General features: G+C 34.4%; 12 protein-coding genes, 1 long non-coding RNA gene and 4 pseudogenes across 19 annotated transcripts; 12 read left to right on the forward strand and 5 right to left on the reverse strand.

Annotated features, from left to right (window-relative positions):
- Window positions 1–3,920: 3,920 nt before the first annotated feature.
- LOC145577616 (aldehyde oxidase GLOX1 pseudogene) lies at window positions 3,921–6,361 on the forward strand (annotated as a pseudogene).
- A 2,228-nt stretch (window positions 6,362–8,589) lies between these two features.
- Window positions 8,590–10,456, forward strand: LOC145578608 (putative xyloglucan endotransglucosylase/hydrolase protein 26). The gene is made up of 4 exons (XM_081635905.1): window positions 8,590–8,795; window positions 9,190–9,290; window positions 9,364–9,557; window positions 9,978–10,456. Exons 1-4 carry the CDS (start codon window positions 8,627–8,629, stop codon window positions 10,396–10,398), a joined length of 885 nt encoding a protein of 294 aa, XP_081492031.1. The 5' UTR covers window positions 8,590–8,626; the 3' UTR covers window positions 10,399–10,456.
- A 1,831-nt stretch (window positions 10,457–12,287) lies between these two features.
- On the forward strand, window positions 12,288–14,104 carry LOC145578609 (AAA-ATPase At3g50940-like; annotated as a pseudogene). The gene is made up of 2 exons (XR_014098892.1): window positions 12,288–13,117; window positions 13,566–14,104. The product of XR_014098892.1 is annotated as an AAA-ATPase At3g50940-like (transcript).
- Window positions 14,105–19,477: 5,373 nt separating this feature from the next.
- On the forward strand, window positions 19,478–24,914 carry LOC145579890 (casein kinase 1-like protein 3). Its single transcript, XM_081637183.1, has 15 exons — window positions 19,478–19,878; window positions 20,009–20,049; window positions 20,282–20,351; window positions 21,423–21,571; window positions 21,675–21,770; window positions 21,854–21,924; window positions 22,042–22,103; window positions 22,184–22,247; window positions 22,341–22,425; window positions 22,521–22,647; window positions 22,773–22,855; window positions 22,946–23,000; window positions 23,950–24,086; window positions 24,205–24,372; window positions 24,459–24,914. The coding sequence occupies exons 1-14, from the start codon at window positions 19,803–19,805 to the stop codon at window positions 24,364–24,366; spliced, it is 1,278 nt and encodes a 425-aa protein (XP_081493309.1). The 5' UTR covers window positions 19,478–19,802; the 3' UTR covers window positions 24,367–24,372; window positions 24,459–24,914.
- Window positions 24,915–26,561: 1,647 nt separating this feature from the next.
- LOC145579891 (uncharacterized) lies at window positions 26,562–27,738 on the forward strand. The gene is made up of 2 exons (XR_014099242.1): window positions 26,562–27,074; window positions 27,185–27,738. It is a non-coding gene; the product is annotated as an uncharacterized LOC145579891 (long non-coding RNA).
- Window positions 27,739–28,606: 868 nt separating this feature from the next.
- On the reverse strand, window positions 28,607–37,008 carry LOC145579892 (putative lactoylglutathione lyase, chloroplastic). The gene is made up of 9 exons (XM_081637184.1): window positions 36,639–37,008; window positions 35,628–35,829; window positions 35,422–35,546; window positions 35,228–35,292; window positions 32,373–32,585; window positions 32,245–32,292; window positions 30,953–31,060; window positions 29,817–29,957; window positions 28,607–28,961 (listed from the first exon to the last, which is right to left on the reverse strand). Exons 1-9 carry the CDS (start codon window positions 36,766–36,768, stop codon window positions 28,920–28,922), a joined length of 1,074 nt encoding a protein of 357 aa, XP_081493310.1. The 5' UTR covers window positions 36,769–37,008; the 3' UTR covers window positions 28,607–28,919.
- Window positions 37,009–43,182: 6,174 nt separating this feature from the next.
- On the forward strand, window positions 43,183–52,513 carry LOC145579894 (protein phosphatase 2C and cyclic nucleotide-binding/kinase domain-containing protein-like). Its single transcript, XM_081637185.1, has 15 exons — window positions 43,183–43,600; window positions 43,891–45,198; window positions 46,775–46,906; window positions 46,999–47,226; window positions 47,335–47,460; window positions 47,997–48,142; window positions 48,807–49,038; window positions 49,122–49,438; window positions 49,546–49,633; window positions 49,749–49,815; window positions 50,219–50,496; window positions 50,669–50,734; window positions 50,854–50,975; window positions 51,475–51,631; window positions 51,724–52,513. Exons 2-15 carry the CDS (start codon window positions 44,170–44,172, stop codon window positions 51,967–51,969), a joined length of 3,234 nt encoding a protein of 1,077 aa, XP_081493311.1. The 5' UTR covers window positions 43,183–43,600; window positions 43,891–44,169; the 3' UTR covers window positions 51,970–52,513.
- A 5,067-nt stretch (window positions 52,514–57,580) lies between these two features.
- LOC145577618 (putative RING-H2 finger protein ATL12) lies at window positions 57,581–58,939 on the reverse strand (the record flags this gene model as incomplete). Its single annotated transcript, XM_081635108.1, has 2 exons — window positions 57,581–57,953; window positions 58,014–58,939. Coding segments are annotated over 2 exons (1,299 nt in total), but the record flags the coding sequence as incomplete, so codon positions are not given.
- Window positions 58,940–61,421: 2,482 nt separating this feature from the next.
- Window positions 61,422–66,025, reverse strand: LOC145578610 (ninja-family protein mc410-like). Of its 2 annotated transcripts, none has more exons than XM_081635907.1 (3): window positions 65,876–66,025; window positions 63,180–64,045; window positions 61,422–62,315 (listed from the first exon to the last, which is right to left on the reverse strand). In XM_081635907.1, exons 2-3 carry the CDS (start codon window positions 64,033–64,035, stop codon window positions 61,864–61,866), a joined length of 1,308 nt encoding a protein of 435 aa, XP_081492033.1. In that variant the 5' UTR covers window positions 64,036–64,045; window positions 65,876–66,025; the 3' UTR covers window positions 61,422–61,863. The 2 variants fall into 2 exon arrangements, with proteins under 2 accessions (XP_081492033.1, XP_081492032.1); XM_081635906.1 differs by lacking the exon at window positions 65,876–66,025 and adding an exon at window positions 65,315–65,338.
- Window positions 66,026–74,442: 8,417 nt separating this feature from the next.
- LOC145579897 (sugar transport protein 14-like) lies at window positions 74,443–78,078 on the forward strand. The gene is made up of 4 exons (XM_081637191.1): window positions 74,443–74,906; window positions 76,133–76,455; window positions 76,579–77,208; window positions 77,493–78,078. The coding sequence occupies exons 1-4, from the start codon at window positions 74,765–74,767 to the stop codon at window positions 77,940–77,942; spliced, it is 1,545 nt and encodes a 514-aa protein (XP_081493317.1). The 5' UTR covers window positions 74,443–74,764; the 3' UTR covers window positions 77,943–78,078.
- Window positions 78,079–79,257: 1,179 nt separating this feature from the next.
- Window positions 79,258–83,503, reverse strand: LOC145579895 (protein FAR1-RELATED SEQUENCE 6-like). The gene is made up of 2 exons (XM_081637186.1): window positions 81,965–83,503; window positions 79,258–80,770 (listed from the first exon to the last, which is right to left on the reverse strand). The coding sequence occupies exons 1-2, from the start codon at window positions 83,212–83,214 to the stop codon at window positions 79,714–79,716; spliced, it is 2,307 nt and encodes a 768-aa protein (XP_081493312.1). The 5' UTR covers window positions 83,215–83,503; the 3' UTR covers window positions 79,258–79,713.
- Window positions 83,501–91,798, forward strand: LOC145579896 (putative glycosyltransferase At3g07620). 4 transcript variants are annotated; one of them, XM_081637187.1, is made up of 6 exons: window positions 83,501–83,674; window positions 83,985–84,741; window positions 84,957–85,093; window positions 85,415–85,763; window positions 86,371–87,095; window positions 88,491–88,621. In XM_081637187.1, exons 2-5 carry the CDS (start codon window positions 84,043–84,045, stop codon window positions 87,037–87,039), a joined length of 1,854 nt encoding a protein of 617 aa, XP_081493313.1. In that variant the 5' UTR covers window positions 83,501–83,674; window positions 83,985–84,042; the 3' UTR covers window positions 87,040–87,095; window positions 88,491–88,621. The 4 variants fall into 4 exon arrangements, with proteins under 4 accessions (XP_081493313.1, XP_081493314.1, XP_081493315.1 ...); XM_081637188.1 differs by lacking the exon at window positions 88,491–88,621 and adding an exon at window positions 87,726–87,910; XM_081637189.1 differs by lacking the exons at window positions 83,501–83,674; window positions 83,985–84,741; window positions 84,957–85,093; window positions 85,415–85,763 and adding exons at window positions 89,325–89,455; window positions 89,960–90,308; window positions 90,510–91,274; window positions 91,388–91,798 and having other exon boundaries at window positions 86,957–87,095; window positions 88,491–89,236.
- A 3,934-nt stretch (window positions 91,799–95,732) lies between these two features.
- Window positions 95,733–98,292, reverse strand: LOC145578611 (putative flavin-containing monooxygenase 1; annotated as a pseudogene).
- Window positions 98,293–101,494: 3,202 nt separating this feature from the next.
- On the forward strand, window positions 101,495–105,443 carry LOC145578613 (uncharacterized). The gene is made up of 5 exons (XM_081635908.1): window positions 101,495–101,630; window positions 102,000–103,026; window positions 103,162–103,298; window positions 103,706–104,054; window positions 104,493–105,443. Exons 2-4 carry the CDS (start codon window positions 102,277–102,279, stop codon window positions 103,971–103,973), a joined length of 1,155 nt encoding a protein of 384 aa, XP_081492034.1. The 5' UTR covers window positions 101,495–101,630; window positions 102,000–102,276; the 3' UTR covers window positions 103,974–104,054; window positions 104,493–105,443.
- Window positions 104,517–105,161, forward strand: LOC145577619 (putative glycosyltransferase At5g03795 pseudogene; annotated as a pseudogene).
- Window positions 105,444–107,550: 2,107 nt separating the features above from the next.
- Window positions 107,551–109,262, forward strand: LOC145578614 (uncharacterized). Its single transcript, XM_081635909.1, has 2 exons — window positions 107,551–108,784; window positions 109,017–109,262. Exon 1 carries the CDS (start codon window positions 107,581–107,583, stop codon window positions 108,781–108,783), a length of 1,203 nt encoding a protein of 400 aa, XP_081492035.1. The 5' UTR covers window positions 107,551–107,580; the 3' UTR covers window position 108,784; window positions 109,017–109,262.
- A 2,960-nt stretch (window positions 109,263–112,222) lies between these two features.
- On the forward strand, window positions 112,223–117,768 carry LOC145579898 (uncharacterized). 2 transcript variants are annotated; one of them, XM_081637192.1, is made up of 10 exons: window positions 112,223–112,352; window positions 112,875–112,969; window positions 113,872–113,959; window positions 114,140–114,401; window positions 114,535–114,639; window positions 114,759–114,887; window positions 115,415–115,464; window positions 115,570–115,667; window positions 115,866–116,150; window positions 117,004–117,768. In XM_081637192.1, exons 3-10 carry the CDS (start codon window positions 113,890–113,892, stop codon window positions 117,511–117,513), a joined length of 1,509 nt encoding a protein of 502 aa, XP_081493318.1. In that variant the 5' UTR covers window positions 112,223–112,352; window positions 112,875–112,969; window positions 113,872–113,889; the 3' UTR covers window positions 117,514–117,768. The 2 variants fall into 2 exon arrangements, with proteins under 2 accessions (XP_081493318.1, XP_081493319.1); XM_081637193.1 differs by having other exon boundaries at window positions 112,238–112,352; window positions 112,880–112,969.
- Window positions 117,769–121,896: the final 4,128 nt, after the last annotated feature.

Here is a 121,896-nt window from a genome sequence, read left to right on the forward strand (position 1 = left end):
ACTGATGCAATTTAAAATTTTTCCTTTGAAAAGTGGAGCTAATTGGGAACTATTCCATACGTGGGATTGTGGGAGCTAGAAGGCTCTATGGGGAGTACCATACAACACGAGAGTAAGATGGTCGACCCAACCTAATAACTTAGGCATAGTGGTGTGAGGGTGCATTCGCTTTACCTAAAATTTTCATATGTGAACAATTTAACTTATGCAAGCATATTATAATATATGGCGGTTGTGAATTGAATCTAGCTAGCCTTACTTTGCAATCTTATTGATAATAACTCAAAAGGCTATGGCTTAAGTTCAATTATTCTCAACTTCTCAATTAGCACAGTAGATTATCATATGACTCATATCAGTCAATAATTAATTTTATCTCTTTTAACAATTATAAATATGTTTGACATCAAATGAATATACCCTGAAAGTTGAAATTACACGAGTATTATTAAAAAAAAAAATTACATGGCTTACTAATTAATTGTCGTCAAAGAAACTAAACAATTCACATTATGTGTATTGGGATCCTTTCCTAATCTGATTTTTAATTTTGTTCTATTATGATATAATAAAAAAATAGGTAGAGGATAACAAAACAAAACCTGTTTTCTCAAAAAAAAAAAACAGAACTTGTTAAACAGTAAAATCGTTTTATTTGGATAGAAAGAAATAGAAGGAAAAGAAGAGAAGATAAAGAAAAGGAGACAAATTCTCTTGTTTGGGTAAAAGATTGGGAGAAAGAAGGTTCGAGTTCAAACAAGATAACCCAACTCCCAATGTAGATCCTAAGCAACTCAAATGCCACTTTATTCCCCTCTCTACGAAGGAAACTTCATACCACGCTCAAAACCAAGTTAAAAACTACTCTCAACTCCTCTTATATGACCGAATTGCATTCACCAAGTCTAAGCCATCACTCTCAACAATAATTATTCGAGCTCCAAAGTTAGCAGCAAGTTGAACCACAGCAAAGTAGCCTTAGCCTCAACAAAAAAAGAAAAAACTCTTTTTTATATATCCTCAATCATCCAAACATTTTTGTAATTCAATATATTTATATATTCACTTTTCTAAAATATGATGTTAAATATAATGTAATAATAATTTTAAAATAAGTGCTATCATACAAATGTTAAATAATGTGATTTTCATTACCATTTTGTGATTTTATTTTTTATTTTAATACATAGGTTTGGTATTTTGATTTTGCATTTAGATGAACGATATTGATTGATTTTGCGTTTGGATGAACTATATTAACTATGTATTGAACTCTTATCAAATCCATTATTTTTTATATTTTACGAAGTAATTAAGATACTATTAGGGTAATGAATGTTGGGAAGAATAGTGGTAAAGTGATAAACAAGAAAGTAACAAAGATGAATACATAATAGGGAAGGATGGTCAAGGAGTGGGTAGCAGCCTAGCAGGATCATCGTGGTGGATCACTCCCAAATGACGCCCAACATCTCTTATTTATAGAATTAATTATAAGTTGACAAAGATAGTTTCATGAAATTGATGGAATTGTGAGGAAAATTCCATAGTTATCCAACATCATATTTTTCAGAAGAATCATGAATTTTTAATAGGCACATTGAAATTTCTAGAAAATAATGCTCGTAAATAATCCCTCATCATTAAAATTGTGGGTTTATGGAATTTGGAGCACACTAAACTCATCAAAAACCATAATGTAGAAGTAGAATGAAATAGTATTATTATGTGTCTATACAGAGAATAGAGAGGAGAGCATCGGCCCAATGTGCTTCAAAAGATATTTAAAAAGGAGTACAATGATTTTTTTTTTTTGGTTACTAAATATGTATGTATATAATACAATTAGAGTATAGGTTATCTTATTAGTACTATTGTCATTATTGTGTCTCACAATAGTTAATAATATAATAATACTTCTCCAATAGAGAGTGCTTTGCCAATTTGACTTTTGACAATATCCAAGACAGTTTTTTAAAAGATAGATATTTTGTAAATTTGTACATTTTAAAAATTACAAAAAAAAAAAAAGATTTTCTGAAAGAAGATACTCCCTCCGTCCCCGAAAGAACGACCTATTTGGGTTGATTACGCGGGTATTAAGAAAGTTAAATAAAAAGAAGTAAAAATATATTGAAAAGATAAATTTACATCGGGTTTGTAAAAAAATAGAGAGAGAAAGTAATAAAATTACATGGAAAATCAAATTTTTATATGGGGAAGCTAATTTTGCACAAATATTATTGCAAATTGGTGGGTGTTTTAATGCAAATGGATCATTCTTTTTGGGACTAAAATTAGGCCAAATGAGTCATTCTTTCGGAGACGGAGGGAATATTAAACTATCTTTAAAAAAGATCTCAAATGGTTATATTATATATAATTTTAGTGAAAAAAATTGTGAAAATATGTGATGTATGAATCTATGAAAAAAGTGATGATAATAATATAATATACTAGTGATCCATCAATCTATGTCGTGATGAAAATAGATTTGTATGATGATTGAAATACATAGATTGACCCACAACATATATGTTGTGATAATAATATAATATTTCCCTCACTATTTTCTCTCCTCCTCCTCACCACTTCAAAGATCAAAAAAATGCAACATGACGATGGAAAAACATACAAAGCTAGCAAAACAAAATGAAACACACATGCATGGTTTTGCATTTCTGCGGCTATCCTAACCCGTTGAAATCTGACCTTTGTAGATTCAAATGTAGGCTATATAGGGGATGATCACAAATGGGGAATCCATGTTGTAATTACCCTCCTGTTTTCACTTGGAAAAATAAGGCGATTTACTCTAAATCCGTCAACTATGACATGGTCTAGTCTGATTTGTCTATGAAATTCGACCACATCTAAGAATATCAAGGTGGCTATTATTAGATAGTTTCAATGTTTGTTTCAAAAAAATATAGTTTCAATGTTTATTGTTAAATACTCTGTTTTAACTTAATTTCCATTTATACAAATTAATGATAGTATTGATTTGGAATTATTAATATCCTATTTTTGTATATAAAACATAGCCCGAATGGTTTAAAACATGAATGCTAAATGAAAGCTCATTTTAAAAAAATTGTATAAGGAGATGGAACGTGGAAATATAATTAGATTTGGAAATATTTTTCTTAACCTAATCCATTTCTAATGTTTTTTTAATTTTTTTTTGAATAGCAATCCATTTCTAATGTTTGTTAGGTGGAAATGGGAGTCTAAAATAACATCGAGTTGGAGTGTTGGACCTTAATGGTTAATTCAAAATCGTGGGGGTAGGGGAACATCCCCCACATCGAGCTTTTTCAAATAGTGTATATAACTGTATTCTAAAGCAATTATATATCCACATTAACATAATAATCAAGCCTTTTCTTTTAATTAAAGCACTAACTAAACTAATGTGACTCATATCCCAAATTGGCCTATATTTTTGGTCACACTAAGATTTACCATACTACATTTGGGTATATAGAATCAAAAATTACAAGAAAATCTTTTACATCCTAATTCCTCTAATTACTTGGCTAAAAATAGCTAAAAACAACCATTAACCATCCATTATTTTTGGCCACCCTCCACCACCTTAGCTTCATCCAGGTGAGAATTGCAACAAACGAAGGCAGCCCATAATTGAACACATTGCCCAAAGAAAGTAAAAAATTCCTCAAAAACTAAGGGTATAAAGAAGTCAGATTAAGACAATTGAAAGGAAAAACCAAAAAAAAAAATATATATATACATATATATCAACTAGGGTAAATAATTTCTTCAAAGAGGGAAAATCAAACAAAAGAAACAATTTTCTTTTGTTTTTCCCTTAATCTTAGTTTATATGTATCATCATCAAATGAATAAAAAATTTTAAAAAATTGTTATCATTTTATAGCTCCTAATAATAAATAAACATGTCTACCTCTTGTACCTTGATCATCAAGTTCTTATGCACATTTTCTCTCCTATTTGTGTGTACCTCATCCCAATTATTTCCTGGATTTTCTCGTTTCGATGATCAAAACCAAGGACAAACACACAATGGTAAACATAACGACGACGACAATGAGGAGAGACAACCACGACTTGGTGTTCCAGAACTTCACGATATATTTGGGCGCCTTATTCCAAGGTTTAAATTTGATATAGGAGGGGAAGCAGGAATTGGTGATGTACCTGACTTGCCCCTTCCTATAAGGGGTAGACAAGAACCAATTCATTTAAAAGATTTTCCTAAAGGGAAAAAACAAAAACATAAGAAGAAAAAAAATAAGGGAAAGGATTTACCAGTAAAACCACAACAGGTACAACCAGCAGTAAATGAAGAGACAAATTACCAAGGAAAATGGGAAATTGTTTCTCAAAGTTCTGGAGTTTCAGCCATGCATATGCAGCTAATGCCTACCAATAAACTTGCCATGTTTGATGCCACTTCTTTGGGTAAATCAACAGTTGAATTGCCTCCTAATCGTTGTCGCCTTGTTCCTAGCACAACAGATCAGTTTGATTGTTTCGCACACGCAGTTGAATATGATCCTGAAACCAACAAAATCAGAACACTCAAGGTATTGTACGAGTAGTTTTATTACCTTCTTATATGCATGTCAGATCATGTGTCTCTATGACTACCCCATGTATTGGCCCTGTTAGAAGACATAGCATAACACGTACACAGCTAACAGCACACGTAAATTGATAAAAACAGTAACTAGCTTAATTGGTAAAGTCTTATATAAAACGGAATGAGAAACCAACATGCGTACTGCTCTGTAATTGTCAACCTTTATTTTCCAGGTTTTAACTGATCCATGGTGCTCAAGTGGAGGGCTAGCACCTGATGGTACCCTAATTAGTACTGGTGGATGGAAAGATGGGGAAAGATCACTTCGATACTATGACTCCTGCGACACATGTGATTGGAAGGAATCCAACATTTTGTTGGCTGATATCAGGTGGTATGGAACTCAGACAATGCTAGCTGATGGACGGTATATAGTGCTTGGAGGACGTCGTGCCTTTAACTACGAGTTCCTTGCTCCAGAAGGCCAACCTAGCCCTGGAAGGATTGATCTTCCCTTCCTTAAAGAGACAACTGACCTACATGAGAACAACCTATACCCCTTTGTTCACCTCGCCCCAGATGGGAATCTCTTCATCTTAGCCAACTTTAAAGCCATCCTTCTTGATGTAAGAACCAACAAGATTGTCAGACAGTACCCTGACTTGCCTGGTGGAGCTCGAAACTACCCAGGCTCTGCTACCACTGCCATCCTCCCAATAAACCTACAGAATGGCGACAAAGACATAGAGGTACTTGTTTGCGGTGGTGGACAACCATTAGCCTTTGGTAAGGCAGAGAAGGAGGGAATCTTCCTTCCGGCATTGGACACCTGTGGAAGGATTAAGGTCATAGACCCTGCTGCCCAATGGGAAACCGAAACAATGCCTGCAGCTCGTGTTATGAGTGACATGTTGAACCTACCAAACGGCCAAATTCTCATCCTTAATGGAGCACAGAAGGGAGCTTCAGGTTGGCAGTTTGCTGAGGAACCTATTTTAACCCCATTTCTCTACAGCCCAGACAAGCCAAATGGTCAGCGTTTCAAGGTATTGGCACCCAGCCAGATCCCTCGGATGTACCACTCATCATCCGCGGTCCTCCCAGATGGAAAAATTCTTGTTGCAGGAAGTAACACCAACCCAGGATACCTATTCAAGGATGTTAAATTCCCAACTGAGCTTCGTGTTGAGAAGTTCGATCCTCCTTACCTTGACCAAGCCCTTGATGTTTTCAGGCCTAAAATGGTCCAGTTGCAAAACAAAGCCATCGGTTATGGACAAACTATTCAGATGACATGTAACATCTTTGCTCCGGCACCAATCCTACAGAATGATGTAATGGTTACAATGTACAAGCCGCCTTTCACCACCCATGGCTACTCCATGAACCAAAGGCTTCTAAGTTTGAAAATTTCTAGCTTTGCCCCTCAACCACTGGGCAACTTTCAGTTACAGTTGGAAGCTCCTCCTAGTGGTGAGTTCGCACCTCCTGGTCATTACATTCTATTCATTAACTATCGCAGTGTTCCCAGTGTTGGTTCCTGGATTCAGCTGCAATAGTTTGCAGGGTTTATCAAACATTCAAAAATGTAAAAAAGTTACTTGTATTGATCAACTGTAGTTTCAAATTTTGGTATGTCTCAACTTCTTTTTTTTTTAATCATTTTTTTTTTTTTTTATATAAATGTATTGTTTTATGTAATGTAGTTCCAAATTACAATGAGTTGTTCTCAAACACGGCCATGGACTTTTTTATTACTTTTATTTTTGGTAGAGCAGATGTTTTTACATTGAAAAATCCTTGAATTCTTAAACACTAAAGGAATATCTAACAAAACAAATAATTTTCTAATAGCAGCCACCTCTTGAGAAGTCTACTAAATTTAAATAGAGGAAAGAGCGTAAAATATTGATGATATCAGCAGCATTAGGTTTTGTTATATACTACAAAATCATAAAGAGGTGAGTTTTATGTAACTATTTGTGCTGTCTAAGATTGTTGTGTATAATACATTTTTCCTATCAATGAAAAAAAATAAAATTGTATACATTTAAATCACCCGGCTAACCTCTTGTACTCAAGGAGTCATGGCCACTTAGCTGAAAGAGCTTGTCTGATAAAAACAGCCTGCTCACCTAGGCGGATATCTTCCTCTCTGCTTTGGAAGAATGTGGCAGTAAACAACATAACCAAAAAATTGATCTGAAGAAGGCGAATGTAAAGACCATGACAAAAACTAGCTGAAGAAGGCAAATGTAAAAACCACGGCAAAAACTACCTGAAGACGGAGAATGTAAAAACCATGACGAAAACACCTAATGTGAACGAATCTCTCAAAGACCTAGCAAAAACAATCAGTCGCATGCAGGGAAAGAAGTTAACATCGCACTTTCATAAATAGAAGCGTGATACAGAAGGGAAAATGACTTCCAACAGATCAGATAAATACCCCCTCACTTGCACTAATCATATAAAAATATAGGCATCACTTTTATAAGTTCATTGCATTACATAATACTATATTAGTCTCTTTCATTTGGCCAACTGCATTAAAGAATAATAGAAGTTCAGATTTATAGAAGCATAGCATGAATAATTTTATAAAGTATTGACCAACTAACAGCTAAGAGAGAATCTAATGCTCTACAACGCCTGATGCACGTTTTTACCCCAAAGACCACAACTCCATGTCTTCAATTCATCCTAGCACATAAAACTTTAGTCCTCTGCACGTCTATTACCGCGTTCCAGCTTTGCAACAATGTTGTAACCTTGTACTTGTTCAGTTTTATATGAAATGTACGGAGATGATTTTCTGCAATTGAATAAATTCAATGTACAGGGGAATTTTTATTATTTGAAAGTTGAAACAACTATAATTAATAATTTGAATCATATTTTTGTAATTTCAGAAAACAGGATTTTTGTCAAAGGCTTATTAGATTGAAAAGAAAAAAAAAAAAAAAAAAAAAAAAAAAAATCATTGGTGTAATATCCTGTCCATCAGAGATTTACTGTCACAAGTTTTTTTTTTTTTTTTTTTTTTTCCCCTTTTTACTTGCTACTTATATTGTCATCCAAATTCGATTTATAATAGTATTGATTGGCTTTTCATCAAGTAAAAATTGTAGCATGAGAAAATCAACATAAAAGCTGAGACTAGGCATTTAAAAAAATAAAAGAACAATGCAAATGGCAGGTTGAATACTTGGCAAACACATTATAATTCTGATGTGGTACAACTGTTGTAGAAAATTATAGGGATGGATAGAATTATTACGAGTGTATCAGATTTTCGTACCACAACCGTACCTTGACAAATCAATATTTCTCTCAAGTTGTATAGGGAGGTAATGTAATGCAAGCAACCTAAAATACTTCACAAGAACAACACAAGGCCAACAATGTGCAATAATAAGTAGATATAACCGATACAAATTCATTCACATTACCATGACCCTTTAAGTGACATTAGATCTAACACTTTGGTGTGACCATACCCCTGCCTCTGAAATTTTGAGTCGCAAGTTTAAGTCCTCTATAAATTTACCTTAACAAACCTCCTCCTCCCCCAACAACCAGTCAACCACCCAAAAAACACAAAGGTTAAGGAGCAACGAGATCCGTGATAAGAAGAGCAATTGCATAACCACCTAAAACGAACACGAGTGCAGGAGTTCAGGTGTTTTATCCCAGTTATTTTTTTCGAAGCAATAGTCTTTACATGCATAGAGTTAAATTACTGAAACACAAGTGGCTTGACCTTTGAAGTTAATTTAAAAGTAAAGACTAGTCGTTACATTAATTGTCAAGAACAGTCAAATGAAATAGAGAGGCCAACAGAACTACAAAATATTAGAGACAACGAGACGCGGATCAGGACCATTTCAAAGAAAATTATAAACTATATTTTTGTTATTTTGTATACATGGTATTCATTCAATAAGACGGCATTGCAAGAAGCTATATAAACAATGTCATACCAATGGAAGAAGCATCCCACAATAACAACTCTCAAGGCATAAAAAAATCAAAAAATAAAAAAAAGAAAAAAGAGAAATGGGAAACCTGAAAGCAATTCTCATAGCTTTCTTTGCCTCTGCAATTGCTCTTCAAGCATGCTCGGTTCGTGCCACGTTATCAGACAGTACCAATTTCTACTGGGGTGAAACCCGTGGCAAATATACAGGTCCAGACAGTGTTGATCTAGTGTTGACAGAAGAAGGAGGTATGTACCTGCAGCAAATTCTGCTTTCATTAATGGATATTGTTCTATGATTTCTCATGCAACATACGTATGATTAGAAAGCAAACCAGTTCAGTAAAATAAATTGTGTCGTTTAGGATGCATTCCATTCAATCACAAGATATCAGATAGATAGTTTTTTGAAATCTATACATCAGAAATTTTATGGTGAACAAAAGATAATATTAGTAGACAACTTGACAAGCTAATACTATTGTCCTAGTTTTAGAAACTGATTGTAGCAAAGTTGTCAGCCCCCATTAAGGGCAGCACGAATATCTCTTCGTCACAGTCTTAATACTGCATGAAAATTACTTGCTAAAGGCCTTAAAGTTGAAACCGTCTAATACAACAAAAATGTCTGCTTCTTTATCAGGAACTGGAATAAGGTCAAATGTCAGTTACATGTATGGATCTATTACCTTGGGACTCAAGCTGCCCTCTGGCAATTCAGCTGGAACTGTCACCACCTTCTATGTAAGTATCCTCCTATTCAAATTTGTCGTAGCGTTGTATCCAAGACATACCGCTTACATTTGTGTTCCTGCAGCTGTCTTCTGCTAATAAGGCACATGATGAGATAGACTTCGAGTTCCTTGGGAACACTACAGGGGAGCCTTACACAATCCACACAAATATTTTCACCCAAGGAAACGGTAGTCGTGAAGAACAATTCAAGCCTTGGTTCAACCCTTCTGATGGTTATCACTTCTACACCATTTTCTGGAACACCTACGCAGTTGTGTAAGTTACAAATCTTGAAATTACTAATGAAAAACACTTACTCTTCTCCCTCCCCACCCTCTTCTCTAATTCATGTTAGGTTGTTTGTATTAGTTATTTACAAAGATGTTATTATGGTAGCTTCCATGTGCAGGTTCACCAATATTTTTGCGAAACAACCAAAAGCCAATGTCTTTCCATATTAGTTTAAAGCTTGGCTATTACTTTTAAACCAGATAACAGCTTTTCTGTATTTACCAAACATATTATTTGGATGATCACATAAAAAAAATAAAAAAAAATTAAAAAAATAAAAATATTAAAAGTCAATCACCAAATTAAGGTCTTAGTCAAACAGAAACACAAAGAAGAAAATCCCCAAAAAAATCTAGATTTAGATTATATCCTAGGAGCTAAAATTTTCTCCTTTGCATTTATCAGGTGGATGGTAGATGGTGTACCAATTCGAGTCTTCAAAAACTTTCATGACTCCAAAATCAACTTCCCAGATGCACAACCCATGAATACATATTCCAGCTTTTGGAATGCTGATGATTGGGCAACCCAAAAGGGGGCTGTCAAAACTGACTGGAGCCTCGCACCATTTACAGCAAGCCTAGAAAACTACAACGTAGATGGTTGCTACTGCTGGAATACCGAAACCTGTGTGGAAACATGTAGCAACGCAGGAGATTCTGCTAACTGGTGGACCCAAGAAAGTTACACTAAGCTCAGTGACAGTCAGAAACAACAGATGACCGATATCAGAAACAACTACATGATCTATAACTACTGCACTGATTACAGTAGATACAATGCAGAATACCCTAGACCAAAGGAATGTGATCTTGCACAGTATTAATATCATGATCATGAATGAACCTCTGAACAAAGCAAGGCGTCTGCAGCAGAATTGATGCTATGAGCTTTACAAGATTCTTTTTTCCATTTTGTTCCATGTTTTCATCCTTAATATTTCATTTCAGTAATACTATTCAATTATGAATTCTTGATTCTATACAACATACATACATACATACATTACCTACAAATAATGGTTTCTTGGTTTGCTATTAACGCTATTGTTTTGTATCAAATACATTATGGTTTTTATTTACCTTTCTCCTCCGAAAATTAACTACATATGTCAATCATATGACTACAAAATCGTCAAATCAACCCAATTGTATCTACCTCTAGCACATGGCACACCACCCCCCCCCCCCCCCCCCCCAAACACACCAAATAAACAACAACAATGCTTGTTTTGAAAGATTATAATCATTTCAAACCCGTTAGATCATTTGCAAATGAAAAAGAGCAGTTAAGACCAAACAATTGCTGGCCTAGAAATGAAGAAAAATAGAAACTAGTAATACTCATTTGGGGAAAAAACATATGCTAAGCCAAATGAGCATTAAGGGTTTGTTTGTTTCAACTAATATAATCTTATATTAAGTTCTGATAGTTGATAAATTCAGGAAAAATTAATACGTGCGGCCTATGTTGTGCTTAGTGCTCACACGGTCACGCTTGGGTGTAACTTTAGCTTCCTTATAGTTAAAAATTACGAGAATGGAAAAACTTAATTATTTTGAAGGGTAACTCCTTAGTCCTTAGAGCAACTCCAATGGTTGTAGCTAGAGACTTGCTTGCAATTTTCAAAAGTCTCTAACTATTAGCTTGACCATTTGAGTTAAAAAATACAATTAGCTTGGCCAAGCAAATTAGCTCGCCCAAGCTAATTTGCTTGAGAAAAAAGTTTCCAAAATTTTTGGAGATTAATATATTAAAATAATTAAATTTATAAAAGTAAGCTAATGGCTAACTATTAGGGCACAAAATAGCTACAAAGAGAATTAGCTTGAAATTATATGTAATATGACAAGCTAATTTAACAATTAGCTTACCATTGGAGTTACTCTTAGCTCTTTACTACTAGGATTAGAGTGAGTTATAATTTCACCTTTACTTTTGAAGAAAAGTTATAATTTTACCTCACAATAAATTTCAATCATCTATTAGACTAGTACTCCTTGTTAATCCAAACGAGTTTCTAGTTACCCCAAAACTATCATAGTAAATTATCTATAGTATTAGTAGTGTATTACTCCTTGTGGCCATAAAAAAAATACTCACTCGGGCTTGTTCTGATTTACTGAAAACAATTGAATGGAACTAATTGGGGCTGAAGTGAACTGAAATGAATTGTTTATGAGAGAAGAAAATTAGGAACTGAAGTGAATTGAAATTAAGCTGAATAGAATAGGCCCTCAGTCACTTGTATTCAACAAATTTATTCAATTATAAAATTAGAAAACGCATTGTCACCAACTAAATTTACCGACTGCCATAAATCAGTCAATATAAAATCAAACTAACAACTTGCAATTTACAGATTAAATTTAACTTGTTATCAGGGTGTCTTCTCTTCGGCTTATTTTCAATTCAGTTCAGTTCCTAATTTCCTTCTCTCATAAAATATTCACCTCAGTCAATGAGGATTTAACAATTAAATCAGTCAATATAAAAAATAAGCTTCAACACTTATCTTTCCTATTCTGTAAAGAAAAAAAAATACCCGTTGACATTCGCTTCAAACGACGCCGTATCCTCCAAAATCCCCTATCTTTTTCTTCAAGAAACACCTGGATTCATCATCTTCACCGCCACCATAGCACCGCCATTATAAATTCCTACCAGAAAAACACAAAACACAATTATTATTTTTTCTCTAATCAAAATTATTGTTATAAACAAAATGGTAACTTTTAGCTGCGACACCATGAATTTACCACAAGCAAACACCATAATCTCAACCGCGGCATCCCTCGCCGCCACGGCCGTGCTCATTGGTACACTCGCTACCGATTTCATCCCCGAACAAGTCCAATCCTTTTTCTCAACCCGCGCCAAACGCATATCAAAGTCTCTCTCCTCTCAACTCACCGTTGTAATCGACGAGTTTAATGGGTTAACGCCTAATCACATGTTTGAGGCATCTAATGTTTACTTGGGGACTAAGGTATCCCCTTCGACCCGTCGCATTAAGGCTAACAAGAATGTCAAGGAGAGTCATATTAGTTTCTGTATTGATGTTGCTGAGGAGATTGTTGATTGTTTTGATGGTGTTAAGCTTACTTGGGTTCTTAAGAGTTGTGCTAATGTAACTAATGAAGGGAGTTCTAAGAAAAAGAGAGGGAATGGGAGTGGGTTGGAGAAGTTGGTGATGAGGAGTTATGAACTCAGGTTTAAAGAGGAATTTGATTGAGGACCTTGAGAGGTTTATAAGCAGAAGAGAGTATTATAGGAGAGTCGGGAAAGCATGGAAACGCGGCTACTTGCTGTATGGACCTCCCGGAACAGGGAAGTCGAGTTTGGTTGCTGCCATGGCTAATTACTTGAAGTTTGATGTGTATGATTTGGATTTGAAGGAGGTTATGTGTAATTCTGACTTGAGGAGACTGTTGATTGGAGCTGCAAGCAAGTCGATTCTTGTGATCGAGGATATTGATTGCTCTGTAGAGTTGCAGAACAGAGATGCCTCAGCGGAGGGTGCTAAAGCTGTGGATGATGATAAGGTTTGATTTCTTTTTGTAAGTTTTTAACAGGCTTCTGTTTTACTAACAGTGCACATCCTAGTTCACAAGGCTTTGTGTCCAAGGATGATTTTGTGTTACTAACCGTGGTCTATTTGAAGTGTTCATGATTAGTGTCCGTCTAAGTATCCCTATACCCTACATGGATACTTAAGGTCTTTTGTGTAACAGAAGTCTTTCATGTATTCTGTATATTGCCACTGATATCGTAAATTACTCTGATGAGGTGATGATAATTTGTCAGTAACCATTGCTAAGCCCATTGCTAAGCTTCATCTGTGAGCGTCATATACATGAGATGTTGCCCTTATTCAGTCAGATCTTAGAATCATATACAATCTGAAAATTCTTATAGTGTTACACAAGTATATGAAATTTGTCTGAGACTCAGTTGACACTGTTATATTAAGCCTCTCTTCTCTTACAATAGGTGACTTTATCAGCATTGCTCAACTTCATTGACGGGTTATGGTCTACTTGTGGGGATGAACGAATCATAGTATTCACAACAAATCACAAGGACCGTCTTGATCCTGCCCTGCTACGCCCTGGCCGCATGGATGTGCAAATCCACATGTCATACTGTACTTTCAGTGGGTTCAAGCTAGTTGCAGCTAACTATCTGGAAATTTATGGTCACCTACTTTTTAAAGAGATAGGGGAACTCTTTGACAAAGCTCAGGCTACGCCTGCTGAAGTTGCTGGCGAGCTTATGAAGAGCAATGATCCTGCAGCCGCACTTCAAGGCCTTGCTAGTTTTCTAAAAGATCGAATCAGAGATAATATGAACAAGCGTGGTGGTTATGTTCATGAGGTGATCCAGTAGTTTTTCAATTTTGATAGGGAGTTTATTTCTGCGCTACTCATTAAGTCTTTATAATCATTACTTAGAGAATTGTGGCATTAATTCTGTTCATCAATGATTATAATTGATGAAAAGTGAATAAAAGGTTTACGAAAAAGTTCATAATTTCTTTTGTTCATCATTGCATTCTGTACTAACCCTAAACTAATAGATTATCAAGGCTATCAAATTTCAATGATTTTTAAGATCAACGGCATAGCATAATTCAAGAACTTAAATAAGTAAGCAAATTAAACAATATGCAGGTCAATGGCTCTGTCAGTACTCAGTATGCCTGCTCTAATGGTTCCCTCCGTTCCAAATTCTAACTGGTAAAGCTCCTTACGTGATAGGGTGCATCTATTGAAATTTGAATGATCAAGGGCTAAGCAGGGTTAGAGAACTTCAGAGTTGGAAAACTACAATAAGATAATGAAGGAATTCGTATAAAAACAACTAGAACAAACCAAAGTGCTCAAAATAACTAAGCACGTGGTAATCCAACATGCACGGTATAACTTAACACAGCAAATTTTGTTCTGATCTAAGATTTAGAAACCTCTTTTGCTCCTCCTTAATCTTTTCCTCCAGTTGCATTTCCATTTTCGCATGACAACTGACTATTTCATGAACGCAAGTATGTTTCTGTCATAAGATGTCGTAACTATAAACTATTAAAAGGATTATGGAAATTGACAGCTAAAACAAGGGAACAGAACAGAGTGAAGTGGTGTTGAAGAATGTTCTACTTCATGATTCTCAAACAGCTCTAATTTTAAGCCAAGAACACTCATCTCAAAAACAAAAAGTTTCCGACTATTGCTCTGAAGTTATCCAGGCAACTTGATACAATGATACATATCAACCTTGATTATGTCAGGACACTGTTCAGGTATAAGCGAAATAGTATACAGGCTTGCAGAATCTGAGCTCTGTTAGTATTCATGCTAAAGGTTATGTTCACTCTAAATTCTTACCAGAGAACTAATAAATTCTCAACTATTTATGCATTTCAGACAACTGCCCTTGAAAATTCTGCACACTAAGACTATTACTAGCAGACCCACAAAGGGTCAGAGCACCACCCACCACTATTTCATATTGTAGATACGTAGAATAGAAACTTCGTCAATGAGTATGAATTGCTCATCACTACCAGATCCAAAGTTATCAATGCTCCACAGCTTCAGATGTCATAGGGCTAATATGACAACCGGCCATATTGATTCCCAGGTAATCATAAACGGGCCTGGGCCACACCCGTCACAACTGTTCACTTTATACGACCAAGGAGGTTCCACCTCAAAACCATATGGCAATGAGGGGAGTAGCCCCTAAGCCTTATAAAGTGGACACAACTTTCTTGTTTCTTCAATGTGGGATACACATCCCAATACAAACTCTCACTAATAAACTCAACCACCGTGGGACAACACACCGCTCACAATGTGGGTTTTTCTCATGGTCTCAACAAGGTTTGTTTACATGTTTATGGTCTAATAATATGAACTATGAAGTGTCAATTATCAGTGTCGAAGATTCAACACGGGTATTTGGATTGAAACAAAAGGCAAAAAATCAACACACCAGTACACCACAACATTCTCATCACCTCAAACATTTGACCAACTATGAGATCTCCATTTTTAAACAAAATTTATACAATATCAAGTAATAAGATCATCAACAATATTATAACAAAAACGCTACAAAATCGATCAAATTTACAGAATCAAATCAAATGGGGAAATCCCAAGTCCAAACTTGAAAACCCCAGAAAAAATCTAATCACATAACACAAAGCCAAACACCAAAAACAATGAAAAGAGTACCAAACAAAGCATACCCAATTCGAGTTTTCTCGCCTAAAAGCATCCCCATAAGAGCAGTAGCAGCAAAAGTCGTGGCATTGGTAACAGGAACAGCAAGAGAAATGGGGGTGTGACCAAGAATAGCGAAGAAAGAAGCGGAAGCAGAGAGATTAAGGAAGAGGGGAACTGAGTACTGCCATGTTAGAATGAGAATGAGGTAGTTTTGAAGAGAGAGAATGATGCGATTGTGAAGTGGGGTTTGATTTGATTGTGAAGATTTGAGTGATTTTTGGTCCCAGATTATTGCGCCTTTTCGCATTAAGGCGTTTGTTGCTCCCCAAATTAGGCCTACTGCTATCATCTTCTCTATGTCGCCGATCGCCATTGTTGGTTGGTTAGGTTGGTTGCTGATTTGGTGTGAGCTCCAGAAGAAGGCACTAGTATTCGTTACCTTATTACAGACTACAGAGTACTGAAAATAGCGAGGTCTAAGTATAATCAAATCAAGCTATATAAGTTCAGATCAAGTTAGGGCCTATACTTTTCGGCTTATTTTCAGTTTAGCTCAGCTCCAATAAATTTAGTTTAATTCATTTCATTTCTTAATTTCCTTCTCTCATAAAATATTCAATTCAGTCAATCAGAACATGTACAATCTTTAGTATGGCTAGTGATTTTTTGGTGTTTAGAAAGCCACTAGGGTAGGATATTAAGATCTTCTAAAACCGAAAAGGAAGCTTTAGCCACTTAGGGCTTGTTTTCATTAAATGAAATGAGCTGAATTGAACTGAACTTATTAGAGCTGAACTGAACTGAACTAACCTGAATATTTTATAAGAGAAGGAAATTAGAAACTGAATTGAACTTAACTTATTAGACCTGAACTGAAATGAACTGAAAATAATCTGATGAGAACAGGGCGTTAAACTATCCCTCACTTTCAGCATGCTTTATTTAACATAAATAAGTTCCTATAAAATTCGATTGACTAATAACCTTGCATTTGTTCAAAAAAAAAAAAAAAAAAAAAAAAAAAAAAAAAAATACTAATAACCTTGCATAAGAAATAACCTTGCATATTCTTATTTTTGCACGTTGTGACCCTAAAAACATAAGCATTCAATATATGTATGGCCATAATTAAAACTACCCCATTTTTGACCTATACATTTGCTAGGCAAAAAGAAAAATTGAATTTTGATGAAAACAATTTTGAAGCTAAGAGTGGCATCTACTCGTAATTAATAATTTCCTATATCAAGTACGAGTATATGCATTTTTTTTTATTGATCTCGGCAATACTTTGTCTCAATCTATATTAGGGCATGTTCTCATTGAGTGAAATTAAATGAGCTGAACTGAACTTATTGATTAGTGATTTATAACTACGGATCTTTGATTATTTATTATTATATATATGTGTACATACAAATATACATATTAAAATATTTATGAATATAATTAAAATATTTATGAAAAATATATTAAAAACATGAAACCCCAGAACATTTTAAAAACATATAATAATAATAATAATGATTATTATTATTATTATTATTATTATTGTCGTTGTTATAATATAAGCTTAAAAGTAAGAAATTTGGCTTTAAATCATTAGCAATATCATTAGATATAAACTTATAAGAGCTGAGCTAAACTGAACTGAACTGAAAATAATCTAATGAGAACAGGCCCTTACTCCGTATATTCACCTTATTTTTACTTATTTCAGATCAGATCAGTAAATATGAAATTACATATTAATATTAAGGAAAAATTGCAATAAACCACCTTTTATAACACCTTTTTTGTGAAAAAGCACCTTATAAAAATTTTCTTGTGAAAACACACCTAAAATCACCTTTTTTTTTTTTTTTTTTTGTGAAGTGACACCTTAACCCGATTTTCGGTGTTTGACTTAGTTTTCCGACGTTGACTTTGCACGTGTGGGTCACGTGATCTTCTTCCTTTATTTTTTTTCTCTTTTCCCTCACCACCACCACCACATCACTGCCACCCCCACCAACACCACCTCACCGCCACCACTAATTCACTACCACTCTCACCAACACCATCTCACCCAATAAATATGCTCCCATGAAAATTCCACCCCCCGTTCATTTAGCCCCATCCACCCAAAACCCCACCCCCACCTCCTCACCCCCTTCCTTCATTGAAGCCTAATAGAGCAAGCACATGCAAAAACAAAAACAAAAACAAAAAAAAAAAAAAAAAAAAAAAAAAAAAAAACAGGAATTGAAGACCACATTGTTGTACATTGGCTTCTCGAATCACTCCTAATTCCATCATTTGTGGACAAAAACGAAGAACCCAAATTTTTAATTACAAACCCTAATTTATGAAAATTCGAAAACCCAACATAATTTATAAGATATTTCAATAATTACAACAACTTACCTTACTCGAAATTAGGTTAATTGCAACAATTCACCCTTAAAAATGGAGTTTCCTTCGTTAATGGTGAGTAATTGGGACTTTGTTGGAGAAGAAGGGAGGAGAGAGAAAGTTGAATTGAAGAAATGGAGGGTATATTGGGGAAAAAAAGGGGGGGGGGGAATTCACCGGAACATGTGCTTCTCACATGTAAGTCAATGCCTGAAAATCAAGTTAAAGGACGGAAACCATGGTAAGGTGTTAATTCGCAAAAAAAAAAAAAAAAAAAAAAAAAGTAGTATTAGGTGTGCTTTTACAAAAAAAAAAAAAAAATTATAAGGTGTTTTTTTACAAAAAAATTGTAATAAAAGGTGGGTTTTTTTTTTTTTTTTTTTTTTTGCAATTTTTCCTAATATTAAATACACATTATTATGAATCTAACAAGACCTAACTTGATATATATTTTCTATATAGATTATCATATTTTGCCAAACCAGATAAGTTCAGATTAGATCATGTAAGCAAAAATAATGTTAACTTAAGAAACCCTAATTTAACAAATTAAAATTTAACTGAAGTGTTCATCTATTTAATCAAGATTTAATTTGCAAAATATAACAATCAGGTTAAACTTATAGACCGTGATAACTTTACACAATATACGACTATTCCGCTTTAATCCATGTTATTAAGAAAACTCAACTATAACCCACAAGGCCACAAATATAACAATCACATACCTAACACACATCCCACACTTCTAGATGAAAAGTCAAGCAACTATTTCCAATCAATAAATCTCTTTTAAAAATTAACAAACTGACAAATATACACAAAAAATCCTTCAAAAGCCAAAAAAAAAAAAAAAAAAAAAAAAATAATACTCTCTCTGTCCTTTATTTTTGCTCGATTGTCATTTTTGGGGTCAAAATCTGTAAATTTTAACCGTAAATTACCCATTAATCTATAAGAGATTATATAGTTACGAGTGATCTTGTTAAATTTGGCTCGTTACATAGTTTATTAATATCATTTTTTTTTATTTATAATTTTTACGTGCATAAAAATGAACATATGTGTTCTAATACGCATTTTAGAAACAATAAAATTTAAATGGGACAACAAAAAAAATAGGAGCAAAAGGGAGTATTATTTTTTATAAAAATATTATTTTACACAAAAAGACGCCAAGAGAGTCAACAAGTCAAACACAATTTGCAAAATAAAAAATCAATAATAATAACAACACATTTCTCTCTCATTTGCTTATCCACTTCCAACTCAAACTATAATTTGATAATTTCCATTATTTCTCTCTCCAAAATAAAATAAAAAAATTAAAAAAAAAATCGCCGAAAAAACCAACCTCACACACTCTCTCTCTACTTTCTCTCTCCTCTTCCCCCAAACAACCCCCGCGTGTGGCTTCAATTTTCTCTCTCCTCACCTCACTTTATCGGCTCCTTTCATCGGAATCCTTTCTCTCTCCTCCTTTACCCCCAATTTTTGGATTAAACCCTACCTTAATTCTTCAAGTTCATGCTATTAAATCCTCAATTTTGGTAAATTTTTCAATCAATTTAGTTGTTGATTGAAGTTTGATTCATCGATTATTCTTATGGATCGGATCGTCGGCGGCAAGTACAAGCTTGGTCGTAAGATCGGAAGTGGTTCTTTCGGCGAAATTTTCGTTGGTTAGCTTCAATTATTGTTTGATTTGATCTTTCAATTCTAATTTTTTTGCTTAGGTTTGTTAAGTTTTGCTTTAATTTGTTTTCTGGTGTTGATTGCTGATTTTTTTTGTTTTTTTCTTTTCAATTGCAGCTACTCATATTGATACCTTCGAAATTGTCGCTGTGAAGCTCGTAAGTTTGATTTCAATTTGTTTACCTAATTTGATATAATTTGTTGAATTGATTAAATTTGAGGTTAATTTTGATTGAGAGTAGTGGTGGAAGTAGCTTGGTAGCTGTTGATTTGATTAGCTTGCATAAAATTTTGCTTTTCAAGTAGTTAAAACCTTGATGATTAGCTCAATTTCAAACTTAGATGAATGGATATATTCATGTATTTGTTGAATTTGATAATGTTTTACAGGAGAATACTAAGACGAAGCATCCACAATTACGGTATGAGGCGAAGGTATACGACATTCTTCAAGGAGGAAGTACGTAACGATTTATAATCATGTATAGTGTTATTGCTAAGCCCTTTTCTTTTTGCAACGGTTCTAGACGAATTAACTAGACCAATTCAAGATGAGGTTCCATGGTGTATGCTGTTCGCAGATGATATCGTTTTGGTGGATGAGACTAAGGATGGGGTTAATGTCAAGTTGGAGCAATGGAGGCAAAGGTTGGAATCTAGAGGGTTTAAGCTAAGTCGGAGTAAGACTGAATATTTGGTATGTCGTTTTGGCACTCAGAGGGGGACAAGCAATGAAGTGGTGAGTTTGGATGGAAAGGATTTGACCATGAGTGAATGTTTTAAGTACCTAGGGTCGATCATCCAGAAGAATGGTGACATTGATCAAGACGTGACCCACAGGATTAAGTCAGGGTGGCTTAAATGGAGAGCGGCCACGGGAGTGCTATGCGACCGCAGCATTCCCTTAAAGTTGAAGGGAAAATTCTACAGGACTGCCATAAGACCAGTGTTGCTCTATGGTATAGAATGTTGGGCTTCTAAGAAAGAGCATATTAAAAAGATGGAGGTTACGGAAATGCGCATGTTAAGGTGGATGTGTGGAAACACTTTAAGAGATAGAATCAGAAATGAGGTTATTCGCAAGAAAGTAGGTGTGGCGGGCATTGTAGATAAATTAAGGGAAAATCGTCTGCGTTGGTTTGGACATGTAAGACGGAGACCCGAGGGTGCACCGGTGCGAAGAGTGGAAGAGTGGGACCATGGAGGGATTAAACGAGGAAGAGGGAGACCAAAGATGACTTGGTTGGAAGGAGTGAGGAAGGATATGAAGTGCATGGATTTACGTGAGGATGAAGTTTTGGATCGTAAGGGATGGAGGAGAAAGATTTATGTTGATGACTACACGGAATAATCAAATTTGGTTCATGTTAGCCGACCCCACTTTTGGGATTAAGGCTTTGATTGATTGATTGATTGATTGATATATAGTGTTATTGCTACCATTATATCCAACTCAAATTTGTGTCTTTGGTGTTATTACTCAGCTATATGTTTATGTATTTATTTTCCCATTGATATTGTGTCATCTTAGGTGGAATTCCAAGTGTGAAGTGGTCCGGGGTGGATGGAAACGATAATATCCTCATTATTGATTTGTTGGGGCCTAGTTTGGAGGATCTCTTTGTATACTGCGGGAGAAAGTTTTCATTGAAGACTACCCTAATGTTGGCTGATCAAATGGTACAAACATCTTTGATTTTCCAGCTTTACATGATTACACGAGCTCGTGGGATATAAGAATCATATGTGTGTGTTTACTGGTGTTGTTATATTGTTTTCCCAGATTACAAGAATAGAATATGTTCATTCGAAAGGCTTTTTACATCGAGATATCAAACCTGATAACTTTCTCATGGGTCTAGGTCGAAAAGCTAATCAGGTAGGTCATATGTAATGCCTTCTTTGTTTATCCTGGTATTATTGTTCCATACATTATCACCCCAGACTAACTGTACTTAACAGGTCTACATTATTGATTTCGGACTTGCAAAAAGATATCGTGAACCAACAACGAATCGCCATATTCCATACAGGTAGTCCCTCTCAGGCTGATATGTTTTCTTTCTGGGGTTCTGGAACTATGGTTTATGATCCTCTTTAAAAATTTCTACCTGCATGTAACTCCTGAGCTATCTGCTTCATTTGTTCAGGGAGAACAAGAATCTGACTGGGACTGCACGTTATGCTAGTTGCAATACTCATCTTGGCATTGGTAAGTCTGAAGTCTATGGTTCTGGTTTTTTATTGTTTGGCCTTCGGTTACTGTCTCTTAATTTAGTCTCTTCATTGTAGAGCAAAGTCGGCGTGATGATTTAGAGTCGCTTGGATATGTTCTCCTTTATTTTTTGAGAGGAAGGTGAGCTATTTTCCTACATCTTTTAATATTTGTTAATCTCAAGGATTACACAATGTACTGGTCATAATTTGTTATTTATTTATCTCTATATAGCCTACCCTGGCAAGGTCTTAAAGCTGCAACCAAGAAGCAAAAATATGACAAAATATGTGAGAAGAAGTTGGCTACTCCAATAGAGGTTTGTCAGCTCTGTCCACTGTCCCTAACTTCATTTTATGGTTTGTATGATGACTTGTGAATATATGTAATCCTGTTGTCCTTTTTCCTTCAAAGGTCTTATGCAAGTCACATCCTGTTGAATTTGCCTCGTACTTGCATTACTGCCACTCATTGACATTTGATCAGCGACCTGATTATGGGTTCTTGAAGCGCTTGTTTCGTGAATTATTTACTCGTGAAGGTACTTTATGGTAGTTGTCTTCGGTCTTAATTATTTGCAGTGCCATGGATCTAATTTTGTTGTGTCCCATTTTATGCTTAAGTTTGAACTGATTTGAGCTTTGATCATGTTCTCTGTATTTTCAGGATATTCTTTTGATTACATCTTTGATTGGACCATTATGAAATATCAGCAGGTTCAAAAGAGTAGAAATCAGCCTCAGTTATCAGTGAGTTCATACACTAATTTTTGCTCAATTTAGATGTAATTTTCATTTATTTGTACCTCTGTGGTGATGTACATTGACATATATTTGCAGCCAGCTGCAGGAGGTAGTAGCAGTCGCGCAATGCCCATGGATGTGGACAATCAAGGTTTGTTTTCATTACTTATGTGTTCTTATTTCGTCGTTCTTTTAGGAGTGTTTTAGAAGCAATCTCTAAGTTTGGCTCATAAGCATCTCTTTCTTTCTTGCTGTTTTGCTTCATTTGTTGGTTATTTGACTGGTACACTAGTTACTGCTGCCCTTTTTTTTATTATTATTTTTTCTAATAAAAAAATAATGTCAAAAGCTGTCGTCTGTATACCTATTGTAAAGATTTGGTTATCTATCTTTTAAAAGGATTAAAGATTCTGAAATATTTATGTTGTGAAAATTTGTGAAACTTAGGCCCTTTAGAGTCTTCATGAGGCAAACCATCATAGCTTTTGTTTTCTTCTAGAGTGACGTTTGTGAAAGATCATTTTCTTAACCTCTGCCACTCCACCCTGCTCCCAACCCTTAAATCCAAAATCATACAGAAGAGTAACAAATTATGTTCCTTAAGTTGTTGCTGTTGGAAAGGGGGGGAAGGCGAGGAAAAGCATTTTTTTTTATTTCTATAGTCAGTAGTCTAGGAACTTTTCAAGTTCTGTTTGTATTATCTACGTACTTGATTATATCTCAATGTTATGCTATGGGATTTTGTTCCCTCTGCTTTAGAGGCAATTTTATAGTTCACTTGCAAGACCTATTCTATGCTGCCTAATGGAGCTGAGGCAGGGTAACATTCTTTGTATATTAGCTTCGTTGTTGTATTTTTTGGTATTGTGAATAGCTATAAAATGAGGGCTCTTTTTGAAGTCTTTGTAGTCATTACATGGGCTGGATTAATGCTGTATGAATTTTCAGGTTAAATAGTGACGATAATTAGTCAAATTGTGGCCATCAACAAAAAAATTATTGTAGATGTTCAGTTTTGTCAAATTTTTAAAAAACCCTTTATCTTTGAGTGTTTGAAGGAAGATTTACACTTCATTGTTTAATTACTATAATGTTTTCAGGGGGGCAATATGCCATGCATGCTCATGGTATCACTGACCGTGCTAGAGGGGGCAATGGTGCAGCTTCTGATGCCCGCATGCATTCTAGTTTAGCCGTTGAGAAAAACCGGACATCTGAAACCATGGCATACAAAGATGTAAGTCTATTTCAACACTAAAATCTAATGATGTGGCCGGTTTTTATGTTTATTTTTATTTTTGTAATAATTTCCAACATTTGCTTCGATCTGAACTTAATCTTTTGTGAATGTTCAGTTGCCATCAACTTCATTTTCTTCACAAGGGGTCTTGAGAAAAGATGCTGCTGATCCTGTTAGGCCCACCGAAGCTACAAACTCGAATCAAGAACATGTTAATAAAACTGGTCCTTCAAGCAGATGGATTTCTCCCCTGATGCGAATTTCATCTGCAAAGTGATTGAAGGTGGTAATATTATCTCTGGACTGCTGAATCTGTTATTGTGCAATGTATTGACATATGTTAAAAATGATTACCTATCCTCCCTCCAGGTGAAGATTATGCTGGATGATCTCTTAATGCAAATCTCTGGGCACCTGTTGCACCTCAGTTTTGCCGCAACCGTTGCTATTTGAGCTTGTACCGTGCAAGACATTCTCAGAAGTGCGGCAAATATATTTGGACTTACAGTGTATGACCTAAAAAAGCTTGGTGCAACTGGTGTGCTGATGCCATGAATCGCACACATCACTCTTGTATTTACAATCCTGTGTAATATGACAACTTGTGGCATATTCATCCGTGTGTGTTCCATAAAGGTTGCAGAATCCTCTCTGCCACACGGTTGTCCTCTACAGCATTCATCTATTTGGTTCATGGTTTTGTGAGTTGCATTTTGTACTTTTATGAGAATCAGGTGTATGTGACAGTCGTAGCAACATACATTAGCTTGACTATTATTAATTCTCTTCTGATCTTAATAAAAAAGTTTGGTGGTGTTTATTGTACCTCTTCATTCTTGCTACTCTATAAAGAAGGTGTCAGTTAAAAGGAAGTTTACATCATATCTCATATGCAAGTGCTCTATTGAGACTTTACTTGCAAAATTTTGTTGTCACTGTTTTCTCTTTTCAAAAAGCCTTTTCTTAACTACTGGCAAATTGATACTATTGAATCCTGTTTTCATGGGCAATTTTCAAATTAATTTTCAATTTCTTTGATTTCTTATATTACATTGTCTAAACTAATGGATTTTGTATCTGTGCTTCTTGCATAATCTTGGCTCGTTATCTTTCAGCATCTGCAATTATATATACTTCTTTTGTTTTCCATGTTTCACTGTTAAAATTTTGAACATCAGTTCTACAATGCACTTTCACAATGTATTCTGTTATCTGACCTCTTTCTGCATATCTATTGTCTGGTCTTACTGAGTTCCTTGGTAGTCCCTGGAATCATTCTGCAGTATAAGGTCTTCTTCTTATCCTACTTCTGGTATTATGTATGCTTCCTGTCCCACTTCCTTTTCGCCCTGATTTTTTTTAATCTCATGATTTCTGTCTCATGTCTGTTTTCAGTGTCATAAATATGCTTTAATCATTCTGTATTTGTATCAATTACAGAATGCTCTGTATTAAATTTTTTTCCTAGACCTGTTTTTGACCTTTTCTTTCGTGTCTGAAAGTGAAACCATATCCTGTATTGAATCTTTTCTTCTTTTGGATCTTCATGTAACCAAATGGGTCCAAATCCCTTAGTTTTACGTGCAATATTCTTTTTTTTCTGTTTTATGAAAACTTTGACAAAGGAGCATGCTGCATATTGATGATACTTGCTATTAACTGCTCCCATAGTTATTCGATCCTTTGAGTTCACACTTTATGCTCTGCAGGGATTTTCAGAATAAAGATATGGAAGGTCCTTGGTGTTCCGACTTCCGAGTACATCTCAACACGCCTCTTCTTGTGATTGCACAAGGATGAAGTCTACTGGTCTCTATATTTGGAAGTTATTTTTGTTACGGAGTACTATTTAGCTCCCGGTCAAATGCTGCTGGTGAACTCTCCAAGATCTTGCGTTGATCATAACTGCTTTGGAACAAGGATTATGTGGCACACTGGCACTGTAGTGTAGGGCGGTGTAATTTCTTCTTTTAAACTGCTTCATCTGTTGGAGCTGTGGGGTTAAAAATCCAGGTCTGCAAATTCATTGCTCTAGCCACCTGAGCTTTTGCCAGCACTCAGCAGTGTTTATGGAGTATAAGCGACAAAGCTCTGATTACATATATGAAGAGTTTACTCCTATTTTTTCATAGAATTTGAGCAGTGCCCGCTCATCTATTGCCTGCCATATGCAAGCCTGATGGGATATGGTGTGCTTAAACCCTCTCTATCTATCTCTATCCAAGAGATGGAAGGGAAACAGAGTTTAGCGAATTCTCCCCGGAACTAGAAGATCACACAGATTTGTTTCTAAAAAACAGATTTTGGGATTGGCTACAATTGCAGTTTTAAGCTAGCTGCATTTTCTTAATATCTTGTTCACCCTATGCTGGGGTATAGCTGTGGCTGAATGATTCCGATGTCCTTCGTCTGATTCCAGAAGTCAATTTTGTCATTGGGATTTGTTACTTATAAGGAGCCAGGTATGTTAACATTCATAGGAAGTCTGAATTTTATTGAAACTTCTCTTTTTGTGAGCTAGCCTGCACATGTTACCTTCCTAGTTCACGGTTTCCTTTTTTAGGGTGGAATTGATTTTCTAAAGGGTGAGCTAAACTTTTGCTTTTGAGAAGCTGCATTGATTTGCTTTGTTAATTGGCAAGGAGCTATATGAGTATGTATATTCTAGCTCTTGGAGTTAGGGGACAAAGTAGTTGAATTTTTTCTTGAAGGATTCCTGAGTTTGTTAGCGGCTTGACTGGTCTATCACCGGCTTTGAGTCTACTTCATGAGTCGTGACCAGTCTTCTTTCTTCTGTTTAAATTCTGGCCTTGTGACCCTCTTTTTTCTTTTTTTTATTTACCCCCGTCACTTCTTTCATTCCAGGTGACCTTGTAGCAACTGCACCTCCACGCATTAATGCACAGTACTTAGATTTGCTATGTGTTTAGAAGATTTACCTTCCTTTCAGCACTAAGCGTTCATCGTGGAGAAAGTGGTTACAAGGTTGGAGACTAGAATTTGATGATTTGCATGCGTTTTGCACACATGCTACTTTAAATTGTTTGGATGATCTGTTTGTGCAATGGCTTATGTTCGTTTCTTTGGGATTGTAGACTTTCATGCATTCAACACACACCTCACAACACACATGGAATGCAGTTATTACAGAAGGGGTTGGCTAAGAAAAAGCCAAAACATGCAGGTTGGTGTCAAACTTACTAGATTTTAGCTTAAATGCCAGCTAGATTTAGTTGAGTATTTTGAACGGAAATTACTTGTTGTTGGATGTGGGGCACAAGTTCATTGGGGTGGAGAATAATTACATTATGCCCCTCTCATCTTGTATTTCTACAAGAGAGTTGAAGCTGTGTTGGTTGAAACTTGAAATATGTACAGCGACGTGTAGCAATGCAAGCTTTGTCAATGACATGAAGAAAAAAGATTGATGATACTTAATTTGTGTTGCCCCAACTTGATAACTGGTGTCATACTAGTCAAGAATGGGTATTGATATCAAGCTGTTGTATTTGTTTAACCATTGCAACCAGGAGAATGTCAAGGTTTATTGTTGGCGTTTCGTTATCTGTATGATCCTTGTTCCTCCTTGATCAGACTTGTGAAACACTCTTTTATGGCATTCCCATGATTTTATTTTGGGTTGTATTGATTGAGTGGCTAAATATTTTGTCGCCATTCAAAATTCCCATGAATTTCATTTTCAACTTCTTGTTTGATTGACACAAAAAAGTGAATGGGGGCAATGAAAATTTATGGGAATTTTTGACTTTCCACGGAACATGGGAATTTACTTACCTTGCCCCTTTTGGTAAGTTAAAATTCCCATGGGAATTTACTTCTTTGTTTAACCAAAATAATTTATTTAATTCCTATGATTTTAATGATGGAATTTTTCCTTAATGAACCAAACGACCCCTTAGAGTAACATTCTAATTTTTCCTTTGTGTTGACAAAGTTGTTGCTTGACTGATCATGCTATGTACTCTGACCACTGGAATCATGTTGAATCTCGAAGAATTTAATATATTATGAGTACTTCGAATTAAATAATTATGGGAATTGTTGTCAAGTTTTGAGGTCATGTAAAATGAGTATTGATCAAAATGTATTCCTCAAGTATATTTGGATAGATTAGGGGGAAGGAAAAGAAAGGGAGGGAGAAGGGGTGGGAAGGGAAGGGGAGGGAAGGGAAGAATAAAGAGTTTTCCTTCAAAATCTCTCCATTGTTGGAGAGATCAATTTCTTGCAATTCTATCCCTCCATTTCTTTCCCCACCAATTCTCTTCCTTCTTCATTTGCTATTCAAATAAGAGATTATCTATCCTTCAATTTCTCTTCTCTTCCTTTCCTCTATTTCCTTCAATCCAAACAAAGTGTAAATTTATTTTTCTCTTAGACATGTATGTCGATACAAAATTTTGACTAATAATATTTATAATTATTAAATAAAAATTAAGCAAACTTGAATGGGATATCATAAACTATCTGCTCGGCTGCACTCTACAACACGACCTTAGTGTAGTAAAATAATAGCTCTTAAATTCTTGGATTGTTGCAAGTCCTTATTTCCAAAAACATTTGGGAAATGACCAGTTAAGGGCCATTTACAAAGCTATTGAGCAAGATCTACGATCATTATAATTTTATCTACAACCCAAAATAAAGGATTAAAAGAGCTTTGGACATACTCTTTTATGCAAAGATGACTTGACGAAAGAATTGTTTTTTGGGTGGAAGAGCTATAGATTTTAAACTAAAAAAGAAAATGCTACATAAATAATTTACACTAATGTAAACATAAGTTTGGAATTCTGGACACACCCGTGAGCATCATTCCAATTCCTTCAGGAAATCAATATTATCAACAAACATCTGCACAGAGAATATATAGTGTAAGATACTTTGCACCGAGTAGAGGGCTACAGATGCAAGCTGAAAAAGAACTTAATAAGGTCGTGGATTCTGAAACACAGAGCTGAATTAGCGCATAACTCAGTTCAAAAACAGCTCCTCTAATTGCTTTAAAATCAAGCTTTTAGTAGCTTACAAGAATGCCCCATCATTTACACGTTGATGGTAGTACACCATACAGTTAGATTGGAAGGGTCAACCTCTAGTAATATTGATTGATTGGAAGATTCAAGAGTATTAATTGGAAGAACCTAAAACAAGCCAAAGAGGAAGCTACAGGAGTCCCTATGTTAATAACTCTAAACAGCTCCTCTATATACACATAATCAAGTTTAGAAGCTTACAAATACACTCCAATATTAACACGATTACAGGGTCTTATGCGGTGAGATTAGAAGGGTCAATATCTTGTAACAGAGCAGCAAATTTATCACCCAAAAATATGAAGAAAATTAGCTCAATGGCAGGAATATACTTTTCGTTTAGGGGATTTAAAACCAAAAGGAAGGTCATAGATGGTGGGGGCGACAAGTTTGTATCAGGGTTGCACATTTAAGTAGTCAACCATCCTAAGTTACAAGATTAAATTAAAAAACCACATTTAGAAATACAATTGTGATTCCAAATTCAAACTAAATCATCTGTACTCTAAGCTAGACTACAAGCCATCATCTGTACTTAATAAAGATTAAGCTCCAGACAAAAAAAGAAAGGAAAAAAAAAAAATCTTTAATTTATGTAGGCATCAGTTAATCTAGGTCAATATAGTGCCAATATATTCACGATGTTAAAAATCCCCAAGTTTAAATGACATACCGTTTTCCAACCATCAAGATCAAGGCATGCTGTTATCTTGGTGTTGATGCCAGGCAATGGTCCAGGCTCCCTTGTGATCTTTCCTCCACAGAGTTTAATTGCTTCAGCAGTTTTATAAACATCATCCGTTCCAATTGCAATCTGCAGCACCATGGTTACAGGTTGACCCAAAAAGACTTAGTTGGTCATTAAAAAGAAAAATATATACTCATAAAGTCATAAGTTTTAATGCCAGAAGGCAAGAAAAAGAGTTAAGTGCAGAATATCTGGAAGTTTACTAATGACAGACTCTTAGATTTCAAAGGTGCTCAGAGTCAGACCTCATAAATATCGGATTTTATGTGCAGAATTTCCATTTCAAATCCAGAACACCACAAATTAAACTAATATATATGGTTCAGCCATTCAGGTAAGGAGTGAGATGAGTTGACCTAACACACAAAAAACAATACAGCTCCTGAGCCTTCTCCCCCAAGGAAAAAGTGCACAATATACAAAGCATGAGTCCCTCTTTTCAAACCTCTTTGGAAACCAATAAATGTTATATACCCAAGGGCATATGCAAGTATCTTAAGTGAGATTTGGGAATAATATGAGAAGAAAATGTCTCTGGTGATCAGCTTGTTCAGCTATCTTCTAAGCATTTGGTCAGCAAGATGGGAGATTTTTGAGAATAAACAGAGTTAGGAAGATTGAAGAATAAATCAATTAATTAGAGAGTGATTTGCATACCTTGTTCTACTCTGGATACATTGCTAGGGATCTAAAGCATGTTAATTCTTTTTCAAGAAATTTGTTTTCATTCTTTCTTCTTGGTTTCTAAGCTCCTAGAAGAATTATCTTCATTCATAAAAAACATATATCAGAGGTCAAGCTCTAGCTTTTACTTCTAAACACCGTATCAAAAATTATATACCTAAAGTCCAAGATGAACTTCTCAAGATCAACTCAATGGATCATTAATTAACATTGCACGTAGCTAGCACTCGGAACAAAACAATGCAATAAAGCCAAAAAGGTGATAAAAACAAGTCAATATAATATTATTTTAACAATTAGCATGTAAAAATATTTATACATCACAATTCCAGAGCAACAAAGCATAAGTTAGTGAATGAAGAACAAACTATTCATACCTGACCATAAGCATTTCCTTTGTCATATTCAGTGACTCCATAGTTGTAAGTCAACTCCATAACAGCATTTTTGTCTTCAGGACCATAACCCAACATTGCTATTGTATACTGAAATAGACAGCAGAGAATTTAATAGCAGGCCCAAAGGTTTAACATAGTGCATAAGTTGCAGTAGTGAGATTAGGGAGAGAATATTAAACAGATTAGTGAAACCAAAATAAGTGCCACAAAATAGTACTAGGTATAGCCTGTAAAGTGGCTGCAATAGCTTATACCCTGAAGTGTTCAGACTTTGATATAATGGTGTATATTCATTTTTATTTTAATTTTTGACAATCCTATATTCATTTTTCAATCCTGCATTTTGTTCCTAGTTTGATAGCTCTAATCATGGAGATGGTGGCTCCGAACATCATTTTAACAATGGTGAAGTTGAGGAAGGAACATCCCAGTTGCAACATCACGCATCATGACTTTCAAAATGTGCATAGGTGAGTTGTTATATTCCAATACACCATTGCAATTCAAGTAATTTTAAAACAGTATTCTGTGCATACAACGAAAAGAAAAGTACAACAAAAAAGAAAACTCTGATAAAAAAAACCAGCAAGAGGCAAGACCAAAATTACTTAATTACATCCTAACATGCAAAATGTAAATTAAAAGTATTCAACTACATAGAAGCTTGATGAATTGTCCGTCTAAAATCCTGAAAGAATATATTAACATGTAAAGTTATATGCTCATGTACCAACGTACCTTCAGAAAGAATTTTGAAGAATAAAGTTTGAGCAGAATCAAATCCAATCGGATCAGCATATATTGTTCCAGAAAGCACGAAGATGTATACTTCCTATTTTTTCTTAGTTGAAACACTTTGACTTTCACATATACTAATCCATAATATTTTACATTTTTAGGAAGTAAAAAATTTTAAAAGTTGATATTTTGATATTTTGAAAGCATACATTGAGACAAATCTAATGATCTCACATGACAACTTTTTCCTAAACACGAATCCCCACAGGTAGTACCTAGTAAATTCATAGTTCAAAATCAAGATGTTGCAAATAGAAACACAATGGGGAAGCATAAGATTAGTGGAATTAAGAAGTGATAGAAGATCGGACAAATAATAATGTTATCCATCACACCAAGGAAATGGGACTCATTTCCACAAAAGAGATTTGGCCAAATAAGTCACTGTACACATATAGCTGATGAACCAATTCTTATTAAGGTATAATTTTTGGCTGCAATTGACATTTGACAAAGTAACTGCAATATGTTACCTTGTACTGTGGATTATCCCGAGTCCGCAAAAGCTCCATGCCATATGCCTAAATACAAAATGCTTTTTAGTTCCTTTAAATAAAATACCAGTGCCAACCAGTCAAGGGTCAATATTTACACCTCTTACCTTTTTATAAAACTCAATAGATCGATCAAGATCACCAACTCGCAGCATTACCTGGCACAAAGGCTCAGGTGTAGACCCCCTTTCGATAAGTTCAAACTTGTAACCATCAGGATCTTCGATAAATGCAATGACAGTATTTCCACCCTTAACGGGTCCAGCTTCCCGAGTTACTATTCCACCTTTAGCCTTTACAAGTTCCACAGTCTTGGCCACCTGTACAAGGACAGACAAATGAACATAAACCCAGAAACACATTCAAACAAAAATAGAGTACACAACCAGAGATGCACAAGGAAAGTTTTCTCCTAAGAATCAAGTTGCTATGTAGGATAACATCCTCGTGACACAAGCCAATTATAAATATGCAGTGTTTTAACCCTTCTGTTCAAAGAGGTGGAGTAAGGTAACTCACAGAAATAATCCATACAATTATTTCTTCGACCAAAGTTCCATGGCAATGTGAAGGAAGACAAACACAAAGGATATAAATCATACTATATCTATTTATAAGTAATTAAGAAGCTTGTTGATGTATTGATAGTTTGGTCTTCCTATGAAACCACCTATCCATATTAAACAACATAAATTAGAGCATATTGTCACTTGAGTGCTTGAGTCATAATGATTTGTAAGGCTTTGCAAAAAGTGTGCCTTATGAACATGATGCATATGACATCATCTCGTGCCCCGCTTTGGAAACCATTTGCCCCTCAAAATGCCACATTTAAAACTATAATGGTTTATAAATTCTAAAAATCACCTAATTTAAAGAAACAAATGGGAGAGTGAGTTACACGAAATTGGACCAATTTTGGCGGTTTAAGTCAAAAACTCATGTAATCAAAGGAGACGCGTCCCGGGGTCATATAAAGACCCATGGTGGCCTTGAGTTTAATGGGGTTCGTACGAAAATGACTAAATTGATTGTTTAAAGGCGACAAAGTGAACAGTTCCAACCACACAAATGGCCTCCGGGTGTTGTGGCTTGTGCAGTCCATGGAAAACACCTAGACCTCTTTCTTGTCCGGTTTTTTTTAACCAATTACGAGTCAAAAAATCTCAAGATGACTATACTGTCATTTTGGAGGCATATATGATCAATAACCGATCGCATAAAGACCCGTAGTGGCATTGAGTTAATTAAGAGAGGCGTGTAAATAAATGGCTAAGTTGACGGTTTAAAGGCAAAGTGGACAATTCTAACTACCTAAATGGCCTCGCGGAGTTGCGGGGTATCGTGGGGTCCATGGTAAGATCCTCGATCACTTTCCATTCTAGATTTGGAAAAGTCCAAATTTGTCCAAAACGAAGGCAATATCAATTTTGGAGGCCTGAGTCTCTTAGGTGTCGACAAAAACTCGAGATTTGGGGGGATGCATATCAAGGTCATATAATATTGTTTGGAACCTTATATGACCACTAATCAGTCATATAAAGTCCCATGGTGGCCTTGAGTCAATGATAGGGGCGTAAGTGGTAAAAGGGTAGTAAATTGACAATTTAAAGGCAAAGTGGACGGTTCCAAACACCCAAATGAACTCCCAATGCATCTTGGAGTCTATGGAAACATCTCGACTTGTTCCTTTCCATGTCCAAAAAAGTCAAAAATGTTTAAAATTGAAGGCTATAAACCATGCTTTTGGGCTAATTTTGGGCATTTTTTCCAAAATTAAAGTGAATAAGTAGGGTGTCCATTAGGGTCATATAAGTTGGTTTGGAGCTATAAGAGGCCTATTAATAAGTCTATAAAGACCCAATAATGAGTTTGGTGCAGTTACATGGCTATTTTGGAATTGGTCTATAACTATACAACTATATGTTATTAGAATATTAGTTATATATAAATATGAATAGGTAAGCTTTGAAGTATTTTGGGTAAGATGAGAAGGAAAAAAGGCACCAAGTAAATTACAAGGATAGAAAATTCTTTACTGGACATATAGTATGCAGCGTGACAATAAGGAGATGAAAAGAAGAGAAAAATTAAGAAGGAAAATCTAAGAATTTAAGAAGGAGAAGGAAACTTGGGAAAGAAAATGGAAACAATTGGCCATAAGGAGAATGAAAGGAAAAAACAAGAGAAAAGTGAAAGCACAGGACACTGGTGACGTCTAAAAAAGGGATGAAGAACTGTACAAACTACAGAGAAACAAGAGAAAAGAAGCAGCAGAAAAAGGATATAATGGTGTGCACTGGTATAGAACTGCACATGCAGGAGATATTTTCCTCATGCTGCCAGGAAGCTAATAAGCTAAAAGTATGGTCAGGTTCATAGTGTGCACTTACGCCAATTTTTGAACTTATACCAAGGAGCTTCCACACCCACATAAATGTGCCAAACCTGTATTAAAGATTAGATCTAAAGAATATAGGAAATGGTGATAGCCTGAGTAGAAGTGTTCTACATGCCAATTAAGCACACACACTAAAAGTCCCACATTAATCATGCACGCTTATATACATTTAAAACCAAAAATCCCTTCTTGTATAATCTCCAATCAAATTTAAATTTGAAATGAGTGTATATTGCCATCTGATGGAACTATTCACTAATCAAATGAAAGAAAGAAAAAACTGGACTCAATTTGTCATCCAATTAACTGATTAAAGGACTGCAGCATCATTGCCATCTGATGGAACGACTCGATTTATCTTAAGGGAGTGCAGCATTATTTTTCAGTAGCAAACTTCAAATTACTTAACATATGTCAAGACAGAGACAATAGGAGCATCGAAGATCACTGAGTTCACATAATCAAAATACATAACATAATTAAATAAATAAAAAGTATCTCTGGATTCTGTAGCGTCTATTTCATATAGAAAAACATTTAAAGGTAGATATAGAATCTTACATCCTCAACTGCGATGCCAAAGTGACCGAAACCAGTTCCAATATCATATTTGTCAACTCCATAATCTGACAGCACCATATGAACATAAACATGAATAAATATTATAAAAACATGAAAAAGAAATGGGAGTGGGGGTGATTAGAAACTTGCATACTGAAACAGACAACAATTTCATAAGGAATAATGTGGCTTACTGTAAGTTAGTTCTATGACAAAATGTGAATCCTCTGGCCCGTAACCAAGAAAGGCATTAGTGTATTTCTCCTCTGGTATGTCACGTTTTCTTAACAGTTTCATTCCAAGGCACTCCGTGTAGAATCTGAAACCATCAACTTAAAATCATGAAGAATGTAATTGTTAAATGAGTATAAAACTACATTGTGAAGGAACATGGAAGTACTTTATCGTCCTGTCAAGATCTCCAACACGGTAAACAACATGGAGCATCCTTCGATTGTCTTTCTTGACCCACTCCAGAACATTCTCTTCAACAGCACTAGTGCTGGCTTGTGCAGCATTTCCAGCTGCATTGACAGACAAGCCATTGCCCTCTCTCAACAATTTCGAAGCTCTTAGACCGAAGGAATATGACTGCGGAACAGCTGAAAAAAAAATGAAGAAATATCAATTCAAAATCCTATACTCCTATAGTAACAACTATTCACTATTGACTTATTGAGCACAAACATAGTATATGGCTTCAACAAGAATCATAGGCATTCCCATCTCAATTTCTGAATCTTGAACTCACCACATTCACACATCACTCTTTTAATAAGGTTTACAAAATTACGAGTTTTGACTTACAGCTTAGCTCCACTAACATCAGTGATACTAAAAAAAAAAAACAAACTCTTTGCATTCCTCACAAATAATTATCTTCTTTCATATCAATTCTTACCCAAAACTAGCTCTTCACCAGGCAATAATAAATATCTACTCCATTTAAAGACGCTTCGTATAATCTCTAATAAACAAACGATCAATTGGAACCACCTCATTCCACATAAATACTCATAATTGTGAAGGGGGCAAATTCTTCAGTCCATCTATCAATGTCAAGTGTAGCATAACATAACCTCAAATAAACATAATACAAAGTTTTAACTTTTAACCTTTGACAACTAAAAAATAAGGCCAATTACAAGTTACTGATAAAATGCCACAAGATAATATAGCCACACAATTCAATCACTCCAAAAATTCTATAACACCCAAAACCCGGGATCGAATCGCGTCAACATCATTGCCTTTGGCTCCCTATACACTAAAAACATATTATAGAACAACCCAGAACCCAATTATTAAATTAGAACCATAAACAATAATACCCAATTCAGCTAAAACCTGAATTTCAATTATAAACCAAAATAAATTATCAAATTTTGATAAATTGGGGAAAATTACATACCACTACCCAGGTGAAGAGAAGAAAGCGGCCTTTGAGAAGAGAGAGAAACCCCAAAACGAGCATTTGAAGAAAATCTGAAGCAGGTAAGAGATGGCCTCAAAGTGGACGCCATTGGTATAATTCTTACCATTTTATCAAATCTTGCGGAATTTATATTAAATTTTACAAAAGACCCAGAAAATAAAAATAAAAAAAAAAAAGACCCTTTTTTTTTATGTAATTTCTGATGATTTTATTAAATGTTTTTGTGGGGGAAAAATCGGTGGGTGAAGCGAAAAAATCTGAGGAAGAAAATCTAGAAAAAAAGGAATGAAGAGGTGTTGTTGATGCTCATCAAATAGCAATGAGTTGCAAAGTTGTAATTGGTAGTAAGCAAAGGCTTTAGAATAAGGAATAAGGAAGCTGTGGAGTGTAGTGAGCTGAGGTTCTTTGATTCGGAATTTCGGATGGATGGCTTGTGCCAGGCAAAGTTTTGGGACCTCGTATTCGGGTTAATTTGTTCGAAATTACCTTCTTTTTTTTTTTTTTTTTTTTTTTCAAGTCGAAACTACCTTATATACGGAGTAAAAGTAAATTATATTACGACCATGTTTGGTTGTAGCGTTCGAGCTAATGCTTAACGTTTTGCCTAGGTCAAACATGCTTATTACAAGTACTTACTCTTTGTATTAAATAAAAAAATAAAAAAAAATAAAAAAAAATAAAAAAAAAAGAATGTTGGCAAGATAGTGGTTCAAGTACTGATTAGTGATCAAGATAGCATTTTGATAGTTTTTCTCAAATGTTAAAAATAGCAGCGTTTCAAAAGGCAACTGGTAACGTTACCACTTTATGTATGTGGCCTAACATAAATATTTATTTACTTATGAAGTGTCAATATACAACAATACCTCTTCATCGGAAGGTTTTTTTTTAAAGGTAAAATGAAGGATCCTACTAAACCCACGCATTGTTTAAGAGTAAAGGAGGGAGAAAGGGGATTTACCCTACTCCCAAGCAAATGTTGTTAGTGATCTCTTAAATTTGTGACCAGGGGAGGAGCGACCAGGAGGGCTGGTGGAGACCCGGCCCCCCTTGGCCCAACAGGTGATATGTGTATTTTGTGGTCTGGCCCCCATAAGAAACTAATAAATGGTAAATATTTAGCTAATACAACAAGTTGTTAATGGTAGCTCAGTTGGTAGTTTGAGTTTTGCATGGTGTGAGAGGTCTCAAGATCGACTCCCCACTTAAGCACTTTTGTTTTTTTTTCTTTTTTAAACTTTATCGAGTCTTGGCCCCTTTAGATTTTTATTCCTGGCTTCGCCCCTGTTTGTGACCTATCACAAGGTGAGTTCCTCACCAACTCTATCAAACATACTTGGTTTTCATCAGAACACTTGCTATACTTTGTCACGTACTTATTTACGGGCTATAGTGCCATTTGGTTTGTGGGCCTTTTGTATATCTCAATTAGACTTTTTTGTGTGGCCCATCATAATATATAGTCCATACTCAATTGGTCTTACATGCATCCTTATGCACCAAGAATAGGTGCAACATTGACCTAATAAAGAAGCCCAGTTGCAAAACTTACCCAAACGAAAACGCAACCTACTTCCCTACCGCCATATTTTGGCTTTCAATTTATTTATTTTTTTTTTAAAAAAAAAACCATTTTACTTCTCACTCATAAATTTTTCAAAAATTTCTGCAATTAATCTCTCTAATTTTCTCTCTCCAAACTTCATTCTCTCTCCTCTACATTATTTTACTTAACTAAAAACTGAAAAATCAACAATGGATATACGAGAAAAGATACAAAATCAACAAGATTATCCCAAGAAAAGGTAAATTTTCACTAATTTATGTCCAAATTTATGTGAATTTTTATCTACATTTTTCAAAACTCTGTTCTTCGAAAGTTTTTTGTTAATTAGTGAAATTTTCTGTTCATATTCTTTATGCATTAACTAAGAAAAACAATTAATATGTTCATATTTTGAATGGTTATGTTCACTTTTTGAAATGCATGTGATCATATATTTATGCCTATGATCACTTTTAGAAAAGCTTATGTTCACTTTTAGGGAACCTAAGCATATGTTCATATTTTGCTTGATTATGTTCACTTTCTGAAATTCATATGTTCACTTTCTTAAATGCTTATGTTCATATTTTGAATTCTTATGTAAACTTTCTAAAATGCTTTTGTAAACTTTCCGAAATGAATATGTTCACTTTCTGAAATCCATATGATCATATTTTTTATGTATATGTTCACCTTATGAAATGCTTATGTTCATACGCATTCAAAAATGAACCAATGCATATGTTCATATTTTGAATGCGTATATTCATTTTCTAAAATGCGTGTATTTATATTTTTAATGCATGTTCATATTTTTAATCGAAATTCATGCACAAATCAAATTGATCGAAGCTAATAAAGTGCAATTCATATGAATTCAAAAAATCAGATAAAACCTAATCAATTGAAATTAAGCACAAAATCACCACATAATAAATCCAAATTCTACATAAAAATTATAAACAAAAAAAATATGTAGAATGAAATTTACACAAAATTCATACATAATAATTCGAAATTGATCGAAGCTAACCAAAAATCAAACAAAAAAAATACAATTGAAACTAACATAAAAAACCTAATTACAAATCAACAAAACAAAACACTAATCTGCATTGACGATCTCTTTAAGAAGAACAACTAATTCCATGTTGTAAGAAACAAATTCAATAAGAAAAAGTGAAATAAAAGTGAAAAAAAAAATACAGAGGAGAGAGAAAATGAAGAACAAATTAAAGGAGAAAAACAGAGGAGAAGAAAATTATATTGAAGAATTTGATGATAATTTGGATCAAAATTATTATAAGAAAGAAAACATAAGAGAGAGGATTCGAAAGAAGGAAACAAAAAATTTAAAAAAGGAAACAAAGAGCTATGTTGATCGATTTGAGTTTGGGCTGTGTTTAATGCAGAATATCCTGCGTTTAAGGGTGTTGCACCCATTCTACATGCATGAGGATGCATGTAAGAATATGCCATCCACACTTAAGCTAGTATTATCAATTACTGGACCCTAGTCCATTTCTCAATGTTCATTGTAGCCATGTGATTTTGCAACTATTGAACACAAATATACGAATTGCGAAATGAGACCTTTAATTCTTGCTTGAAAAGGAGTTCACATTAACGATTAGACAATACGGTCTCATTCACTTCACCTTATTTTTGCTAAATTGAAAATATTTTTACTAGAATGAAATTATTTTTACTGAATTGAAATTATTTTTGCTGAATTGAAATTATTTTTACTGATTTTCTATTATATTTCTTCTTTATAGTTACCGAATTTTACTGAATTGAAATTATTTTTACTTAATATTATTTTTTTAAGGTGAAGTGAACAGGGCTTAACAAGAACTAAATTTGGTTTAGACTTGAAGAATCAACAGAAAAACGTGAATTTAAATGGCTAATATGGTTCACGTGAAATACGAAGTACTCCCTCCGTCCCTTAATTAGATTCCTACTTGTACTCCCTCTCTCCCTAAATTACATTCCTACTTCTACATAAATTACATTCCTACTTCTCTCTATTACGTGAAGCATAAATGCTAGAAGTAGGAATGTAATTTAGGGACGGAGGGAGTAGCATTTATTCCTCACATAATAGAGAGAAGTAGGAATCTAAATAAGGGACAGAGGGAGTACAAAATTAAGGTGTCATTAACCAAAAAAACAAGTAAAGAAGAAAAATAAAATAAAGAATCACCCTCAGACATTGTGCTTATTAGCTTGACTTAATTGCTCAGCTCATATTCTTTTAACTTTCGTTAAAGACACTATCTTTATAAAATTATAAATACCATCGTCCAACAATTAGTCCCCCTTCTTATAGGATTTAATAAATTCAAAGTTATGTTTCAAAAAAAAATATAATTCAAAGTTATTTTTACTTCGATTATATACTCTTTCGATTTCTTTTTGTTTTCCTCGCCTAACATTTTATATCAATGGTCTTCAAAATAACTCTTATAATGTACTATGTATATCTCCATTTTCATATGCACAAAAATTATCAAAACTTGATATTATTAAAATATACAATGGGATAAATCCAACCTACAACATCCCATGTGACTTACTATTTTTTCCCTCCATTTTTTAAAATGTATCATATCGATTTGGCCAGAGTTCTATGAACTATGAAGGTGCTAGAAAAAAGATATTAACAAAAAATAAAAAAATGAGAATATGTCCAAAAAATAGAATAAGGGCTTGTTCTTTTCGGCTTAATTTCAATTCAGTTCAGTTCCTAAATTTCTTTTTCTCATAAACAATTCATTTCAGCTTTATTCAGTTCAGTTCAGCTCATTTCATTTCAGTTTAATTTAGTTCAGTAAATCAGAACAAATCCTAATTCACTTTAAAAAAATGAAGAAAGCATATCTTTATGTATATGAGTATTAGTTTGATCTAAATATTTGAAATAGGCAAACAAAGAAGAACGAAGGGAGTACGGTTGAAGTTGATTTGTTTGTATATTTCAGATAGAATTCACATTTGTGGTCAATTTATGAAATGGTCGGTGACCTAATCCATTCCCTTTAAAAAGAGTGAAAGGTGACAATATACATACATGTCATTTTAATGAGTCATTAGTTCATACGATTAATAAGGATTAAAAGGTTGAAGGCCGGCTGATTATAATGCATTTCAATTAGCTTGCTATAAAGTGGAGATCCAAAATGTGAAGTAACTTTCAATATTATATAAATTACGAGTAGTTTATTTCTTTCTACAATACTTAAATCTTCAATTTATAGTACTTCGTATAATTAAGATGATTTTTGTGTCATTAGTAGTTTGGTGAATTTAAAAATAAAACTAGGTTAGATCTCGTGCCGTGTACGAGGATTTATAGTTATATATAGTTATACATTATTGAAAGATAAGATGTATCATAGTCATAAATTAATCGAGGAATAATAAAAGTATGTGATACGTTGATTTGATATTTGCATTTTTTAGTTGTAGCTTTTAATACACAACTAAAACAAAAATAGGCAAACTTAAAAAAAAAATGAGCAATATTTTTTCTTGCTGTAAAATAGATCAAAAATTATAATAAGAACATGATTTTTGGTTTATAGTTATCCAAAGTTTTTTTAAGAAATATTTGTTAAATATTTTCAATTTAATATAATAATTATTACATATTACTATAGAATTTGTATTAAAAAAATACAACGTATTATTTTTGTTAATAACTTGTTTCTTTACTCAATAATTTTTTTTTAAAGAAAAATAATTAAAAATATAGCAGGAAATAACATGTGTCATTGTTGGTGTGTCTTTTAATATGTATTATTGATTGATGATTCTTGACGCAAAGATAGTAAAGAAAAGGGAAAGTAAAAAAAAAGAGCTATATTTTGTGCGATTTTAGCATTCTAATGCGACTAATTAACTATAATTGGTTGATAACATACATTAATTTTTTAGTTGGGGACTTGGAGTAAATTATTGAGGAAATGTAATTGAGACCCAATTATAAAAAAATCTTTTGTTAACCTTAATAATAATGAAACATATTATTGTTTTAACATGTCATCAAGCATTTGATCTAACTATGATCACTCATTTCAATACTTGTAGTTGTATTGGAGGAAGAGTGGAGGAAGAATAAGTTTAAAGATTGAATTATTTGAATGGGCTCGAGTTTAGATGAGGTGATTAACTTACATCTTACAATTCTCTTAAAAATTTTAACTTACATCTTACGATTCTCTTAAAAATTTAATTCTCAAATTTACGAAGACTTTTACGGTCATCTTTTCACACTAAAAAAAAGTTTAAGAGCTAATCAAGTGTAATCAAAGCTTATCGGGTTCAATAAAGTATAAGTACGGACTACATAACATAAAGCAAGATTAATCAACTCCATAATACGAAGTATAAGTTTAGGTTAAATATTTTTGTAAACTTTTTCAACAAAGTACTTCCTTCGTTTTTTTTGGACTTGAAATATTTGTCAACGGACAACTTTAATCGCTTAATATTTTGAATTTGCTTAATCTCTTCATTCGTTTTTGTTCGTTATGTTTTGACCATTTTTCTCTTATAAACAGATTTTAAATAAACAACAAATGAATAGTGTCGAATGTCAAAATGAAATAATATGGAGTATTGGAAAACGAAGGGCTTGTTCGCTTCAGCTTAATTTCAATTCAGTTCATTTCAGCTCCTAATTTCCTTCTCTCATAAAATATTCATTTCAATTCAGTTTAGCTCTAATTAGTTCAGTTTAGCTCTAATTAGTTCAGTTTAATATAGCTCAACTCATTTAAGTAAATGTTAAATGGCTCGAAGTAGTAGAATTTATAACTAGATAAACATTAAATAAAGGAAAATCCCTAGAACATGCAAAAAAAAAAAAAAAAAAAATCGAGCAAAAGATTAGATTAATAAGATATGTTTCGTCTAGTCCAAATATGTTTCGTCTAGTCCAAAGTCCACTCAAATCTCCTGACCATTCTCACACATGCAATGTTACAACTTTTTTTCGTACCATAATTTTCCCATTTTCTCTCCCTTCTCTTTCACTCATTTTCTTCTTCTTCACTTTCTCTCTCTTCCCAATCTCTCACATTACATGCTATGATCCCTACTTCGACACGTCCTTCTCTCTTTTTTCCATTTTTTTCTTATAATTCTGATAATTAAATAAAATCCCAATTTCCCCCATTTTTCAGTTTTATAAATTTCACAACTTTTAATGTGACCAAATTCCTGCAAAATTCTCTGTTTTCTTTTCATTTTTTTGACTACCCTTTTGTTAAATTTGTTTCCTTTTTGAAGTATATATTGTAATAATAATAATCTGATTACATTTCTTTATTCTGGGTGTCAGATCAAGTAATCTATTTCATTAAAAGAAGAAGGAATTATTATGGTAAGTCCAATTATTTATTTTTAATTGCAACTTTGTTCAACTGTTTTTCTGCTTTTTTCTGCTGTACTTTCTGAATGTGGGTCTTTTTATTTTGTTCTCAATTGTTTATAGATAAGATGTCACGCTTGTTGATCGGATATGATATAAAATTGAGTATTTTTGTTTAATTAATTAAATTTGGTAATGTTGAGTAACATTGGTTCTAGTTGTTTTGAATTTTGGGTAATTACTGATTAATCTTTCAAGCAAGTTTTAGTTATGGGGTTGATGTTTGATTTTGCTTTGGACAGTTTGGATAAGATCACAGATTGTTTCTAAGTAGAGCTGTTAAAAACTGATCCGACACAAAAAATCGACTGCCGTGTAGTGTACAGACGTTGATTTGGCAACTTGAAGGATCATATTGCCAACTTGAGGAGGAGGGTTTTGTAAGAAATTGTGGGTTAGTGGAGAATTTTTGGTTCGTGTAAATTGCATAATTGTGTTTACCAAAGTTCTCTGATGTTGAAGTTGATGAATGTGTTGGAAATTTCAGTATTTGGGGTTTCTTCAATTTTAGTTTTTGAGTGATGGGGTGTGTTTATTCAAGATCTTGTATAGGCCAGGTGTGTATTCCCAGGGAAGCGCGAATTAAGCAGGTAGAAAATGTGAGGGGTTCAGAGATTGGTGTGTATTCTCCTGCTCATTCTGAAGGGGAGGATGATCAAATTCAGGAATTGAACCAATTGAGCTTTAGTAGGGATACTGAAGCTGGTATTAAGAGGCTTTCTAGAGTATCTGCTCAGTTTTTACCGCCTGATGGAGGAAAGACGGTCAAAGTTCCGTCTGAAAATTATGAGTTGAGGTACTCATTTTTATCTCAGAGGGGTTATTATCCTGATGCTCTTGATAAGGCTAACCAGGATAGCTTCTGCATACATACACCGTTTGGTACAGACCCGAATGATCATTTTTTTGGTGTGTTTGATGGGCATGGAGAATTTGGGGCTGAATGCTCGCAGTTTGTAAAGCGCAAGTTGTGTGAAAATTTGTTGAGGAGTAGCCGATTCCATGTTGATCCTGTTGAAGCATGTCATGCTGCTTTCTTAACAACTAATTCACAGTTGCATGCTGATAGTATAGATGATAGCATGAGTGGTACCACTGCTATTACAGTATTGGTTAGGGGTAGGACTATATATGTGGCCAATGCAGGTGATTCAAGAGCTGTTGTAGCTCAGAGGAGAGGAAAGGATTTAGTGGCTGTTGACCTTTCGATTGATCAAACTCCATTCCGTAATGATGAGCTTGAGCGAGTTAAGCTTAGTGGAGCAAGAGTTCTTACCCTTGATCAGATTGAAGGGTTGAAGAATCCAGATGTACAGTCTTGGGGCACTGAAGAGGATGATGATGGTGATCCTCCTAGGTTATGGGTGCAGAATGGAATGTATCCTGGTACTGCTTTCACTAGAAGTCTTGGTGATTCAATTGCTGAAACAATTGGAGTGGTTGCCAACCCGGAGATAGTTGTCATGGAGCTTTCACCAGATTATCCCTTTTTTGTTCTTGCTAGTGATGGTGTCTTCGAGTTTCTTTCAAGTCAAACTGTGGTTGATATGGTGAGTGATTTTTATTTATTTATTTATTTATTTTTTTGTTTTCCAATTGTTATTATGGTTATGTTTTGTGTCATGGAAGAATTTTACACAGTACCATTCTAAGTTGGTTAACTTGGCAGTTTTATTTTAAAAAAGGAATTCTATTTTAGGCTTTTAGCTAATGTCAAATGAGATCTTTAGTAAATTTTAATTTGTAGCATTGGCAGTTTTATTTTGAATTATGAAAACTACTTAATACTTGCACCATATGGACTTTTACACTACTATTATACATAAGCAAAATATTTTCATGCTCTTGTTAGACTTATCTCAATACATACTATTATCAGCCTAATTTTTAATTTTATTTTTTAATATTAAAAGATAATTAAAGATATTTATGTTTAGTTTTCTATTGTTAAGCACGAAACTCCAAATGTTGCAATTAAAAAATAATTGAGGAAGTATAAGGTACCAGCTCACTATTTCATGTGTAATCTGCCGGAACTTGGAGTTATTTTTGATGGTCTTTTTCTTATTTTCTTATAAGAAATCATTACGTGTAAACGGCTTGGAAACTTTGGCCTTTTTCCAATAAACTGGATTGAACTGGTCTATCAAGGAGGGAGTGAAGTAGGAATTGCATTATTATTATTATGTTGGCAATAGCTTGAAGAATAAGGAAGTTGGTTAGTTAGTTTGAGGAGATAGAGTGGGGAATAGAATCAGGAAAGACCAGCGAGAAAAATATAAGGAGGGTTGAATATTATTATTATTGTTGGCAATAGGTTGAAGAATAAGGAAGTTGGTTAGTTAGTTAGAGGAGATAGAGTGGTGAATAAAATTAAGAAAGACCAGTGAGAAAAAAATAAGGAGGGTTGAATATTATTGAGAGTTTCTTTAGTTAAACTTTGCATAGAGTAATTGAGAGAACAAGCCTCACAAGTCAAATGATGTATCCAGCCTATCTCATTTATGGATATAGTGGCTTTTACAATAACCTTTCTCTGCATATGTGTATTATGGCATTGTCGTTTGATGTCATCTATGCATCATTTCTTTGAAATTTCAATATCATGTTCATTTATGATCTTCGCTCTGGAGACATCTTTTCTGCTTCGCTATTGCATAAAGCAATGTGTTGTAGGTTAGGTCTGATTCAAAGGCTATGAAGTGATGACTTTCATACCACTTTTCACCATGAGAGTTGTAATCTCTGTGTCTACCTTTCCGGCCTGCCAACTGTTCTGCTTATTCTTAGATGGGTAGTTTTCTGGTTATTGACTTATTGTAAAGGCTGCTTTCACTCCTCGAGTTCTTGAGTATACTTTTCATTTTGTCCATGACCTCAACATTTTATGCTTCTGAACAACTATCCCTAGTTTTCTTGCTGGCTTTCTGATTTTGCTTCCTTGACTTCCTTAATATGTTGCACTGGTTGCTGGACTGGTGGTAGATTTTCAGATATGGACTATTAATTTCTACTTTGATCCTTGTCTTCACTTACAGATTGACAATTATTATTTTGCTAGTTACTTTCAGGACTATATTCTAATGTTTATTTATCCGTCGCTGGATTTGACCTTTTGCTTTACAGATAGCACTACATAAAGACCCTCGTGATGCCTGTGCCGCTATTGTTGCTGAATCATACCGGCTTTGGTTGCAATTTGAAACTCGTACTGATGATATAACTATAATAGTAGTGCATGTTAATGGGCTTAATAATGTAAGAAAACTATCATGTTGATGGATTTATTTTCTGTGCGATTAACTATGGAAGGTCCTTGCTTATTCTGCTGTTTGTTACAATGTCTCTAGGTTTTTGGGGGCTCTGCAAGTCCTGGTTTCACTATGAATCCCTCTGCTCCTCAAGTGTTGGAGTTAACTGGATCTGAGTCCCCTGCAACCGTTAGCTGGAATTCTAGGAATCAACGCGTAAGGCATGATGTATCTCGAGCTCGTCTTCGTGCCATTGAAAGTTCCTTGGAGAATGGAAATGTTTGGGTGCCTTCGTCTCCATCCCACAGGAAGACTTGGGAAGAAGAGGTATTTTTGTAAATAATCGTGCTGATAAATGAAGCTTTTCTTGTGCTTTCTGGATTACTCTTCTTTTCAGTGGTATAGTCTGGTCATATTTTTGTGTCAATGTTACAGGCACATATTGAGCGGGCATTACATGATCATTTCCTCTTCAGAAAGCTTACTGATTCTCAGTGCCAGGTCTTGTTGGATTGCATGCAAAGAGTTGAGGTTCAGGCTGGGGAAATCGTTGTCCAGCAGGTAAGCCACATTTTCTTATAGATAGTCGGAGAGATTTTGGATCTATATGATTGGTTAAAAAGCCTTTGCATATAGATTAATTTTAATACAATCTGCTAGTGGAATATAGTAGTAATTGGTTTGTGTTAGATCTCTACGTATTCTATTCCTTAAGGAGTCTGGATAGCTCAGTTAGTGAGAAACTCAACTGATTATGGCCTTGACCCTGGATCAATTCCTTGTGTTGGGAGGGAGAAGGGGGGGTGGGATAGGATATGTAAAACCAAACTTGAGAGAGGCATAGATGTGAATCTTACCGTTGGGAAAAAAGTTTACTCTCCTCAACCCTTAAATATATCTTTTTGGATGCCCAAAATACTACTGAAGGTTCTAGTTGTAAATGCTACAGCATTTTAAAGATAACAAATTTAACAGAGATGGGTGAATAGTAGGAGACATGCAAATATTTTAACTTTCTGAATTTGGCATTTTTGAATTATGGAGGGACTGTGACCTAAAAATATGACGCATGTTTGAGGCATATTTTTATTTTGCAGGGTGGTGAAGGTGATTGCTTTTTTGTTGTTGGAAGTGGAGAGTTTGAAGTTTTTGCAACTCAAGAGGAGAAACACGGTGAGGTACCAAGAGTTTTGCAGCGCTATACAGCTGAAAAGTTATCATGCTTTGGGGAGCTGGCGTTAATGTGAGACTTTCTTCCTTTCCCATGAATACATCGTGCCATGCCAATGTAACTCGCTAACTAGTTGGATAAAATTAGTGATGTTCATCAGTGAGTAGTTCAGTGTTCTTGTAGGACAAGTTAGATGTAGGGTATGTGGATCATTAGCTGTTTGTTGGTTTCCTCGCCTGGATGGCTTACAATATACTTAGATGATTGCAAAGGAAGAAAAGGAAAGAGAAGAGAAAGGAAAAAGCTGTTTCTGTTTGGTTTAGTAAGTAGGAACTTGCAAGAATTCTTTGTTAGCCAGCTGATTATAAAGGAATAGGAGGACAATGATAGCCTGATAGGAAATTAAGATGCTACCATCCAAATGTCACCAAGATAGAAAGTGAAATGATAATTTTATAGGGAAGCTCTTCGCCAATTCCCTCACTTTTCTCTGCAAATCATGCTGATATGCATAATGCATAAATAGTAAAGAAGCATGGTAAAGTGGTATTATTCCTTGTTATAGTTACAGGAGAAACTAAGATTAGCTTGAGGCTGTCTTCTTTGTGTTGCTATTCATTGTTGAAAGAAATATCTGGACGATAGTTCTATTTTCTGTCATTTTTTTGATTAATTTGGTGACATGCTGACATTAAACAGTTTGGCAAAACCACTTATTGTTGCTTCTGTTCTTCAGGAATAATAAACCACTACAGGCCTCTGTGCGTTGTGTGACTAATGGAACTCTGTGGACTCTGAAAAGAGAAGATTTTAGAGGAATTCTCATGTCAGAGTTTTCGAATCTGTCATCTTTGAAACTTCTACGATCAGTGGATCTTCTTTCAAGATTAACAATCCTACAACTTAGTCAGATTGCAAGTTCTCTGTCAGAAGTTTCTTTTTCTGATGGGCAGTCAATAGTTGAACAGGTATAATTTCTGTTGGAAAATTTCATTTCATTTTTTTAGGTTAGTAAGTTGTCTTACGTTCTTGTTCTCACACATCCTTGCAGCATGATTGTGTATCTGCATTGTACATAATTCAGAAGGGAAGAGTAAGGATAGAATTTGATGTCGACGTTTTGATAAGTCCGAATGTCTGCAGCCTGAAGTGTGATTGTTCAATCCAAAGTGATTTGAAACACGGTAACAGGAGAATGTTGGTAGAGAAATCCAAGGGAAGTTATTTTGGGGAGTGGGCACTTTTTGGTGAGCAAATTAGTCAATTAGCAGTATGTGCTGTTGGCGATGTCGTCTGTTCTGTTTTAACAAAAGACCAGTTCGATTTAGTTGCTGGTCCACTGACAAAAATTTCACTGGGTGATCAAAAGTATGTTTTCTACTTTTTGTACTTTGTGCACCTACTGTAGGATTTCCTGTGTTAATGATAACTGTGCAGCCAACAATTTTTAATCAAGGTTGTTTGATATGATTCAGGTCAAAGGAGATTCCTGTGGTCTTAGGTGAGGAATATGAAAGAAATGCTCGACCATTGGTCCCAAATAGAGTTCAACTCTCTGATTTGGTGAGGATCATTAGATTCTGTTCCAGGCTTGGGTGCTTAATATCTCGAAAAAATCAATAATTTCTGTTCTAAACATGGGTGTTTCATCTCTAAACATGGATCTTTTGCCTTGTAGGAATGGAGAAGGTGCTTGTATTCAACTGACTGCAGTGAGATTGGACTTGTACTTCTGAAAGATTCAGGTGGGAGAAGCTTTTAATTGACTTCTGGGCCTTGTCTTTTACACTCTTCCTTTCTCGGGTTGTTTGTGGTGATTATCTTGCTTGAATATCGCGTAAAAGTCTGTTTTCTGTTTCCATAACATCTTGTTTGTGAGTTTTCTAAATGCTTTGGGGGGAACTTTTATTTTGTTTACTGGCCTTTACCTTTAGGCTGTTCCCTCACTCTGGAATTCACATCATGGCCATCTTTATAACTTATACTTGTATATACTATTATTGCTACAATTATCTGCAATAGTTAAATAATGTTTTATAACTTAGGTTACTGCTGTTGTATCTACAATGAAGATTTTTGGCGGCGTTAAGAACTTTAGAATGATACTATGTACATTCTTACGTAACCCTATGTTGGTTTTGTGTGCAGAAAATTTCCTTAGCTTGAAAAGGTTTTTGAAGCAGAAGGTTAAAAGGCTTGGAAAGGAAGATCAGGTTCTAAAGGAGAAGAACCTGATGAAAAGTTTAAGTGATGCAGTATGTGTACCGCATATTATAGGCACCTGTGCTGATGAAACACATGTTGGAATACTACTGGATACATGCTTGGCTTGTCCTTTGGCTTCAATTTTAAATAAACCACTTGATGAATCATCCGCACGGTTCTGTGCTGCCTCTGTTGTAATAGCATTGGAAGAGCTCCACAAGGTCCATTAGCTAATTCTTTTGTGTGTGTGTGTGTGTGTGTTTTTTTCTTTTTGTAGATATTTTTTTTCTGTATTTATTTTGCGTAATTCATGAAGTTACTCTTGTCTTGTTTCTCTTGAGGAACTTTGGGATTCAGTTGTTGAATTTTCTTTGTATACACATGCTTTTACAGAAGGGTATCCTATTCAGAGGAGTTTCTCCTGAAGTACTGATGTGCGATCAAGCTGGACGCCTACAGGTCAGTTGCATAAAAATCCAAAATTTTATGGTTTAGTACCTTAGTTTCAGCAACGATGTTTGTTTGCTTCTCTTGAAGATAGCTTAGAGGATAGTATGATAAATTATTTGTGTTTGTAGTTTGTAGATTTCAGATTTGGGAAGCAGCTATCTGGCGAAAGGACAAACACAATCTGTGGAATGGCAGATTCTCTATCTCCGGAGATAGTACTGGGAAAAGGCCATGGTTTCCCTGCTGACTGGTATTATTGATATGATGAACACCTTTTCTCTATTTTTTAAGCATTTGGTTCTGCAGATCCGGACTTTGAAAGTTCTGTAGTATAACATTTTAATACTAACTCACTTCCTAAGATGAAGATACAGAAGCATTTTCCTTTTCCCTTTCCCTTATTTAGAAGTGTTTAAGAATTTCTCCTCTTTCTCAATCCTCATCTATATTTTAACTGAAGCTATATGTTTCTCCTCTTCTTTTATAGAGGCTTGGCCGTAAAACTTCTCTAGAAAATTGCAGGGATATGTATTTTCCTGATCAATTATGAACCTTTCGATAATGAATTATAATTTTGTGTACTCATTTTACTCACTTTATGGCCATAACATTACGCCTTGAATATTTCAAAGCTATTGTATTAATTTTATTGGAGCATGTATACGCTATTTTCTTTCAATATTATGCTGATTGAAGAACTTTCGTTTCCTATCTCTATAATGCGCTTTTAATACACAGTTTTTCTGCAGGTGGGGTTTGGGAGTTTTGATCTATTTTATGCTGCAAGGGGAAATGCCTTTTGGATCATGGAGAGAGAATGAGCTTGATACAGTTGCAAGGATTGCAAAAGGGCATTTTAATTTCTCTCAGTCTTGCAGTTCTGAAGCCATCGATCTTATAACCAAGGTCCTTCATATTATACTCTCTTAATTGATCCCTCGAGCTACATTGGTTCAATTTTGTTTTTGTTTATCTGAACTACTCTTTTGGTCATTCAGCTACTTGAAGTTGATGAAACTAAGAGACTTGGGAACAATGGATCCGATTCTGTCAAAAATCATCAATGGTTTGAAGGAGTTGATTGGGAAGGGCTAGTAAATCGTACTGTCCCCGTCCCTCATGAAATTGTTTCTCGCATAAGTCACCATTTAGAGAGCTACGTTTGTGATACTTCCCCACCACCATCTTCTCCCCGCCGGAATTTTGAAGAACTCAACACACCGGAGTGGCTTGAAGATTGGTAACCAATGCTCTACTCAAGGTGTGAACTTCACTCTATATTGTCGTTTGGATGATCGTATAGTAAAATTGCTAGGGGGAAGCTGCACTGATTCCACTGACTAAGGTCCAAAATCTTATCATTTCTTTCCCCCTTCCTTTTTTGTTCAGTACAAGAGGAATGATAGTGCCGAAATCATCCTCTTTTTTTGGGTTTGCCTTAGTACCTTTAAGCAGAGCTAGATGCCTGTAAATAAGTATAGTTTGTAAAGGAATGAGTTTTCACTTTCTCATGAATTCCTTTAGAGGTGAATTCAGCCTCCCACCGTAATTCAATGGTGGATGTAGGTAGATTTACTCCGATCCCTTAAAAAAAGGGGGTAAATTTAATCGGATCCCTTCCCAAAAAAAAAAAAAAAAAAAAAAAAAAAAGGTTAGATTTACTCAGATTTATTTTTGTTTTGACAGTCCATTGAAATTGAAGGGATGTGTAATTATGTATATGTTTCTACCAAGTTGTGCCTTTCCTACTGCTTATTTAGACTGAAGTACCATGTTAAAATTTCTTCATCTTTGTGTTCTTGGAGCAAACACTCTCTTTAGCCCTATATCTGCATTGTTTTTGTAGTCGTGATTGTATTTGATAATCTTTATCTGAACTTGCTTGATTTTATTGGTTCTGGAGCTAAGGTGGAAAGAACAAGTCCTTGAGGTATTTGAAAACTCGTAAAAATTCCATGAGTATATAAGGGTTTGTTCACACTTACTGAACTGATTGGAGCTGAAGTAAACTGAACTCAACTGAATAGAACTGAAATGAATATTTTATGAGAGAAGGAAATTAGGAGCTAAATTGAACTGAACTGAAATTAAGCTGAAGTGAACAGACCCTAAGTTTGTTTAACAGGAAAATATGATCTTTATTCAGTCTAGTGGATGAGATTGATGCATAGGTCACCGTCTTTGAATATTTTGATAAACTATTATGTAAGCAACTTATCACGCTTACCTTTAAGCTTACCAAAGCCTAAAATAATAGGCCATAAACATAGATATATTCAAAATTAGTAGTCTTATAAACTTTTATAAGCATTATGAAATCTACCTTAATTGTCTTGTAATTAAAAAATGTATAGAATGAATTGTTTATACAACATAATTCATGGTGATGTGCCGTAAGACAAGTGTGAGAAGCAGTTGCAGATAGTTTGCAAAAACTAAGAAAAATGATGACTGAACAATTATTGAAGCAGTTGATATATGTGACGAAAATTCAGCAGGAGATTATCCTTTATTTGTGGTCCAATTTTAGGCTTCCAATTGCATGGTCCATGTTCCCTTTTTTGTTCTGTTCATTTCCTTTTAAAATATGTAATTGCTATGGCCGGAAATACTTGTTAATGCATAACTGTGACTATATATACATGTAATTATGTATATTCATGAGAAAATATATATGAAGTACAAAAAATTAATGTTTGAAAATTAAACGACAATACTAATCTAATACGAGTAACATACGAGTATTTCACTGTACATTTGATTTTTGTGTGTTACAGTTCAATAAAAGATGGTCAAAATTAGCATACTCCGTATATATTAAGTTTTATTGTTGCAAGTAGCATAAACTGATGAAATATGGTACTGTAAATTTTTTTTTTTTTTTTTTTTTTTTTCATGACTTCGTAATGCAAATATACAGCAAATGTTGCGGAACACATTGATGCTGTTTTTCAGGATTTATGTTTTAAAAATTTATTGTTGTTCTCATTTTCCTAGACCTCATGGCCACCCTATGCTTTTTGGGAGTATCAAACTATGAGAGGAAGACAAATTGGGAAATTGATACTCTCTTTAATTTACCAAAAAAAAAAAAACAAAAAAACAAAATGGTAGGAAGAGTCGTTTTCCAAAAGAGGTAAATTCACAAAGTGAGGCCCCTGAAATTGATTCCATTAACACTTCAATTACAATAACTAATTAAGGTATTCTAAAATTTGAGGAGTTTGATTATTTTGTTTTTTTAAACTTAATCTTTCTTTTGGTTAGCATTTTAAGTATGGAGGCTTTGATCTCATGATAGGCTTACATGTTTGTGGAAAAATAATTGCTCATGTTGTGTTATGCCTAACAAAATACTACCTCCGTTTTTTATTAGTTGACACGTTTTGACTTTAGCACTATTCACACACGTCTCTTTGACCATGTTTTGTGATTTATATATGATGAAAAATATAATCAAGTGGGATCTTGTTAGATTCGTCACAATGTATATTTTCAAAATATCAACTTTTTATAATTTTTGCTTATCAGTAAGTAAAGATATTAATGATTGAATTCGTGCATTGACAAACGTGACTAAAGAAACGTATCAACTAAAAAGAAACGGTGGAAGTATATAATGGAGTAAAGAGACATTGGAGCTAAGATAGTTAAAAGGTTGTAAGACTTGTAACCCTAAACAATCCGAAGATTAATTCTAAGTAGGAATATATATGAATAAGTCTTTAATGCTTTTACGATTATACAGAAAGAAAAAAGGAGAATGGGTATGATGATTACTCACAAGGCCAGGTTAGGACCTTTAAAGTTTGTATTTCGGTTCAAACTACTCTTACATAAATAATGTTGTTATTTTAATATTGGCTATCAATATAATATAAATTAAATTTTATCTTGACATAGGCCCTATTTTTAAATCCAAAGCCGATTGAGCAAGTGCTCATTAAAACCAATTCCAGTTGACATTAACAATGTCGATTGTGACACTATGAGCTATATAATCTTGGATATCAATGTTTATTATTTAACAACATGACATTAAAATAATTATAATTTGTTTTATACATACGTACTATTCTAAAGCCCTCTTAATTAAAAAAATTCAAAGAAACAAGTGTATGTAGGTTTAAAGGGATCACCCAAATTGTGTTTGAGACAAAGCACATGACATAGGATCTAATAACAAGACAAATGAGTAACGTTAGTTGTCTCAAATTTTGTATGCTTTAATTTCATCACTTCATGCATGAGCATGAGTAATGGAATATTCAACCGTTGACCTCATGGATGATCCATTGTCTACACCAAACATCATATGGATTCATATCATAACATTAATTCGTTTATATATATATATATATATATATATATATATATATATATATATATATATATATATATATATATATATATATATATATATATATATATAAGGCAAAAGCTAATGAGCGCTCCCGGGACGTTAGATAAGATAATTACAAGTGAAAATATTAGAGTAAAATTAACATTAATTACACTGAACTACGCGTGATTTTGTCATGCATTCCTAACTTAATACCATTTCAACCAATATAATTATTCCTTATCTAACGCCCGGGGCGCTCGTTAGCAAGATCCTATATATAAAACCGTTTCATTCCACATTGCTACATGACAGGATGACACCCTCAAATAAAAAAATCTTATTCCATGTTTCTAAATTTTACAAAATTAATAGAAGAAGATTTGGTTAATTAATTATAAAAAAGAAATATTAATAGAACATTTGATTATGAATTCTTTAAAAGTTCACAATTGTAGTCCATGAAGTAATTAGGGCATTAATTGGCTTGGTTACCAAGTGGATGCCAACTAGATTAGTTGGTTAAAATTTTGAGGTGGTATCTAAGATCTAAAATTAATCTATTTTTCATAGCTGTGTGTATTTCTCTAAATGCGTCCAAATAAAGATGTCAAATATTCTTATTAAGGTTGGCTCCTCATGTAAAGATTGCAAGAAGTCCAACTATTTGAAAGGTTTTCATTTTTTTTTTCTAACAAAAAGTCTATTCTTATTAATTATGAGGAGTATGAACACCAATTAAGAGGAAAAAGACAATAACTATCATACACCAAAGAACCTCAAATCCTTTACTTTCAATTCTTTATTAAAGACATTCAAACCACCTCAATTTCCACTTGTTGGTTTGTTCTCTATAACTATAAACTTGTGACTATTTTAAACTAGTTGATTAATCTAAACTCAGCTGATTATTCAATTCCTTATATGGAAAAGTTGGTTGATGTTTAAACAACACAAATCGATGGAGAAGTTGGGGTTAATGAATAATTGACGAACCATGCATTAAATTAGGTGCTAATTTTTATGATTCTTATCTTCTTTTTCTAGATAATTATTTAATGGAAAACAACTTGCTTTCATTTACTTGATCATATTGATAGGGTTGGGCTATGAGCATGTACAAATTACGTCATATCTCAGTTGTAGAACAGTTGACACAATTGAACTTTGTACAATTTATACACTGTATATAAATTTGACTATTACGAATAGTAGTTATATTATAGATATATAGTAACTAGTTGTTTAATTGGTTATTGAGTCATCAAAGATTCAAAGTGAACAAGTGGTACCGGCCACTAGCTAGATTGTTTAACCTGAGATCAAATTTTGTCTATATCACCGTCCTTAGAGAATCCCTATAGATGTCAAGAAGAAATCCGAGTATTGGTAGGGTTGGTTTTAAATAGGTCAAGTGCATTAACTAATAGCTTGTCCTATTCAGGACCTTTGTAACATAATCTTTAAGTTTAATTAAGCACCTAGTTGTAGATGTCATTATCTTAATTAAAAACAGTTCTGTTGTTAATAAAGAGAATCTTTTAATTAATCAATTTTTTGGCCGTCTAAAAGACAACAATGTCACGTATGACTTGATTATTTAGTTACTTGACTCTTGAAACCAGGGTGGCTCTGGCTGCTGCAGCTTCTTGTCCCCCTTAATTATCATATTAGTATATTAAATACATGTTAATATTTTTATGGTGTGCTTGTATAATGTATATGCTACCTATGACTTCTTAAACAAGACATTGGAAAAAAATAAATAAGGTTTCCATGAATGGAAATAATGGAGGTTATTTATTATTCATCTACCGGTATTTATATCCGATAAAGCTCCCGTCAAAAATAAGATATCGGAAAAGTTATACTTATTTTAAAGTCGATTTTTTTAATGAGTGTCTGTTAAGCTTTATATATATATTCTTTTTTGATGTTTTGTTGTTTAAAAAGAGTAATAATGAACTCAAAAAGGGATTGTATTTTAGTTTTGAGTTTTACACTACGGAGTATTTAAGTGTGGAAAGATTCCTTACTTAATTGTCACCTTATTTCCTTAAAGATACAAAACTCGAGTTTTCAAGCATTTGCCCCATGGTACTTAGTTGTTAGAAAAACCGTTTATAACTTTATAAGTACTCACATTATGAATTTAAAATCTAACATCAACTATTTTAATCTAATCTGTATATGTTGCATGACTTTTAATTAATAAATACGTAGTAGATGTTTTTTTTTTTTTTTTTGTTGGAAATACGCAGTAGATGTTATTATTATAAATAAAGAAACAGATTATTATATCTACAAAAATATCACTAGAAATTCCTGTAATATGTACATATTCCAAAAAGAAAAACTAAAGGAAACACAGTGTAAAGAGAAGAGTATTCTAATATGACAAAAACATCAAAAAGTGTGTATTTCCTCGAAGATTAAAAGAAGAGAAAAAAAAAAAAACCTATCTACGTAGTATGTTTAATAATTTGGATAAATAAAATTTTTTTTAAAAAAAACTATACATTCAATGTCTGACTATCCTGAAAGTGCTGTTGCTGAGACCTGTTTTTTTCTCTATTTGCAAACCATTGAACTGTTCTTTTAGCAATTGGAAACCATTTTTTTCTCCTATTAATTATATCTTCCCTAACATAATCATCATTATTATCACTATTATCATCATTATTAATCTCTGAATTTGCTAAACATTGTCTTAGCTTATTCTTCATGCTCATCAAATCCTTAAACCTCGAAAATGCAGTGATCTCTGACATTGCCCTCTTATCAGCTGGGATCAAACTGCTTCGTCGTTGAGGATTCAAATTCGTGCTCGTGCCACTCAAATTCTCGAAACCCATGTCGTATTTCGATCTAGGATTCGAATTAGACCTGTGAAGTTGACCAAGTTTATGATCAGATTTCCATTTCTTGTCCATTTCTTCCTTACACTGGTCATGTTCGCCACTTCGATAGTTGGATGAAGGAAATCTATTGCTTGACATTACGCCGAGCATTTCTGAGTTTAAGAACATCAAATCTGAAGAGCTAACATCACTCCAACGATTCTTGAACACAACATCTGATACAACAATCTGATGATTTAGCCTATGCAAAACTTTTCCTAGACAAATATTTTCTTTATTACTTTCTTGTTCTAATTTTAAACTCATTTCTTCTTCTTCTTTTCTTGCACTATGAATTCTCCTAAAACTTCCTCCTATACTAAACATTGAACCCGAACTTTGCCCATCAGTTTCGCGCTCTAAGAAAAGCTCGAAACTTGATGAAGCCTCCCCTGCATCATCCTCTGCAGGCTTGTTCTGCCCTGCAATAATGAACCTCATGCTCATCATCCTCGACGAGTTTGTAAACATCGTAAGATCATCAACTGTTACTCTTTGCCTACATAAAGGGCATGTTGAGTGATGCTCAAGCCATAAGTCTACACACTCTATGTGAAACCCATGTTTACATTTAGGTAATAATCTTAAGATCTCAACCTCTTCGAATTCTGCTAAGCAGACAGCGCATTGTAGGCCTTGTTTCGATCCTTTAAGAGACGCGAACCTAAAGAAAGGAAGGGAATTCACCACTGCTCTATCAATCCCTGAGAATCTTGTATTGGTTCCAAACATACCGCCTTGTTGAGTGTTTCCATTGTGACTTATACTATGGATTGCGGAGGGTGGACTATGGAAGAATTTCGCGTAAATTAGTAAGATTAATGTTAAGGCAAACATGAAGGAAAGTACTCCAATTACCACAAATAGGCTTGGTTGGAAATTTGAAGATGTAGAGGTGTGTTCATCATTGTCTTGAGCATTAACTAATCGTGTGCTAATTAACGCGATCATAAGATGGAAAATCATGGTTATAATTTATTTTTCGGGTTCTAGGCTGGTACAAAAGGAGAAATATATGATGAACAAACAAGATTTCTTGTTCATGTACTTGTTATGTAGGAAAGCATTGTATTGTAGGAAAAAATGGGAAGAAATTAGTTTGAGTGCAAGAAAGTCTTTCTAATATATATTTATAGATACTATATAAAGTATAATTAATTATATTTATGTGATAATTATCTCCTTAATTTTCTCCTTTCAATATATTATTTGTCACTTTTCTGGGTTGGTTCCTTTATCTAATGAGATGCTGACCTTTTTACATGAACATGAGTATGGTTAGTTGTTCTGTCTCTTGGGTTATTACAATTATATGATTAATTTTATAATTAATAAAGTGTTAATTAATTAATTAATTATTAGAGTTTAGTGGGGAAACATATTAGAGGTAGAGGCTGCACTTGTGCTAATTATATTGGGAATAGATATATAATTTGAGAGCCAGATCATGAAATGGAGGCAGCTGACTTGATTTATTTTTGTAATAAAAATTTAGAGGATATGAAGTATTGAAGTCATAAACTAACTGCCCTAATTTATTTAATAATTAACCTAAAACTAATGATATCATATGTTTTGTACGTGTTGACAACTTATTCAGCATATTCCTTAAATTATTTTTTTAATACATTTTTAGTTTTTAGAAAATAAAATAATACTGTACTATGAACTGGATTGTCCAAATAAGGTACAAAGACATTATAGTTTATAATTTTAAAAAAGGGAGGATTAGAACATGTAACCTATCATAAGGCGACTCTCGGTGTTTGCCATTAAACCCAAACCATCATTAGTAAATTATTACATATTGTGGTTTAACGTTAACACTATGTTAATACTCCATATGTTTTATGGCAACATATATGTGTTATTATGTGTATTACAATTTACAAGTAAGAATTACCAACTTTTTTGTGATAATTAATGTCACTTGACAATTTTTTGTGATAACTAATGTCACTTGACAATTTTTTATGAAATTTCGTTGATGCAATAGGAGCATAATTTTGGACTTTTTTTTTACCAATTAGTGGCATTTGACTGTGTTTCTATAGTGTTCTGAATTGAATTGTGTGGTTATATATTCATTCTCAAAATTACATTAGCAATTAGTCATAAGTTTTATTTTACCGAAACTTCCTTAATATTTTTTTGGTGTAGACTGTAGAGAGATATATGAACAAATTCATTGGCGATCTTGATTTCTACCAAAAACGAATTATAAAATTTGATCACAAATCTTGAATACCACCCCATGACTTAATGTTAAGCCTTAGAGTATAGTATTTGGGCTGATGTTATGAGCCCTAATCCCGGAGCTTGTATATATATACTTGTACACACTCTAATATGAAATAGACATCTCTATTCTTGACACTTAACAAAATAAGTAAATAACAACCACATCGAAATCATTTATTTACTCTTGATAATGTTGTGTGATTCTTAAGGTGTTAGTTGTTGCCAAAAAAAAAAACAAAAAAAAAAAAAAAAAAAAAGTTGGCAAAATTTTTGTTTAGCTAATGAGCATTGTGGATCAAAATCAAAAACTGAAACTTTCAACTGTCTTAAATTCTGAATGCATGCTCTGCTGTTTGTGCAACACAATAACAGACATCATCTAAATTGAATTGCACTTGACTCCAATGTTAAAATGTGGTAAGAAAGATGCCTAATTTGAGAATTTTTAATCACCTTTTTGAAGCCTGGTTTTCAAGCACATAGTTTTTTCCCTCTTTTATTCTAATTATTATGTATAAATTAAAAGTTTTTTGGTCATTGCATTAAATGTTATGTTACACATGCAGTTTCTATATTTGGATGAAGGAATACTTTCCTCATTTCCATGTGCCACTCTTCAAGAATTGTTGCCGGATATCTTGTAATGTGAAATGTGAATTATTATTTCTTACAGCTTGGATTTCTAAATTAAGCATATGCACAAAAGAATGCCTGTGTGTTGTTCATCAAATTATGAGCATTGTCAATCCACTTTCCACAACTATTCTTTCAATCGCGACTTTATATTGGTATCGGTTTTTATTATGAGCTAGATTTGTTACGTTCAAATTTAAACACGACTACTGGTTTGGGGGAGTTGTATTTTTGGATATTATTAAGGAGAATTACAACGATCAAATGTAACCTACAGAGTATATTAATACGGATGGGGCAAAGTACAATAATACGGATGGAGTTAAGTACAATAATACACATACATGCCACCAATTCATGGATAACTTAAGACATAACAAAGCAAAAGGCGCAGGGCACTCTCTGATTAGAATCAAAACTCAGTCATGTACTACTGTAACATACTGCTACTTCTATTAAGATATCTCTGGTTTTTTGAGTGAAAACTGTCAATAAAACAGATCTGAATTTTCCTCTGGTAGCAACAAAACAGCAAAACTGACATTTATTAGTAGATGGTTTACAGATCCTTGCAGAAAACTGCTACAAGATACAACAATATTATTACATGGATCTAGGAGGAAAAACAATATCCAAACTAGCTCAAGATTTTCATACTTGGTATTTATCACAAGCAGCTAGCTTAGCCTTACAGAATTTACAGAAGTGAATGCTAAAACCATACTCCGTACTTTCCAACATTGAAACAACGCTGCTTCCTAGATTCAACCTACCCTGATAAACAATAGTTGCTTCTCACGTCGGATGAGGAGACTTAGATGTACAAAGTTTTATCTCTCACTAATATCGACTAGCAGAGAAGACTGTTTCCAAAAAATGTCTTGATGAATTACCCAGCTGTTAATATGAATTGCTATGGCAGCGCATAAATTATCTCTATTAGGAGCTATGAAGATTTTACATACCTTCACGAAATTTGCACTCCTACTCTTTTCTCTATCCATTAATTCAGATACAAACATTCAGGATTTCGCAGAAGTTGTGGGATTGGTGTTTCGTAGGGATGTTAAGTTGGGGGTGGTGACAGGAGTTTGTTCCTCCTCTGTAGCATGCCGTACAAATTCTTCAGGAGACATATGGACTCCATGGCAGGCACATACTATCTTTATCTGGGTGGCATTGTACCTATACGTGACACCCGAAATCGTCTTACCATTGGGTCCTGGAGTTGTTGTAGATACCCAAGGTAAATTCGGAAAGGAACCGGATCCACCAAAGTTCATCTCGGAGGCAATTCCCGGCCTTATGGCGGGATACTCGGATGGAAAGCTGCTTCCTCGTCCCTTTGCATCACCTTCAACCTGAGAAGAGGAACCTTCCTCAGCTACTAGTAGAGGTTGGCCTTTTGGCTGCTCTGAAGGGTGCACATCAAGCCGTACAGATTCAGATGAGCTATTGATAGCTTGCATTGGAACTGCATGTTAATGGAGGATACCACATTAAAAGTAAGAAGACTAGTCAACAATGAAGTTGAAAGAAATCACAGTAAGCAGTTCCTAAACCATGAGAAATTGAGAAGAGCTATTTAATTAATTGTAACCCACATCATTTTTCACATAAGCAATCCAGTTTAAAGCTTGATGTTTGGTAACCACTATGGGAAGTCTAACTTTTGATAACACAACAAGCTGATATTGAGCTTAGGGTAGCTCGGCTTTGCACAGCTCAAATTGACTGACCCAAACTCAAGCTCGAAAAATTCAGAACTGACTTGGCAGAGTTGGAGCATAACCCAACCTGAGATTAGGTTAAAGAGTTATAACTAAGATTATATTTCTTCAGATTACAGTATTCTTATAGTTAGGATCCTCATGAGCATTCTGTAAAGTGTAAATTATTATTCCTAAGTCAATAACTCAGCTATCCCCTATAATTTAATTTAAGGAATATGGATTTAACTTTAAGCCTAATCAGGAGCCTTTTGTAATTTTAGCTTTGCTCATTGAAGTATCATGCCGTACCTGACACTAAGCTCATAATCACACATATAAAGCATATAGAGGAACAGAGAGGAACAAAATAGAAGGACATAAACTATATTGATAGCCAGCTATCAACACCATTAGTCACTAAGAAGCCATTGCATGCAGTCTTTGATTGATATGAGATGGCATCTTAAAAAAAACATCAAATTCCAATCACCTGACTGAGGATCCCCTTCCAAACTAGCACAAAAAATACATAGAAAATCATACACTACAAGAAAACTGAAACACGTTCAACACAAAGTAAAGGTTGAGCTCATGCTGCAATTATTGGCGATATATATCCTTTTTACCTGAAGTTGATATAGATATACCAGCAAAAGTTGCAGGGATGGATTGAGGCTGAGTAGCCATTCTCCAAGGGCTATCCTTATTGTCCAACACTGGAAGCTGGACAGGAGAGTATCCAAATGACATTGGCAAACTCCCTAGAGCTGTAGCGTGTAGCCTAGGCCGCTCTCCATTTGCAGAAGTGATGCCCTGCATTATTCCTGGTAGTGGGTAACTTGGTGTACTTGGAGCACTAGCTGAAGGAGGCTCTTTGATGGTTATAGAGTAAGGAACATTCATGTTATTCATTGCCTGCACAGTAAAAGGAGCACTGTTATTTGGTTTTCCACAAAGTTCCTTAGGAGCCTGTGAAGAGCTACCACTTCCTCCAGGTGTTCTAGATCCATCTTCATGGTGAGAGGCCAATCTGGACGTTGAACCCTCAGCTTCAGATTCTGCCACATCTTCATTATCTGCGGTCGATCCCTCATCAGTCGTAATTGATATGTGAGACATTTTGTCCTTATCTTGTATACCAGAATTATGAGAATCTGTCTCTTGTTTCTTCTGGTCATTCATCTCCTCAAACGTACTTTTACGTTTATCACCGACTCCAGGTTCATCACCGGAGACATTTTCACCATTACCATTTTGCTGCAAATTACTAAAGAAGTGTTCTTGAGGTTTCACAGCATCATTTCTGGGAAATGATTGTGGAACAGCACTAAGGAAATTTTTGAAATCATTTAGAATTTTATTGGTTCTTTCATCTGGATCAGTTTTAGCATCAGCTGAGTTACTGCTCCTATCCTTTGATGTGGAAGATGAACCACCACATGCTAATCCCAAGCTGAGTTCAAGCCCTTTATCATCATCCATGCTAGGAAACCTACAAGTATCAAATATAAATCAATTTAGGTCCTATGATCCTATCCACCCCTTTCTATTTTAACATCGTTTAACCATGCAGTACTAAAGATACATTTACATTCAGCGAGGAAAGCTATCAGAGTTTACAGATAATATAACAAGGACAAATTCTTACCAGGCAGAAATTCTAGAAACAAATTAAATAGACGTGAACAACATGAATGCATTTTAATTTCTAAACCCATCCTCTCCTCATCAAATGGAACAAGAGACGCACAATAGAAAAAAGCTGCAAGCAACATTGTCCAACGTTTTGTGATTGTCTGCTACCAAGTCGAGAACAAGTTTACAGCTCTACCGGGCTGTGATAAAAGAACAGCACAGTGACAATTAACAATTGAAGGAGCTAATGGACATTTATAATGATAGCTTTAAGCAAATCTGATTTGTGGTTCCCTTCAGCTATATCCAAACAACTAAGTAAGAAGGGCTTTGTTTCTCATGAGAGAGAAGCAAAGGGCAAAATGAGAGAAATACTCCTCAATTAAAGAATATACCACAGCTCCTCAATTCCTTAACTCTTGTAGAAGCCTAGCAGCTTTTACATCAATCTCATAAGTTTTTCAGCAAATAGTGATAAACTGACTGTAACGGAATCATAGCCAACAGTAATCAGAAACCTATACAAAACCGTTTGCTACAATATAAACTTTTGATTAAAGGTCCTTCATCAACTATCACTCTATTCAATGTTGGCAAAAACATACATAGAATCCAGAGACTAAAATGAAAGGTCAGTTAAAACTCAACCATCAAATCCATTCAGCTAGAAATCGTCGTAAATATGCGCAACCAAATCATACATTTACCGAGTAACTCAGATAGCATTGGCGATAAGCAGTACTTCTATAAACTAGCAACCAGGAATTAGTGTTAGAAGATCCAAACAAGTTTTCCACTAATTGAAACCCTCTTCCACATAGATTTTGGGAAACCAAGCTTTTGACTTTCTAGCATATAGACCATACCAATTGGAACTTAATGCCTAAGAGATACTAGAACACATTTTTTTAACACAGAATGACGGAAATATTATATTAGGCTAATGCCATAGGGGAGCAAAGGAGCTCCATGGATAATACCCTCCACAGTGAGTAATATCCAAATTAACGTTAAGTTTGTTAGGGCTGTGGAACCCAAAAATACTACCCACAGTTTTAGACAAAAGAACACTACAACTATCCATATACACATACACTGCTACAAAATAGCAGGGGCAAAAAATTACATCAAGACTTGAACTAGTTTGCAGCATGGAGATCTGCCAGGTCTGCTTCAGCCTCAACTCTGGCACAATCTGGAACTGAGAAGTGCATTTTGTGACCCAAGAGATACTAGAACACATGATTAGCAACAACTACATAATCCACAAGCTAAAACAGCTAAAAACCCAAAACATAAATTATAAAAAATAGAAACTTTTGGGAAAACAAAGATAATTAGGACCTAAATCACACAGATTCCAACACTATAATAATGAGGAAAACTTTAATAATCCAATCAATCATAACCAATTAACAAACCAAATAAGATAATCCGATCTACCCAGCAATAAACCATGCTTCAAAAACACATATTATACACAATTAAAAGCAAACATCCAGAAAAAAAAGAACCCCACTTCAATTTAATCACTATTAATCAAAACCCAGAATATAAATAAGGTCAAAAACCTCAATGAAATGTACTCAGATTCAAGGATATCAAAAACCCCAGAAAAGTAGCATATATAAACAGAATATAGAAATATTAATATTAAAAAAAAAAAAAAAAGAGGGAAAAGGAGTACCTGGTATTGTAGCCCTCCCTAGCTTAGGAGTGAAAAGGGTAGAGAGAGAAAGAAGAGAGAGAGAAAAAGCAAGAGAATGAAGAGGTTGAAGGAGAGAAGAAGGGGGAAATTACAGAGAAAATGGTGAATTTTTGGATTACCTTAAAATAATAGTAAGATTTTGTTTTATTTTTAGAAACGTGATAGTTATGGTTTTTTTAATTGATAAAAGAAAAAGCGAGCGTGAGAGTTGTGGAGGTTGTTGGTGAAATCAGCTGTTGTAGCTTACAATTACTTTGTAATTATAATTTCCACTCGTGCTATTTCTTGTCCAATCCAAATATCCAATCAAGGTGTGAATGTAATAATTTGAATGTTTTGACATCGGTTCATACTGTAAAATTTTGTCTATTCGTTGATAAGATGTGACCGTGCAATGGAAATGTAAAAAGAATAAAACCTAAAATATTTTTAAGTTGTAATTGAGAGAAGGATAAACTTTACATATGCGTCCAACTAAGGCGATAATGAGAAAAGTCACAAATAATGAAGGGACTTGTAGATGATGGAGGAGCGTAATTGTTTTTATTGTTTTAATATTTCTAATTAAGAAGAAGGAAATTAGGTTTTCTTTTCTTAATGTTTTTTTTTGTTAACTATTTTATATATATGTTAACCCAAATTTGTAACACTTAAATTAGAAAAGAAAGAGAGGAATAAAAAGGGTGTTGGAGAAACTTCTCATTTTCCATCTTTTCAATTCTATAACCTGCATTTAGGGCTGGCTAAGGGCCTGTGCAAACAGATCCTTAGCACAGGGCCCAAGTTTTGAAGGGCCCAATTTAAAAATGAGCCCATATGTTAATAGTTCGTATAAAAAATTGCTGCTTTGTGTCTGACTTTTCATCTTTCTCCCTTATTTACTCCAATTTAATGCCCATCTTCTCCGTAAATTACTCTGAACTTTCTTAAAATTTCTAAAACTTTCCATCATCATTTATTAATAATTTGTCATTAATTTTCTTATTTTACCCAAATTTCTAAATTTTTTCAATTAAACTTTTTTGCCTTCCTCTGTCGATTACGTATTTCGGCATGAAAAGGATTTTCTCACCTTTGATTGCTTCTAATGGAGGCATAAACTTGGTGTTTTCCACAAATAAATCCCTTAATTTTCATACAAAATATTTTTTACGGCTAAATTTTTACCCCCTATAAATTTCCTTTCAATTTCATTTCTTCTTCCGTAATGAATAATAGAGTAATTATTTAAACTATACGAAGTATCATACTCAAATTAATTTTGAGATTAAAAATATATACTCCATAGAATTCATAAGAATTGAAAGAGTTGAAGTTCAATTTTCAAGGAATTTGCTCAATCAACGAACTGATCAAGTATTGCGTAGTACTGTACTTATTTTCATATGGTGTTATTCATATGCTATTTTTATTAATACTATATTTTTTTATTTTATTTTTTTCGTTCTATTTTACTTTGCTACTATAGCTTATTATTGCCAATTTACTGTTTTTAAGGTAGAAATTTAAAGGTTCAAAGCAATGCTGAAAGAGTTTTTTTTTTTTTTTTTATTTTATTTTTTTTGAAAAGGCTGAAATGGGTAGTTTGGGTACTACATAATTGATTGATTGTGTGTACAAATATTTTTGTTTTAATTAGGGCCAATTACTAAGGTTAGAATAGGGCCTTAAAAATGTTTAACACAGCCCTGCCTGCATTTTGGTGATGTACTTCACTTTTTCTTCTTCTACGGAATAGTAGTTTATAATTAATGTCTTACGTATGTACTTGTTGGAGACTTGGTGGGAGATAAAACCTTTAGACACTGATTTGAGTTTATTTTGTCCATAATAATGTCATCATAACAAGAGGAGAAAGGTTTACTTTCCCTAAGTCTCGTGCTTTTACTTTTTACATTGAAAGAATTTTCCACGTATATATATAGTGTATCATTGTGCTTTTGTCACTTCCATTTCGTTCCTTGTTCTAGTTGTTCGTTCATATGGTTTGGTTACGTGGCGAATTGTTTGCTTACTAATTTGTAATTGAGATTGTTGTTCTTAGTTGATTGTCTTGGAGTTGATACTAGCGAGTGTTTGATATATTATTCGGGTGCTACAAACTAAAAAAAAGGCTAAGACAATAAGGTATCAATCAATATTGGACGAGTAGGACTCATCACAGGTTTGATGAGACGACCGAACTAATATAACACCACGCATAACTTTTGATGAACAACAATTAGCAAGGGCGTGGCTCGAACACTTCAGTGAACCCATGCGTCTATGACTAGTCCACCATCCAGTCATCTCTTGTACACCATGCACAGCCACCACCTCTGCCCTTTGACAACTTTCATAGCACAATTTTTTTTTTTTATTCTTCACCAATATTCGATTGGGAACTTCATTCGCTGAATGTCAAATTATCAACCACTAAATTGAGTAATATCCAAGAATTTGTGCTGCATGAAATTTAGCAATTGATTTATATAATGAACTAGGTTAGAACCCGTGCGATACACAGTTCATATAAAACCTATTTTTAATTTGTACATTTTAAAAATAAATCGCTATTATACATGAATATAAATAAGAATTATATATATTTTATAATTTTAATTTTTTTTTGTTTTCATCAAAATTATGATATAGTATCTGTTCAATGCCATTTAATTCATAGTTCAATGTAGGAGGTCATTTATTAGTGTGTTATTTAAAATTGTTTCAATTTCCTACGATAAATTGATAGATTTTAGTTGTAATGTAGAATCTTCTAACATTTAAATTCCAAAAATGTTAAATATGATAACTTTACACACAGAAAAAAAAAAATTGACATCATCAATGTTTTTAGTCGGAATTTTTTTTTATTAAGAGAGCGACACGTGGGTAGTAGTGACGTCAACATCTTCTGTTTTAGTAATAGTTAATATATGCCTTGATATTCAGTTATTTAAAAACTAAGGCTGCCCTAGAAAGTTTTTTTTTTTTTAATTTTTTTTAAGCAAATTATCTCACTTTTGAAATTTTTATGGCACACCTGGGTGCACCATGCGTGTGGTGCACCCGGAAATAATATTATGCATATTTTAAAGAATATGGGTGAAAAAAGAATATTATAGGCATTTATAAAGAACGCGAGCATGATATGTTCTTTGAGTTTGATCATTTTGTACTTTGAGTTTGAACTATATGTTCTTTACATTATACAATAGGTTCTTTAATGTATGTACATTAAAAAAATGTTAAATTCAACCACCTGAGTAACTATGAAAAGAACATTTTATTTATTCTTTGTAATGTCATGTTCTTTATCAAACACAAACATATTCTTTTGTCAAATACAAGTATGTTCTTTTTCAAATACTAGTATGTTTTTTTCCGCTTTTTTAGTTTTACCGGGTGCATCCATGTGCACAAATCCAACACTTATCTCACATTCACCGGAGAAAAAAAAAAAAAAAATTATATAAGTTTGAATGAGCCACCAAAGGCATCACATTTAACAACTTATACATTTCTGAAACTTCGTATATAGGCCCATTGGGAGGAAATGATAATCAAAGGTTTGTCATTACGGCGTATATGTTTTACTTTTGATATTGTGCATGGTGATTAAGGAAAAATTATACTGGATATATATATATATATATATATATATATATATATATATATATATATATATATATATATATATATTATTTTTTTTAAAATAATTGATAGACCTATAATGATTATTTTAGTTAAACGGTAACAAAGTTTATTTTGAGGAATGGTACAACCGTATAAGTAACAATTTTTTTAGCTCCTTAATTAGAGCAACTCCAATGATTATAGGGACTTATAGATCCTAGCTACATATTAGCTTGACCATTGGAGCTAGAATATGCAATTAACTTGGCTAAACAAATTAGTTTGAAATAACTTGTCAAAAAAAAAAAAATGCTAAAAACAAATCAGTAATTTATGTCAAAAAAAAAAGTAAATTAGTAATTCCTAGATCTGGCAAATGAGTCATTTCGGGTCGGGTCAAGTTCGGGTCAAAAAGTTGTCGGGTCGGGTCGGGTCATTTCGGGTTTCGGGTTGATTTCGGGTCAACTGATAATCGGGTCGGGTCGGGTTTCGGGTCGGGTCAAGTTTGGGTCAGGTTGGTTCGGGTCGAGTCAATTTTCGGGTCGAGTCAGTTTGCGTCGGGTCAATCTTTGGGTCCAATTTTCGGGTCATATTCGGGTCGATGCATTGGGTTAAATTCAATTCTATATACTGCCTCTGTTTCATATTATTTGCAACCATTGGACATATAGTATAGAGGAAAAATGTCTAATCGTTGAAAATAATATAAAACGGAGGTAGTATACATTTATATATTTTTGACGAGAAACTCACTATATTTATTAAGGCTACTTTTTTCATGGAATATAGTAATTGTTTGACTTTAGATTATTTTGTAATTTCATTTGGTATTGAACATTATGTTATGTACGCTTATTATTGTACTATTTTTTTTCTAGACTTGTGAGAATTATGACTTTTATTTCGAGCTTTAGTTAATTTTTTTAATCTTATGGACAAACTCCGTAGAATAGTCGTTAAATTTCAATCTTTTTATGATTTTTTAATAACTTACAGAGATAAAAGGCCGAAGAAATCGAGAAAAGTAATGCTCAAAATATGTAAATTACTTACACTGTTACACATTACAAATTAATAAAAAAAAGTAAGTCAGTTTGATTGCGGTTTTTTCTATTTCGGTTTGCTTAGGTCAAGTCTTTAGCTTAAATAGATTCTGGTAATTTAAGGTATAAGATAATTTTTGTTCGGGTCACTTTGGGTTTCGAGTCTATTTGCGTCAATTAATTCAAGTTAAAGGTCGGGTCACTTTGGGTATCGGGTCAACTTCGGGTCTCGGATCATTTCGAGTCGGGTCATTTCGGGTCTCGAGTCAACTTCGGGTCGGGTCATCTCGGGTTGGGTCGTTTTGGGTCGGGTCATTTCGGGTTTCGGGTTAAGGTCGGGTCAATTCCACTTCGGGTCGGGTATGGGTCGGGTCGGGTTGATTCGGGTTTTGGGTCAATTTCGGGTCACTATTTTCGGGTCGATTTCGGGTCATGGGACGGGTCATTCGGGTCGGGTCATCGGGTTTGGGTAAGAATTGTCAGGTCTAGTAATTCCTAATTAATATGAATACAATAAATTAATAATTTATTTCCTCAAAAAAAAAAAAAAAAAAAAGGTATGCTAATAGCTAAAATTGGGGCTCAAACTAGCTAGAAAGATAATTAGCTTAAAAGTTTATGTGGCATGATAAACTAATTTGACAATTAACTTGCCATTGGATCGGATCAGAGTTGCTCGATCTTAACGTTTTTATATTGATTGAATTCAGATAAACTATGTAATTTTCAGGAACTTTATGCTAATTGTCATCATGTAGATTCTTATCCTTTTAATTAAGATCAATTGGGGTTTATTTAAAAGCTAACTAGCTAAGAGAAATATTGCACAATTTGTCTTATCTTATCTCTAATAAAAAATTCTTTGTCCTTTGATTTTGCTAGCAACGGTAAGCAAGATTTATTTGTGGTTCTTTGATTAAAATATGGGTTTAAATTCTGTGATTGCTGTATTTATTTTCAAGATTGCTCTTCTAATTGAATTGGCTATCGCTTTCTTTGGGCATAGACTTTTAAGTATGCTATTCTCATCCTAAATCATGCGAGACTATGTTATTCAATATATAAGTCAAAAGTCAATATACGAATTTATAGTAAATTACATTATCCAAAATATGTATATTGTATATCAGTGTTAGGCTCTCTATAAGATTAAATAAGTTTCGATAAAAGTTATCAAGTTTAAACTGCAATTAAAATAAGTTTAGATAAGTTCTAGTAAATGTATATATTAATTTAAATAAGATAAGATATAAATTTCAGATAAGTGATAATTCAATTGAACGCACCTTTAGAATAATAGGCTAATACTGTCAAAAAAAAAAAAAAAAAAAAAGAATAATAGGCTAATAAGTTCATACAAAATAAAGATAAGGTTAATAAGTTCTTCCTTATAGATTGATAAGTAGGTTAGATAAATTGAAATAAGAGCAAATATTATTCTAATAGATCTTTGTTAATTTTAATTTCTAATTTTTTAAAGAGTTATAATAAGAGCCTGTTTTGATTTACTGAACTGATTAAAGTTGAGTTGAAGTGAACTGAATTGATCGGAGCTGAATTGAAATAAGAGAAGGAAATTAGGAGACGAACTAAATTGATTGGAGCTTAACTGAACTTAAATTAAGCTAAAGAGAACATGCCCTAAGCTTAATAAATACGAGTATACAAATAATGAAATTTATGGAGTTCTTGTTATAATTGGCGTGATAGTTTTTATTATTTTTAATTATTATAGGATTGATGATGAGGATATGATATCCAATAATATCACATTAATTTAATTAATTGTATGAAATTAATTTTTTATAATTCGCCATTTATAGTACCAAATAATGAAAAAAAAAAAATGTGAATTTGAATTTGCCCGTTGGATTAGCATTATCCAACCATTTAATATTTTAATTTGTAAGGTGCGATTTAAAAGCGGTACTGTAGTAAAAAAGGGGATGGGTCACGAGAAAAATGGAACTTCAATAAGTTTGTTGGGTTGACTTGGATCTTCTTTGGAAGATAAAACTTACACATCCTTTTATTTTGCTTAATTTATCATAATTATCTAATCTACCTTATCCTTTCCACGTTCACAACATCATAATTCAATCCAGTAAAAACTAAAACCTATCAATTTAATATCCATTTCAAACTAATCCTTTTAGTTTGTTACCACTTACCTTATCATAATCCATGCGCTGATCCATGTAATCACGAGTATTATTATCTACTCGTGTTTACATGGATCAACGTATGGACTAAATTATTTTTATCGTAGGTATATAATAATTATTGATAATATGAATAAAAAAATAAGATAAGTCGATAATTTTAAAAAAATATATTGAAATAAATTTAACAAAAATGGTGTAAAAACCAAACAATGCAATGCTCTTCATGGTTGATTCAATAATAGACATTTAAAAACTAAAACAAGTCATTAGGTCAGTCACACTCACTGACTGAGGTTGCCATAATTGACTCAAAATTATAGTATACATTTCTTTTTGAAACTTGACAGAGACCACCAATTGAATTTCAGTATTTTCGGCTTAATACATAGAAGTTGTTGCTCACTTTTTTTTTTTTTTTGGGAACAAATTGTTGCTCACTTAGAGATATTTTTAGGATACCTAATTATTTAATTATAGCAAGTTGACAAATTCCATGATAAAAAAATTACTAAACATATAATAATAACAATAATTAGATAACAAAAAACAATTTAACTTCCAACCTGGACCTAGTGAAGTAGATAAAGCCTCCCAATCACAAAAGCTAAAAAAGCCAACTATAAAAAAAAAAAAAACAGCTAATTAATCCAAAATTACCTTAAAAAAGGAAATTAAGCATTAGCTACGTCACCTAAAAATGGTAATATAATCATAACAATATGAAACAAAATCAAGTGTATACATACAACAATCACAACGATTGGTGATTTTATGTTACGTAATTAATGTTTTCAGTTTTAACTCCTTATATATGATTACGCGTAATATATTACTACGGAAAAAAAATAGACCATTAACAAACAGAAATACTTGCGTGGACCTGGTTCACAATAATATTATTGTGGACCCGAGGTTTATACACACGCAACTGACATTAAATTGAATATAGTGACCTTTTTTTTTAACATAGTAACCTTATTTTTAACATAGTAACCTTTATTAAAAGTTGCATAATGTTTAATACAATTGTGAACTCGAAGTACGACGTTATGACCCTTATTTTAACATAGTGACTTTTATTATTAACTAGTTTGATCCCCGTGCAATGCACGGATTTATAAAGTATGATTTAGTAATAATACTCGTAATAGTTCATAGTAATTAAATGATATTTGTAACAATTTTTTTTTTTTTTTTTTGAAATTTGAATTTATAAATGTCTATCCTTTAAAAATTTTAATTTTTTAATAGAATTTTTTATTAAAAAAAAAAATTAGAGCATTTTGGAGGGAATTTTTTTTACAAAATCATGCCAAGTGTCCCTCCGGTGATTAGTTTAGTATATAGTATAGATATTGACCTTATAAAATATTTTATTAAAAAAATTAACCTCTTATAGCCTATATATTACCAAAATGACTTTTATTTTCAACATAGTGACCTTTATTTTATTATAGTGACTTTTTTTTGTATTAATAAAACAACCATAGTTTCTCTAATGTTAGTGGTCCACAATAAATTAGTGTGAACCAGGTCCATTTAAGAATTTGTAATTAACAAATACGTCGTTATAGGATCAAGTTGTTAGCAAAATCTTAGCCAGTAAAGTACAACTGTAGAAAGTCTTCATCCGCTCTTTAATTTTCTCTCTCTTATCCTATTATGCATGTTCCTTTATAAATACAACATGACATAACATTGAAAGAAGAAGAAAAATACTAGTTTTTGTAGGTGAGATAGAAAGACCCCAAAACATAACTTTCTTCAACTTATCCCATAAAACAAAACCAAAGTTATTTAATAAAAACTATATAGTATAATACTATATAGTTTTCATTAATTCTTTGCTAAGTTGTTTTAGAATCATAATCAGGGTCCCCCATTTCCCTACCATTTGGAATGATCCTGGAAAAGTTTGAAGGAAGTTGTGTTGTTTTTAATAACAGATAACATCAGTTTAGGCAGTAGTTTCACATATCAACGTGTGATTATAAGGAGAAAGAGCGCGATACATACGCATAAATTTGTCGCCGTGATCAGAAACAATGGCAGGGGGTGCATTTGTCGATGGAGCAGCAGCCGGGCGAGCAGCTTTGTATGAGTATAAGATTACACCGTATTTTATCTTTGCTTGCATAGTAGCGGCGAGTGGTGGATCGCTCTTTGGTTATGATCTTGGTGTCTCTGGTATGTTTTTCATTTCTTCTGTTGTTCACATTTTCTGTTCTGTTTTTCATTCTTAGTTTCTGCAATACAGAGTGAAAAGGGTAACGCTTGCGCAGTTTCAAAGATGGGAAAAATATTAGAAAAAAGTGGACAAAAATGCCCTTTTTTGTCAGTGAAATTTCAAACCCAAGATTGGGTTATTAGTCTATTATAGGAGATAGATTTATCATTACTCAATCGCTACCCAAAAAGAAAGTAGAAAAAGAAATTTGATTTTAATATGAGAATTGAAAAGAAAACAATTTGAGTAAATTGGTTTTTGTATCACTTGAATTCTTGCATTTACACAAATTTGAAAATGTGATATTTACACACACCACATTCAATGAACCAATGTAAAAATACTACTTGGGAGTTAGAGATGGTCATGGGCTGAGTCTGAGACGGCTAGTAGGCTGGAGGTCACTGAAGAGGCTCGATCAGGCCTGGCCATATGCTAGCTGATAGCCAGATCAGTTCACATTATGTTTGAACAGGAACCGGATCGAGCCAAATCAGACCTGACCTTTGAACTAATTAGTGAAGGAAAAGGATGGTTTAAAAATTGGAATGCAAAATAAGAACTAATTAGTGATTAAGAACTTTTTGTGAAGCAGTGACATAATAGGGTGGGATCATATAAAATTAAATAGACGGTACGAAGGAAAAGAAAGGGTTAAAAATTGGAATAAAGCCAACCATCATCGTAAATTCATAATGTTGGAGTTTCACATTGACATTCTAAAAAGTCAACTGTAAGCGAGCTGGTGCAAGCAGGGAGAAATTATTGGATGGTCCCGAACCATTGCTCCTACCTCTCCAAATAATTGATGATTACCATTCTAACATAACTAGTAACCGTTTAACCAAACTATCAGGAGGAAAGTGAGCATTGGTTTCGGACCATGCAATAATTACTAACAAGCACGGCCAGCTCTCCAACGAACCAGATCAGGTTTGTTTCTATATGTTGGCTAGGACTTTTGATGTTCGGCTGATTCCAGAGAGGCTAAGTTAGAACTAAGACATTGACCACCTCTACTGAATACTGACAAGAAGCTTACCAGTAAAATTTCTCTTCAGATATAATTTATGAATGTTATTTTTTCCTCTTCATTTTTTTTCTTATAAGGCTGTGTCCAATAGCTATCAATAAAAATTAACAGTAACAAATTTATTGAAAACTTACCGAAATATTTTTTTTATAGGTGGGGTGACTTCAATGGACGATTTTTTGAAAGAATTCTTCCCAAAGGTTTACAGAAGGAAGCATGCACACTTGCTTGAGACTGACTACTGCAAATACGACAACCAGCTTCTGACTCTCTTCACATCTTCCCTGTACTATGCGGCTCTGGTGTCTACATTCGGGGCTTCTTATTTGACTCGAACCAAGGGAAGGAGAGCTAGTATTCTGGTCGGCGGTGCCAGTTTCTTTATTGGAGGTGTTATAAATGCTGCTGCCCAAAATGTTGCCATGCTAATCGTAGGGAGAGTTTTCCTTGGTTTCGGCATTGGATTTGGAAACCAAGTAAGCCCCAACTTACATACTTTTGTCTTCAGTTTTTTTCATATAATGCACTGGCTTTTGGAAAACACTCACTGTAATACTTTGTACTGATAACTGATCATCAATTTTTGTTTAATCTTACAGGCAGTTCCTCTATATCTTTCCGAAATGGCACCCGCAAAGATCCGAGGAGCAGTTAATCAACTATTTCAACTAACAACATGCTTGGGAATTCTAGTAGCTAACTTCATCAATTATGGGACTTCAAAAATTCATCCTCACGGATGGAGAATTTCTGTGGGTTTGGCCACCCTTCCAGCAACTTTAATGTTTGTCGGGGGCCTCTTCCTTCCAGAAACCCCAAACAGTCTAGTGGAACAAGGAAGGCTAGATGAGGGAAGGAGAGTGTTGGAAAAAGTCAGAGGTACCACAAATGTTGATGCCGAGTTTGCTGACCTTGTCGATGCCAGTGACGCAGCAAGGGCTATCAAGCATCCTTTCAGGAACCTTCTTCAGAGGAAAAACCGCCCCCAGTTGATTATTGGAGCAATAGCACTTCCGGCATTCCAACAACTCACTGGCATGAACTCCATTCTCTTCTATGCTCCAGTTTTCTTTCAGAGTTTGGGATTCAACAATAATGTTTCTCTGTATTCATCAACGATTACCAATGGAGCACTTGTAATTGCTGCATTGATTTCCATGGCTTTGGTAGATAAGTTTGGAAGAAGAGCCTTCTACATTGAAGCTGGTGTAGAGATGTTGATTGAAATGGTAAGAACAAAATACTAATAGATATAATCAGAAGAAACTAGGGAATATTTGCAGGTTTATTTGGCTACCTAAAGAAACAAACAAGGATAATTATTTTTTCAAAAAACATTCCAATGTTCCCCAAATTCTTTGTACAGCACAAAACCATTCTTAGATAAAATCAACCCGAAACAAGCACAAATCTCTGGTACTCAGAAGAGAACAAAATTGAAGATTAAATAATCAAAATGAACTGCTGAAAAGTAACTGTGCGCTAAACTTACTTATTTTTTTTTTCATATCAGGTGACTGTTGGCATCATTCTTGGTCTCTACTTTGGGGATGGGAAGACATTACCACATGGAATTGGCTACTTCCTTGTTATCTTGATTTGCTTGTTTGTGTTGGCATATGGAAGGTCATGGGGTCCATTAGGTTGGCTAGTACCAAGTGAGCTCTTCCCCTTAGAAACAAGGTCAGCTGGTCAGAGTATTGTTGTCTGTGTCAACATGATCTTCACTGCCTTGATTGCTCAATGTTTCCTTGTGGCTCTCTGTCACCTCAAGTTCGGAATCTTCCTTCTGTTTGCTGGGCTGATCTTGATTATGACAAGCTTTGTGTTTTTCTTCCTTCCTGAGACAAAACAGGTTCCGATAGAGGAAGTCATCTTCTTGTGGAGAAATCACTGGTTCTGGAAACACTATGTATCAGAAGAGGAAGTGAAAGCTCATACAGGTGGCAAATTACACCCATAAATCTAGGATTAAATAAATTGGAGAACATATTATTAAGCTAAATGTTCATAAGTTGTGTGTATTTTACAAATCAGGTTCACAGCTATTATTTGATATCCATGTCATATTCAATAACCAAGTTGATGCAATTAGCAAATAGTGTGTTTTGAGATTTACCAAACAGCAACAGCTGTTACAGCTATGTTACCCCAATTCCCCAATCATCTTTTATCCATATCTACCTGAGAATTCATAGAAATTATATAAAAAAGCAGGTTTTTGATGTCCCTCTCAAAATAGATGTCTGATTCCCTCCTGTATCTGAATCCTCAAACGGATATAGATAGTTGACAGTGACCATGAAATATCAGAGCATGAAAAAGCTTTCAAAATCAGATGCTTTAGCAGGACTTACACTTCTGTAGATCCAAGAAACAAAGTGTAGGACTTGACAAAAATGTCCTACTTGTGGATTGTTTTTCTTGATGTACTCCACTGTTATTGCAAGCATCATAAACCAAAATTTAATCAGTTCCATTATCAATTCTGGGACAATTGACTGTGATCCAAATATATCTGAAAGAGATAATAAAATTAAATTTTAAAAAAAAAATTCATTTATATATCATGAATGCATCAGTCTAATGAGGATAATACCTTTTTCATCATACACCAATGAACCAACTGGTAGCTGAATATCTTCGCATGATTTAATTTCTGCTCTAAGCACAGTGCGATATTTTTTTTTTTTTTTTTGTGTGTGTGTGTGTGTGTGGCCTCAAGAAATAGTGGAATTTTTTTATCATTTGCTTCAGCACCAAATACAGCTTCAGCAAAAATCATATTGAAGTACCAACAGGCAAATGCGTGTGAAGATGGATAATGAAAGGAAATTTCTCCTTCAATTAACCACTTCAGCTCACTAAAACAATATAAACACATAAAATTAATTTGCTTTAAGTAAAGCTTAGATAAAATTTACACATACCAATTCAATGAAATATATATATACAAGTGATTACAGATAGGACTAGAATCACATGTATTATGTTAGTATGTTAGTTACATATAACATGAGATGCAGATCTTTTACTCTCCAAATATGTTTTCATTTTCAAATAAGATGAGCACACATAGGGCAAGATCCTGAACGTACAGAAGAAAAGAAGGGAAGGGCTCCGTTAATACACGTAACGTAGTTAACACTAAGAGGAAGAGCACATCAAGAATACAGAGAGCAGAAAATAAGATATAAGCAAACTGACAAATTTAAAATTGTCAATTTATTCTGACAAATTTACACTCTGAGTTAACACTCTGAGTTAACACCAATTTTAAAATTGTCATTGGGGTTCAATTCTTGTCAATTTATTCTGACAAATTTACATGCTTCAAATGCCTCCCTTCCAATTTGTTTTTTGTTTTTTTTTTTTTTCTCTAAATTGCCACATCCACCATATATAGGTGTAACAACTTTTCATAGCATAAGAGGAAAGGCAGGTTTAGTTTTTTGGTTACAAAACTTATAAGTCAATTAAGATTTTCAGTTTACATTTGGCACCTTAGAGCTATACACCAGTAATTTGTAGTCTGTTAATACTGGACAGACATCATGCCAAAACAACTAGAAAAAAGTTGGATTTTTGTTTTTAAATATAGGAGCATCTTAGATTCTCAAGACATCTTAGCATGATAACCACTTCTTGGCACACAGTATCCAAGGCTACAATATTAACTTGCAAGCTCTCTGCCATTTCTAGTCAGCATCGATGTAATCTAACATGTTATGTGCCTAACCATCTCTACCTACCACAACAGAAGCCTTGGTGCCTTGTGTTGGGTATGACAGTGTCATCTGTGACTGACCATTACTTTCCACAATGCCATCGATAACAGTATGCACATCTTTTACATCAGTGTCACCCATACTACTAACACTCCTCTTGCCCAGCCATTCATTTAGTGAGATTTGAATATCTTTCAACCCATTCATCACAACTGCCATTGTCTCCTCTGCATTACATGCAATATCACAAAGTGGTTCAAACACAGCCATCATACTGTCATACCTTTTCACCTCGATCAAATTTGATGGATCATGGTATGCCACCTTCACTCGTGCATGCTTCCAGGATACATCCTTACGCCACCGCTTCAGTATGTATTTATCAGGAACTTCCCCAAACAAGTGATGATCTAGCACCCTAATACAATGCCTGCACAATATCCCATGTGTCTCGAACAACTTGCAGTCACACTCCACTTCTCTTGACTTAACATTGTAACTTACTCGGTACAACCTCCTCCTGTCAGTTATGACCTCCTCACTTGAACCCTTGAAAACAATCCAAACACGATCCTCCATGAGATGCTCCACTGTGTCTCCAGCAACCTCCCCCTTTCCATAGCAGTAAATAACTCTCTCACACTCCCTTTGAACCTCTCTAAACTTATTATTGGTATAAACCTTTTGGAACACCTCCTCCGCCTTGAATCCAGTTACCAACTTCCTTACATACTTCATAGACTTTATATCTTCATCCTTCTCAATGGATATCTTATCCTCCATTGCTGCACAGTACTTCTCGGCAAATTTAAACAACTTTGTGTGCCTTGTCACAAAATTGTCAAAAAATTTGTTCATACTTCCAACCCTCTGCATACCTGCCAAAAATATCTCCTTCATGAATGCTGGGGCCCACATCGCTCTCTCCTCATAAAGTCTCTGCAACCACTCATTATCTCCCAACTCATACTTGTCGACAACACGAACCCACCGACTCTGAAACTCGTCAATGGTAAAACTTTCATAAATTACTTCCTTGAGTTCATCCTCTAATTCTTGGTACCTACAACAATTATATCTATAAATGTCAAAGACACAACCAACCATTTCAGATATGTAGTTCAACACTTAATCAAGGGAGATTAAATGTGAAAGTTTTGGTTCCAGTCATTTATGCCACTATTGGACTTCAATGATTATCATTTACACATAACTGAATTTGCTGTGAATTCGGTCTCTGTTTTTGCCCTACTCAAAATTGTTAGGTCTTTCACTACCATCTTTCATTTCTCATGATGAAATTACTTTCTATATAGTGAACAAGCTGATTCTGTATTCTTATTTCTTGCTGTTGAGGCTTTCCCCCATTAAGCCACATCTTTATGCCTTTTTGGGAAAAATTTGGTTTAGTTGAATAGAAGGTTCTACAATAACTGAGGCAATTGTACAAATAATATTTTCATCAAAATTTCTAACAAGTATGATAGAGATGAGTGTTTTGGCTCACAGATCAGGTTAATTAAGCTCTGTTTGTTGTCAATTCCAAAGAAAGCATCAGGAAGATTTAGGGTTTTAAGCAAGGGTAATGGTTGTGTGACCTCAATTGGGGTATAATTCGTCTTCCCCGCAAGACATACAGGGGATTTGGCTGGGTTACTGCAGTCATTAGTCATGGTAAAGGATCTCACTCAGAAATTATCAAGAATGACAGGTTACTAAGCTTGACAGTCAGCGTTATAATTTCAAAATGTACATATCTGTGTTAAGCTCTATCATTATTTGTAGCAGAGTTCTAGATTTTCCCTTTTTTTTGGATCATTACATGCCAAAGTCACAAACAACATAATCAAATAGAAAAACAATGGAAGCAATGTTGTCAAGCATACAATTTTTTATCGATTTTATTTGTTTCCTTTTGTTATCTGAGCATTTGATGTTAACCAAACTTTTTTGTCAACACAGCTTTCTGGTTAGGTGCTTATAGTTTCAGTCACATCAAATACTAGGTCCCTTTTCAACACATCCGAACTTCATATTTGCTCTTACTAGATCACACTTTTGCTCAACTTTCTTCTATATACATGATTTTCACTTTTCAGTCACATCATATAAAAACTAACATGAAACACATTCATAAATTTCATATCAGGTTGGGGCTAACAAAAGTTAGAATAACTACCATAATAACTGCATACACACCAAAACACTATGCAAATTCTCATCTATAACATGTATATTAATTCTTAAAAGTTGTTACCTTGCATACATGCACATCTTTTTCGGCAACTTTTGCAATATTTGCCTAATACACCACTTATGACAAGTATCCGGGATGGCTTCCGTAATCACCTTCCTCATTGCTTCATCCTCATCCGTCAAAATAGCATTAGGGGCCTTTCCTCCCATGCATACCAACCATTGCCGGAATATCCAAGCATATGTGTCAGCATCATCATGGGAAATTAAAGCACATCCCAACAAGGCTAATTGACCATGATGGTTAACACCTACAAAATTAACAAGTGGCAACTCATACTCATTCTTCAAGTATGTTGTATCAAAGCAAACAACATCCCCAAACTCTTCATATGCTGCTTTACTCCTTACATCTACCCATAACACATCCTGCAACACCCCAAATTCATCAAATCTATGGGCATGGAATAGATTTTGGTTGTTTCGTTGCATTCTCTCAAATAAATCCATCATAGAATTTGCATCACAACCCTCCATTCTCAGCCTTCTCACATGCTCTACTACACGTGGGTGATTCTTCTCCATCATTGGCATATCCTCAACAACTTCCCTCTTCACCGTCGAACTCCCATGAATTTGTGGGACACATGACCCATCATTAAAATCATTAGATAGCCTCCTATTTCGAGTTTCCCCAACCCCCTTCATCATACCCTCTTTCACTACCTTTGACTTGGTTAGGGTCAGCTTGTGATTATGCTCCAACACAACTTTCTTCAATTCCCACCCACCTTCCGCATTCAAACTAGCATAAACCATTGCAGGACACTCACACTTCTTCGACATACGTTTTCTTATACCTTGATCTTGAGCTTCCATGCTCCCATCAATCTCCATTCCTTTAGCCCTCCTCTTCGCCTCCCTCCTCATCTTAGTATCCGGTACACCATAACACTCACACCGCCAAGTTCCCGACCTCCTAACCTTCCCACTCTCCTTCCCAGTTCTATATGCCCCTGACACCCTACTAACACCAAACCCTTGGTCCATCCCATATCTTTTATAATATTCATCCACACCCTCCCATCTCTCAAACACCATCCCCACCCTCGGTGGCGGGGTCACGGGCAATAAACTCGACTCCGCCGCCTTCGACTCGTTTGTCGAAGACACTCCTTCCAATTCATCAACAATACTAACTCCATTATCAACCTCTAGAGCTTCTAAAGACACTCCCACATCATCACCACTAAATTCCTCACAATCCATACTCATATTCATGTTCAATTGTTCATATTCATATTCAATCATGCAACATTCAAACACCCCAAATTTATACACAACAATTCCAAATAATCAAATTTCACAAATCAAATAAATTTATTATGCCAAATTTAGAACCCAAAATTAAAAAACACCAAAATAATCACATTAAATAACAATTTTACAGATTACCCGCCGAATTCCAACTTTCAAAGGCGCCATATTTGTTCAATTTTCCGGCGAATGAAGGAAACGTCGTATTGAGGAGAGAGAAAGTGTGAGAGAATGTTATTGTGTTAACTTCAGAGGAGAGGGAAAATTTTGTACAGGAATAGACATTTTGGGGCAAAATTCGGAAAGATGATTTCAGGACAAACGACGTCGTATGATGGCATTTTATCCATAAAACGACGTCGTATTGTTGCTTCTTGTACACCTTGGTATATGTACCGACATTTTTCATTTGTCACTGCTTATGTTGGCTGCTGATACTCAACAAGTACAACAGGTACACTCTCTCTCTCACTTCACTGTTATCAGCTACTCAAAATTCAATCTTTTTTAATTGTAAGAACTGTAATTTGCTTAATTTTATCCAACTTTTTTTGTTAAAATGTTAATGGGTGTGTAAAATTTAGCTGAAAGATTTCTCATTTAGTTTATGGGTCTTAAATTTTGGTAATTTGGGAAGTTTTGGTAAAATTTGATTTAAATTTTCTATAAATGGGGTTTAATTATGCTTTGTTCTTCAATAATTAGTATTGTTTATGTGTTGGTATGGCTATTTTGATTCTTCAGTTTGAAATTGCATTTACCAGGTGATCCACAAGGTGGTGTTTCACTAGATTTTTTAGGGTACAGACTATAGAATAACAAATGGCTGGTTTGTTCATGAAATTATGCAATTATGGGCGAAGATTGCTCATTTCGATGACGGGATTTTTAGTAGTTATGATAGTTCTAGCTCAATTTTGGGCATTGCTCTCTGGTAGATACATATCTACTTTGTCTCCTGGCGAAAAGGCTTTGCCTCTAGCAGTGATAAGAAGTCCGTCTGCTTGGATTTTGGTTAAGGATGGTGATTTTGATATGGTGGAGGGAGTAGGGGGTAAGAATGCAAGTGAATTGGGGGAGGAGCGCATTGACAGTGGACTTATATTGGACCGTGATAGAGCTAGTAGAAGTGAACATGATGATGCTTCTGGTAGGGATTTAATAGTGAGGAAAACTAGTAGTGTGGAGAATAAAGCAAAGCAATTTGATGCATTGCATAAGAATTCTACTGGAGATAGTGTTGAGGATGCTGGAAGTATGGATGTTTTGACTAATTATTCGACTATTTCTGGTCAAATTTCTATGGATACGATGGAACCCTTGGGTACTGGACCAATTGTTTCAACATCAACGAGCAGCTCACAAATTCACAAAATCAAGCAGGTTGTGGAGTTGGAGGTTGATAGTAAGAATGACACATCTGTGATTGAAAGATATGTAAGAAAGATGAGAGGTGCTACGATTACTTTATCTGAGATGAAATCAATGTTGCTTGATGGACCTGCATTAACAACCTTAGTGGTATGGTAGTGCTATTTTTTATTTTATTTTTTTATTTTATAATTTTAATATATTAAGTTAGTATATGATGGCATGTGAAAGTGAGGGATGGCTCAATTGATTAGAGGTTCCTTCCCGGTACTGAGATCAATTCTCATCACCCGCCCTTGTGGCTCTCTGAACACCAAAAATAAGTTGTTGCACATTGATCTGTTGTTTCTTTTGGCTGAATCTAGAGGCGAAGAGGAAGAGGATCTACAACATGTGATCGCCAACTTCTTTCTGCAAGCCTACAGATCAGGAATGCTCCTGTTTTAAGGAATATATCTGACTTGCATGCTCCTCTTTACAGAAATGTCTCTGTGTTCAAAAGGTAAGTCTGTGTATAGAATTTTGTGATTGCTTGAGAAGCCAAGGATGCTTGATTGCTTGCAAACAGATGACTTAGGTACTTTTATGTGCCTACGTTCTTACTAATTCAAAGACTTTTGTGAAGCAAAGATTGAAGCAGATATTGGTAGAAAGCTTGTCCACCATACTAGCATAATATTAAATATGTCCACTGGAATAACAAATATTAACCAGACATGAAATATCCTGCATTATTCTGTTTATAAGCCTAAGGATTTCTTGTGTTTACCAAATTTGAACTTTTGAAGTGCCAAATTTGAAGTGCAAGTGACTGTTTCTGCAGGAGCTATGACTTAATGGAACGTCTACTCAAAGTTTACGTATACAAAGAAGGGGAGAAGCCAATATTTCATCACCCAAGACTACGGGGATTATATGCAGCAGAAGGATGGTTTATGAAATTGATAGAGGGAAGCAGACACTTCACTGTAAGGGATCCTAAAAAGGCCCATCTTTATTACTTGCCTTTCAGTTCTGAAACACTACGCACAGTCCTGTACGAGAACAAGTCAAATAGTGTCAAGAACTTGGAACATTATCTCACAAATTACGTGGAACTGATTAAAACGCGATACCGCTTTTGGAACAGGACTGGGGGAGCAGATCATTTTTTCGTTGCTTGTCATGACTGGGTATGTCTTTGAACTTCCAAGCTCTATAATTTTCTCTATATAAACAAAGGTCATTGTTTTGTATATCTGTTAGATGTTACTTGAGTGTTCTAGATTTCTTTTTGTTAACTTTCATTCATTTTCTTAGTCAAACCAAATATCTGCATTAAATGCAGCACTTTTGTTTCTAGTTTTTAAGTGAAAGCATTGATATTTGTCCTAAAATATTAAATACCGAGTTTGAGAATTGAGGTAGTATATTGCATTTTCACACTTCAAAATAGACTGAGAACAGGCCAAAATCTTCAATATTAGCAAGTTCTAGCCTTGGACCTACCCTCTAACCAGCCCTTGTACCCTCATCTGAGTGATGTACACAGAATCCTTGGAGATTAATTTGAGGTGTGAATGTCAATTTTCAAATTCAGGAAGGCTGAAGGTAACAATCAAGAATACAAATTTACAAAGTCTGCTAGTTTAAGTACCATAAGTAAAATGAAAAGAAAGTGAATGTGTATAGGAACCCCAAACTCAAAAAAGACTAACTGTAATTCTGTATAGTATATTGCCTTGACTTGAATATCCAAACTAGCACTCTATCCCCCTGATAAAACAATGACCTTTTCAGGGACCACGTATAACAAGAAATCATATGAGCGGTTGCATTAGAGGATTATGTAACGCCAATGTTGCAAGAGGCTTTAACGTAGGCAAGGATGTCAGTGTACCTGTAACTTATGTTCGCAGTGGAAATGACCCCACAAGAGACATAGGAGGAAAACCACCTTCAGAGAGAAATATATTAGCCTTCTTTGCTGGACAATTGCATGGCTATCTCCGTCCATTATTGTTGCAATACTGGGAGGATAAGGTACCAGATATGAAGATCTTTGGTCCAATGCAGCGGGATATCGAAGGCAAAGCAGTCTACAGGGAGTACATGAAGAGCAGCAAGTACTGCATTTGTGCCCGAGGTTATGGGGTCCACACCCCCAGGGTTGTTGAATCTATATTCTATGAGTGTATTCCTGTAATTATCTCTGATAATTATGTGCCTCCTTTCTTTGAGGTTCTAGACTGGGAGGCATTTTCTGTGTTCATTCAAGAGAAAGACATCCCAAATCTGAGGAACATCCTTCTTTCCATCCCTGAAGAACGGTACCTTGACATGCAGCAAAGGATAAGAAAGGTGCAACGACATTTCATATGGCATAAGACACCAGAAAAGTATGACTTGTTTCACATGACCCTTCACTCATTCTGGTACAGCCGAGTTTCTCAGATAAGGCCTGCTTAAAATCTATTGTTGCTAGTTGAAGCTGAATCTATGACTTGTCTGCATCTTCCAAAACAGTAAGTTAGCAACTTTTTTCTATTTATTACTCCGTATTGTGGTTAGACTTTTTGTAGTTCGTTTCAAATCCTAATAGTTCTTCCATTTACTGATGCGATGAATCTGGTATCCTCATGATCTGGCCTGGTTGACCTGACCATAATATTTGATATATATATGGTTCATGATCTTGCTTGGTTGACTTGTTTTCACATTACAGAGTACTTGGGGCATATCCTTGATCTGTTTGTTAAACAACATTGCACCAACCTCCCTGTATCATGTGTAAACATGAATAAGATCATGCCTCATCATACAAAATCATTTCAAATCAGAGTAGCTTTATTTTGTGTGTGGTTTCTGAACAAGGGAATGAGTTGAATGCACCTTGGATGAATTGCTGATCAATTTATTACTAGTAGAATAAATTTTATTCAACTTCATCCTTAGCTGCTTCTCTTTGTTGTTCTCACCAAATGATTTTCAATGTGAGATTTAGGCTTGTAGCAGCTATGAATGAATGCCTTGTTATCTAGATGTTTGAAGCTTTGATGATTAAAAATGGTCTTTTCTTGTGCCTTTTTTTGTCATCGTGGACGAGGGAGTATAGTGAGTTTATCATCTGAGTCCTGCTAAATGGCTGTTGACAGCTGAAGGAGCCCTAATTCGGTACCTTATCCATGATAGTTGAAGGATGCTGCCATATATGGCCGTGCCACTGCCATAAGCCCATAACCAAAGTTGCAGAGATAAGAAGAGACGAGAAAGAAGGTGAAAGATTTTGGGGTAAAAAATGGAGGAGAAGTTATATTATTACATTGCCGTTAAGGGGACAGGAAAGAGGAGATTAATTAATTAACTACTGTTAATTACAGTGTTCATATATCAAGATAATGGGACAATTACTCTATTAATATTCCTTGAGATTCTCTGATTAACTTTGTATTAACCATAATAAGGAGTATAAAATAGTACTTTACACTGTCAGTCTCAAACGTGGTCTCTCATGTGGACTGCAGAAAGTCAACAAACTAGCACTTTTTATGCACTCCCATGATTTGATACTGAAAATTACTATATTATTCTGCAATCTCATATGGAATATTTTATGAGTTGAAGTTGCTTATGTTTCTCCCTCTTTAGCTTGAAGATCTTCCTCTTCACCCCCTGCTTTCACTGTACTGTATCAGATTTTTCATTATTCCGGGGTCTATTTTGAAACTCCGTTTATAGAAGTGAGGTTAGTTGTGCAAGTATGTATTATGTATGCTAGATTATATTTCTCTTCGTTGATTTTGTGGTATGGAGAGAGCGAGATGTTGGGTTAGATTGGTAAAAAAAATTAACATCAATTCGTTTTGTTCATCAATTCGTTTAGCTAATCGCCTTTTGTCTGTATCCACTTGTTTATTCAGGAGATAGCTTGGATTTAATTTGGGTATGTTCACTATGTTGGGGTTTCCTGATACATAGTATCTCAAGGTCGAATATGACGGCCCAATTCATGAAACTATGTAATCCTGGGAGACCAGTAGCTCCTCTTTTTGTGGTGGTATTTTTAGCAGCCATGACAGTTTTGTGTCAGTTTTGGGAATTTCCTTCTGGGAGATACAATTTATCAGAAATGTGGCCCAAAAGTATACGTTCTGGAAATTCTATGATGAACAGTACTTTCAACTCTGGGAACGGAGTTGATATCAGTACCAGTCACCTGATAGAGGAGGGTGAGCCTTATCACAAAAAAAGTGGAAGGGATGTTTTCTTTAAGAATACTTCAGTCGCCACAAATTATAGTAGCATGGAGAACGAGGCAAATCGATCATATATCCTGCGGAATAAAACTATTCAGAACGACAACAAGGAGCATCTTGCTAACTTAAATGTGGAGAATAACAGGGTATCTTATTTTACAAATAATTTGACTGGAGCTAGTTCAACTCCCATAGATAGACTACAAGATTTGAGTTCCAGATCAAAGCCTTCTGTATCCATTAGCAATTCACAGGTGAACAGATCAAACTGGACAGTGGAGTTGCAGGGTAGTTTGAATGTTTCGTTCAATATCGAGAAGTATTTAAGAAGGATGAGGAGGGTTAGCTTGATTACCTTGTCTCAGATGAAATCCACGTTGCTTACCAGTCCCAAGTATATCAATTCTGTGGTATAAATAATAATAGGCTCTTTTTTTCATTTTTGAGTTTCTTACATGTTGCACCTTAATGAAATGTTTATTTGTTGATCTGTGACAGAGTCAGGAATGGTCAGGAATACGTGATAATGAGCTTCAATATGCTAGTATACAGATTAGGAACGCCCCCATTTTAAGAAGTGTTGCAGACTTGCACGCTCCTCTTTTCCGAAATGTCTCTATATTCATAAGGTAAGCCAGTTTGAAGATATCTTCATTGATAATCATGTGTTCATGTCTTTTTGCCAAGTGCTTAGAATCTTTTTTTAATTTTTTCTCCTTTTGAGGGCATGCTCATGAGGGCATATGTGGTGGATGCGTATGCTTCAGGATGAATTTGATCTTGGTAGAATTAAAAAAATTTCGGACACATGTTCTCTGTTTGATTATTGAGGCCTATTGGACAGTGGCCTTCTTGTAGAGTTGATCACATTTGAGTCTGACTGCTGCTGATTTTCTCAATTTGTTTACCTATTCTATTAAAAAAATTAAATGCTATTATCACTAAACTTTTTTTATTTTAACTCTTTATATGCTTAATTATGTAGCTAGCCCTTTGTAATAATTATTTAAAAGTTTCAATCATAAGTATGAAATTATGTAATTAGCAATTTGTATAATACATAGTCTATTTGCCTATATACACAAGTGTGCCATATCTTATTGCATTATTTACCGAAAGGACTGTGTATGTAGGAGCTATGACTTGATGGAACAAATATTCAAAATTTATGTATACAAAGAAGGGCAGAAGCCCATATTTCACCAACCAGAGCTGACTGGAATATATGCAGGAGAAGGGTGGTTTATGGAGCTGATAGAGAAAAGTTCACGCTTCACTGTAGAGGACCCTAAGAAAGCTCATCTATATTATTTACCCTTCGGTTCCACAACTTTACGCTGGACCTTAAATGCTGAGAAGTCTCATAATCCCAAGAAGTTGGAGGATTATCTTAAAGATTATGTGGATTTGATCAAGAATAAATACAGCTATTGGAATGCTAATGGGGGAGCAGATCACTTTTTTGTTGCTTGTCATGATTGGGTATGTTTTATCCTATCCCTTTGTACCTTAATCTCGCTTTGTTGTTCAGTCTATCCTGGGTTCTTCAGTTTTTGACATTTTGTTTATCAAACAAGGTAACACAAATGTAGGAAAAATTTCTTGTATTTGGAACATTGTTGTATGTGAGGGATATTTTTGGTAAACTTCATTTTTTTTTACTGACAAAAATGTGATTCTTAGGCTTTACGTATAACAAGGAAGCATATGAGCAGCTGCATAAGAGCTTTGTGCAATGCCAATGCAGCAAGAGGATTTAGTATAGGCAAGGATGTTAGTGTACCGGTAACATTTATTCACAGTGAAGATGACCCTTCAAGAGATATGGGAGGAAAACCACCTTCAGACAGAGATATATTAGCCTTCTTTGCTGGTAAAATGCATGGATATCTCCGACCATTATTGCTCAAGTATTGGGAGAATAAGTTATCAGACATGAAGATATTTGGTCCTTTGCCCTTTGATATAGAAGGAGAAACAATGTACAGAGAGTACATGAAAAGCAGCAAGTATTGCATTTGTGCCAGGGGATACCAAGTTCACTCCCCTAGGGTGGTGGAGTCCATTTTGTACGGGTGTATTCCGGTGATAATTGCTGACAATTATGTGCCCCCTTTCTTTGAGGTGCTAGATTGGGAAACATTTGCTGTTTTCGTGCAGGAAAAAGACATCCGAAACCTGAGGAGCATTTTACTATCTATCTCACAAGACAGGTATCTAGATATGCACCACAGTTTGACAATGGTGCAAAGGCATTTCAAATGGCACAAAACTCCACAGAAGTATGACTTGTTTCACATGATCCTTCATTCACTTTGGTCTAGCCGGGTTTCCCGGATTAGGCCCTTGTAGCAAGTCTTTGTTGCACCCATACTTTCGACTCTCATCTAGCAACTCCACAAACAACAAGAGCCAGTGATAACAATCTAGCAGACCACTTCATCAACTGTAAGTTTGTCATTCTGAACTTGCCGTAAATTGCAATTTATTGTGAATTGTCAAATTTAGCCTGTCTGCTGTTATAATTCAGTAACCATATGTACATACCTCCGTCGATGCAGGTGAGTAAATAAGGCTATGTTTGGTTGAAAGGAAATTTCTTTGAACTGAAGTTTATTTTCATTGGAAATTAGGCTTCAAACTTCATTATTCTTTCTTGGGTTTCTTGCCTAAACATTTAGAATTCAGATGGAAACTACAAATACAGTATATTTTCTCACAACCAAACACAGACTGTATCCTGGCCAAATTCTCTTCTGACCAATCATCACATAAAAGGAGATTGTATTCTTTGCAGTTCAACGGTGGATACGGTATATCTGCTCCTGGAACTTGGCATATTAGAACATACAACAATTTTTAAAGGACTCATTTTTCACGCAACCTCTGCTTATTCTCGTGCCAAATCGTGTTCTTGATCACTTGTTATTTCGATTTTGCTTGTTGTTACGAGGGCAAAAAAAAAATGAGAGTACAGGGTTTATCAATTATGTACTGATAATGTAACACCCCAATAATTCTCTCTTTAAACCTCTGAGGACCCTGAACAATATTCAAGAGAATTACTGGCGTGCTACCGCCACGTGTTCAAACGTTAAGGCTTTATCAGAAAATAGCAGCGGAAAAACTAAATCAGTTATAAATAAGTTTCAAAACCAACGAATGAAACCAAATTAAGTCATACAACTTGGAACCATTAAGGCCCTTATTCAAAATCCAATAAAAGTAGTAAGTGATTAAATTCAGTGTTCAAATAAATTCAAACCCAAAAGAAATAGTGTCGAATAAAATCGAATTAAAATAAATTCAAACTTGCAAAAGAAATAAAATGAAACAACCAACTCTCTACTCAAGATCCCACAACCCTGATGAATGCTGCATGTGTAAGAACCTGTGGTAATTCTGCTCCCCAATATTACAAGTGTAAAAATTGGATCGTCACAAGGTCATTGAAAGGCGAAGGCCATGACCAAAGAAAGACACACAAAGCACACAATCAGCAAAGCTGAGTACATACAAGCTGCAAAATAAATTAAGAATTCCATAACATGCTACTAATAATCAATCATCATGCATCATTAAATTATAGACTCAACACACGACTCAACTATTTATATTACTAAGACTCCATTAATTAATAATAGGTAAATCATTATTTTTATTCATTGGATTACGCAATAGACAAGGTTGTCCAACCCATGCTCCATTTGGAACATCAATAAAAGAAAAACCCCATGCCTCCTTTCGGAAACATCAATAAACATCCAACGACCACGGGCGCGACTCCGTGACCGTAGTTAGTATGAGATCTCACCTAACTCCTAGTTTTGAAAAATATTTGAAATAAGAGACTCGTAGATCAGACGGCCTCGAGAAAAGTACACGGCTAATACCCCATGTACCCCAACCCCTGATTGTCATTACTCCAGAAGTGCACCAATCCAGAGTTTTATTGCTCATCCATCTTGCACTTTACGTGATTTACAGGTTTAGACTTGGTGATGACTCATATGCATAACAATACAATCAATCCAATATCAATTCAATCAAGTAAAGCAACTTTTCAATTTCAATTCTTGATTTATTAGTGGCAAGCAACATTTATTATTTATTCCTTTACTACCTCGGTGTATAAACACCTTGAGTGCATAAGGCACCCCAAACTCTTAACCTTGTCTTATAAGACATGAACCATTCCTTTACTCATCCTATTTCATTAAATCATGAATGAGTAATAATTAAGTCATTTCACCAATCACATACCTTTGCCTCTAAGCGCACCTTGCATAATTAGAACATAACCAATAATTACAATAAGGAATAGTGCACGTCAAAGGAAATTCACAATGTATAACCAAACAATTTAACCCAGTCATCCCTAGACATGATACTAAGTTCTCGATCCGTCCTTAAACATGCACCTAAAAGCAAGGTTTTGTAACTTGTACGTACCTTGAGCAAACGAATTGGTATGCCACTTTACTAACTAGAAATCACCTTCAATAAACTCCTCTCCTAAGCCAAATAATAACATCTCAATCAATACCCAATCAATTAAATTTACAGCAATACTAACTTACTTTAAAACCTTCAAAATCCAAATCAAACAACACTTTAAAACCTTCCCTTTTGTTAAAATTAAAGGCTTATATATAGTTCTTTAAATTTTTCTTCATAAAAACCTTAAAATACACTCTTATACATGAAATTACAGCAAGTTCAAAGTCTAATAAAAATCTGAAAATTATATAAAAACCCCTAAAATCTCTCTTTTTAATGGGTGATTAAACCCTCTTTATAAAACATCAAAAGTAGTACTTAGAAACTATTTCCAACACTTGAAACTTCAATAAAAACATATATTTATGCTTAATTAACTTTAAACATAATTAATTTTATTAATCAAACTCAAGGATAATATTTTAAGTATGTAAAAACTTCGTTAAAATAAAAAACTGCCCGAAAATCATATTTAGAGGCTGAATTTGGCCTCGAGAGGGTGGTGCTCACTACCAAAGGTAGTACTCTTTCTTAAAACGTGGTTTCCACATGGAAAAAACTACTTTTTTGTCAAAATCGGATGAGTTTAGAACCTGGTCGGGATTAAAACGGGATTAATATTAACGAACGGAAATCTAAAAATTAAAACACGAATCTATGTGTTCAAAATAATCTGGAATTAAGTTAAACTAATTAGTAGTTATAATCACCAAAATTTCAAAACATCATTACTATAAAAGCCCTAAATCAATTGTTCATAAAAACCCTAAAATCATGATTTTCAATAAATTGAAACCCTAGGTTTATAATTCATAAAATATGAAATTTATAACATAAATATAATCTGAAATTTATAATCTTTATACCATTAAAATATAATTTGATACTAAAAATATAATCTTTATACTAAAATCAAAACCCAAAACAATTAAATTAACATTAAGCAAAATAATGAAACAAAGGAGGATGAAAATAAGACTAACCTTTTTGTGTGGGAAATTTTTGGAGATTCATGGGATATTTATAGGAGAGAATTATTGTAGGGTAAAAAGAAAGATTGGGCCTCATAAAAATAATGGGTCGATTAAGTAAACAAATGGGTTAGACTTGTATGATTGGACATAAATTGTAGAATAAAGGTGCATAAAATAATTTGTTCAAATAATTTTCGACCCAAATTAATAATTTGAAACTTTTGAAATTAAATTATGAAAAATAACAAATAAATATTATAAATAAAATAAATTTTCATTTATAAAATATTTAAAAATACGGGGGATTACAGATAACTTTTAAGAAGTTGATATTATGGTGCTTAGAATCATCAATAAAAGTTGAATCATACCCTGTAGTTTATAGTTATGTACTGTGAATTTTGAGTTCACTTGTTGCAGCTTATCGATTGAATCTACTTGTATCACTCTATGACTTGCATAATGTCACACAATTGAAGAACACCCAAACTCCCAAAACGTCTTGCTTTCCACAATATTATGCCAAGTAACGGTCAATTTAAAAACGGTCAAAAAAAAGTCAAAGTTCCCAATACGTCTTGTATAATGCAAACTTTGGTTAATTTTATTTAAAAACGGTCAATTTAAAGATAACTTCTACAATTTTACGGTAATATTTATTTCTTGAAAGATAACTTTTAATTTGTAATAGTTTGATTGCATTTTAATGTGTATTATCTAAGGAATGCATAGAGGCTGATATGTTTTATCTTTAATCTATTACATAGTGAGAATCTTTTTAAGTTAAATCATATGTTAGCAAAATAATAACTTTTATATATATATATATATATATATATATATATATATATATATATATATATATATATATATATATATATATATATATATATATATATATATATAAGGGTAACTTTAGATACTTTTAAGTTAAATCTTCTTAAATTAATCAAGAACTTGTGCAACATATGTTACAACAGTCATACTTCATAGAAAGAACAAGCCTTTATGTTAAAACTAGCATACTTTACACCATACCAAAATACTTGAGAAGTATATAAATCAATCACTTGTAGATAATTCAAAGCTGGAACTAATAAAATTCTTTGGATGTTGTAAGTTATTCTTGTCCCTTTACCTTCAAATCCTTACTTCCACAGCAACTCTTTACCAAAATGCTAAGCACGACAGAATGAAAAAAGGCTTAAACTCGAAAGTTAAAGAGTTATGCACTTATATTCTTTAATTTAAGTACTTTGTATTTAATTATGTACATGAGATTCTTTTTTCATTGATTTGAACTTTTGAATCAAAACTAGGGCAAATTAAGCATATTAGTACATGTACAACTTCTTAAGCTTCTTGTTTCTCGTACATATTTCGTGTGCCCTCTTGTTTTGACATTAGTTAGTCAAGGCAACAAGGCTACATTTCAAGCGTAGTCCATCGGGCCATATGACTCGAACCACTCAGCCAAAAGTCCCGTTTTCCTCTTATGGTTCAAGCCCACGTCCTTGCAAAGCTGGTCATTATACCAGATGTGTACTGCTCCAATGCAAGATCTTCTGTAATACTTGCCAGAATATCTCTTCATAACTTTCTCACATTTTAAGACTTCTTTCTCCATTTCTTCAATGCTTGGCAATTTGAATTTACCATCAAGAAGCTCAAATAACCAACGACACCTTAACTCTGAAGTGTACAAGTTTGCAATGCTCTCTGTAGATCCAATTACTGCTAATTGCGGAATTCTTGGATGGATACATTCCCTACAAGTAAGTCACAAAATAGTTATCAATTTATATGCAACATTATTTCAAAAAAATTTCTTAGGACCTGTTCACATTTACTGAATTGAGCTGAACTGAACTTAACTTAACTTAACTAAACTGATTGGAGCTGAATTGAACTGAATAGAGCTAAAATAAATATTTTATGTGAGAAGGAAATTAGAAGCTGAATTAAACTGAACTGAACTGAAATTAAGCTGAAGTGAACAGACCCTTACTTACATGCATGATATTACTGTTTTATGTACACATCACGTGCATATAAAACTAGTACAATACATCATAATACATACTAAGTACAAAATTGAGAAATAGTACATACCGATATAATGGAGCTGTTTCGTTGAAAGAGTCGGTAATACACTCTTGAAATTTGGGAGATGCAAAAATGTCTTTGAGCTTTTGATCTCCCTTAAATCCAGTAGCAAATATAACCAAGTCACTTTTAAGTAGTTTTGTGGGTTGTCCAACAATACTTTCACCAAGTACAACACCTTCTTTGTAAAAACTAAAATTTGTTGATCTTTTCAAACTTATGCTTCCTTTCTCAACGTTGTTGTAAAACCCTTTTGGAGTTCTTACAATCATACATGAGTTCATCTCTTGTAGGAAGTTGTAGTCCGGTACCATGTCGAATTTTTCTAGAGGTTGTTTCTTCTTAATTTCGCGCTCCACTAATTTGCTCAATCCCCATCTCTACATGTAATCACAACCATATGATTAGTACCCCCTTACGTAGATGTTACGTGACATAATGTACTTTTTCAATTTCTTATAATTAAGGATATGAACTCTAACTTCAAAGAAAGAGTACGTACCAAAGGAGAGAGCAGTGAGGCTAGGAGATTAATTAGAGGGCCTTATCCCGGTGTATGTACCAAGAGTTCGGAAAATCGGTTCAAATACAAGTTTTTCCAAGTGAAGGACTCGTCTACATTCCAATGAGGAGTCCTACATATCATTGTGCATGGAAATTCTACTCCTGCAATAATCAACATCACATTTAAGGAAGACAAAAACATGATCATTCATTTTGGTGTTGTATGTCATAAAACCATAATGCAAGTCATCTTGGTCTCACAATAACTATTGTTGCGTGATAATTTCATTTAAGATTTTGTAACTCTTAACTTAACATATTAACATAACTCTTAGCGTAACATATTATCCTGATCTCACGATGGTATGGTTATAAGTTAAATATGGGCAAATTAAGACTATGCAATTATGCATATGTACGCGATTTAGGTCTTACCATTAGCAACTGAACATTCCATAGCAATGTCCAATGCAGATTTTTTGAAGCCAACTACGGTAACTCGCTTCCCTTTGATTAAATTCTAGCATCTTCATTGTCCATGTTAGAATAGTCCATAGAATGCATCACTTTCCCTTCAAAAACCTCTGGCCCTTTGCCTAAGGGAAACTTTGGTATATTTGGTAGATCACTGAATCTTCCAAGACACAATATCACAAAATCTACTTGCATAACCTGTATAAATTATTGGAATTGGTCATTACTATGAAAAACTATCACCTTAGCTAGTCATTCACAAATCAATTAACGTATTCATGTATTATTGTCGAAAAATATACCAATAAGAAACCATTATATTATTACTTTTTGAAAAGTGACAACTTTTTTCATGCATATGAAAATAGTGCAAAATATGTGACTATTATTATTGATAGAAAGTTAAGAGAGCATTCAGACACATGAGATCTTTATAATTTAAATAAGATAGTTATAGATCGATAATAATATTTACTTACCTGATTTACTTGACTTGGTTGAGTAAGGTCTTGCATGGTAATAACCCATTTATTACCCTCATTGCCACCCCAAAGAGGCCAAGATTGAACATCTTCATAATTAGGACATTCATACTTTATACTCACCACCTTTGTGTTAAACTTGATGTGTTTAACCAAATCAAAATGTTTAGCATAAGATTGAATGTAACTAAACACTTGATTTTGATTAGGGAAAGTTGTTTCAACAGAAGAAGGCCAAGGAAAATCAGAGAATTGGTAAAGTTGTTTAGGAGTTTGAAGCTTTGTAGTCTCCAAAGTTTTGATCCAAACACCACCAATTGTGCTACGTGACTCAAAAACTATGGGATTGTAACCCTTAGAAATGGCATATTTACATGCTAATAGACCACTAATTCCTGCTCCTATGATACCCACTTTTCTTTCCATTGTTAAGTCTATCTTGTGTAAGCTCTCCATCAATTGCGAACCCTCTATTTATATAGATGATTGATAATTAAAAATATTATAAATTATAATTCTCTCGGTTGCTTCTCATATAAATGTATGTTAAGTTACGGACATATATATTAAAAAGTGTATTAGTTAAGCAACATAATATAAATTTTGATTATGAGAATCTGAAAAGTAAGAGTCATTGATACATTTTTGGCCTCTTCATATTTACTGAACTGAGCTGAACTAAACTGAACTGATTGGAGCTGAACTGAGCTAAACTGAATTGAACTGAACTGATTGGAGCTGAACTGAACTAAACTGAGCTGAGTTGAAATGAATATTTTATGAAAGAGGGAAATTAGGAGCTGAACTGAACTGAACTGAATTGAACAGCAATTAAGTAAATGTGAACATGCCCTAAATGATACAAACATTAATAAGATAGAAAATTAGTTAAGTGGTCAAATAGTATGAAATGAATTAAGGAATCGAAGTACAATATGGTCTTTGTAAAAATAAAAAATAAATAAAAAAAGAAAAAAAAATTACAATATGGGGTTAGTAACTTAGTATAATCTTATACCAAGTAAATTTGTTACAATTGAAGAAATCTGCTACAATGATGCAAAATTATTCTCTAAGAGATAGCAATAAATCTTTCTCTTCTCTTGATGTTTAAGTCATTGACCTTGGCAATATTATTGGAGTGTCGCCTAAAATTGAAATAACTTGATAACTTGGTAAGCAAAGAAGCATTTATTGTGATAGTTGTAGCAAATAAAACTTTAACGCAATATACTTATATAATCTTCCCTCTCCTTTCTTAGGGTTTTAATTTTCTTGGTCGTTTAGGTCGGAAATAGTCTAATTTCTACCCTTTTTCTTTGATTTAATTTGCTTTTTTGTTATTTGATTTTTCTTTGATGTGCTCTGTTCTCTCCGTTTGTGAGAGTCTATCCCAATTTTTTTGGGTTTTTCCCAATTTTCTGGGATTTTGATTCTCAACTATGGAAGAGAATTTTATTTTTAAGGTTTTAATAATAATTGAGAAAGTGATTTGGATTCATACGGGTTTAGGGTTCGTCATCAACTATACAATCAAAACATTAGCGCAGATTGCGAAGGTCTCTATTTGAAAAGATGCAAAAACATCGAAAATCACTACTCGCGTCAAGTTTGAAGCAGTGGAGTGTGAGCTATGCCCGATATGCAAATTAGTTATGATTTTAATTGTAAAAGTTATGTTATTTTCTCTAGATCTGTGGTTTATAAATCTAATATATATATATATATATATATATATATATATATATATATATATATATATATATATATATATAAAGGGGAGTTTTTTCCCGAGATTTTAGAGAGCCACGTATGATTTAATTTTCTTAGCGCGCCATGTAAGATTGTAAATATTAGTTGTAGCCAATTAAATAAGAGATTATTAATTTCTTTTACAATTAAATAATTCAAATGCCACACAAGCAAAATTGGCGAATGATATTTTTAAGTTTTAATTAATTAGATATAAATAATTATCTTTTGATAATAGGAATTTTATCTAAATATGTAACAAATTTTAGCACATACAAAAAAATATATTTTAAAAAATTCAAACAAACCGTGCATCGCACGGGTTTCATCTAGTCTTTACTATTTTTGTAGATGCTGTATTAATGATAATATCTTCTTCCTGTAAAAAAATAAATAAACATTTTTTTTATTTTACATGTTTGATAAATATCTTGTGCATTAAAACGAGAGCATTTTGACATACAAGTAACTTCTATTTGTAGAGAACAACCATTAAACGTAACTACTGTGAAGCAATGATTTATGATTAGCTAGATTACCTCAAGTCAACGAAAATACGAAATAACAAGTATGCGACAGATGAAGATGATGAATGTATATAGTACTTCGTATGGAATTACCATTATCACTCAATCGTGTTGTGCATGCGGAGGATACTTAGGCGCAAAGCTCTACTTGACTAGGCAAACATAAGATGAGGAACCTGAGACGATAAAGTATAGTTATTGCATAGTTGCATATAGAAAAGGATTATTACTCACACAATAAATTAGATTAGTGTAATAAGTTAGGATACACGAACACTTCACCTAACAGATTGGACTATTAGTAGTTAATAAAAGCCATAAAAGTTGTAGTATAGAGTACATATTACTACGGAATAGCTTCTTAGACAGCTCATAGTATATATGATCGTGATGTGCAATTAATGCAAATTGCAATTACGTTCATTTAATAACATAAAGCGAGTGTAAGACAGAAATTACAAAGTAGTAAATTAAAGGATATACGTGCATGTAACATACTTCCTCCTTTGCTAAGCTTAATTGTTGTCTTGAACATTATTAGGCGTGAAGAAAATTTTCTAACAACCCGAAAAGATTAGTGTGAAAGCATATTTGTGGACGAAGACTGTAATACATATAATCGAACATAATAATGTACAAATCTGGTAAAAAAGACCCTTTTTTTTTTGGTGTTCCACTTGGTTCACCTTTTGGGCTAATTCGGATTCGAGATCAGTTCTGGGTGGTTGGGTTCCAGTCCCCTCTCAATTGTTGTTGTGGGGGATTGAACACAGGTCCTTCCTACCAAGTGTAGTTCCACTCACCACTACACCAATCGTCAATTGGTAAAAAGACCCCTATTATGACTTACTTTTTTTTTGGTTTTGTTGATAAGATATTTATTCAAATTTGTTTAACCTTCTTGTTTTCATTTTTCAAACCCTAAGAACACAATACAATAATGCATAGTAATTTTGAATTAGTTAATCTCTATTAAGATGATTAGGGGCTACAAAACAATCTATTAAAGGATTATTTGTTCACAAAAACAATACATAAATATAGTTGTTGCAACTTTACTTTTACAAAGGTCCTGTTCTCATCAAATTATTTTCAGTTCAGTTCAACTCTAATAATTTAAGTTCAATTCAGTTCTTAATTTTCTTCTCTCATAAAATATTCAGTTCAATTCAATTGAGCTTTAATAAGTTCAGTTCACTTCAGTAAATGAGGAAATTCCAAAAAGTCTTTTTTTCAATTTTTATTACTTTTTTTTAAAAAAATCCCTTGAAAATTTAAAGAAAAACTGGACCAGTAAATAGTGATACTGATTTTTAATTTTGTAATCAATCAAAGTATTCCAAGTTTGCAACTTGCAAGTGGGAATTAACAAACCAAAAGTTAAACTTTCTGCATCCCAAAAACACATCCCTCCTTTGAAATTTAAGCTTATAACTGCATAATTCTGGGAACTGGGGTTTCCAAGCTAATTTTAACCTTCTAAAGGTGAGTTTTTCCTTAATTTATGCTTTACTTAGAAGAATTTACGCCGTCAATAATGTAATTTCTATCTGAAACTGCAAAGTTTTGAAATTGCAAGTTATAATTTGTCAATATTAGAAGAACAAGCTAGCAAATTTGCTTTAATTTCTGTTAAAGATTGTGTTTTTTACTTCATATGCTTCCATTTTTATGCTATGGTCTTCAAATTCTGAATGCCCAGGATTTCAGAATATTTTCTGGGGTTTTTAGTTATTAGCTGAATTAGTTCTTGGCAAAAGTGGAAAATTATTGATTAGCTTTTGTATTTTCATTTAATTATGTTAGGTTCTGGTTCATATGTATGATTTAAGAAATTTTTGTGCATATTTGCAGTGAACTGGGAACTGATTATTAAGGTTTGTTGATGAATCAATTTCTGAAAAATAATACTTCCTGTTGGGAAGTTAATTGGTTCACCATATGAAAACATGTTAAGCTAGTCTTGAAGTTAATTGGTGAACTTAGAACTATTATAGAAGCTAATGGAAGAAAAGGATCTCTATAGACAACCATAGGAGGTAGATTCTTGGTTCGTGCCCGGGCCTTGTCCTTTTGGGATTAAGGATTTGGTGGTGGTGGTGTTGCTAGTGTTGAATTTTAGAATTTTTTAATGGGTATGGAGTATTCTGTTCAATTCCAAAAGCTGTGTCAAATTGAAGCAAGGAGGAGTTTAATTATAGTGGGTATTGTTGCTATTGCCTATGTGATGCTTCAATTCTTTATGCTGCCCTATGGGAATGCACTTAGATTCCTACTTCCGGATAATGAAGTTTTTCTTAGTGCCAAAAGCGGCTTTTCATCTAACCAATCATCGGTTAAAGCGGAAAAGGAGGGTGAGATTAATCCTTCAAGCTTTGTAGAAGCGGCTAGAGAAGATGATAAGAGTAATGATGATGATAATGTTAGTGAGGATGAGCTGGATGACAATGTGTCAAAGGAGTTAGATATTGCATCGGGGGGGAATGACCGGGATGAGTCTCTAGGACTTGACAAGCCTTTGAAGTTTTTAGATGTCATGGTGGATAATAGCTCCAAGGTGGAGGCGGATAAAGCTGGAAAAGGTGAGCTGATAGTGGGACTGGAAGATCAGAATTCATTTGACAGTGGTTTGGAGTTGAATGAGAGTTCTAGTTTTCAGGGAAATGAAAATGTTGAGAGTTGGAACCAAGCAAATCATATACAACCTGGAAATGTGAAGAAGCTCCCAGATAGTGATCTTGCTGCTCCAAAGAATGATTCAGAAGTGATGAGTGTTCGTCGGAGGAAGAAGGCGAGACCTGGAATGCCTCCATTATCAGTGACACCCATAGTCAAGATGAACCAGATATTAGCTCGTCACCTTGCCTCTTCTAGCAAAATGGTATGTCCTTTGACTATCCCATTTTCTTGGTAGCCCTAGCATATTGAGACTATAACAGTAATGGATTTATTCTTCAAATTCTTGATGTTGTCCAGGAATCGATTTTTAACTTAATATTTATATGTGATATAGTAGAAACCTCAATGGTCGACTCTCCATGACTGTGACAAGGAAATTTTTGATGCAAAATCAAAGATTATCAATCCTACTGTGTCTGATGTTGACAAAGAACTTCATGCTCCTGTTTTCAGAAATGTTTCTACGTTTATGAGGTAAGGGCTAAAATTGTTCATGTTGTTGTGATAAATCTTCTCATATCTAGTGGGAGGTTTGAAGAAGAACTCTTTCCTCGTGTGTAGTTGTTTGCATTAGCTGTTCACTTGACAATAAACAGAAGTTTGAGGAAAGTTGTTGGCTATTACATTATTACGCAATCTCACTAGGTTTTAATCTGTCTGAAACTTGAGGAAATAATTATTAGTTTATCACTATACCATCAAAATGCTGCTCCATCATCTAATATAAACTTATGATGCTTTATTATACTATTAAATTATACTAGTGCTTGAATAATACTTATACCTGTGTATTAAAGCCTCAATTTTCGCATAGTTTATTACCTCTGTAATCCGGATAGGTATATGCTTGCTTATCAAAAAAACAAATCCATGCATTGCAGGAGCTATGAGTTGATGGAGAAAACATTGAAAGTGTATGTCTACAGGGATGGGAAAAAGCCAATATTTCATCAACCAACACTTAAGGGACTATATGCTTCGGAGGGGTGGTTCATGAAACTTATGGAGGGAAACAAACACTTTGTTGTTAAAAACCCAAACAAAGCTCACCTGTTCTATATGCCTTTTAGCTCAAGAATGCTAGAGTATGCACTCTATGTGCCAAACTCTCACAATCGCACAAATTTAAGGCAGTTTATGAAAGGGTAAACTGAAGCAATTGCAGCAAAATATCCTTTCTGGAATAGAACTGGGGGAACAGATCACTTCGTTGTTGCCTGCCATGACTGGGTATGTTCCTAATCATTCTACAGACTAGTTTTATTTCGCTTTTTGCTCTTTGTTGACATTTTTTTTTTTTTTTCTGATCTAAATGATTGATTAAAACTTAGAATCAGAAGTAATACTATATCACCTGAGATGATGCACTAACCTAATTTAACTAAGAAGAGACCACCCTGACCCAATTTCATTGAGATGCGGAAATTTTGCCCAATCTCAAGGGTATTTTTTGATTGGAAGGTGCACTGATGAGACTAGGTGATGAAATCTAACATGTTAGCAAATCTGCCCTGTCGAAATGTTAAATTATTGTTGGAAAAGCATGAGCAGTTGTGAAATGTTTTTCTTTGCACATGCTTGACAATTTATTGTTTTTAGCACTTCATATATCAACATTTTGTGGTGATCTTTCGGTGTTTTGCATATTTTCATGTTGGGTACTTTTAGGCCCCATATGAAACAAGGCACCATATGGAGGAAAGCATCAAAGCCCTTTGCAATGCTGATGTAACTATAGGATTCAAGATAGGGAGGGATGTGTCATTGCCAGAAACCTTTGTTCGTTATGCAAGAAACCCTCTCAGAGACATTGGAGGAAAACCGCCTTCTAAGAGGAACATCCTGGCTTTTTATGCTGGAAACAGCCATGGGTATTTACGTCCAATCCTGCTAAAACATTGGAAGGGCAAGGACCCTGATATGAAAATATATGGTCTATTGCCCACTAGTGTTTCAAGAAGGATGAACTATATGCAGCACATGAAAAGTAGCAAGTATTGCATATGCCCCAAGGGCCACGAGGTCAATAGCCCGAGAGTTGTGGAAGCCATCTTCTATGAATGTGTGCCTGTGATAATATCTGATAATTTTGTCCCTCCCTTTTTTGAGATCTTGAATTGGGAGGCATTCTCAGTTATTGTTGCAGAGAAAGACATCCCAAACCTGAAAGACATTTTGGCATCGATACCAGAAGAAAGGTATATTGAAATGCAGCTTGCAGTAAAAAAGGTCCAGCGACATTTCCTCTGGCATTCTAGACCTGTGAAGTATGACCTTTTCCATATGATCCTTCATTCTGTATGGTATAGCAGAGTTTTCCAGATCCGAAGGCAATAACAAAAAATCCAAGACCCAACCATTTTATGCTAAGGATTTGCTAGGAATGATGTAGGACGATGGAGCTGCAACCTTGTTCGCTTGTTTGCTCTATCTCTGAGCAGCATTAAAAGGGAGATTATACTTATACCAGGACCTTATACAACATATTACACTAGGTATTTTACTCATGAATTAACCATCTTGATATATATTGTGTAGCTGTGTTCAATTCCACAAACTCATTTTTTGTAATAATATTATTAATAATTAATTTATTTTTTGTCACGTGAAATGGGTAACCTGCCCACTGAATAGCTCAAGCCATTTCCATTAATTGGAAGTGTCGTTTCATTATTGATCTGAAAGCCATGCCCATCATTGTACCTTCCTGTAAGGTTGTATACTGCTTTCGGACGTCCTTTTATTTCAATTTCCAGTTTAGAAGGATGTTTCCTTTTACCTGAACATATATAGTGATAGCCAATACAAATATATGGGTATCAAAAACATCAATGTTACCTTTTGAAAATTAATACTCCGTAATATAATATTTGTACAAATGAGCTAATATGTTTATGAACTACTTGCAAACAAGCTCTTTGTTATAACAAACTAATAGCCAATGGATCCGATTCACCCATTTTGCACCGTTACAGATAAGCCGACCCACACAGGAAGAAAAGTTTGGAGATTAAAGACGATGCAGTCCTTCAAGGCTTCAATTCCTGCAAATCTCAACTTTGGTTGACATAAACATTAATGTTGTAATTCAATCCCAATAAAGGTATGTTTACTTATTCCGTCACTCAAACAACTTCTGTTTATTTCATTTCATAGAAGGAAGTAAAAATTGTTGCTTAGATTTACTATGCACATAACATGTCTATTTTATTGTGTCGATGCAATGTTGCTTTACAACAGGCAAAAATTGTTATGTGATACATGTTCATTGTGTATAAGACCTACTATCATGCTGATTACTCTTAATTTCGTCTCAAGGTAAATATCCTTTTAAAGTCGAGCAATACCTAACAAAACTGATTAGTACTCGATTATCTAACCCGTATGATCAATATATAATCTAAACTCAATCAAAAATTATATAATCCACGTCTTACCTGATCTCATCTAAAGTATTCCAAAAATCATTATGATTAATACTTCATCTGACCTAGCCAATTATGTTCCAAAACATGATTCGACGTGAATTGACCCGGTCCCTCAAAGTCGAGCCCATATGCAACAATCCATATCTAGTTATCTACAATAGTTGTCGATATGTTTGTACGTTAGCTTCAAACGTAAGACTCTAGTAGACTTTACAGCAATTCCCATCAACTACACTATTTTCATGCAATTCTAGTGAACAACACATTCGTCTACGTTGCGCCACGTATCTTTATTTTTTTTAAGCCCAACATTTTTATCACCAATTCTCCACGAAACACTTTTTTAATTCCATTAATCCTATCGCAATAAAAGAATGGTTTTTGGTTAAACAATAAATATTCAATTATCTACTTCCTCCGTTTTTTTTAGTTGACACGTTTCTTTAATCACGTTTGCCAATGCACTTATTCAATTATTAATATATTTAATTATCGATAAGCAAAAATTATAAAAAGTTGATATTTTGAAAATATATAACGTGAAAAATCTAATAAGATCCCACATGACTATATTTTTCATTACGTATAAAGCATAAAATACGATCAAAGGGAGATGCATAAATGTGTTAAAGTCAAAACGTGTCAACTAAAAAAAACGGAGGTAGTATTTTTAACGAAAATTGCTCCTATTTTGTGGGTCTAACATGCTAAGTTGAACTTTTACTTTTATTAATCTTTTCTCATATTCTATTTATCTAATATCTTACCTTATTATCGTTGAATTAAATTTAATTAGATCGTAAACACGTCTTTGTGTACAATACCCAATGTACAACAAAGAACATATGTACTTTTGGCATAAAAAGAGTTATAAAGACAGTAATATAGAACTTTAACCATTTAACCAAGTTTAATCCACAATATTTTTCTATGAAGACTTCGACTCAAAATCTAACGCAGTAGAATACTTAATGATAGATATTATATTTAGGATAATATTTGTCGCAGATAAGGATATATTTAATGTATATTTTGTATGTTTATCGTATCTAGGATTCCTAATGTAATTAGGCCTCGCGTTGTAAACTCTATATATTTGATCAATGGTACACACTCCAGATTAAGGAGTTTTCCCGAAATCTAACATGGTATCACAGCTTAGGTTTTAGATCCAATTTTTAATTTTTCCAATTATTTGGTTTTTTGTTTTATTGGGACCTTGCTTTCACCACTATTTCCGCAATCTTGTTCTCTGACTTTCTTTCTTCAAGATTTCACCTCCTTCTTTTTCCCTTTAACTTTCTACTTACTGTTCTATTGAACAAACCATGGCCAAGGATGACGAAGTACCCAACTCGACACCACCGCCTCCAACGTCCGAATTTCATCCAGCTCTAGCAGTCAGTAACATCAAGAATGCCATACCTTTGGTTCTTGATTACGAGAAGGTTCAATACTCCAATTGGGTGGAGTTGTTTGAGAATCACGCTTGTGCGTATAATGTGTTAGATCACATTGACACCACCGTTTCCCGACCGACCGATGTTTCGGATGCCTTGTGGAAGCGTCTAGATGCTATTGTTAAACAATGGATGTATGGCACAATCTCAACCGAACTTCTCAACACGATTTTGGCCCCAAAATCAACTGCTCAGAACCTTTGGGATCGAATTAAAGAAAATTTTCAAGATAATAAAAATACTAGGGCCGTGTATCTTGAAAATCAGTTTAATTTGCTTCACATCAGCAATTTTTCTAATGTCACTGCTTATTGTCAACAGCTTAAGAGTATAGCCGATCAATTAGCAAATATTGATCAACCGGTTTCGGAACAGAAGATGGTGATTCGACTTGTTTCCGGCCTCACAAACTCTGACTTTGACACAGTGGCGACGATGATACAGCAAACCGAGCCTTTACCCTCTTTCAACACTGCCAGGTCTCGCTTGCTCCTCGAGGAATCTCGTCGTGCCAACGATCAAGGGCAGGCTGCTCAGTCTTTTATGACGCAAGATTCTACATCTTCTGGGCAGCAGCAAGGCTCGCAACAACCACCGACGCAGGGTGGTCGTGGCTCCGGTGGTGGCCGCGGCGGGGGACGTGGCAACCGTCGAGGTGGTGCTTCTGCTGGTCGTGGTAAAGGGCGAGGTCGAGGGAAGTCTAACAACAAAAGCCATAACACATCCTCGTCTAGTCAACAACATCAACAGCAACCGAGCCCACCTCAAAATTGGCCCAACAATCAGCCCCCTCAATGGTCTTCTCAACAGTGGCCAGGATATTTGGCCATACCCCCCTGCCCATATCCCTCTACACCAGGCCCAATTGGACAGCCCATGCAGCACCCTCCATCACGTCAGTCCGCCCCACGTGGCTCACCTAAACAAGCTTACTTCTCTAGGCCAGCCCAATATAGTCAACTATACACTCCAACCGAGCTTGGATCAGCGTTCTCAACCATGAGTTTACAAAACACCGACAACGGATGGTACATGGACTCGGGTGCAACATCTCATATGACACATAACTGAGGTACTCTCATGCCCTTGTTTAATTTGAGCACTAATAATAATATTTTAGTTGGTAATGGTCATCGCATTCCAATAATGGTTATGGTCACACCTCTCTCCCTAATAATAATAAATTGGCCCTTCGTGACGTTCTCTTAGCCCCTCAAATCATTAAAAACTTAATTTCAGTTCGTAAATTTACTTCTGACAACTAAGTTTCTATTGAATTTGACCCTTATGGCTTTTCTGTGAAGGACCTACAAACGGGGAGGATAATAACGAGATGCAATAGTTCGGGGGATCTTTACCCAGTCACAAACACTACACCATCCTCTTGTCTTGCGTCAACACTCATGGTCACCTCTCCAACCACTTGGCATAGTCGCTTGGGACACCCCGGAGCTAGTCCTTTAAGTTATCTTAGGAGTAATAATTTTATTTCTTACAATAAGGAGTTCAACTCCACCTTTTGTAATTCTTGCCAATTGGGAAAACATATTAGACAACCTTTTTATGCATCTACTACTTATACTTATTGTGCTTTTGATATTATTCATGCGGATTTATGGAGATCTCCTATTCGGAGTTCCAATGGTCACAAATATTATCTAGTTCTTATTGATGATTTTACTCATTTTGTTTGGACCATCCCCCTTGCATACAAATCTCAAGCCTTTTCCACTTTTGTCAAATTTTCTAAATATGTGCAAACTCAATTTGAAAGACCCGTTAAAGCCTTTCAAAGTGATCATGGCCGTGAATTTGATAATGACCCTTTCAAAAAGCAATGCTTAGATATTGGAATGGTTTTTAGGTTCTCTTGCCCGCACACATCCTCACAAAATGGAAAGGTGGAACGCATGATCCGCACCATTAATAATGTCAAACGCACCCTTCTTTTCCATGCCTCCCTACCACCCAACTTTTGGCACTTTGCACTTGAGACTGCAACTTATTTACTAAATATTTTGCCAACCAAAGCTCTCAAGAATATTACTCCTACCCATGCCTTATTTCGGAAGCAACCATCATATAACCATTTAAGGGTGTTTGGATGTCTATGTTTTCCCAACTTGTCTTCTGCCGCTCCATATAAACTAGCTCCTCGTTCTTCTCCTTGTGTCTTCTTGGGTTATCCGCCAAATCACCGTGGGTATAGGTGTCTCGATATTTCCACCAATAAAATAATTTTATGTCGTCATGTAACCTTTGATGAACAAATTTTCCCATATAAAACTTAGCAAACTTTAAATTAAGGGATTACAATTTTTTGGGGAATGACGAGAATTCACCACTCCTAACCCACTATATTTTGCGCCACAACCAGCCCAAAACACAAGCCCAACCCCACACTCCTTCACAACAAGCCCAAAACACACTCCCATTACACGCATCTCACTCCCCACAATCCCCAATTACGGGTCAGATTACACCGCAACCCAACTGCGGCTCGTCCAGCCCAGTTGCGGCCTGCCCGCAATCTCCTCTGCCTCACTCCCCTCCCAGCCCAACCGTGCCCCTATACTCACCACCACCTATGCGTGGCTTCACTCCCTTGCAGCCCACTCGTCCACCTCCCCCATCTCCTCGTGTCACCCGTAGTCAACGTGGTATTTTTAAGCCAAACCCAAAATATTGTAACCTCACTGTTCAACACTCGGGTCCCCCTCACCAAATATCACCTCTTCCAAAATCATATAAACATGCCTTAATTGACCAAAATTGGAATGCGGCGATGAATGATGAGTATAGTGCTTTAATTAAAACAGGGACATGAGAATTGGTGCCTAGGCCTACGGGGGTGAATGTTGTTAATTGCATGTGGCTGTTTAAACATAAATACAAGTCTAATGGTGACCTTGAAAGGCACAAAGCTCGTCTTGTATGTGATGGCAGGTCGCAGGAAATTGGTGTGAATTGTGATGAGACCTTCAGTCCGGTAGTTAAACCGGCCACTATTCGCACTGTTCTCAGTTTAGCTTTGGCTAAAAAGTGGTCGATACATCAATTAGATGTCAAAAATGCCTTTTAACATGGTGATTTACAGGAAACTGTTTATATGAATCAACCTCCGGGTTTTGTTGATCGGAGGGCTCCTACTCATGTTTGTCGGCTCCGCAGGGCACTCTATGGTTTAAAACAAGCTCTCAGAGCTTGGTACCAACGCTTTGCAAATTTTCTCGTCAAATTGGGTTTTGTCATTTCCAAGAGTGACAACTCTCTTTTTATTTTCCGGCAGGGTGATGATATGACATATTTGCTTTTATATGTTGATGATATTATTTTAGCTACCTCATCTGACAGGTTGCGTACAGGAATTATTTCTCAGTTGCAAACTGAGTTCCCTATGACTGACTTGGGTCCTTTGAGTTATTTTTTGGGGACTGCGGTGACCCGCAAACCCTCTTACATGCTACTTTCACAGGAAAAGTATGCACGGGAGATTTTAGAGCGTGCAGGTATGGCCTCTTGTAAGCCTGCAGCTACTCCAGTTGACACTAAGTCCAAACTTAGTGCAGATGCAGGACCACCTTTTCGGGATCCTACTTTGTATCGCAGTTTAGCAGGTGCTCTTCAGTATCTCACATTTACCAGGCCAGATATTTCTTATGCGGTACAACAGGTGTGTCTTTTTATGCATGATCCCCGGGAACCTCATTATGAGGCATTGAAACGCATTTTGCGTTATGTTCAGGGTACCATTGATCACGGCTTACATTTATATCCTACTGTTTCTCATCGATTGATTACTTACACTGACGCTGATTGGGGAGGTTGTCCCGATACCCGGCGTTCTACTTCGGGCTATTGTTGTTTCCTTGGGGACAACCTCGTGTCTTGGTCATTTAAGCGTCAGCATACTTTGTCTAAGTCGAGTGCGGAAGCAGAATATCGAGGCGTCGCAAATGTTGTCTCTGAGGCGTGTTGGCTTCGTAATTTATTACTTGAGTTACATTGTCCTCTACGGCAGGCTACTATTGTTTATTGTGATAATGTCAGTGCTATCTACCTTTCTGGCAACCCTGTACAACACCAACGCACCAAACATGTGGAGATGGACATTCATTTTGTTCGAGAAAAGGTTGCTTTGGGGGAAGTACGGGTTCTGCATGTTCCTACTAGATATCAGTTTGCGGACATTTTCACTAAACGCCTACCACGAGAATTATTTCTAGAATTTAGGTCCAGTCTTAGCGTACGACCTCCTCCCGCTACGACTGCGGGGGTGTGATAGATATTATATTTAGGATAATATTTGTCGCAGATAAGGATATATTAATGTATATTTTGTATGTTTATCGTATCTAGGATTCCTAATGTAATTAGGCCTAGCGTTGTAAACTCTATGTATTTGATCAATGGTACACACTCCAGATTAAGGAGTTTTCCCGAAATCTAACACTTAATATAACGAATTTTGATCCATAAAGTTTAGATGAGTTCAGATAAATTATAAACTCAGCCTCTCCTTATGTCTTGAGTTTCAATTGGGTGAGAAAGCACAAAGGGAGGAAAAAGTGAAGTTCATTTGGATCAGAAATTCTGAACTTAAATTTTGGTCCAAGATTTTGCAGACATCACAGTTAAGCGTGAGAATCAAATTACTTCCAAAAATGGCGGTTTGATTTTAAAATTGATTCATAGAAATTACCCAATTTATATATTTCCTTGAAAGTTGAATTTTTGTTTCTTCTTTATTTGTTCTTTTTACAGTCTGACTGTAACTATAGAATCAGATTTTGCTCCCCAGTTCGAGATTGGAAGTGGAATTAAATTTAAAGTTTGTATCTTTCTTTTTCAATATTTTTATCAGATTTAGAAAACAATATTAATTTATTCACCCAATTGATAATTTATAAAATATTTAAATTTATTTAATAATAATTGTGGGTTTTTTATGAGGTCATTTTGGTCAGAGTTGGATGATTCTGTAACAGATAACCATTATTTGGTCAGCTCTTACCGCCATTCCCATTTCATGGCTACTCTATCTTTTTCTACTTTCTGTTAGAAATTATTAATTATTATTTTTTTAAAATAATACTTTTTTTTTTATGATTATTTAAGAAATTTGATTTATATAAATATATATACACGTTGTACTTACTCAGTGCAGTGGACATGGATTTTGGTAGATGTAAATCCTCTAATAAATTCTGGGATTTAATTTGATTAGTGTTGGCCAATTTGCTTATGGGTTTTGCAGGTATGTATTTTCTTTGCCTTAATTGGGTTAAGAATCATTTTTAGTGCTTCAATGTTGCAAGCTTCCTAATATTATGGGAGGAAGTTTATAGTAGAGTTCGCTTTATTGTTCATGTGTGTGAGATTGATCAATTTCGGATATAAACATAGATTTTTCTCTTACTTTAGGAGATTATTACACTTTTTAAGTTGATAAAGCTATGTAGTGTATGTTTTGGTGAAATGAATGAGGTGAAGTTTTTTTTTCATGTGGATTTGTCCATTCCTACTAAATGGGAACTTTTTTTTTTTTTTTTTTTTTTTTTTTCTTACTAGAAATACATGCTTGATCTTAAAGTTAGAATTGGTATTTTAGCATTATAATGGTATTTTGATGGGTTTGTCTTCTTTGTGAGAGATCAAAAAGTTCAAACTTGTTAATTGTGGGGAAAGATTGAACCTTGTTAATCTTATGGTTAACTTTAATATGCAAAGATAATATGGGATGGGTTGTTTGATTGGATTGGATTTATATCTTGGTTTTAAGAACTCGGCTATTTGCTTAATAATCTAAGAAATTGCTATAATGTCTAAAACTTTGAGATCTGTTTGTTGAGGTTATTTGTATATGTCTATGCCTTTACTTTTATGAGAAGCTTGATTATACCATTCTAGCTAGCTCTGCTTGGCCTATTGCCATCTCCGAAGAAGATATAGGAATCATCTCCAATATTGGTAGATAGTGACAATCTTGGTGGGATTTCTTGTTATCTCCGTGACTTAATGGAGAAGTTTTTGGTGAAAACTTAAAATATGTGTGTGTGAACGCGTTGTGGAGTAAGAGAGGGGGGGGGGGGCAATTTTTGAATCAATCTCGAAGATAACTATCTTTCCCTGAGTAACTTGAGCAATCTTTTGTAACAGCCTGTTTGCAGGAGATCAATGGATGACATATTTACCAGGATCTTGGATTTGACATCTTACCTAAGCAGTCCACTTCTTCATGTACTTGGTAGGTTCTTTGTTACTCCGTACTTTCGTATATATATGTGAATAATTTGATGCCATTATATGGTGTTGCAATCTTAGTAAGGATTCCAGATTACTTTCTCCACTGAGCCTTAGATTCATGAAATAAAAATGTTTGTAAGTTGTCGTTTGTGTGTTTTTCTAATTACATCTTTTTCATTAGAGGAATTGTACTCCGGAATCTTTAATGGACATTTGGAAAGCCTTGTGGCTCTTTGCTCAGTAGAGTATTCACGCTCTGCAAGTTTTCACCATGAGCGAAGATCTGCATTTGGAGAATGCTCATCATCTTCCAAACATAATGTTGCCACATCTAGAGGAATTCAGAGAAGAGCTCTGAATGTCAAAGAGTCTTTGTGTGTAAATACAAGTACGGAAACGGAAACAGGACAGACTCATGGAGGAGTGCCCCTTATTTTTGGAGGGTGATGTTACTTTTTCTCCAGTTCTTGTTTTCTTATGCTTATTGACGTAAATAACAATTTTGAAAAAAAAATAAAAAAAATCATTGCTGATGTATTACATGTATTCTTACCTGAAGTTTTTTCATAACTGTAGGTTGACTCTCCCATTATATGGCTTGAGGGTTTTTCAGAGATTAGCATTGGCTTCTTTGAGATATTTTCTAGGGTATTGCAGATTTACGATAGATCATGTTAAACGGTAAGCATAATTAATGAAGCCTCTGATATCATTGCCTTTTGGTTTTAGATGTAGTAGCACCAAATAGGCGATCTTTTGGATTTCTATTTAATCTCTTTTGCTTTGCCTTGTTATTGCAGCACTTTATCCCGAGTGCATAAGGGTGTGCGTGGATCAGCTGATGATATAGGTTGGTTGCAGCGCACTCCTGGGATGCCTCCTGTTACAGATGGAACGACTAGATTCTTGGAAGTGCTTCAGGACGTCAGGTACATACTGATGCATATATGATCAAATGGTTTATTGTTTATATTCTCATTGTTTGATTTTCTGAGTTACCATTGCAGCTCATAATTTTTATTTTTTCTGTCATGATGTTCATTACTTAGCATGGTTTACAATCTTTTTAGAGTATATTGGCTGTGTTCTCCTGATGTGCTAACATCTTGCTCATACATATTAACAGATTAAATTCAAACTTCATCGTGAATATCATGTAATTAGATTGTGTCATTGTAATACGAATAACAGCTGCATCAGATTCTTGTTTCCTGTGAAATAATGATGGATGCTAAGAAGCATGCTCCATTGTGATTGAATTAAATTAAATCATGGCTATATTAAATGTGGTGATGTTAGACAAGCTACAGAACAATTTGGTTCACTTTTCACTTTTGCTTAATGGATTTCCCCTGCAGTTAAGTTGCAATGACCTGGTTTCTTGTTTGTTCCTTATCTATTTCTCGCTCTAATAGGAGATAATGTCAGCGAATCATTCAACTTATGTTTTTCTCAGGAACGGGAATCATATGCTGCCTGATTCATTTATATACCTTCTTATACCAGGTGAATTTCCTAGGATGATTCTCTTAGTTGCCTTGATTGAAGATTGACATTAACACGTACATCACGATTCCTTATATTCTATATTTTCTTGTGTTCATTTATTAGGCCTCTTTAGTAATCATGGCCCCTTGTACTTTGTTGCCACAAAGAGATTCTTTTCTAAGATGGGCCTCGCTTGTCACATTGCCAAGATTCATAGCGAGGTGAACAGAATTATCTTATCTTTGATTCCTGTCAAAAATTGATTTTTTTGTACAAATAAGAAGTCTTCAACAATAATTTCATCCTCCAAAGTTTCAACACCTTTTTCTGTTTATCTTTGTTCATATGTCTTTGGTCTTTTCCTTCTTACTCCTCATTTGCATTTTGCTCCTGACATGGTTGTTGCTTCCTAAGTGAAGGCCTCAGTGGAGCACAATGCATTGGTATTGAAACACTATATTGAGGAGCTTTACTGGGGATCAGGAAAGCGTGTTATGCTTCTTGGTCACAGCAAAGGCGGAGTTGATGCAGCAGCTGCCTTGTCAAAATATTGGAAGGATTTGCAAGGCAAGGTTGCAGGGTTGGCCCTTGTGCAGAGTCCATATGGTGGAACTCCCATTGCATCTGATGCTCTTCGTGAAGGCCAGCTTGCTGACAAGAAAGCTAGGAGAGTTATAGAGCTTCTCATTAGCAGATTGATTAAGGTATAGTTTAGTTTACTTTTACGATATCTTCTCTTTAATATTAAACATGGACGATAACACGGAGTTTTCACATTGGTTGAGCCCATCAAAAACTATTTCAGAAGGTTGTATTAACTTTCCGACCCACATAACTGATATTGATATAAATAGACCTATTTATTTTGCCCTGTTTTGTGTGTGTGTTTGGAGTGTGTTAGGCTGTTTCATGTTAATGCTCTAATAGCTATGCTAAAAGATAAATTCCTTTCATCTAGAATTAGTTGTCATATTGTTTCAATCCTGTCATTCTCAGAAATTGACATGATTTGACATATATACCTTTTGTCGTGTTATTTATGTCATCTCCCCGTCACTTAATGTAAGTCAAGGCTTATAAGGTATCTTATCATAAACCATTACTAATGTAGGAAGGTGGTAACTTCTTCCGGACATCTTGTAATATTATGTGTCCAATACGCAACAGCTTTTATGTAGGAGAAATCTGGAACTGGGTTCTGCTGTCATTCTGTTTCCTTTTCCAGAATTTTTCCCAGCTGAACAAACCTTGCTGTGAATGATCTGCTTTCCAAGCTATACAGAATTACATATTATTACCTTTCATTGTTAGCTGACCTTAAATACTGCAACAACTCGAGGTTGACTAGCTCAAAGCTCGCTACAAATGATGGAGCTTAGTTGATATAATCCTAGAAAGTCATGTAAAGATTCAAGATAATATAAATGATTGACAGAAAAGATTTTCTCTGTTTAGGCTATAGCAAATATTTACTACATGCTCATTGTTTTGTGTTTGAATCCCTCGCTTATGATATCTTGAAAATAATTCTACTGCAACCTGTTTTTCTGTTTCTAGGGCGACTTTCAGGCTCTGGAAGACCTCACATATAAGAAACGGAAGGAGTTCATCCTAAGCCACAAACTTCCTGAAGAAATTCCACTCATTTCCTTCCATTCCGAAGCAAGTATTGCGCCAAGTGTTCTTGCCACATTGACTCAAATAGCCCACGCCGAGCTCCCATGGTTTCCTCTCCCAACATTCTGTGGTTTGCCATCCGATGACTATGTCCAGCCATCACGGAAGGTACCTGTAATGATTCCCGTATCAGCAACCATGGCCGTCACTGCTCTCCACCTTAAACTAAGGTATGGGGAAAAGAGTGATGGACTTGTTACATGCCGTGATGCAGAAGTCCCCGGCTCTGTTGTGATTAGGCCCGATAAGAAGCTTGATCATGCTTGGATTGTTTACTCTTCATGGAAAAAGAATCCTAGTGAGCCTGATTGCTGTGAAATGTGTGAAGCTATCTTGACCTTGCTTGTAGAACTTGGTGAGCAGAAAAAGGCAGGCAAGAAAGTTGATTAATTTAAACGGAAACTCATACGAGTACACGAGTATAGATCAGTTTGATTTCTCTTATATGTTGCTAACAATGCTCGTATAGCCTAATAGAATGAAGGAATGAAAAGTACCAAAAAAAAAAAAAATAGGGTGGTTGTAACTTTCATTTGTTTTATTGTTCACTTCTTTGATTCGTTGTTTTGTATGGATAGCTCAAAACTCTTGGATCATTACACCTTGAAACACTATATTAGAACAAGAACTAGATTAGGTCCCTAATTTTCACGTACTATATATTTATTGTTAGTTTGATACTATATTTAATTATAAAAATTATCTAATTGCAAAACAAGATGAAAAATTCATAATTACAAAAATAAAAATAAAATTATATCATACTAAAGTATATAGTGGGAGTATTACATGCACAACTAATTATGTATATAAATGGATTACGTCACAAAGTTATATGTAGCGAAATATATTGTATAGTATTAAATATTCTCTAAGAAACTTTGTAAAACAACAAAAAAAATTATTATTTTGGTTGAATTTTTTAAAAAGAAGATGATACATGTCATTCTCGGTTTCACCTTTGATATCATATAAAATGTATAATTATACTTATAGATTTCAATGTTAAAGTCAATTTGATGCACAGACTATAACGTAATTTTTGTTCTTTTTTAAATTTCGTACTATAATATAAATGAAATCCATTTGATTGTAATAAATCAGGAAAAAATCATTTGAGCAATTAATATTAATATTAGTAATAAGAATATTTAATTGCTATTATACTATATAAATTAGATATATATAATTTTATTGTTTTAAATAAGTTGTCAATCAAAAAGATATAAAAGGAAAAATAAAGTTAGTATATATTTATTTTTGAAAAATATTTTTTGGAGGAAAAAACGACACCATGAAGTGACATGTGTCATTCTCGGTGTCTGTTTTAGTATTATGTTATTATATTTATTTATTTTTTTGAAAGAACCCACAGCATGGGAATAAAATTAATAAGCAAGCAAAGCTACATCGAGGATACGAGTCGGGATTACATCAAGCCACACACGTTGGCCATACTCCCACGGTTGGAACCGAGCCAATTCATGAGCCACTCTATTCCCTCCTCTCTTCACAAAAGAAAAAGAAACTTGATCAAAATCATTACAAGTATGAAAAATATCCTCTAGCAGCATATGAAACTCACTAACACCCGGCTCTCTCTGCTTGAAAGCTTGGACCACCTGCAAGCAATCACCCTCAACCTCCAAATGATGAATTGGTAAGTAAGGAATAAGGATGATGATGTGGCGAATAAAGAATGCAAATATATAAATCCAAAAATATTAGGCCATAAGATTCTACATTTAAGATGGTAAGTAATACGAAGTAAGTATGATGAATTGGTAAGTAAGGATGATGATATGGCAGGCAAACAATGTAAATAATACCCAAAAATACAAAACTCTCTAATAATTTGCAAATTTGTGATTGCTAATATATTTTGGAGATTATGTTAAAATAAAAAGGGCAAAAAATTGATTCTCCTAATTTGCAACATGCATGGTACGATATTTATTTTTTCCTAATGTGTGTATAGCATGCACGTACGTTGACTTCGGAAACATATATTTGCCATAACTCTAATAATCATATGATTATTGTAATAGGTAAGTAATAAGATTAGGGTTAAAGGTGAAAATTTTGGCTACTCTATATATATACATGCAAGTTAAGGTTAAGGTCTATTAAGTTTTAACACATCTACTATCTTTTGTAATAAATCTGAGAGTAGTTATATATATTTTAGTGCTTTATTAGATTGAGGATGAATTCTGATAAGAAAGTAGTGAAGCCTGTTGCATATAGAGTAAGATATGCAGAGTGCATGAAGTATCATCCAACTAACAATGGAGGGCTTGTGTTAGATGGATGTCAAGAGTTTATGCCGAGTGGCGCCGGGAGCACCACTTGCTCTGCTTGTGGCTGCAACCAGAGATTTCATCGTCAAGAATATTATGCTGATACTTCTTCTTAGTGATCATGATCAAGCTCAATCGAGTTTTAATTAATTAATTAGAAAAGTACAACTATTAATTAGTATGTTATTGTTTGCATGGCTAAGAAGGGATTTGGTTTATTGAATAAAGGTTGTGTTAGGACTTAGGATTATTATGAAGGCATGTTCTGAATAAATAATTCCGTAATTTTCTATTATAAATTTCAATAAGAAAAAGAGTTCCAATTTATTTTAATTATTGCGTCACAAAAAAAAAAATAATTAGAGGTGTACGTAAAGTATTAATTAGTACATTCTTTGCATGGCTAAGAAGGGAATTGGTTTCTTGATTAATGGCTGTGTTAGGATTATCAATGCTTGTACTAAATACTTGATTCCGTAATCTTCTATTATAAATTTCAGTAATTAAAGAATTCCTATGAAACTTTTTGGTGCAATATTTTAACATACGTATGTTCAACATAAATTGCACTAGTGTAGTTTGATATACGAGGCTTGATCAATTTACTTCATTTTCGAAAAATAGTGTTGATCTATATTGTTTATTTTATGACGGGATCTAATGGGTGACTTTATATAATATATATGTATCGAATGTTATTGGATTGAAGGTTAACAAGCGTTAAGGTTTGCTCCGTAGTAGGACGACATGAAATTATGAAAATATTTCATTAAGTTGTCTAGATTTCAGTATTCGCTATTTCTGTATTTCCATTTCCTTATACGTCATCTCATATTATCTACGTACATTATACGGAGTACAATTTTAGTTTTTTTTTGGTGTTTAGAGAGTCACAAGGGAGGGGATGAGAATCGATCTCAGAATCTCTTGAAATCGGCTATCCCTCACTCTCTAGCTAACTATATAGTAACATATAGTAATTTTGAGCGGAAAAACCTATACTCAATATTCAATACAGACACACCATGTATCAAAATAAAGAGCAAATGAGTAAAAAAAAAAAAAGTCTAAGCTACGTAGATGATGAGAACAGGGTCTAAGTAAGATGATGAGGTGGTAGATAAGGAATGCGAATAATACCCAAAAAAAAAAAAAAAAAAAAAAAAAAAAAAAATACATATTCTTAATTTGGAAGTTTATGATTGCTAACGTATTTAGAAGATTATTTTGATTCTCCTAATAAATTTGCAATATGATATACTGTAATATTTATTTATTTCCTAATGTGTGTATAGCATACACGTTAACTTAGGAAACATATATTTGCCATAACTCTAATAATCTTATTTCCTTAATTAATTTACAAGTTAGCCTTTGATTTCATGGAGTAATAGGTAAGTAATAAGATGAGGATTAAAGGTTCAAAATTTGGCTACTCTATATATAAAGCAAGTTAAGGTTAAAGTATATTACATCTACTATCTCTTGTACTCCGTAATAATTTTGAGAGTATTTTATTTTGTTGCTTTAGATTGAGAATGAAGCCTATTAAGAAAGTAGTGCTAAAAACTAACACAGTTCCATATAGAGTAAGGTATTTAGAGTGCCAGAAGAATCACCCAGCTAAGAATGGAGGGTTTGTGTTAGATGGATGTCAAGAGTTCATGGCTAGTGGTGCCGAGGGCACGGATGGTGCACTCGTTTGCTCTGTTTGTGGCTGCAACCGGAGCTTTCATCGTCAAGAATTTTATACCGATGGTTCTTCTTCATCATAATCAAGCTCAATCGACTTTTAATTAATTAATTAGAGGTGTACTTGTACAAGTATAACTAGTATGTGGTTTGCATTGCATGGTTAAGAAGGAATTTGGTTTCTTGATTAAAGGAAGTGTTAGGATTATGAATGCTTGTACTAATTAATTGATTCCGTAACTTTCTATTATAAATTTCAAGAATAAAAGAATTCGTATTAAATTAAACTCATTAAAACCTACAGTATTATATAACATACAAAGTATATCCAACATAAATTGTACCCGTGTTATTTATTTATAACACCTTGTCTACAATGATATTAGAAAGATGATGGTCTTCTTTTGATTCATGTACATTTGCTCATATTCATAGATCTTGTAATACGGTCGCTCATCTGGTGGCAAGGTGGGAGGCCAATGTTAACATTGAGCTTGTACGTTTAGGTCTTTTTTTCCAAAGCAATATTGATTTCGTGGATATGGATTCTCTTTAATTGGTTAATAATATGGCCACTATCATTTTTTTCCAAAAAAAAAAATAAATAAATAAATAAAATAAAATAATAGTGTCAATTACTAGAATTGTTGATTATATGGACTCTAATAATGGTTATGAATTTATGACTTTATAATATCAATAATGATGCACCACAATCTTTATCACAAGTAATTTGATTTTCAAGGCTGGCTAATGCGACAAATAATAATATACGAAATTA

The sequence above is a fragment of the Chenopodium album genome, chromosome 14 (genome assembly GCF_948465745.1).
Source record: "Chenopodium album chromosome 14, dcCheAlbu1.1, whole genome shotgun sequence".
Classification (NCBI taxonomy): Eukaryota; Viridiplantae; Streptophyta; class Magnoliopsida; order Caryophyllales; family Amaranthaceae; genus Chenopodium; species Chenopodium album.

Excerpts from the sequence above, each read along its gene's own strand:
- LOC145578608 (XM_081635905.1), top strand. The coding sequence starts at position 8,627 with ATGGGAAACCTGAAAGCAATTCTCATAGCTTTCTTTGCCTCTGCAATT. Across the intron at positions 8,796-9,189 it reads AGTGTTGACAGAAGAAGGAG|GAACTGGAATAAGGTCAAAT; the intron begins GTATGTACCTGC and ends CTTCTTTATCAG. Across the intron at positions 9,291-9,363 it reads GAACTGTCACCACCTTCTAT|CTGTCTTCTGCTAATAAGGC; the intron begins GTAAGTATCCTC and ends GTGTTCCTGCAG.
- LOC145579890 (XM_081637183.1), top strand. The coding sequence starts at position 19,803 with ATGGATCGGATCGTCGGCGGCAAGTACAAGCTTGGTCGTAAGATCGGA. Across the intron at positions 21,572-21,674 it reads TAATGTTGGCTGATCAAATG|ATTACAAGAATAGAATATGT; the intron begins GTACAAACATCT and ends TTGTTTTCCCAG. Across the intron at positions 22,104-22,183 it reads CAATACTCATCTTGGCATTG|AGCAAAGTCGGCGTGATGAT; the intron begins GTAAGTCTGAAG and ends TCTTCATTGTAG.
- LOC145579892 (XM_081637184.1), bottom strand. The coding sequence starts at position 36,768 with ATGGTAAGAATTATACCAATGGCGTCCACTTTGAGGCCATCTCTTACC. Across the intron at positions 35,293-35,421 it reads TGTCATAGAACTAACTTACA|ATTATGGAGTTGACAAATAT; the intron begins GTAAGCCACATT and ends TGGTGCTGTCAG. Across the intron at positions 28,962-29,816 it reads ATCTTGATGGTTGGAAAACG|ATGTTTGTTGATAATATTGA; the intron begins GTATGTCATTTA and ends TTCTCTGTGCAG.
- LOC145579894 (XM_081637185.1), top strand. The coding sequence starts at position 44,170 with ATGGGGTGTGTTTATTCAAGATCTTGTATAGGCCAGGTGTGTATTCCC. Across the intron at positions 49,816-50,218 it reads TGTACTTCTGAAAGATTCAG|AAAATTTCCTTAGCTTGAAA; the intron begins GTGGGAGAAGCT and ends TTTTGTGTGCAG. Across the intron at positions 50,976-51,474 it reads CATGGTTTCCCTGCTGACTG|GTGGGGTTTGGGAGTTTTGA; the intron begins GTATTATTGATA and ends GTTTTTCTGCAG.
- LOC145578610 (XM_081635906.1), bottom strand. Across the intron at positions 62,316-63,179 it reads TATATCTATATCAACTTCAG|TTCCAATGCAAGCTATCAAT; the intron begins GTAAAAAGGATA and ends ATTAACATGCAG.
- LOC145579897 (XM_081637191.1), top strand. The coding sequence starts at position 74,765 with ATGGCAGGGGGTGCATTTGTCGATGGAGCAGCAGCCGGGCGAGCAGCT. Across the intron at positions 74,907-76,132 it reads TTATGATCTTGGTGTCTCTG|GTGGGGTGACTTCAATGGAC; the intron begins GTATGTTTTTCA and ends TTTTTTTTATAG. Across the intron at positions 76,456-76,578 it reads GCATTGGATTTGGAAACCAA|GCAGTTCCTCTATATCTTTC; the intron begins GTAAGCCCCAAC and ends TTAATCTTACAG.
- LOC145579895 (XM_081637186.1), bottom strand. The coding sequence starts at position 83,214 with ATGATTGAATATGAATATGAACAATTGAACATGAATATGAGTATGGAT. Across the intron at positions 80,771-81,964 it reads AAGATGTGCATGTATGCAAG|GTACCAAGAATTAGAGGATG; the intron begins GTAACAACTTTT and ends TAATTGTTGTAG.
- LOC145579896 (XM_081637187.1), top strand. The coding sequence starts at position 84,043 with ATGGCTGGTTTGTTCATGAAATTATGCAATTATGGGCGAAGATTGCTC. Across the intron at positions 84,742-84,956 it reads CTGCATTAACAACCTTAGTG|AGGCGAAGAGGAAGAGGATC; the intron begins GTATGGTAGTGC and ends GGCTGAATCTAG. Across the intron at positions 85,764-86,370 it reads TCGTTGCTTGTCATGACTGG|GGACCACGTATAACAAGAAA; the intron begins GTATGTCTTTGA and ends TGACCTTTTCAG.
- LOC145578613 (XM_081635908.1), top strand. The coding sequence starts at position 102,277 with ATGGGTATGGAGTATTCTGTTCAATTCCAAAAGCTGTGTCAAATTGAA. Across the intron at positions 103,027-103,161 it reads TTGCCTCTTCTAGCAAAATG|AAACCTCAATGGTCGACTCT; the intron begins GTATGTCCTTTG and ends GTGATATAGTAG. Across the intron at positions 103,299-103,705 it reads AATGTTTCTACGTTTATGAG|GAGCTATGAGTTGATGGAGA; the intron begins GTAAGGGCTAAA and ends CATGCATTGCAG.
- LOC145578614 (XM_081635909.1), top strand. The coding sequence starts at position 107,581 with ATGGCCAAGGATGACGAAGTACCCAACTCGACACCACCGCCTCCAACG.
- LOC145579898 (XM_081637192.1), top strand. The coding sequence starts at position 113,890 with ATGGATGACATATTTACCAGGATCTTGGATTTGACATCTTACCTAAGC. Across the intron at positions 115,465-115,569 it reads TATATACCTTCTTATACCAG|GCCTCTTTAGTAATCATGGC; the intron begins GTGAATTTCCTA and ends TTCATTTATTAG. Across the intron at positions 116,151-117,003 it reads TCATTAGCAGATTGATTAAG|GGCGACTTTCAGGCTCTGGA; the intron begins GTATAGTTTAGT and ends TTCTGTTTCTAG.